Source organism: Brassica napus, chromosome C4 (assembly GCF_020379485.1).
Source record: "Brassica napus cultivar Da-Ae chromosome C4, Da-Ae, whole genome shotgun sequence".
Classification (NCBI taxonomy): Eukaryota; Viridiplantae; Streptophyta; class Magnoliopsida; order Brassicales; family Brassicaceae; genus Brassica; species Brassica napus.
Window position 1 is genome coordinate 51,707,135 of NC_063447.1, and position 121,896 is coordinate 51,829,030.

Here is a 121,896-nt window from a genome sequence, read left to right on the forward strand (position 1 = left end):
GAAGATACAATGCAAAACCAAACGTAAAGTGCGGCGGACAGGGTTCAACGACTTGTGAAAACCCATCAACGTATGCAAATTGGGATGGAATCCACCTAACCGAGGCGGCATACCGCCACATTGCAACTGGTCTCATCTCTGGCCGTTTCACCAAACCTTCTCTTAGTAACAGTTCATCATTTTCCAAGTTCTAATTTAATCACACGAATATAAGCTTTAATGGAAACTCCTTTGTAACCAATAATTAATTGATATATAAACTCAAGTGCTTAGCGCAATCCCGAACGTTCTATTTATGTTTGATTATTCAGACTATCTCACATTTGGTTATCCAAAAAATTTCTAAGTTTGAATAATAAAATACGTTTAATGTAAAAAACACTTACAATTTTTTATGCCTTTTATTCTATTTACGAATTTGGGAACCTAATCGTTCTTAGGTTTTTATCCTAATATATTGAGGATCTCATGTGTAAATAGTGAAATAATTCGTTGTGGGCAAATAACTCGATCAAACAAAGAAAAATATATATATATGTGTGTGTGTGATTTTTTTATGAGTTAATTAGGTCAAAATCCTAAAAAATGTTGAAATTAGCAAAATACTCAAAACAAAAATATTGTTTTTTCTGTGTCAAAGCAAATTACTTTAGTGGCCCTAACTATGTTAGGTCAATTTATAGACGTACAATTATAACTGTGTGTAGGATTTTAAAAAATATTTAAAAGATTTGGTTAATTTTCTTTTGACTAAAATACCAAAAGGAAAAAAATGTAAAACGCTCTCAGGCGATGTTCTCGAGGAGTTACAGAGGCTTTTTCCCAATCCAGGTTTTCACCCCATATTCAAAATTTGAATCTCTTCTTCCTCCTTTACCATGTCTAAGGCGGCGGAGCATCTTGCCGATGTTTTCTCTCTTACTTGTTTATTTATCTCTCTTACATGTTGATGATGTCGTCGAACATTCTTTTGGATCTGAGAAACCAAAGACGCGCCTCCGCTCACTTGTTGTGCCTCCGCTTTTTTGCAGCGCCTCCATCTCTCTTCCGTGACTCCGTGCTTCTCTTCAGAAGAAGCACAAAATAGTTCAACCTTGGAAGCAATGGTTAGTTGATGTGCAGTTACAATGGTTATAAAAATAGTTTGAATTGTTTCTTACTTTATTGGCATGATAATAAATTGTTTAGACAGAATATAAAATGTGATCAATTTTTTAATGTATATGATTAAATTTCAACTGTGGTGTGAATATTACTGTTTAATGAGAATACATCCGTGTTGTATGATTAGGTGTTGCGGTGTCTAGCAATCAAGACCATGTCTTTCCTCTGGATGCAATCGCTACAGGTGATGCACCATGCTTAAAACGTGCAGGTCTACCTTGTGGAGGTGGTGAGCACCGAACCATGGAGAACATAAAATCAGGGGAGATGTAGACAACTGGTCGAGCGTCGTTGAAGCTAACTTTAGCATGCTGAGAATTGGAAAAAAATGTAGTGAAGTTAAAGGTTGGGGAGACATCATCGGAAGGCAGCAACACCCATGGTGGGTGTTGAGTGGAGTCAACCATTAGTGATTGGGTCTTGTATTATACTATGGAAGCTTAGGATCTATTTTCTAAATGTCTACGAGTTTTTTGTAAAACGGGTAACATAAAATTTAGCTAGAGGGTAGTAAGTTTTTGGATGGTTAAAATTTTGTGTAACCGTTAAAATTATCCGAATGTAAGGAAGTTAACCTGTTTAAATGATATGCATTTCTAAATGTAAGAAATTTAAAATTTAGCCAGGGATAGTAAATTTTTGGATGGATAAACTTTAGAATAACTGTTTGTAGAAACAAGAGCTGATTACGTAGAATGACACATTTTGTCTTTGTTTTACATACAAGTACACATTCCACTTGCGGGACACTTTTTGGTGGGGCCAAGGGGTTGGTTTGTCAAAATTACCCTTATAAAAAACGGTGGTGTTTTGTTGGAGAGAACAAACTAGTTTCCTTTTTTTTTGTCTCTGCTTCCATTTGAATAACTTTTATTGCATTTATGTTTTAGGAAAAATGATTCTAGTTTCCACCGTTAGATTAAAAAAATTACTATTAAATCGAATGGATGAGGCTTTTCACCTTTGGATTAAAATGATTACTATTAAATCGTATGGATGAGATTGAATCTTGGAGAGTAGGTCAATTAGACAAAGATGTGACTTAATGGTTGTGTTCGGTGTGGAAAGGGGGGGGGGGTGCAAGGATGGTTGAGTTGTGGTCGGGTGAGTTGTGTTCAAGTGATTTGTGTATGGGCGATGCTTGGACGAGTGGTCTGTGGACAGGTGATGTATGGACGGGTGATATTTGGACGGATGATGTGTGGACGAATGAGGAAGCAGGAGTGGGGTTTTGGCCACTCATGTTTTGAACTGGTTCACAATAGCGTTCCTCATTCACCATCACCACTAGCAAAAGCATGAACATATGGCTAGAGATTATTTTGTGGGCAGTGTACATAAAAAATGGATGAATTTTGTTGATTAGAGATATATAGATAATAGAATTGCGTACAAATTCAAATTAGGGATATAAATCAGAGTTTTTTGTTTTAATAATATCTTGGTTTTTGTGGACATAATTTTGGAAGCAAAATGTTGTGGGCAACATCTAATTAACAAAAAAAATGTGGACGTGGACAAGTGAAAACTTGTAAAGAAAGTTCCGTAAGATTTGTATGCAAGATTTGTAAAACCTGATAGCTTATCACAATAATAGAAATGTGAAGTATACAAAAAGAAAAAAATAGAAATGTGATAGAGATTATTTTAATTTTTATTATTTTAAAACTATTTTTACCATTCTTTATTATTTTGTTTCTAATATCTAAAAACATAGATAATACAGTATATAAAACATGCATATATATTTTTTTTCTTTCTTGATGTTTTATATAAAAAAAATATTAGATATTTTTATGGACGTAAATAGTGTGGATATGCATTTTGTTAATAAGATAATTGTTGTTAGGGGTTAAAGCGTATAATTAAAAAGTATGTGATGAAATCAAGAGAATCTATAAGTAAATTAAAGAATGTTGGGGTCAAATTGCGTATATCCAAAACCTAAAGGACCAGATGTGTAAAATAGAGGAACTTGACCATTGTTGTTTCACGAGGTTTCTCTTTGCATCGGAACCGACGACGAAGGCTCTGCCCAGCCGCCACGGCGGATTCAGAGCATGACGACCACCGCGAGGTACTGTTACGACGATAGGGGGTCAGAGTGAGACGGTATTAGGATAGATAGATTCCCGAACTAGAAACCCTACTTGCGGATTCGAAGAATGGGGATACACAAACTTAGAAGATGATCGGTTATGAAGAAAGATCTTCTTAGAAGTTATGCGTTCGTAAGCGTAGCTGCTGCGTAAGCTCTTGCTGGGTAACTTGAGAGATAAGTAAGCTGAGAAAATAGTTTATTGATATTGTGTTTTTTTTTCTTTACAAATCGTAAGAGTACTTATATAGCAAAGCCGAAAACAATGATAAGGCTAAATAAGTTAATCCTTATCCTAAGAGGAATGGAAATCATAAACTAACTTAATAAAGATTAATCGTAAAACCGTTAGTGACGTGTCCTGTCACAATACTCCCTCCTTCAGAACATTCTTGGCCTCAAGGATGAAAATCTGGAAATTTGGCAATGAAGACTTGGTAAAACTCCCATGTCGCTTGTGCAGGTGTTGAACCCTTCCATTGGACAAGTACTTTGGTTACAGGTCTGTTCTGGCGATTAACCATTTTCTTTTCCAAAATAAGCTCTGATACCACTGAGACGGTATTAGGATAGATAGATTCCCGAACTAGAAACCCTACTTGCGGATTCGAAGAATGGGGATACACAAACTTAGAAGATGATCGGTTATGAAGAAAGATCTTCTTAGAAGTTATGCGTTCGTAAGCGTAGCTGCTGCGTAAGCTCTTGCTGGGTAACTTGAGAGATAAGTAAGCTGAGAAAATAGTTTATTGATATTGTGTTTTTTTTCTTTACAAATCGTAAGAGTACTTATATAGCAAAGCCGAAAACAATGATAAGGCTAAATAAGTTAATCCTTATCCTAAGAGGAATGGAAATCATAAACTAACTTAATAAAGATTAATCGTAAAACCGTTAGTGACGTGTCCTGTCACACAGAGTGTCGTTATACTCGAGGAAAACGTATGGATCTTCAACCATTTTGTGTCTTTCAATTTCTGGAATCCAACCACTGAATCAGAATAACACAAAAATAACTTTCAGAAAATTGAAACTGAGGAATAGAATTGAATCGGAAAAAAGGCAATAACCAGCGACCTCGAGGATCTGGTAAATTGGACTGAACAAATCCCATTGTATTTTCATTGGAGGAAAAGGGAAGGAGAAAGAGGAAAGACATTCCAAAATTATATAAACTCTTCGATTGTGAAATATGATGAACGATGTTGTTTGCGGTGGATCATCGTTTGGTTGTTTGGGTCTTATGTGCTCACCGACGGTTCAAGGGAGAAAGAGATTCATAAGACTTAATAATAACCAAAATTGTCTCGCTCTCTTATTTTTTTTTTTCTTTGCACAAAAAAAGAACTAGAGTTAAAGGGTAGTAGAGACTTCACACAACTGAAAAGTGTGTCTCACGTTCGAAGTGTCCTTAAAGTGTAATTGAAATCATGAAATGTTCTGTAAGCGTAAAAAATTCTAGAAATAATTAGCGGTATGTAAGAAGTTAGCTTGTTTTATAATATGAAGTTATAATGTAAGAGCTTTTGCTTGTATGCTTGGTATGGATTAATCAGAATTTGGTAAATAAGCCCATACATATGTTTATCAGAAGCTGAGCCACATGTGTATCATCTACCACCATTTTTATCTATAATACATTTATAAAGTGACGTTATCCAGCTAACAACAAGTATACAATCTAATTTATTATGTAACCCTCTATTACTTTTGGGTTGTTACAATGCACCAAAATAGCAGTCTAACATCACTTACATTACAACTTTCTTATTTATAATCCGTTTAAATAAAATGATATATGTATATGTACTGATTCTGCCAATTAGCCGTATACATAAAATACTATTTGGCTAGAATTTGTATTATCTGGAAAAATATGTAATTGTCTATTCAACTAGAGCAATAACTATCAGAACAATCACTTTTGTTAGATCTCTTTTTAATCCACCTTTTTCTTCAACCTCTTCACAACTCTTTGGCAATGGAGGATTCAAACAAAAAAATGATTGAATTGTATCACTTAAATTGTATCACAAAATTAAGTGATTCTATTTTACATTACTTATTTATTAATGAAGCAAATGTACATAGTTTAACATCAATTATGATAAGTGATGTTTTTTATTATTTTTTTTTGATATCAGTTTAATTAAGTGATATATTTTTTTGGTCATTTGTATCACTTTAACAAAAATGATATTATTACAAAAAGTTATATCATTTAAACAAATGATGTATAAATTTTCTTGCTGACATCAATTATTAGAATGATACAAAGTTTACCATCAATAAAAATCGATGCAAATAAATAATACTGACTCGGTTTTTTATTTTGACATCACATTCATAAATCAGTTACACAGAATATTCCAAGCTTAAAAAAAAATAGAGTTACAAGAAGTTGCGATTTTTATGGCTTTGATTTCTTTTCTTTTTAATGTGATTTTAATTTAAATGGATCTTCTTCCTATAGCTATAAATGTTTCACCTCAATAAATCCATCTTCTTTTCTACCGTGGTCGTCATTCTTGGCTCTCCCTCTGCCTAATTTCTTACGGTGTCTTCTTATCAGTTGAAAAGCTATTTGATTCTCTGCCAGTTTTGTTCACATAGTCAGTATGAGTCTGTTTGTTTGATGACCAAAAAAAAAAAAGCTATTTGATTCTTGGAAAAAAAAACTATTTGATTCAAAGTAATTAATTTTCATTAACAATTAAACATGTTTTTTCTTATATGAAACCTAATGATGGATTCCGTTTCTTCTTAGAGGGTCTCCAAAAAAAGAATTCTATTTTGAAGTTTTCAAAACTCTATATTTGAAGTTTAAAGGTGATATTCTTCAAAAGAAAAACTTCAAACTCAACTTCAAAACTATTTGTATTTTATAATATGGTCCTTACATTTTTCATAACTAATTTGAATTCACAAAACTTTTGTAAATAACTAGCACATATATAAATATAAGCATATTATAATAATATTAATTAATAAAATATTATATTAAAATATAAAATTTTAAACAAAATAACTTAATTAATATTAAACTTCAAGCAAAATACCATATCATTCCATAAAGTGATTTTCGTAATGCATATATGATATACTAGTGCATTTCGAAGTAAAAATGGCTCTCCTCATTTTAATTTGTAGATTAAAGATAAAAATTGTTGAAATCAGGTGATATTAATAATTGTTAATACATTAGATTACAACAAGAAAGTAAAATAGAAACATAAAATATTGTTAAAAGACTAACTTTTATCGATAATATTAATACTCTTGAATATATTCAGTATGAACAAGAAAGAATTGTACAAAAAGACATCATCAACAACAACAACAATCATCTTCAGTTACACAAAAAAAAATGGACAATATTTGAAAATTGAAGGTTCCGGATCAAACTTACCTAACTATTAGTATTGTTGTAATATTTAAATTTGTGTAATAGTTATGTCTTCATGTAATTTCTTAACAGTTTTTTTTTGTTAAGTTTCTTTTGTATACTTTTGTTTTAAATATTTTGAATCTTATTTTAAAGTTTTATTTAATTTTATGTGTAAACTTAAATTTTGTAAACAAAACTTAAAATATTTATGAGATATAATTTTTATAAAGATTAAAAAATCAACAAGAAAATATTTATGAATTATAAATGTGATGTGTAATTGTAAGGACCAAAATGCAAATAAAAATATGAAACTTCAAATTTGAAGTTTTGAGTAGTGAAACTTCAAATATAAAGTTTCACTCCTCAAAACTTCACTTTTTGGAAAACAAAAAACTTCATATTTGAAGTTATAGAGTATCTTTTGGAGATGATCTTATGCAAGATTCGAGAGGAAACTATGATTTACTAAACCGACAAATGTAATAGAATTTTTCTGAAAAGGTATTATTTGCTTCTCTTCTTCTTGTTCTCATTTTTGTAACTTACGATATTTAGAATGACTAAATAATCTTTCATTGTTAGGATCAGGAACATCCAGAAGTAAAAGAGACAACTTCTATAACATTTCGAAAGTAAAAGTCTCAAGGAAAAGCAGCCGAAGGAGAGAATTCATCAATTGATCTAGTCATGCCACCAACAGAGATTAATGATTGAAATAAACATGAAGAGAAGGAGAAGAAAAGGAAGAAGAATCACAACTCAAGAAACTTCATAGCCAAGTCTATTTATTTGTTCTACTATTTTTATATGAATTCATCTTTTTCTTCTTGCTGTTGTTATAAGCTGGGATCTATATCTTTTCAATCGTCATATTGTATCTTAACGATATGTAATCTTATATATACACCCGACCGCTCACTCTTTCTTTCCTCTCTACTTCCTCTCTACTTCCTCTCCATTTCGTAGCAATGGTAAGCCTGATTCCTCTCTAATTTGGTTAGTTTAGGATAGATTAGGTGGTTCGTATAGGGAATTTAGATAGGTTTGCGGATTTTATGTTATTTAGTGTTGATTAGGTGGATAATGTTGGAAAATATATTGTTGATGTTAATTTCAAAAATTTCATTTTTTTTTCCAGGTTCGAAAAGGAAGACTTACTGCCCATTATAGAGAGATCTTCGGTGAGCCGGGTAGTCGTTTAGACCCGGCCTCTTCTTCCGCTCCCAGTTCTTCGGGCCAGGAGACTGTCCCCGAGACTCAGTACACTCAGAGAGTCTCTGGGTCTACTTCTTCTAGTGCACCATCGGCTCCTCATGTGCCTCCTCCGATGCCTCCTCCTGTGCCTCCTCCGATGGCACCTCCGATGGTCGCTGATATTCATCCTGATCTGATGGTGCCTCCGAGTGCTCCTTACTCGCAGTACACGGTAGAGGACATTCTCAGTCTGCCTGGAAGAGAAGGTTTACCAGTCATCGACCCAGACCGACCGGACGGAACGTTGTGGTATGTTGCATTAATTTTTTTAATTCGTTTAAATATCTTTTATAACATTAAAAAATAATTTAAATTTTAAATTTGTATTTTCCAGGTGGGGGGTTGACGGATGTCTTGCATCGGACGTAACCGACACGATCAAGGGTTACTTCTCCATGCCACATCCAAACTGGAGTAAGACGCCTCACTACGTCAGAAAGACGTGGTTCAATATTTACGCTGTAAGTTTCTATTAATTAATTATATATATTTTAATTTTTTCATGATTTATATATATACTTTCTAAAAAACTAATTGTTAATTTATTTTTTCCAACAGCAAAAATATAATTGGGCTTTGGGGATCACTGAGAGGGTGAGGAAGAAGTTTAACGCGAAAGCGAAAGTTCGCTTGTTGGACACGGTCTCCAACTGGAAGGGTGACTGGATCGTGAAGGGGTATGAGCGTGGCAAACCCGCTGAGCTCACCACGGACGTGTGGGATGGCCTCATCCGTTATTGGCGCCTTCCTGATTCGATTAGAATCGCCCAGGCTTGCTCTAACTCCCGTAACACGGTCGATGAGCACGGGAACGGGCCGATGCTTCACACTACGGGCCAAAAACCCCACGCCGGTGTCCGTTTGGAAATGGTAATTAAATATTTTATTAAATAATTTTTTAATAATTATATTAATTTATTCTAACTTTCTTAACTGTTTTTTTAGGCCAAAGAGACGGGACATCTCCCGTCTCTTATGGAACTTTACGAGAGGACCCACAAGAACAAGGCGGGCGTATTTGTAGATGGCAAGTCCGAGCAAATCTACAACGACGTAGTTGCTCGGGTTGAAGACCGCCAGACTCAGCTGACCCAGCAGTCTACCGACGGATTACCCGTCACCTTATCCACACTTGAAGTGGATAAGATTTACGAGGAGGTAAATTTTCAAAAAAATTAATTTTTAATTATTCATTTAATTTAACTTTAAATATTTACTTACAATATTTATTTTTTGTTTTTAAGGTTGTCCCTAAAAAAAAGGGACGGACGTTGGGTATTGGTTCCGTCAATGATGTTCCGAGAGCGACATCGTCTTATGGTCAGCGACGGGATGATGAGGTCACGGAGCTGCGTAGAGAGTCCGCTCAGCTGCGTAACGAGTTGACCGCGACAAAATCTCGTATGGGTGGAGTCGAGGGCTTCTTGGACGTTATTGCGGCCACAAATCCGGAATGGGAGTCCATGTTGAGGAACATGCGACAACAACATCCCATTCATGGCGAGTCATCCGACGACGTACATAACGAGGCGGATGTTTCGAGGAGGAGTGATGAATTCTACCGGGCGATGAACGACCCTTAGTTTTTTTTTTGTTGTTGTATTATATAAATTCAAAACTTATTTATTTATAAAATATTTTCATATGAATTTATTTTTATTTTGAATTTTAATTTATTATTAAATTAAATAATTTTAATTATTTTTTAATTATATTTTAAAATTCTGTAAAATAATAAAAACGAAGTAAATTCGTAGCTAAAGTACGGCCTCTTTACGTGGAAATCTTACGAGGAAATGACGAGAAACTGTTTACGAGTATTTTACGAGGAATTATTTACGAGGAAATAACGAGGAAATGTTTACGACTATTTTACGAGGAAATCATTTCGTGGTTGTTACGTGTATTTTGCGAGGAAAATCTTTCAAGGTATTTACGTGTAGATTACGAGGAACTGTTTTCGAGTTATTTACGAGGAATAGTAGCGACGTCCTTACGAGGAATTGTAGCGACGTCTTTACGACGAATCGTTCTACTTCGTCTTTACGACGAAATATATTCATCGCTAAGTTACGACGAATTAGCGAGGAAATAAGTGTTACGACGGACGTGTAACGAGCAAACGCGTTTCCTCGCTAATTCGTCGTAAAGCCTCTTTTACGACGAAATAACGAGGAAAACCGCCCTCGTTAAGATTATGTTTTCTTGTAGTGTGTATCTTAACGGAAAATAGTTAATAAAAAGATTCTGTTTAATTTATCTACTGATTTTATTTAACATCAGTTACTTACAAATAACAATATTATTTTAGAAATTATTATAAGTTATAAAAATTATTTATTTTAAAAACATGATATTAATTTAATATCAGTTATTAATAAATGATATAAGTAATTAAAATCAATTATTTTAATTGATGTCAGTGTTTATATCATTTCAAAAGAATGATTTAAATGTTAATATCATTTGTTCACAATTGATACACATTGACATCACTTACAATAACTAATGTAAATATTAAGTTTTTTAAAATCAGTTATTAATAAAATGATATAAATTATTTGTATCACCACTTTCAGAGTCATTTAATTAAATAATGCAAAGTTTTTTTACATCATTTATAAGTAATGCAAACATATGTAATAAATGATGTTAGACAATCATTTTTTTGTAGTGAAGATACTTCGCTCTCGATTATTCACATGAAAAAATATTGAACACTTATGTCACAAACTCTGCTTCTTCTCCACGAGCTTTTCGAATTGAGACTCTTTAATAAAAGCGACTTCGTGTTCATCGAAGGCGTTTAGAATTTTTCTTATACACTGAGGGTTTGTGATAAGGAGTAACGTTAACGCCAAGAGGTTCGTCGCCAATGGCGAACAACATAGGAGGAAATGGAGAATGAGGGATTACACCAGTGTTAGGAGCCATAGAAATCTTAGCTTTTGATGGTGATTAGGAACGAAAGAACTAAGAAATTGATATTGTTAATTGATAATGGAAACAGCGAACAAACAAATACCTGATTATAAAGGAGTAAGAGGTGTTCAAAAAAAAGGAGGAGTAAGAAAGAGCTTTCTGAGATACGAGAATTTTAGTTTATGGGGAAGAAATACGAAAATAATATAATATGTAAAGTGGTCTAACAGAAGAGCTTTTAGTGTATTGTTGGTTATTCAAATAGATAGGCATGCAATATTTATCTTATGAAATAGGAATAGAGGTATAATGGTCCATAATTTTTCGACAAAAACAATGAAACACATTCATGTGTATATAGCTAAACATGAAATAACTTGTGTGTGTAGACTGTAATTTCTCCTTTTTAGTCAATTATTTTGATCGAAATTAATATTTCTATGATTTGGTCGGCCGAACAAGCCGATTTAAGATAATTGAACTTTTTCGGCTATAAACTAATAAAAATATTATAGTTTTTAGAACATCTCCAACTCAGCCCTATATTTAGTTTTATATGCTTTTTTTTTTTGACAACATTTAGCTTTATATGCTATAATAGAGTAAAATATATTTCATTCCACCTCTATTTCTTCCCTCAAAATAGAAATTGTTATTTTCTCTTCTATATTTAAGGACAGAAATGTCATTTCTTATAATAAAGTCATACTTTTTTATTTACACAATAGTTCTTTAACTTTTTGTGATTATAACTAAAAATATATGTTTATGTAGAAATACATTATTTTTACATATAAAACCCAATTATTTTTTGTTTACATAATATTCTTAATTATTATAGTTATAAATCAAATAAATAAATAATAATATTATTTTATTTGAAAGTCAATTTTTTTAACAAATAATACTTAAATTTTATATTTAAAACTAAAATTATTAATTATGGTTTAATTATTAAAAAGTCCACATATATTTTACATATTGATAACATATTTAAGTTGAACTTAAATACTCTATCCGTTTCACTTTATTTGTCGTTTTAGACTTATGCACACAGATTAAGAAAACTAGGCCTGGGCATTTTACCCGGACCCGAAGACACAAACCGGAACCGACCCCAAAATACAGGTTCGGGTCCGGGTCCGGGTCCATGCTAAGTACCTATTGGGTCTTTTTTTTGGATCCGCGGGTCTCGGTTCGGGTCCGGGTCCTATCCGAGACCCGTTCGGGTACCCGAAGTACCCACAAATAATTGTATATACTCGGTATATTTGGGTGATTGGGTATATTTTTGGTATTTTGGATTTTTTTTTAAGTTTCGGGTTTGGATTTTCGGGTATAATTGTAGGTTTTTGGTGAAATTTTAGATTTTTAGAAAATATAATTTGGGTATTCGGGTAAAATTCGGGTATGTTTTGGGTTTTCGGGTCTGATTTTGGATAAATTTTTGGGTATTTTTGCGGTTTTTCGTGTATTTTTAGAGTTTTTGTGTCCAGTTCGGGTACTTCGGGTCTATTTCGGGTCCTAAATACCTGAACCGACCCGGATCCGAAATATACCCGAAAATTTTTGGTATTTTACGGGTATTGAAATTATAGACCCGAACCGACCCGGACCCGACAAGACCCGACCCAGAACCGACCCGAAAAGTTATAGGTACCTATATGGGTCTAAATTGCTAGGACCCGAAGGACCCGGACCCAGACCCGACAATACCCGACCCGAACCCGACCCGAAGACCCGGATGCCCAGGCCTAAAGAAAACGTTTAATTTTGTACATTTTCAAAATAAAAACATCATTACCCATACACCTAACCATATTTCAACCAATGAAAAAATAAACAGAAGAATCTTATTAATAATGTTGCATTGAAATCATAAAACGCCACTTATTTTGAAACGAATTTTTTTCTCCAAAACGACATTTAAATTGAAACGGAGTGAGTATTAATTAATACATCATATTAAAACAACTTAATATTATGGTAAATTACTTCCGGATCTACAAAGATCGTTAAAATATTGTCCAAACGAAATGGATGGACATCGAACTTGTTGATTTTATTGTTGGTTGCTTCAAATATCAGATGATGAAGGTAACCGATTTCAAGAGTTTATAAGTCGAATCAAAAATATCAAAGATAAAAAAGCTCATTTCTCATTTCATAATGAGAAAAATATAATAATAATGATGGTTAGATAATGTCTACTTTGTTTTATTATTTTTGTTTGATGTTTTTTGTAATAAATTGTTTAAATTAAATAATATTGCATCTTTATGAAAAAAAAATTCTAAAAAATATAATGAATGAGTTAATTTTCAACATTTATAAGTTAAAGGGTGTTAATTGTAAAATTATAAAAGAATATTTTAAGAATATTTTTTTAGAAGATAAAATAGATGAATATATTGGAGACAAACTAACATCTATTATAGAGTTCTTCTGTTATAGATGAGAAACTAGAGGAATGCATCGGAGATGATATTAGCGTATAAGGAATCAGAATCCAGAATGGAGATTTCCGGTTTGATCGGTCTGGTATTGAAACCGGGTCCACTTGTCCTCTTACTCCATGGGGCATTGAACAGAACAACAATATTGGTACCTCTATCCCATGTTCCTCTTTAATTAATATTTAGTGTAAACATTTTAGTCTAATTATTATATTTTTTAACTGGGGCACTTTCCCAATACTTTAAATGGTAAAGCATGAACTCTCTCTCTTTTATACGGAGTATTTTAGTATCATAATCCTTGCGAGGGTGGCATTTCCTGTCGCCTTTCATTTTCTTCTCCGAGAAACCTCATAATCCTTGCGAGAAAGCAAAAGGAAGACAATCTTTGCTTGCCTTCTCTTTTCAAGGTATGTGCTCTTCGATTCACTTTCTTTATTTTCTCTGTGATAATGAATTCTAGAAAAACTCCTTGATTTTAAAGTTCAAAAAAAAAAAAACTCCTTGATTTTAGGGTTTGATTTTATCCATGTTTTGCAATCTTCCGTATATAATGATCATAAAAATGAATTTTAGAACAACACAGAGATTAGAGAGTATATAGTGAACGATTAAAAAGCGTGAGCGTGTAAGGAGTATCTTTTATTTGTTGGTAAAAATATTTCTAAACAAGAGTAAGAATGGTCAGATAAAAACTGTGCACTACCATGTCCCCTCATTTAGATTTTGAATATATCATAACGATGTTTGTGGTATAAGATAATTCTATGTGTTTTTTGGTTTTCTGTTGATAGTCTCTTTGGTGCCATTTGTTTCATACGATTAGGTTGAACCACTGTCTTGATTTTTTTGATCCAAATCAAAGCTATGACAGTTTCTGCACTAACTTGCCATTTCTGTATTGACTTTGATGATACGATATTCATAAAAAAAATGTTAAACTTTTGACTGGTTATTAATTTAAACTAGGTAATAACCCGCGCCTTACGCATAATGTGATTATTATTTTCGTTATTTTTTAATAAGAAAACATTAATCTGTTTAATCTGGATATCGGTTAGGTTTTAGGTTGTTTTTTGGTTTTTAATCTCCTAAAATATAACTATCATTTTAAATCAATATTTATTTGGTTTGTTTGGTTAAAATGTTTGATGTTTTTGTTTTCTTTTTCCTGTGATAATCAAAAATTACATTATTTGTTTGTTTTCATGTTATAAATCTTAGATAGTCGTGATGTTGAACCAATGGTTTCATATTATAGTTTCTAAACGGATAATATTTAAAAAAAAGAAAAGATAATTACTAAGACAAATCGTTTTACTACAATTTGGTCGATAGTGAAAGAAGCATTAAGAAAAAAAATATTTTAACTTTTAAAAATATTAGATATTTCAGTTTTGGTAAATACTTAGTTATAAGGTGCTCAAGTTAAAGTCAATGTGCACATGTATGTGTATGTAAAAGTATATAAAGATGATTGATAAATATATAAATATATTGTTAATTAATATTAAATGACATTTTTTTCAAAATAATACATGAAAAATAAAATTTTTAAAATTAAATTATTTTTAAAAAAATATTGTAAAATTTATATAAACTATAATATATAATTTATATATAATTCCTTAAATATATGTATATATATATGCATATAACAGATCAAATTGGATATATGTTCCTATAAATATTGATATTTGTGATTTGTTTTTTGTCACGGATATTGCATTTTAGTATTTGATTTGCTTCGTAGAGTAACGGATATCCGGATTTTTCGGTTCGAATCTAAACGGATAACGACTCGAGTTAAAATTTGTGAATAATTCGTAAACAATAAAAATAACGTAAAGAGGAACCATGCATGTGAATTTTATATTAAAAACGTAAAGTACATATATAGTTTTGAACATATTTATGTAGAGTTTGACTGAGAAGTTCTATACATGTGATATGTATTCATTTTAGTGTGAACGCGTTTATTACAATGCTTTTACATATGACATGTGTCCAGTTTAATGTGAACGTATTAATTACAATGCATTTCTTTTTATATATAAGAGATTACTGGATTCAGAATTTATTTACTTTATATCTCCCGAATAAAGCAAGAAACTAATTCTGGGAAGAAAATTATTCACATTTTGACTGGTAAATGTTTTAAAAGATAGTTCAAAAGGCTAAATGTTTTTCCAATATATACTCAAGGTTAAATATTAAACAGCTGAACTAAATATTTAAAAGAAAAATCTTCTTTGTAAAGTTACTTATTTTATGTTTACACTTTTAATATAAAATGAGAAATAGTTGTTTGTACATCGGTAATTACTATTCTAAAGATATAGGTTTTTTATTTTTATTTTTTGAAACATATAAAGATATAGTTAGTTTTTACTTTTTAGTCAAAGTCTAAAATAAAGAAACACCATAAACAATTTAAACTAGAGAAAATTGCCAAAACGTAACAAAAAACAATATAATTGTCCCTATAGTATAAAACTATCACTAAGTTGTCCCTATAGTATAATATTTTTTATAATCCAAAAACTAACCTTTCGTTATTCAAATTAAACATAAATTAAAACCATTTTTAAAAAGTTTAATGGAAAAAATAAAAAAAAATAAAGTAATCCCATAATGTTTTAGAAAGGAAAAAAAAATGTAAAAACAATTTAAAAAAAAAAGAACACACGACACAGATCAAAAATATCACGTAACCTTAATTGCATTTGGTTTCTAAAATCCTCCAAAACTATTATTTTAAAATCCTCTAAGGTAGAGCTTGATTCCAATAACAGTAGCCTACACCAATTATCATCAGCTAAAAAAACTCATCATGTGGTTACACTAAATTCTCAAACACCACATATTGTATAAATATGCATCATAGAACAAGAGTTTTTGAAAATCACGAGACAAACTATGGAGAAATCATAGATTGATGAAGAAGAAAAGCCAAAACCGTTTTTTTTTTATATTTTGACAAAGAAAATCGACTAGGACACATTTAGGAAATTAGAATATTTTTAGAATATTTTCCTAACTAAAACTTCCTTAATTTTCGGAAAACTTGTCTTTTTTATCTGGAGAAGGCACCTTCTACACTGTGTAGAACCATGACAAAAATTTTGAATACAATTTCTACTTTTTGTAGACGTTCATGTTAAATTTAAATTTCGCATACCCGAAATTTTAGAATACTTCATAAAAGTAGAAACTGCATTCAAAAGAAAAATGTTTTTACAATTACTATAATTCACATTCTACATATTTAGAATTTTAATCATTTTTAGATTGTTTCTTCTAAAAAAAATAGATGGACTTATTTATTCTATAATTCGTTTTCTACTAACTCATTTTCTGTAGAAAATAAAATTTTACTTTTAGTGGAACGTAGTTTTAAAATTTTATTTATCAAGTTTTTTAACCAAAACAAAAATATGTATTTGTGTATATAAGTATTTTATTAATTGTTTATATTTTTAACATTTTTTTGGATTCATAAAATTATTTATTTCATTAAATTTCAGAAATGAAAATGGTAAAATAGAAAATAAATGGACAAAATTGATTTTATACCGTAGAGACATCTACGTGTTTTTATGTTTTGTTTCGGTAATTTTCCCTTTAAACTATTCATGTGATGTAGACTAACGTGCACTCCACCACAATTAATGGCACAATGTGATCTCCACATACAATTATTAGACATCTTGACCTTTCAAGATATAATGTTTGTCCGGATGGCATATTATTCATATGAATTCATTACACAACTTTATGTACAAACTTTATTCGGATTTTCTGTTTCTCAGATTTTTTTTTTTTTGGTTTTCGATTTCTTCGGTTTTGGGAAAATATCACTGAGGTGTACCGAACTACATTCCGGTTTGAAATCCAGTTCATTTGGTTTGGTTTTAGGTATATTATTGTGTTTCGAACAATGTTTTTAAAACCGGATCGGCTAGCGAACCAGAAATATTTTGGGCCATGGGTCATTGTGGTTTGACTGGGTCTGAACTGGATTCGATCATGTTTACTTAGATTAAACTAAATTTAATGATATTTTATAAATGATATGTATTTAAAAAAAAAATAGATCATATCAAATAAAATGTTTAAATAGTCGTAATATGTAGGAAAACTTAAAAATAACAATTAAAATCTAAAATCAAATTGAAAAGCACATTTAAACTTTCATCACAGATATTATCACTCTAAATCTTCATCACCTTTAAAAAAATATATATATACACATTAGGTAAAAGTTATATTTTGAAATATAAATTTCAGAAACGAAAATGTTTCAATTATTTAAAGTCGTCGAAACAAGTGATCATGAAATAATTTTTTTTTTTAAAGTGAGAAGTAGACAAAAACAATATATTGACGTGAATATTAAACTGTGTGAATCTTGTAATTTATGAGTTGTAGAGACGACAAAAGAAAAAGACGAGAGACAATACTTTATTAATCTTTGATAAATCTTATTTTTACTTTAAAAAGAAGAAAAATTAATTGTTTCATTAACAAATTTTTGTCTTATATACGAACCGGAATTTGGCCGGTTCATTGGATCGCCAGTTTCCGGGGTTTTGACGGTTTGATAGGAGTTTTTAACTGGTTCGATTTTAGTTGAGTTTTAACATTAACCCAACCCAGATTATTTTCGGTTTATAGTTCAATCCGGTCCAATTGTCAGTTCGGTCCGATTGTCAGTTCGGTCCGGGTTTAAAAACACTGGTTTCGAAGTAAACCAACATTCTTTCATAACAGCCAAAATTGTCTCAGGATTGGTTTATGCGATAAAAATTAAAAATCTGGTTAATTTCAGTTTATTTATTTATTTATTTGATTGTCAGATTTTTGTTGATATTTATATGACCGATCGGTTTATACGTGCCAATCTGAACTGAACCAAAAACCAATTAAATTTTTAATTCTTGATATTCGGATTGTAACCAAACCAGACGTAAAACCAAAAACTGGAAACTTTTGGTTCGGTTGGTTTGGTTCATTTTGGTTAAACCAAATGTCCATTGCTACTTTATACACTCATTTGTAATAGAAAGAAGAATGTATTTTGGATATATAAAACCAATTTATTATATATATGTATACATATAAGTGTTTGATGTTTTGTTTATAGAACATTCATTAAATTTCACCAAATATTAACCGGTTTTTGTTAAAAATATATATTTATAAGATATCACTATTCAAATATAACTAGATGATTTTATGTGTCATGTGCAGATATATATTCACATTTTTTAAAGTTCATTAATTTTTGAAGTAATCATTTGTAGTTTTTTATTTAATTTAATATTTTAGTCTAATAAAATAATTTTTCATTTTTCAATATATAATTTATACTATTTTCAAATAATTTATACTATTTTCAAAAAAGTATAAAATAATTTTATACTATTTTGGTTTTCCGTTTAATAAATAAATACTAATAAACTTTTGTTATTTGGTTGTTTTGGTCAATTTCTGGTAACTCAATTTTCAATGGAAAAACTTTTTGTGTATCATTTGGACTACGGCGGTGACGAACCGTGTTGCTTTTCTGCCTCTTAGCTGTATGTAACTCTCTCATCATTATAGATAGACTTGGTTCTTTAACTTGCGCTTGTTATCTTACTCGTGCGCACGTAATTTTATTTTATTTATATGTATTATAAATTTATAAACTACAGAGTATATTATTTACTTGTTTTGTTGCTATATTATATTCCTTATAAATATTATAATAATCTCCCCTTGAACTGTTTCTTTCATAATTATATACGGAAATGAAGCTATTGGCTGTTCCCTGTTGGACTGATTCATTGCAAATCACGTATTAATTTACTTGCTAATCTGAAAGAAACAAATATTAAAAACAAAATCCACAGTAAATTCAATGTGGGGCCCTTCGCATTAGCACCGCGTACGATATCATTACTCTTGTTTTCTTTCTGTACGCGTTATCGCCAGCTTAAATATTTGCAATTGTTTACAAAGAAACGCTCCTCTGTCTCTGTGTTAAACATTAACAGCGTTTCCAAATTCAGTTTCACTTTCATTCACTTCTTCTTCTTCAGTTGTTTCACAAGTTTCTCAGTTACTTTTGTAGAATCAATCTCTCTTTCTCAAATGGCTGAACGAGTCCATCCCGCTGATTCACCACCGCAGAGCGGCCAATTCTCCGGCAATTTCAGCTCCGGCGAGTTCCCAAGAAAACCAGCTCCACCACCCGCGACTTACGTGATCCAAGTCCCCAAGGATCAGATCTACCGCGTCCCCCCGCCGGAGAACGCGCACCGTTTGCAACTCCTCTCCCGGAAAAAACCCAATCGCAGTCGCTGCAGGTGCTGTTTCTGCTACTTCCTCGCCGCAATTGTCATCCTCGTCGTCCTCGCCGGAATCTCCTTCGCCGTTCTCTACGTCGTCTTCCGTCCCGAAGCTCCGAAATACTCCGTCGAGGGATTCTCAGTCTCAGGCATCAATCTGACGTCTCCGTCTCCAATTTCTCCCAGATTCAACGTCACCGTCAGGTCGCGTAACGGTAACGGAAAGCTCGGGATCTACTACGAGAAAGGGAGCAGTGTGGACGTTTTCTACGGAGACGTCGCTCTCTGTAACGGCGCTTTGCCTGTGTTTTACCAGCCGGCGAATAATGTAACGTTGGTTAAGACGGCGTTAACTGGGTCGAGGATTCAGTTAACTAGTGGCGCGCGGAAGGAGATGCGTAATGAGCTGAGTAAGAAAACGATGCCGTTTAAGCTGAAGATTAAAGCGCCTGTGAAGATTAAGGTTGGTTCGGTTAAGACGTGGACGGTCACCGTTAAAGTTAACTGCGATGTTACGGTGGATAAATTGACGGCACCGTCCAGGATTGTGTCCAGAAAGTGCAGCCATGACGTGGACCTTTGGTGATTTTCAATTTTTTTATCCAAAAACTGCAAATGACCAAAAAAAAAAAAGACGAGAGTACAGAGGCTGTTTTGGATTTATAGGATTTTACTGAATGTTTTTTTGTTATTGATTGCGTTTTAATGTTTTTTATGAATCATACATACATTGTGAATTTGTGATTGCTAATGAGGAAATTTTCCAATTTGAACTTATTTAATATTCGTTAAAAACTTCCTCTTCGGACGATTAAAGATTTGCGAAAAGAAAACCAATGCTTAGCTATGCTGTAGAAGGAGTCAAACAGGGTTTATAATAGATTAGGTAAACTCCACATGTGAAATTAAGTTGATCAAAAAGGCTTCCGTCTCAATGAGAAGAAAAGAGCTAAATTAAAGTATCATGAAGAAGTTAATTACTTTTAACATTCATTTCATGGAGGCGTTTGGTCAAACAAGAACATCTCCCTTTGTGCCAAGTTCTTGATAAAAAAAAAAAGTAATCAATAACACGATGGACTTTTGAACATTTCGTTGAGTGAAAACCCATGGATGTTAGTTGATACTACGCAACCTTAGACTTTGAATATTTGTTTCAATACTCAGCACCTTTTTTATTTTTTTAACATTCATCTTTTAATCTCTATAATGATTTTCTTTACTAAAATAAATCAACAGAGCCTCTAACAAAAGTATACCAAAAATTTACAGTTTAAAACTAAAAGGCCAATTAAAATTTGCTATCTATAAGCAAGGCACATAAGACATACCATGTATGTGATTATTTCAATTATAAAATGGCTAGGATTTTTATTCAACTGATACAATTTCATATTATCAGAAGAAAAAATAATATATCGTATTTCACTAATACAGTTTTTGTAAAGAGATACAATAAAAAACTTTGAAACCATATAAAATTTAGAAAGCAAATTAACTTCGAAAATCAAGTTTGCTTATTGTCGAGGACAAATTTGGCATGTTGAGTACACAACTAACATTCGTAACACAAGCTTGTTTATTGTTGAGTACAAATTTAGCATGTAGAAAATAGTTTAGATTGATAGAAAGAGTTATAAATGTTGGGAAAAGTCTCATTATATTTCCCAAGACCTGAACATCTCTCTATAGCGCTTTCTCCGTTTGCCTACAAGCTCCTATAATCAATAACGGTTACCTCTTCCTCTGGAGCATCTAGGTCTTGGTAGCTGCATCATAGTTTTCGTGACATTAGTTTCTATAAGAAACTAGTATCTTGTTCAAAGGTAACCGACTCTAGATTGAATGCAATGTGTGATGATTATACTCATAGCGTAGAGTGAAACACATTACCTGCGTAGCCGTCTAGGATCCTGTCTAAAGGCCGGAGACAAAAGAAAAGGGGCTGGTCCACCTCTGCCACCACCTTCTAAAGGAGGGTTTGGTCCGCTTGGGTCCCTGAACATCTGCATTGCAAACTCAGGTGGTGCTGGTACAAATGGTCCTAGTGGCCTGTCCACATCATCATTCAGACAACATTACAGATCACTAAAGTTAATAACGGTTTATTTACCATAATACTAAGATCATGTGAGAGTGAGTAGTCATTGCTAAACCTACCCGGCACCGGGAACAGGCATGAGCACTGGCGGTGCGTTCATATCAGCAGAGTAGGAAGGAACATGAACACCGCCTTGTCCACCAAATGCATCGTAACCACCTTCCTCGGGATTAGGACCATTAGGACCGTTACCATCACCTCTCTGCTGATCCTCTGACCGATCAATTCTGTCACGCTCTCTGCGTCCACCTCGATCATCCCTCAATCTGCTCTCCATGCTTGGTTTACGTCTCATCATAGGTCTATCTCTCTGCCAATGGTATGTTCCCCCCACGTAAATAAAACTCAAAACAAGACTAATAAACAAGTGAAATTTCAAAGCTGTAAGCCTGTAACTACTCTTTTTTTTGTTTGTAACTGCCTGTAACTACTCAACATTCGATCAAATGATGAGAAAAAATCATTTACCGGGCCAGGTTGCTGCGTGGCTGGTTGTCCTCCTGGAGCATTAGGATCACTGCATATTGCACACAAATATTTCATTACAACCCGATCAGAAATAACAGAAGAGGAATCCACTGGAAACGGCCTACATACTTCATATAGTTCTGAAAATACAGTTCTTCCCGCACTTTGACAGTCATATCCACTATAAGCTCAGCGTGCTTCAGCTTGAGATGCTTGTGCACAAATTCAGCAGCATGAAACAGTTTCGTGCAGCCTTTAGCTCCACAACCATATTTCCAACCATACTTCTCATCCCTAATCTTTCGGACATGTGGATCTAAAGCTTCAATAGCAGCAGCATCTAGCTTCTCTTTGGCAGCCATCACTTCCAGTGGATCTTGACCTTTCAACCTCTGTTGCCAATGAGAATCAAATTTATCTTCACCCTCATCTCCTTTCGCATCAGGGCCTTTTCCTTCCGCTCTCACATGCCGCAGACCCTTAGCTTCGCTTGTTTCAACCTTTCCGTAATAGTCCACACCATGAACACGCCAGAGATACGTGATAAGCGTGTCAAGCAATTCAACACCCTCGAGGCCTTTCACAGATGTCAAACCTCTTATGATTATAACTGGACCAGTCGAGCCACTGTGCGACTTATCTTTTCCCGACGTTTCAGTTTCTGAACTTGATAAAACATTATCCACGATTCCTTTCTCAGAGTCCAGCTTACGAACAAGGGCTTGTGCTTGCTCAATGTCAGTTAGGATTCTCTTTGGGTCAGAAGTGAAGCTGGGTGCTTTTGGTGCCGCTGAAAAGTCACTCTCTTTACCTCTTTTACCACCACCACCACCACCTGCTTCATCCTCAGACTTTGGCTCACTTGTTTTATTCAGTGCTGTCACTGCAGGACCTCTGGAACAGATCGAAGGAAAACTGTGGGCTTTAGAGATGGCAGAATTATCATAATCATAAATGCGGAGTAGATAGAGGCCAAGGAAATGATCTTACAAATCAAGATTCCCGCTCTGTAACTCAAGTAAGAAGTCCTTCGCCACCTTCCGTGCATGTTCATTCCTCCTAAAAATTTAAAGGATCAGATAAACAAAACAAGATATCATGTGTAAAGTATAATACACAAACAGACTAGCACCGAATTTAACAGCTGCATTTTTCAAAAGAACTGAACTCACTTTTCTATGACAGTTAGCAAGTTGGTTGGATGATACTTGTCTTTTAACCTGGAAGCGTAAGCATGTTAATAGATAAGCAGAATTTCTCAAAAGAAAGTAAACGATGGGAACAGATAGTGAAAATCACCATTCTTCCTCTTTGTGAGTGTTAAAATAGACACGTTTCTGTGTTGTGATATACTCTGACTTGTATTCTTGATATCTGCAACAGGAAAAAAGACATTAAGAGACAACTGCTTAAGCACCAAGACAATTTTGTCATCGTAACCATACCTGCGTTCAGCTTCTGATGGCAATATATCATCTTCCAGCTCCTGGATAAACTGCTTGTATGACATCAATCCGTCCCTGGATTAAAGAAATACAACGGTGTTTACAGCTATAACAACGGCAAGGGCGTCTAAAAACAGCCTCTATCTTGAAAAGTGAAAGAGAACAAAAAAATGGCTTTATCTGGAACTCAAACAGCAATTGCTGAAATAGAGATGACAGACTTCAACATCTCATGTTTGACAAAAATAATGGATTAATCATGTGCCTCAAACATTCACTCTAACATACAGTTCTTTGAGCAATAAACACTTTACAAAGGATGTATCTCCCTTTCACTGAGCACCATTCATACTTCCTAGTTTGCACAATTTACTAGACCAAAAAAAAGAACATTAGATGAGGGAACTCTGACCTTTGAGTACTTCCTCTGTTAGATGCATCACCATAACCTCCACGACCTCCCTCCCAGTCTTGATAGCGCCCCATGAAGCGGCCAGGAGGTCTTTCATCACCGTAACCATGCCTTCCACCCATTTCACGGTCATTCTCATATCCAAATCTATCATTGAAACTTAAGAATCAGAAACGCAATTTGATCTTCTATACAACTATTAGGTAAGCAACAACGCAATGTCTTGGATCAGATTGGCGTTTCCAAGCATTTAGGAGATGAAGATTGATTACCTTCTATCGGGAGGTCCATAGCCACCACCACGCCGACCATCGTATCCGTTATCGTCCCTCCGGTAGCGCTTGGGAGGAGGAGGCGAGCGGCGCATGGGAGGAGAGTGCCGCCTGTCTCTGTACGGCGGCGGAGGGCTCCCGCTAGGCCGCCTCTTGTAGTCCCTGCGGGGCGGCGGCGGGAGGGGAGAACGGTCACAGCGATTAGGCGGACGTTCTAGGTCTCTGTCGTCGCGTCTCTCGCGGGAATCTCTCTGAGGAGGCTGCTGCTGCTCTTGCGGCTCATGGTCCTGCTGTGGCGGAGGAAGAGAGGTGGTGGTATTCTCCGGGGGACGGATGTCGACGGAATCAGGCGGAGGGAGCGTCACATCGGCCATTTAGAGAAGAAGATCGGAACCCTAAATCGGGGTGTCAGGTTTGGTACGACGATACACACTCTCACGTTTTATAGGTCTGCCGTTACAACTTACAGTGAACCATGATGACTCCCAGACCTATCTCCGTCTTTAGATATTTTTTCAGAGAAAATCAATAATTTATATTGTTTCTTGACCAAAATATTTATCTAATCAAAAGTCTTAAGATTAGCAAAATAGCCGAATCCGAAAAACCGAAACGAACACCATCCAAAAAAAAATGATACCACGTCTTTTTTTGATACCACGTCTAAGAAATAGTAAAATATTCACAGGGATATAAAACTTTTGTATCCAAAAAATAGAATTAAAATCGATCCGAATCGAAATTTGAAACCCAAAAATAGAATTAAAATCGATAGGAATCGAAATATTTCAAATAGACCTGAGCATTTTAACCTGGACACGAAAACCCGAATCGAAATCGACTCAAAAATACCCAACTTGAAACCAAACCGAAACTTTACAAGTATCTTTTGGATCCAAAATTCATTTACCCGAAAGAACTGGAATTGAAAGGAACCGATCCAAATAGACTCGGACCCGAAAAAAACCGATCCGGATAGACCCGACCAGATAAGAACCGGTTTGTACCCGACCTAAAAACCTTGTACATCCAAAACTATGATTTTTTTGTGTTCTATTATATATATATTATTTTATGATTTAGTTGAAATATATTTGTTAACAATATTTGTTATTATTTGGTAATATTTTTAAATAATATGAATCTTTAGAATGTAAAATTTAGAGTTTAAAAATGTTTTATTGAAATTATTAATGGTTTAACTTAAGTTATTTTGTAAAATTTTAGATATATATGGTATCGACTAAATTTGATGGAGTTCAGGTATTTCATATCTTTTTTAAGATTTTAAGTATATCCGAACCCAAAAAAATTACGGGTATTCTACATGTATTTTAATTATAGACTCGAACCAGATCCATACTTGAACCGATCCGAACCCGAACCGAAATTTTACAAATACTTATTGGGTCCAAATTTCTAAGAACCGAAAAATCCGGACCCGAAAGAAACCGGCGTGAACCCGACCCAAAGACCCAAACACACATGCCTAATTTTTCTAGCGTCAAATAGTAAAGTTTAGATCCACTCAGAGCTTAAAGTTAGAGTTTAATCTTACGTTTTGAGCAAACACATAAATCGACTTTTTTCTATGATTCAAAGGATTGTAAAGAGTTTTATTGAATATAACTGACAATACAATGAAGATTAAGAGAATGTATAAATTTGAATACAACAAAGTATCAGTTTTCACCTAGAGAGACTAGGGAAAAGCCTGCTGATACGGTGATTTCATTTCCATCAGATTAAGCTGTAGCTTAGGAGAGGCTGAACGAGTTGACTATAGTATCTGGCTTTTTTTTTATTTTTGGATAAAATTAACTGTATGACTTTGAATTTCTATTTCGTTTTTTTTTTTGACAAGGTGTTTGTTAGAATTTGGCAACTATTCAGAACAACGTTTCTTCCTTTGATGGTTGTTTATTAATTATGTTTTCTTATAATATTTTATCGTCCTTTGAGAAATCTGCAAAGAGGTTATTAAGAAGTAAACATATGACCAGCATAGAATCCAATCGACAGCAACAGAACTGCAGCCGCTGGAGCAACCACACCAACTGTGAGTTCTCTCTGATTATTCTTCATCATTCCCGCCATATATCCTCCAATATTCTCCTTGTACGCATTCATTTTACTTCTATAATCTTGCTTAACTCCATCACAAACGTTTCCGTTCTCTTCAGCTTTAAGAGCTTCTTGTTTCTCAGCCCGTTTCTTGTCTTCCTCTCTAGATGGCGTTGGCAATTGAGCTTTCTCAGCATGTTTCTCTAGTTCCGCTTCTTTCTCTCTTGTTGGCTTTGTTGGTTGAACCTTCTCGGTTTCCTTATGAACCAGGGGAGGTCTTGCTGCGGTTGTACCAATGGGAGAAGTTTGTTTCCCCGTTGGCTCTAGTCTAGGGAGCTTCACAACAAGACTTGTGCCTAAAAATATGGCAGCGATGGAGTCAACATTGATGTTTTCCGGAATAGGGAACTCCTTGCGGAGACGGATCCATCTGTTGGCTCCTGCATGACGTTCCCCCATCACGCTTACCTTCCTCGTTGAGGTTACTTGCACTTTAAGTTGCTCTTTCCTAAACCCTGTTATACCAAGAACCGATCAACACAATTCAAGAACCATGAGTAAAACAAAAACCACAATGAATGTAATACGAGAGATTGTTGATTAGTAATAATACCTGGAAGGTTAATTGTGAGAATTTCGAATCCCTGTTCACTTTTCCAGTTAAAGACTGGATCGAACTCATCGTAGATGCGGTTGGCAGTAGCATGATCAGCTTTTCTCTCCATTTTCTGAATTTTCTTGGTTTGTATTTGGATTTGGAATTAAGGATATTAATTTGGGTTATGTTGATAAGAGGGATCCAATCGATTTCTTTATGTACTAATGAACAAATGTATTTTTTCATAAGTTGTTTTCTTTGAGGTTAGGTTATTCCTTTACTTAGCCTAACTGTTATGGTCCCCTTCTATATTGTTCTTCCCCTTTTATATTCAAGTTTATTTTCCAATTCTCTAGAAAATAAACAAAAAGGTTGAGAAATGCGTTGCTTTATAGAGAACAAATAACAAGTTTTTCAGATTGGACAACCAAAGTTTTTCTATAAGATTATGCGTTTTTTTCCAAAGGATTCTCTCATTCCAATATAATGCAATGAATTTTGACATCAGCCTCAGTTCCATTTCCAAATTACCAAAAGCTTAAATAGATGTCACAACAGTCTTTACCAACAACCCAACAACGTTTAATCATCAAAATGCACCAGACTCTTACCACTTAACAATCCACTAGACTTTTTGAAAGATTCAAGAAGTTTGAGGATTTCCCATTTGCCAAAACAGCAGTAAACATTCTAGAGATCATTTGGATTCGAACAAAAGGTGACATGAGGTCGACCCTCTGGCCACACTAGCCAACTCGTTGAGCATCTCTCGCCTCTTTTCCAACTTTTCCAGCTGTTTCGGCCCCGACGCATGTTGGGTAGAAAGTTGCTTTCTTCAACTGTTTAGCATTCTTGAGGATGTAAGTGGCCACTTGTTTCTCATCTTCTCGTTGCCATCCGTATCTTGTCCACACCAATGTCTCCAGATGAAGCAACAGACATTTTGGTACACATTTCGGCTGAGTCCATTCCCAGCTCACTGGAGAACGTTCACGATAACGATATGACTGACAAAAGCGCAATTAATATGATATTAGATCATCATAATATATGAATAAAAAGAAGCTCTGGAAACAACTTGTGGTAAATTGCTAACACCAAAGAGCTTGAGGATTTGCAATTTAGGAGAGCTATCGAGCATGAAGGAAAGTAGATTCCACCCATTTATTTCATTTATATGCAGCTCCAAAGAGACCAGCTGATAGAAGATGCTACCAGTAGGACACTTAATCTGTGGATAGATGGTTAAGCATTAGTACAGAAAAAACAATGGCAGATACAAAAACGGTGTTAAATTTTACCTCTAAGGGTAAGTGAAAGGAAAGACATTTGGGTGAAGTTAGAGATGCAATGATGTTCTCATTGGCTATATGAGAAACATTTTTGATATTTGCTTCCACCAGCTCTGGCGCATTCTCAATTAGACAGAAGTCAATAAAACCGAGGCATTCGATGCTCAAGTACTTCAAAGATGGTGCATTAATCACATAGCCTCCATCATTTACATCTGTGCTACAATCCTCTTCTATGGTTAGCCTCTGCAGTGATGGCACTGCAATAGAGTAAGTCTCCACATTTGCATTGCTATATCGTTTCACAACCAAATCTTGAAGCCTAGGGCAGCCAGAAAAAAGGTTGCAAACAGATTCTTCATCTTTGAATTCCACGTAGTAAAGATGCAGCTTTCTAGGGGCATTGAAACAAACCCGAGAAGGGAAGCTTTAATACCTCGAGTGTATTGTTGTAGCTACACAATACACTTGGAAACTTTACTGTCTCTTGATCCTCACGGAAGAGATGCAACACCAATTCACGCACATGGCGTGAAAATGCAATTCCAATCAAGAAACCAATATCCGAACGACCTTTTGTATCTTCGATGTCCAAATGCAAACTTTCCAGAACTGGAGCTTTATGCAAAAATCAGCGACCTGTAAACAGCCTCTGAAGAGACATGTTCCATATCAAATTCAAACTCGAGCTTTGGCACCATCTTCCAAAGAGATCTCCACCGTTTGGACAAAACACTCGTTGCTATGACATCTTTTGTTGGAACATAAGACAATATATGCAGGAGCAAAGCTTCAGGCAACTCACTGATCCTATCCTCATTCATACCATAAGACAATATATGCTGTAACAAAAAAATAAAAATCAAATAACTAAAGATATATAGGTTTTAGGGTTGAAACAAATTAGGATTGGATCTTTACAGTTAATAAAACCAGAGAAATGGATTCCAACCAAAGCACATAAAAATGGATTGCAAACAGAGAGACATATACCGTTTTCGTTCCATTTCCGTGAACAGAAACAAACAATAATTCCTTCAGATTAAGATGCGCTCCGAACGCAAAGACAAACACATAACACAGCCTACACACGAATCTGGCTAAAGCTTAGAGATGTCGTCAATTGTGTTTAGTAGTAAAAGGATGAGCGAGCCGCAAGAGAAAAAGGAAAACAAACGGAGAAACAACAGTGAAAAAAGTAGAAAGAATCTGGAGACAAGGAAGACGAGAAGTCAAGTGAAAGAGGATACTGAAACCGACCGCTTTTCTTTTGGGTTTACAATCAAACCGAATCAAACGAAAAGCGAGGAACCAAACTGATTAACCTAATCCGGATCGGATTCGAGTATGCTGTTAGTGTTAAACCCTGGCCGTCTTTTGCATTGTATAATATTTAGTTAGTTACATAGTTAGTTAGTTAGTTACCTACGATTTGACGGACATAAATAATATTTTTTTTAAATAAAAAATCTAATGTAATATCTATTTTATGTTCTGACACGTGCAATATTTTTTAATTAAATTTAAATTTTATTTGTTATATATTTTCTAAATAATAAGATTTTATATATTTATTCATTTTTTATTTCTTTATTACTTTAAAAAATATAAGCATAACTTTTGTAATATTTTTATTAGAGCTTTTATCAACAACTACAATAAATAGTTAATGCATGCTTTAATATAATTTCTTACAGTCTGATTAAATTTATATGTTATGTAATATTGAACCTTTTTATTTTAAAAAGTCAATTTATTTATACTACATGATATTTACACCTATCAGTAATATATTCTAAAATGATATGTACATGATAACATACATGATATTTGCTAAAAGTTATATATATGTACATGACAATAATTGCTAAAAATCACTAAACATTTCATCGCTTTATATGGTTTGGAATAAATCACCATGTAGGTTATTTTAACGTTAAACATGCAATATTCTGAAATAAATAATTTAATAATTCTTATTGGAGAATTCATATATAATTATAAACAACTGTCACTGAAATAGTTAGGATACATTACAAAAATTTTGGCACTCCATATATATAGAGTCGATATTGCTTGTATTATTCATAAAAGTCAATCTCTTATGCATGTCTTTTCTTTGTAAAACTGAAAAATTGGATATTCATAAAAAAAAATTGGTTACATATTATTTATTATAAAAATTTATGGAATAAATAGTGTATACAAAGTTAATCTTACGACACTAAAAAGGCTTAATGCTCAATAGCCAAGGTGTCCACGTATTTAATTAAATCGACCACTCACAAAGATTTTAATTGGCCACGTCACAAGAGCTTTCTCCTTTTAAAACAAAAATTGGTCCTTCTTTTGGGCTGAGTTTACATTTTTAAACGTTCCAATTCAAGCCCAAGCTTACTTTAGTCCCGGAAGCGTTGGTTTTCATCTTCTCCGACTCTTCCACTTTGTCGTTACGCCGTTATGCCGTTACGGTAACCCACTCTTCAACAATCTGTTATGATCGTAAATCATTTTTAATGGTTTCTTTCCACACCAATCTGTTATGATCTTAAATAAAACGCTTCATCTGATCTTAGATGCTCAATTAGTGAGTACTCTAGGATCTGGTTTACATATGTTTGTTCTATATTTGGGTCTTGGTGTTGCTTTATTCACCATAAAACCAAATGATTTGCATGCGGGTAGATTTAAAAAGTTTTATAAATGTCACAATTCATTTGCAGAGAAGTCCTTCGTGGCTTGATAAACCTAGCATATTGCCACAGGGTCAGATAGAAACCATCCTTTGGGGTTTAGAACATCTTATGGAAAACTCCATCTTTACTGTATCTCAAGGGCAGCTGAAAATTCCATTTGCCCAACTTTTTACGGACAATTCAAACTTATTTGATGTTTGCTAACAAATCTTCTTCCTGTTTTTTCTTTATCTAGGTGGGAGCTAACTTACGGAGTGTAGATTTTGGAATAACTCTGACACATAGAGAAAAAACAATTTAGCAGCAAGAGATTGCTAATTGCTGCCTCTATGCAGCCAGTCTCTCTGCCCGAAAAATGGAAGAACTGGAGACATGTTTGGTGATGATAATAGATTCATTGCTAAACACGTAAATCAGATCAAAGGCTGTTTATTATCACACTTAGTCACTCACAATACCTCAACTTCTTCACAATTCTGATTCTTGATTCGGTACGTCTTATATGCGTCTTCTGAATAATTCAATGCTCCTTCCAGAGTTATAGTTGTCTCTTTTTGGAATATGAATAGATAATATCATAATCATAAATGTGATCCAATTAGGATCAACTAATTGTTGTCTTATTTAAGTTTTTTCGATTATTGTGGATTTGTAATGATTTTTACTGGATGGTGTTGTTTTGATAGATTGGATGAACTAATGAATAGGCATGAACACTTTCTTATCATGTGCTTACAGGAAGAAGGGACAGTGGGCGTTTAATGTTGGCGGTGTGGTTCTACCGTCACCGTCCACCTCAGTAGAGGAGTCATTGGCATATTTCAATTCCAATGGTCTTGACGTTTGGTACATGACTACTTTTCTAGGTAACTTATCATTTTCCCCTTTGGATCTTTCTCTAGCTTCTTTTACAAGTCTAGGCTCTCTATTCATTTAATTCAATAAAAGTTGTTCTGTATTTGATCCTCCTCAGATGCTCAGGTTCAAGCTAGATTCTTAAGCTTGCTATTGGCTACGAGAAGTATGTCAAGTCATCTTATTTGAAAAGGTGATTTTCTCTGGAATTAGTATGTTTATAGGTATATAATTTTTCAGTGAAATGACTCTTTTTTTGGGTCCAAATCATACATTGAAATTGGAAGAGCTTGGCATAAAACTTTTATGGTCGTTGCATCTTGAAGCTAACTTGGTTTCTCTAATCTAGAAAACCACACTACTCGATTTGACATAATCAGGCAGATGTACAATATATTTTATTGGTTTTTTGTCAGTTATTTCTTTTTAATTTCGGGTCATCTCTTATATAATCCATGATATATTGATTAACAACAAAAATGAGAAATTTGTGACATGTCCATTGCTAAGCCAAGGTTTTTTTATATAAACTTCTTATCTTACAAAAGAGCTTATTTTTTGTTGAAGATGTCAAGTGAACACCAAGGCCGTAGTTAATGTTATAATTTTCACCCTCGAAGCAAAAGTTATAATTTGTCACATTACTTTGTTTCTTTGTTTTAAACTATACCAAAAACTCAAGTATTACATTTCATATTTGCATTTTGAGATACTTGACTATGCAGTTGACAGAACTTTCTGAGGAAGATAAGAAAACGTTGGTTCTAATCATGAAGGCTGCTCAAATTCCTGACAGTATTTACTGTGAAAGCAGTTTGTCAAAGCAATTCGGATTCAAGAGATTGGCTGAAGGAGCATTGTGATGCCTCAAAACTGACAAATTAAAATGGGAATGCTTCCTGATCGACAAAAGTCCATGGTGAGTATCATTTTCAAACTTTTGTCTAGGAAAGTATGAATTGTCGTTTATAATCCTATATCTAAGCTTACACTTAATTATTTAATTTTCTTAGCTACAAAAGTTTAATATAATTGACCTATTTTGCTTTTTGTATGCTGCTATTTTTGTTTCATGGTTTTCTTTCTTGAACGTGCCATCAAAACATATTGACTTATATGCTTATGTGAGAATATGTGTCTGAATTGTATATGTGTGTGTAAATGAGAGTTGATTGTTTATTTCTTATCCAAGTTAAAGCTAAAAGTAACTTTTAATGTTAATAAACTATTATTACATATGTGAGCCAGTGGTCGAAACGGTGGCTATTGATGCAGCCAAAGACATGGTAACTGTCAAAGGAACGATGGATGTTAAAGAACTTGTGTCTTTTCTCGCCAATAGCTCAAACGAACCATCAACCTTTTCTTCCGGTCAAATAGATGACAGTGCCACCTCTCTCGCCGTAAAATAAGAAATCCCGGCTACAGGAGCTAAAGAGGAAAAGATTGAAGTGAAGTTTGAGAGAAGAAAACAGAGGGTGGCAAGAAGAAGGAAGAATTTTTTGACGGCATAAAAGATAGAAAACGAAAGATGTTGGAGATGGCAGAGAGAAGAAGAAAGAAGCCGGACACGGTGAGAAGTAAGGTGGCGGCCTGGGAAGAGGTGCTCTTGTGACGATGGTGAATAAGATGTAATATAGGTTCTTAAAATATTGTGAAGGTCAGACTTATCCGATAAGAAGTCAGAGTTATAATCCAGGTTTAGGATATAATTACGTGAGTGAAAATTAGATGTTGTACTAATCGTAACATGAACACGCTTTTTGGAATGATCACCGACGATAATCCTAACGGTTGCGCTCTATAGCAAAATCATGCACTTTGAACAACCCAAAACCATGCGCTCGGATTGTATATACAAATACGACTCAAGGGTTGAAACCTAAAACACTGATAATGTTTGTAAAACTTGGGTCACAAAGATCCATTTCAGAATATAAAGATTAAATAAACCAGCTTAAATTAACCATCATATATGATGTACTTTTAAACTATTCAAAGACTGTAGGAAAACTAATCACCCTCAATAAAATACCACAATAATCTATAAACATTATTCGAAACTCTAAAGGGAAATTTAAGAAAAATTAGAATATATAAAAACAATTATGCGTCACACCTAATAATAGGAAAAATGGATTGCAACATTAAAAAAATACCAAATAACATCTTTCATCTTTAGTGTGTTAATTGTGCTACTTATATTTTGATTCAAAATTTGTATGCATATTTTATAATACCCCAAAATATGTTCTAAAGAGAAAAATTAAAAATTTATATTTAATATTTAATATTTACAACAACCATCAAGCAAATTATTTTTATGAAATACTCAGTTAAACCTTATAAAAATATGACTACACAATATTTGAAGAAACTATATACAAACTCAAACAAAACAATTAACATAGTAGTATGATGACAAATTAAACCACAAACCTCCTTTGATCAGTCAGTATGTATGATTTATTTCTCACTCTCTCTTATTATATTCAAAATGTCCCAACTTTAATTCACTTTTGAAAGATTTTGTAAATATCGAACTTAAATGAAAGATGTGCCTTTTTTCTTAAGGATGCGATGTAAAAGAATTTTTTTAGTAATAACAGTGTTTCATCCAATTCTAACTGATATTTAAAAGGTTATACATTTAGGGGGGGTTATTGGAACATGAATTTATGTGGAATTTGATGATTTTAATAGTTGAGAGGATTTTACAAGTTAACTAGATTTAACAAATTTTATCAAATACTTTTACATAGATTTTCATTATTTGTGTATAGAATTCTATTGATTGTTATTAACTTTTAAAGTAAGAAATTAATGGTGGTAGAAAAAAAAAGAAAAAAAATCATTTTAATTAAGACAATTCTTAAACAACTTTAAAAAAAAAATTGTCACAAAAAAGATCCAAGAAATAAAATGACCAAAAAAATTAATTTATACTTCTTACTTTATAGATATATAAATAATAATAAAAAATTATATAATTTCGAAATATATGTTTTAAATTTGAATTTTTGTAAACAAAATTTGAATTATTATTTTTGAAATGTTTAATTAAAAAATACGAAAGTGATTTTTAAAACTATTTTTACAATTTTTATTTTAAATTTTTAATATTTTTTTTCTATTTTTTTAAGTTATGAATTGTATTATGTTAAAATTGTGATTTGTATATTATTTCATTCTTCAATTTGAGTTTTTGTATGTGAGTGTATTTTATTACATTGATTTCAAAAATCTTATGGGTATAGATGATATTCTCAAAGTTGAGTACTATGAGTAAAAACAAAGAAATTTACATCCCAATAACAATAGATTTTAATAGAATCTTAAAATCAATGAAAACTAAATTTTTCCAATAACAAATGATTTTGAGTGGAATTTAAAAATCATCACTCCAATAACAATGGATTCTATTTAGATTTTAAAAATTCACAAACCAATAAGAATGGAATCTCAAAATTTAATAACTCCTCTATAATTCTTTGCCCAATAACCCCCCCTTAGATATACTAATTTTAAAAGATTAATATTCAAGACTAATATTTATTTGTAAAACAGAAATAAACTTAGTGATAAATATTATCATTATATACATGTATGTCACATCATTTAAGTATTTAATTTTAATATATATATATATTTATTAGAAATGCAAATGAAATATTAGTTATTACTTGTGTAATTCAAATATATTTAATAAACTGAAATGAGTACAAAGGGTCAGATTTAGTTTGGGATAATTTGTAAATTACTCTATGAATAATTTGAAATTTGAAAATTACACTTTCTTTTGAAAAATACACTTTATACAATGTGAATTGACATTTTTATTCATATTAGATATTTTAAAAAATTAAAATATAAATTCAAAATTCGAAATAGTATGATTATTATAATTATTTATGTTTAAGATAAATTTGTGAGTTGAGATAAACATGTTATTTTATCTTTTAAATTTTTAAAATAACAAGGATATCATAAAATAAAAAAATTATGATTTGTTTTTCTTCTCCAAAAATCCAGCTATATGCAACATAATTTTCCTAAAAGAAAAAAGAAACAGAAGTATTTTAATAATAAAATAGAAGCATAATTAGAAACTGAAATCTGATTCATGAATTAGCAAATTTCTTATTGAAATGAGAGGAAAGAGGAAGAATCTGTGAAACTATATAAAAGAAAGTTTTTTTTTTCAGAAATGAAAGATACAGAGAAGGTTGCTTTCTTTTTTTTCTCAAAAAATAAATAGTTTAAGATATATCAAAAGAATATATTGTGTAGATAAATATGAATAGTTTAAGATAAATATTCCTTTTTTAAACAATCCTTTTTTTTTGTAAAACTGTTACTTTAAATATAAAATAAATTAGGAGTTGAAAAATATTCCGATTGGAAAATTTAGTAAATTTATATATACTTAAATGTATTTTTCAAAAAAAAACTTACACAATGGTGTTGATTTCAAATTAAAATCTTATTGTAGTGTATTTCTCCAAATTTTTCCATTTAATTTTTATCATAAACCAAAAAGCAGCATATAAAATTAATGAATTTAGGTATATTTATATTAAGTTTGAGATCTTATTTTGAGATAGAAAAATTTGCTGACTGGACGTTTATAATCCAAACTTATCGCTAAATATTGTTTCATATTTTATACACACAACTGTTTTTAGAGAAAATAGAATATCTACTAAATAGAAAGTAAATTGTTCATAATGAATAATAAACTACAGTAAATTATCAATATATACATATATATTAAGTAGGTTTTATCTTTTTTATTAGATCATCAAAGCAAGTAATGTACCAAAAATTGAATCATAGGTACATTTCTTAAAAACAACCAAGATTTTAGTTAATTATCTATACATCATTCATCGCCAAGTGATATGCCTCTGGTTACATATTAGTTTTAAACATTGGGTTGGTAATAGTGATACTACAAAGCTAGTGCGAAGCATTTTCTTATTTTAAATAATGTGAAAATAACCTTTTTAAGTGTGAGAAATACTTTAGAACATAGATTTTGGTCTAAGCGAATGTCATACAATTTTGGATATCAGGTACAGAAACAACGTTAATAAACATCTTTTAGTGTTTAAATAATCGAAATGCAGTAGTTAAACACCTTTTTAAAAACTATTTTTCTGAATGCCTAAACAAATTTTTTTTAAGTAGAAAATTGTTTTGTTTAAATCCAATTTTTAGAATACTGTTTTTCAAAAATTAAACTTGCTTGAAAGATACTCAATACATACTATGATTTTTCAACTCTTTGCAGTTGCACATACTTCAGAATAATATTTTTATAAGTTTATAAAATGAAATATTCTCAAATGTATGAAAATTACTTAAAACGTACATTCAAAAGACATAATCCGCGTGTAACGCAGAGAAAATATCTAGTTAGTATAATAACGTCATAACCTGAACCTGAAATAATCAACTTCAGATATATCTGGGTTCAATCTGTGATCCTTTTAATTTTTTGGATGAAACTGAACTTACCTGAAAATGATAATCTAATTTTACTTAAAATTTTGATATTAAGAGGAAACTTATTATAAGAAATTGTATAATTTTTTAATTAATATTTAAATAGCAATCAAATTTTTCCTAACATGAAAATTTTTGCCAATGAAAAATTGTTAAAAAAACTTCCTAACTAAAGCAAAATGTTCCTGCTTTCTAACTAACTCGAAGCAAATTTTAAATAATAATACAAAAATATATCCTAAAATAAGATATTCTTATATTAATATTGTAAAGAAACTGATTTAACTAACGTGAATTAAAAAATAATTATAAAGCAAAATTTTATGACTTGAGATCTAAGGAAAATGATGTTTTAAAAAATATAAAACATTTTATATAATTTATACTTGATAAATTTTTTGTTATATTCCTTTTTTATATAAATGTGATTTCAAAAAGAATTTATTAATAAAAAAATAAAAAATAAGAACGATAAAATTATAATAATAAAGCTAAATCCGTAAATATATCATTCTAATTATCATTAAGTATTTATTCATAAATATGATTTCCATATTTTTTGTTTTATTGATATTTCTCTTTTGTTATTTCATATGGTTGTGGAAAACTATAATGAAAAAGGAAATTAAAATTAAAAATTAATTTAATATTATTAAGTAAAAAGTGAATTAAAGTAGAAAATTGTAATAATAGTGATATGCATAGTTGATCGTTCTAAGAATTAATGTGGAGAGCAACTTATTTTTCAAAAATAAAATGGACTTCGTTTTGGAAATAAGAAATTGTATAATTATCAAAAGATGAATTAAATAGTAATCAAGATGTTACTAATTAACGTGAAGAAATTAAATAAGAAAAAAAATGTTTAAATATCCGAAGGAAAATTGTTCTTAATAACTTGAGAAAAATAATAAATAAGAAAAAATAAAATTGTTTTAATAGCCTCAGCCCAATAACGTTTAATAATCAAGATGCACCAGACTTAAGAATCCACTTCGACTTCTTGAAAGATTCACGAAGTTGAAAATTTCCCATTTGCCAACACAGCAGTGAACAACATTCTAGCGACCAACTGGTTCGAACACAAGGTGACTTGAAGTAGAGGCTCTGGCCACACTAGCCAACACGTTGAGCATCTCACGTCTCTTTTCCAGCTCTTCCGGTTTGACGTATGTTGGGTCGAAAGTTGCTTTCTTCAACTCTCTAGCGTTCTTGAGGATGTATGTGGCCACTTGTTTCTCATCTTATCGTTGCCATCCGTATCTTCTCCACACCAATGTCTCCAGATGAAGCAACAGACATTCTGGTACACATTTCGGCTGAGTCCATTCCCAGCCCACCGGACAGTCTTCCCAACATGACTGACAACAATGCAATTAATATGATATTGGACCATCAAAATATATGATAAAAGAAGCTCCGGAGTAATTGCTTACGCCGTAGAGTTTGAGGGATTGCAATTTAGGAGAGCTATCGAGCATGAACGAAAGTAGATTCCACCCATTTATGTCATCTATACGTAGCTTCAAAAATACCAGCTGATAGAAGATGCCACCAGTAGGATACTTAACCTATGGATAGATGGTTAAGCATTAGTACTAACAAAACCCAAAGGCAGATTGTTAACTTTTTACCTCTACGGTAAATTGAAAGGAGAGACGCTTGGCTGAAGTGAGAGATGCAAGAATGTTCTCATTGTCTATCTCAGAAACATCATTGATCTTTGCTTCCACAAGCTCTGGCGCATTCTCAAATAGAAAGAAGTCAATACAATAGAGGCCTTTGATGTTCAAGTATTTCAAAGATGGTGCATTTATCACATAGCCGCCACCATACATATCTTGGCTACTATCCTCTTCTATGGTTAGCCTCTGTAGTGATGGCACCGCAATAGTGTAAGTCTCCACATCAATACTGCTATATCGTGTAACAACCAAATCTTGAAGCCTAGGGCAGCCATATAAAAGGTTGCAAACAGACGCTTCGTCTTTGAATTCCACATGGAAAAGATGCAGCTCTCTAAGGGCATTGAAACAAACCCGAGAAGGGAAGTCCAAAAGAACGTGATGCATGAGATTTAGTACCTCGAGTGTATTGTTATAGCTACACAATACACTCGGAAACCTGACTGTCTCTTGATCATCATGGTAAAGATCCAACTCCAATTTGCGCACATGGCGTGAAAATGCAATTCCAATCAATATCCCACTATCCAAACGACCTTTTGTATTTTCAATGTTCAAATGCAAACTTTCCAGAAACGGAGCTTTATGCAAAAGCAGCAACCTGTAAACATCCTCTGAAGACACCTGTTCAATATTTGATTCAAACTCGAGCTTTGGCACCATCTTCCAAAGAGATCTCCACCGTTTGGACAAAACACTCGTTGCTATGACATCTTCTGTTGGAACATAAGACAATATATGCAGGAGCAAAGCTTCAGGTAACTCACTGATCATGTCCTTGTTCATAGCATCTCGATTTATTAAACTTTCACCACCGATTTTGCTGTAACAATAAATAAAATAAAAAATCATATAACTAAAGATATTATTGGGTTTTAGGGTTCGAACAAATTTGGATTGGATCTTTACAGTTTTATTAAAACTAGGGATGTTAATATGGCTCAACCTAAGAGGGTTAGCCCTAACCCTGCAAACCCACTTGTAATCCTAACCCTCATTTTTTAAACAAAGTTTAAATAGGGTTGGCCCTAATAAGATCAGGGTTTAAATTCTAATCCTTTTATTTTGATTCACACAACTATTATACAATATTTAATAATGTTTTTCATCAAAAAAAAACTTAAAGTCGAGTTTTCTCGCCAAAAACTGAACAACTAAATTTTCCGTCGAAACCACAAAATCGAGTTTTCAACTAAAACAACAAAATCGAGTTTTCCTTCCAAAAACGCAAAATCGAGTTTTTCGTCAAAACTTCGAAATCGAGTTTTCCCGCCAAAAATTTAATAATGTTTTATTTTGATTTTTATTTTGATTCACACAACTATTATACAATATTTAATAATGTTTTTCATCAAAAAAAACTTAAAGTCGAGTTTTCTCGCCAAAAACTGAACAACAAAATTTTCCGTCGAAACCGCAAAATCGAGTTTTCAACTAAAACAACAAAATCGAGTTTTCCTTCCAAAAACGCAAAATCGAGTTTTTCGTCAAAACTTCTAAATCGAGTTTTCCCGCCAAAAAATCAAAATCGAGTTTTTCGCCAAAACCTCAAAATCGAATTTTCCCGTGAAAACGTAAAATTAAGTTTTTCTGGAAAACCCGTAAAACTCAATTTCACGGTTTTGGCGGGAAAACTCGATTTGCCGGTTTTGTAGGGAAAACTCGATATTGCGGTTTTAGTTTTGGCGGAAAAACTCAATTTTGCGGTTTCGGCGGAAAAACTCGATTTTTCAGTTTTGGCTGGAAAACCCGATTTGCCGGTTTCGGCGGAAAACTCGTTTTTGCTGTTTCGGCGGGAAAACGCGATTTTGTAGTTTTCGGCGGAAAAACTCGATTTGCCAGTTTCGGCTGAAAAACTCGATTTGCCGGTTTCGGCGGAAAAACGAGTTTTGGCGGGAAAACTTAATTTTGCGGTTTTGGCGGGAAAACTTGATTTTGCGGTTTTGGCGGAAAAACTAGATTTTATGGTTTCGGCGGGAAAACCCGATTTGCCGGTTTCGGCTGAAAACTTGATTTTGCTGTTTCGGCGGGAAAATACGATTTTACAGTTTTGGCGGGAAAACTCGATTTGCCGGTTTTGACAGGAAAACTCGATTTTGCGGTTTTTGTGGGAAAACTCGATTTTGCGGTTTTGGCGGGAAAACTTGATTTTGTGGTTTTGGTGGAAAAACTCAAATTAGGTTTTGGCGGAAAAAAACACAATTTTTTTTTTACGGAAAAACTTTATTCTTAGTTGTTGAGCAAAAACTCGATTTTCCGATTTTGGGAGGAAAACTTTTGATTTTGATGCTCAACAAATTAGAGGAAAGAATCATATCATATCTTAATTTTTCTAGTTTTATCTTTAAAATTTAAGAACAAAAATAAATAAAATATTTTTTTCAATTAAATGAGCTAACCCTGGTACCAGCCCTAAACCTTGATTATAATAGGGTTAAAATATGGTTGGGTTAAAATAAGGCTGGGCTTATAATAAACAAAAAAAGGCTCGACCCTAATCCTGTAGTTAACATCCCTAATTAAAACCAGAGAAAATTGATTCCGACCAAAGCACATAAAAATGGATTTCAAACAAAGAGACATACCGTTTTTTTCCCATTTTCGTGAACAGAAACAAACAATAATTCCTTCCTTCAGATTAAGAAGGCAAAGACAAACACATAACACAGCCAGCCTACACACGAATCTGGCTAAAGCTTAGAGATGTCACACTTGTGTTTACTAGTAAAAGGATGAGCGAAAAAGGAAAACAAACGGAGAAACAACAGTGAAAAAAGTAGAAAGAATCTGGAGAGAAAGAAGACGAGAAGTCGAGTAAAAGAGGATACTGAGGCCGACCGGTTTTCTTTTGGGTTTACAATCAAACCAAACCAAACATATGGTCTCCACCGGGCTTGAGCATCACAACCAAAACCGAGGAACCGAACCTATTCAAGTATAAACCGAATTTTGTTTCATTTATAAAAAAAAATTGTACAATTCTTTCAGATTAGGAATGTTTTTTTTTGTAAATAAGGTCGGACCCTTGCATAGCTACATTTCCCACTTCATAGCTTCATCTCTAGATGTAATGCTTCCACGATTATCTCTAACTTCAAAAGAGACATACAACCCACCGACGATGTCTTATCCCAAACATGGGTACAAGTGAAATAAAAGGAAGACTCATCATCTTCAATCAAGTTTTCACAAAAATAAGAATTTCAAGTCATAAAAAATGAGAGGCAACAATGATGATAAATTACCATTGATCCATAGACAAAACCGAAAAAATGACAAATATCACCTATCTCTCCATATCAAAACTGGAACCAATCTAGGTTTTGAGGCGGATGAATATCTATTATTCTATATCAATATCCTTAAAAAGAAACTAAAAACATACATTTCCGACTCTCCTCTGTTTTCTACTCTAAAATATAGTTTAGAATAAAAATGTTTTAATGGTAAAAATGAGTTTACTCTATACATATATTAAATTTATTTTTTTTGTTCATCACTATATTTTTTACTCTAAAATAGAGTACCATTCGAATATATCGCAACTCTTAAAGTAAAAAGTAAGGTAATCATTTGAGATGGTCCAATGGTGCAAGTTCTGTAATGACTGATTATAAAACATCTAGAGCTGGGCAAAAAAACCGAATCCAAAGAACCGAACCGAATCCGATCCGAAAAAGTAAACCCGAACCGAAATTGATTAAATATCCGAACGGATTCAAAATTTTGGTATTCAGAGAACCGAAACCGAACCCGACCCAAACCGAAGTATTTCGGATACCCGAAACAGACTTTTATATATAAATATATTATTTATTTTCAGATTAATGTATATTAAAAACATCAAAAAAATATATAAGATACTTTTAAATTGTCCAAAATATTTGAAAATATATACAAATAGTCAAAAGTAAATATCTAAAATAGCTAAAATATACTCAAAACACCAAAAAATATTTGAAATATCGGTTGATTCTCTATCAAAATATTCAAACCAAACCAATTTATATGTTACGTTTAGGTATTTTGACATATGTTATTCAAATTTATATGTAATATAGTATTTTTTTTTTGAATCATGTAATATAGTATTTTATTTATAGATTTTGAAAAGTTTAAAGTATATAATGAATTTTAAAATTTTAAAAATCGTTTAAATGGGTTATCCGAACCCGAACCGAACCAGAACCGAAATTTAGAAATACCTGAATGGGACTGATATCTTTGACCCCAAAAACCCGAATAGACCCGAACCGAACCCGAAGGAGTATCCGAACACCCATCCCTAAAAAGATCAATGAATTATTAAAAATGGATATCTCTGAGAATTTCTTTTTCGACAAAGCAAAAATCTTGTTGAACAACAAGGAAAATAATCGACTAGCTTGATTTCCTCCAGATTCGACACCAAGAGTAATTAGTGTTTATCTGCTTAGAAGAAAATTAAGAAATAATATAATACAAATTTAGAAAACTGAGATTGAGATATCTTTCCAAATGTCAATATTCTCTTTACTCATTAGACTGACTATTGATGGACTGACTCGTGGCACACAGCCTTAGAGCCTCTGTCTGAAAACAAATTTAGAGACAGAGAGAGAAAGATCTGTGCGTGAAAAAGGCGCAACTATAAGAGAATCCGATACGAAACTCTTTATTCTTCCTCAACCTCATTCCCACTTCAACTGGTTGATTGCGTCAATTCACACAGTTCCTGTGTTTTGAATTCATTTGCTTTTCTGGGTTTCCCAGAAATCTAATATCTCAGTTGAAAAATCTTCCTTGTCGTCACTGTTTCCGAACATCCATAAAAATGGAAGGAAAAGATTTGGAGTTTGCAGTAAACGGAGAGAGATTCAAAGTAAACTCTGTTGACCCTTCTACGACTTTACTCGACTTCTTGCGACTCAACACTCCTTTCAAGAGTGTCAAGCTCGGCTGCGGCGAAGGCAAACTCTCTTTCTCTCTCTCTCTCCTATTTTCTTTTGTAGTGTTTTTTTTTAAAAAAGGCCTAAGCTTTATATGTCTTGAAACAAATTTGACTTTCTGCATCTTTCAGACAGATTTTAAATGTCTTGTCTGACTAAAAAAATGTGTCCTTTTTTCTGGGTTTAAAGTGCAGGAGGATGTGGTGCTTGTTTAGTAATGCTATCAAAATACGATCCAGAGTCAGATCAAGTGAAGGAACATAGCATAAACTCTTGCCTCACACTTCTCTGTAGCGTAAACGGATGCTCCATCACAACCTCAGAAGGTCTCGGAAACACTAAAAAAGGTTTCCACCCAATCCACAGCCGTTTCGCCGGGTTCCACGCCTCTCAGTGCGGTTTCTGCACGCCTGGGATGTGCATTTCTCTCTACTCAGCTCTCTCAAACAGCTCAGGAGGAGGCCTCACGGTTTCCGAAGCTGAGAAGTCAATCGCTGGAAACCTCTGCCGATGCACTGGCTACCGTCCCATCGTCGACGCTTGCAAGAGCTTCGCTGCTGATGTTGACATCGAGGACTTGGGGTTGAACTCGTTTTGGAAGAAGGGAGATAGTAAAGAGGCTATGCTGAAGAGCTTGCCTCCTTACAACCCAAAGGAACATCTCGTGACAACGTTCCCTGAGTTCTTGAAGAATGTTCATAATGGTTTGGGGTATCGTTGGACTACTCCTTGTAGCGTAACCGAGCTTCGTACCATAATGGAATCTGCTAATGCTGGAGACTCGTTGAAGTTAGTTGTTGGCAACACAGGGACGGGTTATTACAAAGACGACGAGGGAAGGTTTGATAGATATGTTGATATCAGCCGTGTTCCGGAGATGTTGACGATCAAGAGAGATGAGAATGGTATTGAGATTGGAGCATCCGTCACTATATCGAATGTGATCGATGCGTTGAAGGAATCTAATTTCAAGAAAATGGCGGCTCACATGGAGAAAATTGGCAACCGTTCTATCAGAAACTCGGCGAGTATCGGCGGTAATCTAGTGATGGCGCAGAGCAGGAAGTTTCCTTCTGATATCGCCACGCTTCTGCTCGCTGCAGACGCGTCGGTGCATGTGCTTAACGGCGGGAAGATCGAGAAGGCTAAGCTACATGAGTTTCTTGACTCTCCTCCGATGGTAGACTCCAGACGAGTTCTTTTAAAAGTTGAGATTCCAGCGTGGACTGATGACGCTGAACTGCTCTTTGAAACTTACCGAGCCGCGCCTCGCTCTATTGGGAACGCATTGCCGTATGTGAGTGCTGCTTTCTTTGCAAGAGTGTCTCACCAAATGGTGGATGAATGCTTGTTGGCATTTGGTTCTTACGGCGGTGATCGTTCGATCAGGGCGACGGAAGTAGAGCGTTTCCTGACGGGTAAATCTCTGAGTTACCGTGTTTTACATGAAGCTATGGGTTTGCTTAGAGGAATCATAGCTCCTGGGAAAGACACCTCACACCCTGAGTATAGGAAAGCCTTGGCTGTTGGGTTTCTTTTTGAGTTTTTCTATCCACTGATTGATAATAATGGCCGTAGCAACGGCCATGTAGATCCCACAGAGTCTCTTCTTCCCTTTCTCTCATCTTCACAACAAGTGGTAGAGAGTGATGAGTTTCACTTTCAGCCTGTAGGTGAAGCTGTTGTCAAAGTTGGAGCTGCATTACAGGCTTCTGGTTAGCTCTTAATGTTTTTTTTTGTCATTTTTAGTAGATTGATTCGATATGGGGCCTTACATGGGCTTTCATTTTCTGTCAGGTGAAGCTGTTTTTGTTGATGATATTCCCACTTTACCGGACTGTTTACATGGAGCATTTATATACAGCACAGAGCCTTTGGCTAAGATTAAAAGCATAAGCTTCAGTGGGAACTTGACTCCCACTGGAGTTTTTGCAGTCCTTACTTTCAAGGACGTACCAATACAGGGACAGAACATTGGTTCCAAGACTGTTTTTGGTCCCGGACCTTTATTTGCAGATGAACTAACTCGATGTGCTGGTCAAAGAATTGCTCTTGTGGTAATTCTAATTTTTTTTTATTTAGTTGATTTTCTGTCTTTTTTTTTTGCATTACTGATTTCGGCTTTGCAGGTTGCAGACACACAGAAACATGCAGACAGGGCAGCAAAACTTGCAGTTGTTGAGTATGATACAAACAACTTAGAAGAACCGATCTTAACGGTCGAAGATGCGGTTAAGAGATCTAGCTTCTTTGATGTTCATCCAATGTTTTACCCTGAACCAGTAGGTGATGTTTTAGAAGGAATGCAAGAAGCTGATAGAAAGATACTCTTGGCTGAGGTATCTCTAAATGTTTGTAGTTACATCCTCAAGCTCTCACTATCTCATGCGTCTGTGTGTGTTTTTGAAACTTGGTTATATATATTCAGTTCAGGCTCGGTTCACAGTACTTCTTCTATATGGAGCCACAAACAGCACTTGCCTTGCCGGATGAAGACAACTGTGTGAAGGTGTTCAGTTCATCTCAAGCACCAGAGTACGTGCATTCGGTCATAGCTACATGTCTTGGTATTCCAGAGCATAACGTGCGAGTCATCACCAGAAGAGTTGGAGGTGGCTTTGGCGGCAAAGCTATTAAATCAATGCCTGTAAGTTTCTTTTTTAATACCAATAGGTTCGCAGCTGAAGCCTGGTTTCAGGCATGGGGGATTACGGGCATTCGGTTTTCGGTTCCGGGTTTATTGGTTTTTTGGTTCTAAAACTCTGTTCGGTTCCAGTTCTTTTTTTTGTTCTCGGTTCAGTTCGGGTAACAGAGTTAGGAACCGGCCAAGATCTAATATAATTTCGGATCCTATTCGGTTAGTTTTTTCTGTTTATTCGGGTTAAAAAGTCATAAAATTCATGTTTTTAAAATTAAATATAACAAATTGTGTTTTCGGATAAAAATTTGAATAATTTTGATAATTTTAAATATTTTGAATAAAAAGTATTCTAATAATTCGGTTTATAAGTAGTATTTTTAAATTATTTGATTATTATAAAACTAAATTTGGTTAATATTTATAAGTATATAAATTATATTATAAAAATTTGGTTCCAGATAAATGAGCCAAATGGTTTGTTTTCTCGTAAATGCTCATTGAGACGTGATGTTTCAGGTCGCAACAGCATGCGCACTAGCTGCTCACAAGTTGCACCGTCCTGTCAAGATATATCTAAACCGAAAGACGGATATGATAATGGCTGGAGGAAGGCATCCGATGAAAGTGACATACAACGTCGGTTTCGGATCAGACGGGAAGGTCACAGCACTAGAGCTTACAATGCTAATAGACGCAGGGACGGAGCCGGACGTGAGCCCGATCTTGCCTCGGAATATAATGGGCCCGCTGAGAAAGTACGACTGGGGAGCCTTGTCGTTCGACGTAAAAGTCTGCAAGACGAATCTTCCGAGTAGAACAGCTATGAGAGCTCCAGGGGAAGTGCAAGGCTCGTACATCGCGGAGGCCATCATCGAGAACGTAGCCTCTTCTCTTCAGATGGAAGCTGATGAAGTGAGAAAGATAAACCTTCATAGTTACGATAGCCTTAGAAAGTTTTACAAGCATATTTCCGGTGAGGCGGAGGATTACACACTGCCTTTGTTATGGGACAAGCTGGAGATATCTTCAGAGTTCGAGAAGAGAGGTGAGATGGTTAAGGAGTTTAATATGCGTAACGTGTGGCGAAAGAGAGGGATCTCTCGTGTACCTATTGTCCACCAAGTTATGCAGAGGCCTACTCCTGGTAGAGTAAGCATCTTGGGCGATGGTTCTGTTGTGGTTGAGGTCGGTGGAATCGAGATAGGTCAAGGGTTGTGGACCAAAGTGAAACAGATGGTTGCGTATGGTCTCGGTTTGACGAAATGCACCGGAAGCGATGAGCTGATTGAGAGAATACGTGTTGTTCAGGCCGACACGCTCGGTTTGATCCAAGGAGGTTTCACTGCCGGTAGCACCACGTCCGAGAACAGTTGTGAAGCCGTTAGGCTTTGCTGTGTTACCTTGGTGGAGAGGCTTAAACCTACAATGGATCAAATGATGGAGAAGTCAGGTTCCGTCACATGGTATATGCTTATTCAACAAGTAGGTAGCCTAGTAACTCTTAATCGTTATTTTATCGAAGACTGCATGAATAACAGCAATGTTTGTATGTTTTGTCATCAGGCGTATGCTCAGTCTGTGAATTTATCGGCGAGTGCATTGTTTACGCCAGAGTTTTCTTCCATGGAATACCTCAACTATGGAGTTGGAGTCAGCGAGGCAAGTCACATGCTAAACTATTGTTTGCTTAAATCAGTATTCTAAAAATCTGTTGCCTAGGCGTCTTTTTTCAAAAATCAGTATAAGCGCTCAAAAAATTGAAAATTGTTCTAAGCGCCCGCCTAATCAATAATAATTCTATATAGAGAGCCTAACTAGCGCCTAATGAACATTAGTTTAAATGTTGAGAGACTTAAACAATAATCTGATTCTACTTGCAGGTGGAGGTAGACATTATTACTGGGAAGACAGAGATTTTAAGATCAGATATCATTTACGACTGCGGAAAAAGTCTTAATCCTGCTGTTGATTTAGGACAGGTTAGCTAAACTTTACTTTCTTGTTTCTTCTGAGTCATTTATTTGAGCTAAGTAGGATGGTTTGTGTGAAAAGGTGGAAGGAGCTTTTGTACAAGGAATCGGATTTTTCATGATGGAAGAGTACACTACAGATGAGAAGGGGCTTGTGGTGCAACAAGGCACTTGGGACTACAAAATTCCCACGGTCGATACCATCCCTAAGCAGTTCTACGTCGAGATTGTCAACACTGGACATCACAAAAACCGCGTTCTCTCCTCTAAAGGTACACTGCGCTCTGACTTTATCTGTTTGTGAAAGTTCTGTTTTGATATTACTTCTTTTTAACTCAACGATTTTTTCATCTGATCCACAGCATCGGGTGAGCCGCCTCTGCTTCTAGCGGCTTCGGTTCATTGTGCAACGAGATCAGCCATTAGCGAAGCTCGGAAACAGTCCCTTTCATGGAACTGTAATGATGGGAATAGAGATGTGTCTGGTACGGATTTTGAGTTACCGGTTCCAGCTACTATGCCCGTGGTAAAGGGTCTTTGCGGATTGTATAGCGTAGAGAAGTACTTAGAAGGGAAGATCTGTGGGAAATAAAGGCAAATTCTTGTTGCTGCTGTTTTAAAGCGTTACTTCTGTTGCGTATTTATATTTTATACATAACTAATGTTGCCAGCTAATGTTTTCAAGCATGAGCTTTTATGAAAGGAAAGATGACAAGGAATAAAGTGAAAACATGTTGCCATCGGTTGCTTGAATGCTTGAAGATAGAAGGCCTCAATGATATTTATTGAAAGGAATATCATGTATGTAACATGGAGAAGCAGCGTTTTTGAAACCCGATCCGATCCGTGGTCGAACCGGTAAATCCGGTAACCCGATATGTAATCCGATTTGGGTTTAACGAAAATTTATTATTTAAAAATCTAATAAAACTCGCAAAATTTTCGGAATCCGGTTACCGATTGAACCACAGGTTGACCTAATAAGTAATTTTTATATATGTTCGTCATAGATTTTTAATATGTTATTAAAATATGTTTTGTATTTTTGGTAAGAAGTTAGATTTTCAGTTTTTATTATCGTTTTTCTCTATTGTCGACTATCTTTTGACTTTTCTTTTTGTTTATCGTGAATCTCACTTACAACAAGACATTTTGTAGTTTTGATTTGTGATTTTTAAACTTTGTTGAAGATTTCACTATGTCACATGAAGCAAATGAAGTGAATGATGGTAGAAAGAACCAAAATTAGTTGATGTGATTTGATATTAATATATTTTTGTTATCAACAATCTATTAAAATTTGATATTTTACTTTTAGTTTATTTTAGATTTAAATTTTAATCTTATTATTCACATTAGACATTTAATACTTATAAATTTTAAGTCTTGATTTTTTATTATATGTCATAACTTAACTTGTTACAAAAAATGTTAATAGTCTAAATTATTTTTTGATCTTTTGTATGTGAAATAAAAAAAATAAAAGTAATAACTAAATTGAAGTATTTTCTATATATTTTGAAAACATAAAATTTCTCTTATAGCTAATATATTATTATATTAAAAAATTATAAATTTATTAACGTACTGTTCGTTTGCGGTTGATCCAATAACTCATTGTCCCAATAAATTGTTCGGTTCAGTGTCCTGGTCGGGTTTAACAACCTTGCGGAGAGGTGCAAGGAAAACTTATCTTCAAAGTGAAGTTAGGTAAGTTTTACAGCAGATTTTACATAAGATAGGATGAAATTTGATTTATTTAACTACCGATATTCTTAACGTTGACATTTTATGATATTAGAAAAAGATTACATTGTTAAATCTATAACCTATTCTATCTTGTTTTGCGAAGATTTATGTTTGATTGCACTATTGTAAACTGTTTTATGAAGATCTATGTCAAACCGTTTTTAACTGCTACGTGCTGATGTTCTTATGTAAATCCTTCTTTAGCTAATCTGCATGTTTAAGTCCTGAATTTCTTAATAGAAAAGCATTAATAAATTCATAATCAAACCAATGGACTAAAAAACTTAGAAAATTGCCAAAAATGTCACATTCTTAATACCATTTTTTATATTTACGTTAACCATTTTTATCCTTGTTTTTAAAGAGGTAAAAACACATTTATTTAATCTAAACTTAATTAATCTAGACTTATGATTTAGAGTTGACGGTGAAATAAGTTTTTGGAATGTGAAATTTAGGATTCTGGTAAATATATAAATAAATACAAAAAATATTAAAAAATTTGCGATGGGATATTGCTACTTAGAGTTGATAGTAACACTAATTTCAGCGATTGTACATGGGATTTGGGATGGGTTCTGCCTTTTAACTTGTTTTTCCAAGTCTTTATTCACGTTATTCTTGTTTATTTGGCCAGTTGAGATGGACTAACGGATAAAAACTAGTCCGGATTAATAAAAATATCTTTTTTAGAGAGAAAAATTAATAAAAATATTATATACATACAATAATACAAGTAAGTGATTGAACGACTATAGCCATATTTTAGAAATATAATATATACGTGTTACATATGTGAAATAAATAACATATGAAAGAAAGTAACCCACGTTTTGAAACAAAATAAGAAATTCGTATATTTTCAGTAAATTATAATAGTCTCTGTAAATATTCCTCTTTCAACATAAAGTTATTTAATGTTATAAAATTAATGGAAAAGTATATTTTTATTCATAACATAGAAATTCCTTATATAAGAAATTACACCGTCATAGATAAAATGAAAGATTACAAATCATAATTTCTTGGTTATAAATCATCCACAATCTGGTTCATAACAATTCTCCTTGGATGACATAACCATTTAGAGCTTGTAATGTGCTTTAATGTTGCATCATTAAAACTTGACCAGGAAAACTCAATTGAGACAAAACTATGGTGAAGGAAAAAGAGTACAACACACGTTACTTCCCCTGATTTGAACATTACTAAGGTCACTTGGACTTCTCCAATTTTCTGCAATTCGTGGGTGATGAAGATCTTGGGCAGAATATGCTTCGTCCTCGAACATGATAGTTGGTTCTTCTTTACCATCGGCCATGCCACAATCTGATCGAACATATTGAGTCATCGACCTCAAATACACACACACGAAATCTTGGATGATGTTGTTGTGATATGCGTGTACCACCATGTGTAAAATATAACCTGTCTGAAAACAAATCAACAAAACCAAATAGCCCCTCTTTGGGCTGGTTAGTATAAAATAAACCAAAATCAAAGGCTTCTTCATCCTCCTTCTTATGGACCAATCAGATCAGTGTCTAAAACAAGATTTATGCATCGTCCATCTCAGGACTAAATGGACTTCTTTATCGTCCACCTTTGGACTGAATGGATCAGTGTCCAAAACAAGTGATCTCACGCCCATATACTAGATAATGGGTGAGACTGGTCCATATTAAATCTCTTGAGTACCCTTTTCTGTATATACTATTTGATGCACAAGGATTTCATTGTTAATGTACTCAAGCTGTAATCCTAAACAAAACTTTGTTTTCCAAGATCTTTCATCTCAAACTATTTCTTGAGATACTCAACTGTTTGGAAAATTGTATCCAGAGGTTCCTAGGATATTCAGATCATATACTTTGATGATTATCAATATTGTTGTCGAGAACTTGTTGTACTTTCAGCTCAATACCCTCTAGTACTTTCATTATCCAGTGGACCATATAAATATGCAGTCACTACATCAACTTGCTGCAAGTCTAATTTTCTCTCTTATATAGCCAGACTTATAAGAAATCTAAAAGTAGTTGCATCCACCACATGAGAGTATGTCTCCTCATAATCTATTACTGGTCTTTGTGAAAATCCTTGTGCAACATCAGCTTTATATCTCACGATTTCTATTCCTCACAAGACCCATTTATATTCACTGGTTTTAACATCATATGACGTCTTAATCATAAGGCCAAATACGCTTTTCTTCCTTAAACTATTTAACCACACGTTTCCATTCAATCCAATCTGTTCTACGAGTGTGCACTCTTATATTGACGTGGGTTCATGATCCTCGCTTATATTCATAAATTCAAGTGTTACCTTGTATGCAAATAAATCATCTTATGTCGACATTCCTTATTGGTTCCATTATGTTCCAGACATGATATAATCGATTGAGATTCATTATTATCAGGACCTTTAATACTTTGCAGCTTGGCGTCCCAAGCTACATTGTTTGGTACATGTACCTTAGAGCCGGCCGGCCTTATCTCCATGTCTGGGATGGTTTCCTTAGTAACCTCGGATTTAGATTTTGATTATCACTCTCTGCACCTTTCTTTTGTTTTCGAGGATTCTTATCTTTTGGAACCTATTTGGTCTACCACGTTTCATACGTTGTCTAGACTATGTAGCAACTTGACTGTGTCTCTTCTTGGACATCAAATTCGTTGGTGCTGTATAAGCTGGTTTATATATGACTTAGTCATTCTTTTTCGGGTCAGCAAATGTGTCTGGCATTTGATTAGCTAGCTTTGTAAATGTATAATCTTTGGACGTCTATTTCACATTCATTAGTCCGAGGATCTTGCCAAGACATTGATGGTTGATTCCATTCTATTTCTTTTACCATTCTTTTACCAGCTTTATTATTTTTTTCTCCTCCTGGTCTTAAAATAATCTGTGTACCTGGCCTCAAATATAATCACCCATAGTTAGCTCAAAGTACTTTATTATTGTGGGAGAATCATATCCAACATATATCTCTATCCTCCTTTTGAGGTCCAATCTTAGTTCTCTGTGGTGGAGCAACTAGTACATAGACAGCACATCCAAATGTCTTATGATGGGGTATGTCTGGCTCTTGACCCGTTAATAATTGTGATAGGGGATATCACTAAATGACATGATGCGTATTAACTTAAGTGCATGTAAATTTTGTGTGGCCCAAGCTGTGAATGAGAGTTTTGACCTCATAAGTTATGGTCTATCAATCAGCTATTTGCGTTTTAAAAGATTTCGGCCAAGCCGTTCTTGGTATGGACATGTATCACAGAATTGTCCACACTTACCCCATGGACATACCATAATCATTTAAACGCTTGAGACATGTATTCACCAGTATTATCTAGACGTATAGTCTTTATTTATGAAAAAAGGGCTCGTAGCCGTTTTACTGGTGATGACCTAATGAGTTCCCCTTGTGTATATGCTACACACGTGAGATTCTTTGCGATAACTCTTATTATCTTTTAATGTGTGCCTTCTGAATATCAATTTTCGCATCATGTTTGGACCAGGATGGCCAATCCGGCCGTGCCATAAAGTGTATATTTTTGCAGGCTTTTAGCCTCTATCATAATGATCTATGCATAGTCTAGGTTAGTAGAGAATGCATGTATAGTCTTTAGGATTTAGTATGGCCTTGGGCGATTTTATACATATATCTGAAGGAACTCTTTGTTTCTTTCGCCCATTGTTTCAATATGGAAACCATTCATTCTTATATCTTTAAAACTCAATAGGATGCTCTTGCTCTTAGAGCTGGGTGAATATAAGGCATCACTGATTTCTAGATGCATACCCTTAGGCAATAATATATTAGCCTAGCCATAGTCTTCTTTCAGACTGGCGATACGTGCTTTAGTATTTATATTGGCGTTTTTCAGTGTACTCATATAGAAAAATCATTCATTCATTTAATCTAAGCAGACAATGTAATAGAATTAAATTCAAGGAGATAAAAATCAGATAAAGCATACAAGCAAAGCAATCACACAAGTTTGATGTCGAAATCAGATTATCAACTTGATTCTTTTAGGCAATCATAAGTCTCATATTCCATAAGATCATCTTGATCATGTTCAAAATTATTTTCACCATCTTTGTAGACCAAGTGGGTTTTAGGATTCTTCCCTTTCAGACTCTCTTTGATAGATGTCACAAAAATGTTTGAGAGTCCTTCATATCTTATCCCAATGGTTCCCCATTCCACATCTATGGCACACTGATTTGGTCGAGCTTTGTGGTTTAAAGGATATACCACGGCCACTGCCTTGACCATGGCTCAAATTGGGTTGATACCCACGGCCTCTGCCATAGTGATTCCCACGGCCAAATGTGTTATAGTGGTCATGGCCACGTCCTTTCCACCCTCCACGGCCATGACCGTGTGGTCTATCATTCTGGACGTGGTTACCTTTTTTTTTCCTACGGCCTTATTGGTATCAGGTAATGGGGTTAATCCAGGAGGTCTCAATTCATTGTTTCTCATCAGTAATCCATTATTTTGTCCAGCTAGCAATAGACTCATCAACAGACTTATAGTCTTGGATTCTGGGATTCCTCCAATCAAATAGGGTCTTTGGTAATAACACCGTTCTTTGGTGATCATATCTCGATTTTTAACTCTGTCCAAAAGTCTAGAGGATTATCTATAGTCAGATACTGATCTTTGAGACTCTTAATAAGATGATGGCTAATAATTAATATTGCCCTGTATCAATCTTTCTCATTGGCATTATTACCTTCTATGATACATTCACTAAGTCTTTTTGACTTTAGGATAATCTTTGTATCTAATGTCCACCGTAAATAATTATCTCCAGAGAGATTTAGGGCAGCAAAATCCAGTTTGATTTTCGACATCTCAAATCATATATCACTCAATATTTAGGTATAATTTTCATGCGGCATTACTCTTAAAAACAATCAATTCGGATTTCAATTTTGTGAGGACAATGAGACTATCAATCTTAAAGACATTTAATCAACCAGTCAATTTCTAGCAAGTCTCAGCAATACTATTTCTATGTGTTCATAATATTATGGTTTATCAAGACTAGCAAAAACGAATTCAATTAATCATGCAATTAGGGTTTAACAATCAATGGATTTTAGCAAAACTAGTAAAAAGATTTATTAATCACTCAATCAGTTTCAAGGCTGATTTTAGCAATACTATAATATAGATTTCAAGCATGAATTTCAATGAATCAGTTTCAAGTCTGATTTTAGCAATACTAGAATATAGATTTCAAGCATGAATTTCAATGAATCAGTTTCAAGGCTGATTGGTATTTAGCATAAATCATGTGTAAATAATTTATCTTGTATCCGAATTTATCAAACCTCAAAAACATATAATCAGATCAATCAATTTAATCGAACTTAGCATACAATCTTAAACCTTAAGACATTAGATTTTATCATGAATCTTTCAACCTAGCATACAGATTCTCAATTCTCAAAGACATCCAAATCAGATCAATATAACCTATCATACGGATTATTTAGGGTTTCTATTTAAAACAGATCAGATTACAAAACTATCAATCCTAGCAGATGATATTAAACCTCAAGAATCATGCAATCAGATCTTTCAGATTTTAAACAAGTAAACCTCAATCAATCTATCAACCTATCGGATTATATAAGCAAAGCAAGCTAGCAACCTATTGGATTCAATCAATGTTTTAACAGGCTGGTCGGTTTAAACAATTTTAAATCAGATGAACAATTAACCAAGCAGGATGAGAAAATAAATCTATCAATTTAACGGTTAAACAATTCTAGCAACATAGTATCAGATTCAATCTGATTTAAAACCTCAATGATCAAAACCGAAAACAGTTTTAATTTCAAAATATTCGATTAGGATTTTAATATGTGATTTGATAATTATAGTCTAATTAATTCTGATACTTATATTATTTAGGATTTATAGATATAGGGTTAGGGTTTATCGGATTTTAACTTGTAAAAACCGATTTGGGGTTTTAATCATGTAGGAACATGATTTAGGGTTTGGGGTATCGAACTTTTAGAGCTTCGATATACTCAATTAGGATTTTTGATCTATTACCCTATGGTTTTGATTCATAAAGATTAGGGTTTTAGGGTTTCATTCTTTATCAATCAATCCATGTTCGATTATGGGTTCTTAGGTTTTGAATTACCTTTTAACCTTAGATGATTGTTGAATCGGACCACCAAAGGAGTTGAGCCGCGAGCTGGACACGAACGGGACGCGAGCTGGAATGGATCGAGTCGCTTCTATCGGGTCGCGGACGTCTTTTGTTGCTTGATTGGGAACGCCTTGATCGTCGGACGCGAGCTGTCTGATGCTGTCGCGAACGAGGAAGAGGTCGTGCTGGAGCTGCTCTCGGGTCGCGAACGTATGAGCTAGGATCAGGAATGCCTTGGGCTGAAGTTCATCGGGGACGCGAGTTGGAACAGATGCGGGAACAAGAGACGCGATCGGGGTTTAGGGTTCGTCGGATCGCCGACTAGGGTTAGGGTTTTAGGGTTTTCGATTTGGGTATTAACTTAGGGATTTAGAGTTTCGTGTTGATAACATGTTATAAAAGTAATGGAAAAGTCTATCTTTATTCATAACATAGAAGTTTCTTAAATAGGAGATTACACCGTCATAGATAAATGGAAAGATTGCAAATCATAATTTTTTGGTTATAAGATCTGATATGGTTCATAACATTTAACGATTTTGGGCTGCACGACTAAAGTCTTTTTTTGTTGAATGTAAAATAATTTGACTTCTTTTTCTGTACTTTTGTTTAGAAAATTACGAAGGTTGAATATATTATCAAAAGAATCTTAGTAGAGTGATAAGATTCCCTAATTAGATTACTTTTCTAATAAATAAATAAAAGATAAAGAGAAAAGGATGTCGTTCCTCGTTGTCTCGTAATGCATGCAATTGCTGACTTTTGTTATATCTTTAATATGTTTCCATTTAAATATCACGGATGACCTTCATATTATCTCTTTGATTTTGCTTTGCATTGCGATCTTAATTAGTATAATCTTTAATTTACAAAAAGACAAACTATCTGCATGGCCTCCATGAACTAAAGTAATTTGAGTGTAGAGCATCAACCAGCTCATCAGCTCGAAATAAAACTTTTAATAGTGGTGCAATTATTTTCTTTGGATTAGAAAATAAAAAAAATATCTTCTTTAGAGTGCACTAATTAACTTTTTTAACACATTTCTTTTTCTTTAGCATCAAGCTGAGCAAATTAATCAGCTACAGCTGATTTCCACTAGTTATTGGTTATGTATTTTAGTTATTGATCACGTGTATTATAGAGTTCAAATAAAATAATGGTCATATCATATGAATTAACAACTCAATGGAAAGAGTACCGCATCAATAAATTTTTTAAAATATTTACAGAATTTTATACATTTTTATCATTTTAACCAAAGATATTAAAATAATATTTATAGTTCATATATATATTTAAACGATAATACATTTTAAACCCAACTAAATTTTAACATTGATATTCATGTATTTTATTTATATAACCCACAAAAATACATAAAATCAAAATAAAACTTTAAAATATGATTTTTCACATCTCATCAAATAAAGTCCAAAAAGGTGATTTAAAAAAAAAATATTTCTAGGTCATCAATTCCATTTGAGAGATATTTAGGCAAAGCTTAGACCTTAATCAGAAATATATGAGATTTTGTAACATTTTGATTTCTGGTATATAATGTAGTGTATGTAGAGAGGCTATAAGAATTGATTTGGTTCCCCATATAAATAGTGTATTTATCATTTCATTCATGTGCTCAGAAATCACTTCAGGATTAATCATGATTAAATTAGATTAGTGAAATGATGAATAGCCTATTTAAAATTATTCACGGTACTTTGTGTGTGAAGTTTATCAGATAGAGAAAAATCATGTGGTTATTTTTATAGTTAATAAACAATTTTTTAGTTTTTATAAGCTCTCAAAATTAATGCACCGGCAGTTATACAGAATAAACCCAAGGACTGAAAAAAATATGCATAAAAGAATCTATATTAGCCGTAGGCGATAAAGGTGTTAAAGATTTAGTCTAGAACTCTTAAAAAGTAACGGAACTAGTTTTTCAGAAAACCAAAATTATTTTGAAACATGCAGATAAATTTTACTATTGGAAGTGTTTAAGAAGAAACGAATAAAAACTCTGTGACTAAATAAAATTAAATTGCGTGTACATCGCACTCGATATACAGTTATATTTGTAAATATAACTAATATTGGTATTTTTTTTTTTGTCAACAACTAATATTGGTATATTAGTAATAAACGCATGGTTGTTACTCAATATCTATGTCTAGAACAATCTGCGAAGGGAAAACAAAATTTTCGTTGAATAGCTTTTTCTCTCCCAGACACGAACCCCCAGAAAGGTCTGTGTTTAACGGTCCCTAGCTTCCTTCCCTGCATTACCCAACAAACACTAACCCCTTTCGGCAAAAAGCTACCAACCTTTTTCAACTTTTTTCAAATTCTCCTCGTTTCGAGAATTACCCGTTGGTCCTTTCAAGCTTCTGAGCTTTTACCCACCGGGTTCATCCCCCGACTCGGGTCGGAGGGACCGCCTCGTCGCCGCCAACCTCGCCGCGCCGGTGAAAAGTTTATCATGAAGTCCCTAGATCAGTTGGGTGAAGATTTTCACCCCCGGTAGAGAAAGCTTCGAATGTTCATTTCGCTGTCCTCAGGAGCAGACTTGATTAAGTCTCGCTGAGTTTTCATCATCATTCCAAAACTCCGTGTATCTAGTTCTAGCAGCTGGTGATTATCAGCAACAGTTTCACCACATTTACAGGAAGAAGAGCCTTTGCTCAGTGATACCCCATGGAAGGTAGAAAGTTCTCTGCTGCAGAGAAAGGTAAAGGCCCAGTCTTGGACCGCAACAAAGCACCTCGAACGGCTAGAGTCAGAGTGCAAGGACCGGCCAACGATGACCTACTACACAAGCACTCTCTCACTATCATTGGCAGAGTAACCAAACCATCCGTACAAAAGATGTGGTCATTAATAGCCTTCTTTACAGAGCTTTGGAAGTCAGACGTCAGACCCATTGGCTCAGACCTTGGACAAGGAATGTTCCAATTCCAGTTCCAAAATGAAGCAGACCTACTGGCTGTTCTTGAAAAAAGACCATACCACTTTGCTAAATGGATGGTGATGGTGGAGCGATGGGAACCGACAACAGATCCTACATTTCCATCACTCATACCATTTTGGATTAAAGTCCAAGGAATCCCAATACACCTATGGACGGAGGAAACAGTTAAAAGCATTGGAGAAGACATAGGGATTTATGAAGAAGCTGAAATCACTAACTTCTCAGTCCGGATGAGAGTGCAGATAAATGGAAGATTACCTCTCATTAAGAAGACTACGATAGAATACCCTAACGGTGATGAGGTCTTGGTACACCTGGTGTATGAGAAACTTGAAAAACACTGCACTCAATGCCACAAACTTGATCATGAAAGGGGAGACTGCTTACAAGCAAAGGCTCTGAAGCGAGAAATGGAAGCAAGGAGTCAAGTGAAGGATGATGCTGACTCTTGTGCCCAGCCCGGGGTAAGATATGAGGTAGAACCAAAGCACAACACTCCCTTCCAGTTCCCAGCATCAAGACCAATGGAACTTGAATCCAACCCGAGATACCGAGCCTCAGTTGATTCCCGCAGAGATCAGGGGCAACGATATTTCGAGACCAGAAAACCTTCGCACACGACCAGAGATAGAGCTTACAGAGACAGAAGCTGGGAGCACACATCTAGCAGAACAGAAAGATACCCAACCTACTCTCGAAGCATAAGAGAATATCATCCTTACAGAGAAAGATCATCTCGCCAGATGATGTACAAAGAAGTAGGTAGACGCCCTAACCCCGTCTCAGATCTGCGACAACAATTACTTGCCAAAGATGATCAACTTCCAGTAGAAGCACATACTAACGCCTCTAGCAATAAAAAGGAAACACCTAGGGCGCTTATCTCGACTCAAGAATTATCTGCAAGGGGGATTCCCCTTCAGATGCGTCAAAACACACAGATTGTGTTACGTGACAATCAAGACTTCCCTCTGGAAGCACTTGAAGAAGCAATGGGTGAAGTCAGAGAAGTTATGAATCAATATGTTGCATGCCCCGATCCAACAGAAAGCGCTGCAAGAAGAGAGAGAGTGCGTTTGGCAGAAGAACAAGGAGAAGTTGAAGAAACCGCTGAGATGATGCTCAGTGCCTCACTAGCAACACAAAGCAGAGCCCACAGCGAGAGAATCTACCAGAAACAGAGGAAAGAATCCCAGCAAAGCTCAGAATTGGAACAATCTCCTTCACATCGCCAGAGTCTGGAGAAAGAGTCCCAGTAAAACTCCGACTTGGCCCTTCCCCACCAGCTAAAGTGCATGAAGAGGTAGAACTGGGCAACACTGTTAAACGAAAACCTGGAAGGCCCCCAGGACGAAAGAAAGTTGCAAGCAGCCCCAAAGTTGCAAGTAGTCCCAAGCTTTTATTAGCTTCCAGTGCAAAAAAGCGCAAACCCCCCCTGAACAAAGCACCTCCATGTTGGCGACGCTTAAACCCAGGCAAGGAAGCTGGAACTACAAGCAGACAGACTAAGAGCAAAGTAACGACTTCTAGAGAAAGTGGAAGTCACCGCACTACTGGATCAGGATCAGATAACCAACCTCTTCGCAATATGATCCCTACAGGCCGCAAGAATCAGAGGACGGATTTTCCGAATCCGTCTCATCTCGGTCCTTAAAAATTATGAGTTGGAACTGTCAAGGTTTGGGGAATCCCTTGACAGTCCAACGTCTCCGGGAGATTAAGCGCACCATCTTTCCGGATATCATTTTCTTGTGCGAAACAAAAAACCCCTCTGCGTTTGTACTAGACAAAACTCAGCAACTTGGCTATGAATATCATGATCTGATTCCGCCTACTGGTCATGGAGCAGGAGGTTTAGCTCTGTTGTGGAAAGAAGAGATCAAACTTGAAGTTCTTGATGCTACTCCTAATTTGTATGACACTCGCATTGAATACCAAGATAAAGTTTTTTATGCCTCGTTCATATACGGCGACACTGATAAACAGAAGCGGAAAGTACTCTGGCAGTATCTAGTTAGCCTTGCAGAGATGAGGGATTCCTCATGGTTCATTACTGGTGATTTTAACGACCTCATCTGCAACGAGGAGAAAGTAGGAGGGCCCGATAGAGCTGAAGGTTCCTTTGGAGATTTCCGAACGTTTTTCTCTGAGGGCGATTTATATGATTTACCACACTCAGGAGATCCTCTCTCATGGCGGGGGCAGAGAGAATAATATGTATATAAGAAGACGGCTGCTTAGAGGAGTGATCTGTTCATCTAACACACGGAGTACTTGGTGCGGTGCCGATTAGATAGAGCTGCGGGAAACTCGAAATGGGCTGAAGACTTCCCGACAGCTAGATGTATGTATCTAGCTTACGAAGGCTCGGACCACAAACCTGTACTGTCAATTTTCGAGCCGGGGGAAAAGAAGCGACGAGGCATTTTTCGATATGACAGACGAATGAAAGATAATCCAGAAGTTACTGATATTGTGAAGCAAGCATGGAAAGAATCGAGTAACAAAACCATATCTGGTCGGATAGCAGCAGTTAGAGGCGCCATCTCCCTTTGGAATAAAAAGAAGCAAAACAACAGCAGGATCCTAATCCAACAAAAACAAGAGGAACTGGAAACTGCATTGTCCAGTGCGATCAACGACACAGGTTTAATCAACAAAATCTCTCAGGACCTACAAGTCGCATATACAGCGGAGGAAGCCTACTGGAAGCAGAGGAGTCGGCTCCTATGGCTAAGATTAGGAGACAGAAACTCAGGTTATTTTCATGCCACAACCAAGAACAGAAAGAGGGCTAATACTTTCTCAGTAATTGAAGATACCGACGGCAAGATGGTTTTCAAAGAAGGGCAAATCTCGAAGGTGGTGGTTCAATACTTCCATAACCTGTTCACAAGCATCGATGGAGACAGGGAAAATATTGTTGAAATGGCGCTCCAGCCGCGGATCACCCCAGACGATAATGCTGCCCTGATTAAGATCCCGTCCCCTTCGGAAATCAAAGATGCGGTCTTCTCGATTCATGCAGACAAAGCACCCGGACCGGACGGATTCTCGGCTAGCTTTTTTCACTCCAACTGGGACTCCATTGGAAGTGATATCTCTGAAGAAATTCAAACTTTTTTCACCACTGGTTCCTTGCCTCCGAAGATAAATGAGACTTTTATCAGACTTATTCCCAAGATCAAGAACCCGCGAACAGTGGCTGATTATAGACCCATTGATCTATGCAATGTATACTACAAAATCATCTCGAAGATCCTGACGAAACGGCTTCGGCCTCTCTTATCGTCAATCATCTCAGAGAATCAGTCCGCATTTGTACCGGGGAGAGCGATTGCTGATAATGTCCTCATTACACATGAGGTCTTACACTATCTAAAGACCTCAAAAGCAGAGAAGAGATGTGCCATGGCCGTGAAAACGGACATGAGCAAAGCATACGACCGACTTGAATGGGAGTTCATTCGGTTAGTTTTGCAGCGAATGGGATTCCATGAGAAATGGATTCACTGGATCATGGAATGTATATCCTCCGTTACCTACGCCTTCCTCATTAACGGCTCGCCTAGAGGAAGAGTTAAACCGAGTCGAGGTATCCGTCAAGGAGATCCTCTTTCACCGTACATATTCATTTTGTGCAGCGAGGTGCTATCGGGGTTGTGTAACAAAGCTCAGGAGGATGGATTGCTTGAAGGGATCCGGGTCGCAAAAGGGTGTCCAAGAGTTAATCACCTACTCTTTGCGGACGACACCATGTTCTTCTCCAAAGCGGATAAAGCGAGCAGTCTTGCGCTGAAAACCATACTGCAACAGTATGAGACAGCCTCTGGTCAGTCCATTAACACAGCCAAATCATCTATAACATTCTCCAAAAAAGCCCCGGGGAATCTGAAAGCGGGGATTAAAGACTGCCTACACATACAAAGAGAAGGAGGAGTGGGAAAATATCTCGGCTTACCCGAGCACTTTGGAAGGCGGAAAAGAGATTTATTCACCTCCATTGTTGATCGAATCAAGCAAAAAGCAAGCGGCTGGTCTAATAGATTTCTCTCGACTGCTGGAAAAATGACCATGATCAAGAGTGTGCTATCTCCGGTCCCCTCACATGCAATGACATGTTTTAAATTGCCTGTATCACTATGCAAACGCATACAGTCTGCAGTAACGAGGTTCTGGTGGGATGATAAGGACGGGAAACGGAAAATGTCATGGGTAGCTTGGTCGACAATGACAAAACACAAGAGCCAAGGAGGTCTAGGATTCATGGACTTTCAGAGTTACAACGATGCCTTCTTGGCGAAGCTTAGCTGGTGGCTGCTACACAATCCCACGTCTCTACTTGGAAAAATCCTGTTGGGAAAATATTGCAAAGAGGAGTCCTTCCTCACAGTCACTGATAAGGCTACTGAATCACATGGATGGCGAGGGATTCTAATTGGCCGAGACCTCCTCAAGACAAACATTGGATGGGCGGTAGGAAATGGGGAATCAATCAAGGTTTGGGATGATAACTGGATGAGCTTCTCTGGACAAGCAAGGCCAATGGGACCTGCCCCTGAAGATCAACTGAAGCTACTAGTGAAAGATCTTCTCCTACCGGATAATGGTGGTTGGCATAGAGAAAAGATCCAGCAGTTGCTACCCTTCGAGGAGGAAAGAATATTGTTGATCAAGCCAAGCAAAACAGGGTGTCAAGATAAAATTATCTGGCTAAAATCTAAAGATGGAGTCTACTCAACAAAATCTGGCTATTGGACAGCATGTGAACAACGAGAGATGCCAGTACAGGTCCAACAAGTGCCCCCTTTTGACTGGGAAAAAGAAATATGGAAGTTGAATACTGACCCAAAAATCAAGCTGTTTATTTGGAAGATTTTCCAAGGAGCTCTCCCGACAAGCGAAGCACTGGAAGCTAGAAATATAAATGTGGAAGCAAGGTGTTTTCGATGTGGTAGCCTGAATCTATCAATCATCTCTTTTTTCATTGTGAGTTTGCTCAACGTGTATGGGGCCTTGCCCCCTTCACCTCCAACTTTGATGCGAGAGGACTGGTAGATTTAGCTGCAGAGTGGAATGGGATTGTCACGAAAGAGTGTCTCCCACCAATTGGAATAGCCACCGGAAAACTTACTCCATGGATATTGTGGACAATCTGGAAAGTTCGTAATGAGCTGATCTTCCAGAACAAGGATGCTTCACCGAAGGAGACTATGTTGCGAGCGATAGTCGTGGCTCGAGAATGGCTTAATGAGCAGATTGCAGTATATCACACAACAAGGAAAGCAGCTGGCGTCACGACGAATTTTGAAGGTTATTTAAAAATTCAAACAGATGCAGCATGGCGCATGGATAGATCGGTGGCTGGACTAGCTTGGACGGTACACAACGAGGAAGGGCCCAGATCGTTTGCTTCTCAATGCTACTACGTTGCTTCCCCACTTATTGCAGAAGCACTGGCTCTACGGGAAGCTATCACTATGTGTTTTTCTCTGAACCGCCGAAGACTTCACTTTGAATCGGACTCTAGACAATTAATCCAAGCAGTCAATGGAGGACACCCCCCACCGGAGATTTATGGTTTAGTTGCTGATATCTTAGTTCTAAGTTCCCTTCTTGATGCTGTTTACTTCAGTTGGATCCCTAGGGACAAAAACAATATCTCTGATTCAGTAGCAAAGAATGCTCTGCTCTCTGCAGTTGCTGTAATGAACCCTCCTTTTGGAGTTTAAGTTTGAATGAAAGTTTGTGTTCCAAAAAAAAAAAAAAAAAAAAAAAAAAAAAGAACAATCTGCGAAGTAGATGATATCTCTAAATATTGCGACAAAGGTTTTTTTTTTGAAAAAGGGGTTAGTACTACAAAGTTGAGTAGGCAAACCAAGCTACCAAAGCTATAGTGTATATATAGAGAGACATATAGATAGATATACATTCATACCAAAACGACGACATCTTCGGTCTCAACATGTTCACGATGTATCTTTTTTCTTCGTTTTCTCTTATTGTGATCCTGTTCACATCTCTCATCTTCATTTCCATTTCCTCACTCCAAACTCCCAAGGTAAAACTAAGTCTTCTTAATCGTTTTATATTTTTGAATTGTGTTTTTTAGTGATAAATTTGTATTTGGAACATTATTAATTTTGATCCGTAATCCCGTAACATACATGTGAAACTTCTTTTGTAGCATTATGTAGTGTACATGGGCAGCTCCATTGAAGCTGATGTGCATAACAGTGAAGCTTATTATCTCCAAATGTTGGACACTCTTCTTCCGAGGTTGCTTATATATATATCTTCTACTTCGACGTAGAGTATATATAAGAGTTTTGACTTGAGGGGCCGCTTATTTTTCTATTGTAGTAGTTATATTTGTTAAGGGTCCTTGTTCTATGGCTTAAAATTCAAGGGTTTCCCAAGACCAAATTTTGCCCAATCATAACTAAGTGAAATACCAATGAATGAATGACAGATCTTAAAAAATACTGACAACGTCTTAAACCAAAAAACTGAAATATTACCAAAAATTTTATTTATTGTATAAAAATCGATTTAGATGTAATGAACTAATGATGATTGTGCAGAGAAGAGAGTGAGAGAAGAAAAGGAGTACATCATTACAAGCATGCCTTTAGAGGCTTCTCCGCTATGCTTACAGAAGAAGAAGCTGCAGCACTTTCTGGTACTCCTTACTTTGTATACTAAATATTGTATTCATTGGTTAAGAAAAGTTTACAACTAATTGAACAGTCTTTATCTAAGAAACGTCATAATTGAACAAACGTCATAACTCCTTACTTTGTTCAATTAGTCTAAGAAACGTAAATGAGTCTTTGTTAGTGTGTTATTATAATAGTACGACTTCATCGCCAACTGTGCTATTTTGCATGGTTTATACTGGCCTTCGCCTTACGATTTACCAGTGGCTTTGAAGGGTGACGATATATATTTATCCTCTAGACTATATTTGAGAAGTGATTTTGTCACATGTCCTCTTTACAATCAATTTCACAAAACAAATATGACATGGCTATTGAAATTGATGACATGACTTCCGAAAAAATATGACATGGATAATTTCATTTAATGTTGATTTATATTTTTGGCAAATTTATTAGAATATGGTAATAATTCATATATTACATTTAATATTGATATTTGTTTTTGGTAATTTTTTTTTTTAAATATGGTAATAGCTCATACACCATCTATAAAATAAATAAATTCATATATAACATTTCAAATTTCGAAATATTATTATTTTTGTATAATTATACAATTTGTATTACTAAAACTTTCAAAAAATTCTACAATTATTTAAAAATTTAAATATCTAATCGTAAGAACATTAGTTTCTTATATATCTACAAATTTTATAAATATTGTTTAGGCTAATTTTTTGATAATTATACAATTTTATATCATTTTATTAGTTTTATACAAATTGATTTAATATATATCAAATCTATATTAAATATTGGTAAGAAAATAGTAAAATCTATAATATTTAATAAAATTTATTTTTAATTATAAGTTAGATTTAAAAAATTTCTTACTGCACATGGCGAGGAAAACACCTAGTTATTATGAAAAGTGATGAGATCTGTGTGTGATATTGCAGGACACGATGAGGTAGTGTCTGTGTTCGAAGATCCGATGCTTCAACTTCACACAACTCGGTCGTGGGATTTTTTGGATTCACTTTCTAGAGTTTCTTCTTCATTTCCAATTTATAACAGTTTTCATGGCTCATCTGATATCATCATTGGCGTTGTGGATACCGGTGAGAACACTATGTTAAAAACGTTTTGTCCTAATAAATAGACGGTCTCAACCTTTGTGTAAACTCAATATACATACTACTATAAATAATAAACGTCTGAAAGACAAACGATCCAACAACAAAATAATCAAACTATTTGGCCGTTCTATGCTATTTCGATTCAATGATTAATAATAAAGACTTAGGAATACAAGTATTTTCTATTAAAAAATGGAACTCTTATTTCAAAAATAATTAATTATAATTAAATAAAATATTTTGAATACTTAAAAAAAAAATCGTTTTCAAAACGGAAGGCCACGTAAAAATGTAGAACATCACGTACGTTTCTAAACAGAGACTCATAAGAAATAGATTTTAGAAGTTAAGCACGATATAATTAAAAACGTTCAAATCCAATTCCAATCTGGTATACTAATTGAGCAGCATTAGAATTTTTGTTTACTAAGAATTTTAATTTGTGCTAGTGCAGTTCGTATTCATAATTAGCATAAGAAAATTGCTATTTGGATGCCGTATTTGAAAATTTTCTTCTTTTTTAATTGTCTATCGACTATCGGAAATCCCAAATTTTATATCTGAATGTAAAAAAATAATTAAACTGTGCAACGATCCTAATAATGGTATATGGCTAAATTCATAAAATATATATATACAGGTATATGGCCAGAGTCTCCAAGTTTCAGTGATAAAGGGTTCGGAGAAATACCTTCAAAGTGGAAAGGTATTTGCATGGAAGGTCCTGACTTCAACAAATCCAACTGTAACAGGTCTCTTCCAGAAACTGTTATAACTTTTCCTCTTTAATAAAACAATATTTTATGTAAACAATTTCTGGTTTGTTTTTGCTTCTTTTTTTTTTGCAAGGTTTGTTTGTTTTTACTTCCTTTTAGATATAATGAAGGCTATGGAACAATGAATTAATATATATATATATATATATATATATATATATATATATATATTAAAATTAAATATAATAATAGTTGCATATAACAAAATCTTAAAATATTATTATAATTTATGTGCATTATTTGGCACATACAGAAGTTATGATTTAAGGAAAATGCATTTGATGTGTATTGAAAGTTTGAAACTGAAGCAATTTATTTTATTTCTTTGCCAACGAAGCAATTTATTATTATTACAATGAAGAAAAGGGAATAGTGTGAATGAGAAATTTTTAATGAAAACTTTGTCGGATAGTGCAGAAAGCTGATCGGAGCAAGATATTACAAATCAACCGGAGCTACGTCAGCAAGAGATTCCAACGGTCATGGGACCCACACGGCCTCAACGGTGGCAGGAGCACACGTGGTCGGAGCCAGTGACCGAGGCCTTGCGCGTGGGACGGCCAAAGGAGGCCAACCAGGCTGTAGGATAGCCGCGTACAAGACCTGCACCGCCGACGGTTGCTCTGGCTCCGCCATGTTGAAGGCTATGGACGACGCAGTGCATGACGGCGTTGACATCATCTCTATCTCCATCGGCTTGAATGCTGCTTTTACATCAGATTACCTGTCCGATCCAATTGCCATCGGAGCCTTCCATGCAGAGCTCAAGGGCATTATGGTCATTGCTTCTGCGGGTAACGACGGCCCCAATGCTTCCACCGTCACCAACGTTGCACCGTGGTTGTTCACGGTGGCTGCTTCCAACATTGACAGAGATTTTCAGTCCTCCGTTATCTTGGGAAGCGGCAAAGTTATACGAGTAAGCTTGCATGCTTGCTTCATTCATTATATATAAGTATGAGTTAGAAAGATTCATATAGAGCAAGAAAGTTTTTTTTTGCTAACTAAAGTGGTTTCATCTATTTGCCGCAAACCAAGTATCGTGAATAGTATCAAATCCATGTTGCGGTAGTGCTAGCCGGAACTCCTTTACCACTTGGACCAATGCGTTCTGATTAAAAAAAGTTTATTTTTCTATTAAGGTTTTTGCGTTAAGCAACTAGGATTGTGCTTTCCAGGTAGAGGTTCATGTAATAAGAGTTAGATGACTTGTGCATCTGAGGTAACTAGGTAAGATTGGGTAATGGATTGAATAGTCAATATTTGTTTCATATATTGCATGTAGGAGTTCTTTTAAGAAACTTTCGGTTGGGATTCCCGTAAAGCTTAGAACCCCACAATTACATACGCTTATATAATATATACATACATATACATGTATTTTAAGAACCTATGAGTAAGAAACCCCCAATAAGGTTGCTCTTACATGCCCTTAAGATGATGCATGAGTCCTTATGTGTGTCTTCGAGATGATGCATTTTCTACTCAATTTTGAAGATAGTTTCACTTTAATATCAACAACTTACTCTAATCAATTTAGCATGGATCGTGATACCATGATAGATGGTTTTGCAATAACAATCATCAATCAAAGGGTAGATAATTAATTCATTACTCTTTGAGGGTTTTGTAGGGAGCAGGGATACATTTCTCGAATTCCACAAGACCTAAGGCATACTCTCTTGTGTATGCAAGAAATGCTGCTGCTGCATCTAAACCTGTCGAAGATGCAAGGTTTTCTATATATACAACACAATCTTATAATATAAAATAATGTGAAAATTGCAGATTTATTTATATCTGCGTTATGTGTGAAAAAAAATGAAGGACATGTCTTCCTGGATCCTTGGACCCCAAGAAAGTGTCCGGGAAGGTTGTTGTTTGTGTGATGCCAAGAGATGCAGTTATAACAAAGCAAATTATAAAGGTGGTGGTAGAGGATGCCGGAGCTAGAGGTTTGATTCTGGTAAACCAGAAAGAGAAGATTCGTGCTTCCGATTTTGGTCACTTTCCTTTCTCGGAAGTTGATATGACTGATGGGTACAAGATTCTAAAGTACATGCTTCACACCAAGAGTCCAACAGTTAAAATTGTCCCAACCGTTGAGATCAAACCCACGAAACCTGCACCCGTTGTTGCACTCTTCTCATCTAGAGGTCCTGCCTCTCTAACAGAGAACATTCTCAAGGTTTAATATCCGTTATCAACCTTTTCTTGTTCTAAATATTAGAAATGATAAACTGATTTAGTATGCTGAGAATTTGTTATATTGGTTGATTCAAGAAATTGAATCTTAAATGAAAAAAATTAGTTGAATAGTCACCTAATTACTGTGTTTCGTGTTGACCATTGTAGATGTTTATAAATATCATAAAGTCATTGATTATGTGTGTGCATTGTTCTCAGCCGGATGTAATGGCACCTGGTGTTTTGATTTTGGCGGCTTTACCTCCACCCAAAACAGCTAAACCATCCACACCAGAGTTTGGGTTAAGGTCAGGAACGTCCATGTCCTGCCCTCACGTAAGTGGAGCCGCCGCTTTCGTCAAGGCTCATCGCCCTTCTTGGACGCCTTCCATGATCAAATCCGCCCTTATGACCACAGGTATTGCATCTTCTTCTTTTGCTTTCATGTATGGTCTTTTAATTTTCAAAAACTATTTTTTTTATAAGAAAATTTTGAATATGTATTGTAAAATTTGAACAATTTTGAGACGACCTGATTAGATGATTTATCTCATGTCATGTTATACTTGGCTTGATGTAGCAATGACATATGACAACATGAGAAGACCAGTGACAAACACTTCCGGTCTCACATCAACACCTCACGAAACGGGTGCAGGAGAGATCAGTCCTCAACGTGCAATCAATCCGGGACTTGTCTTTGAGACAACCACCCAAGATTATCTCCAATTCCTCTGCTACTACGGCTACTCTCAAAAGACCATTAGCAAAACACTCACTAAAGCAACTAAATTCAGTTGCCCCAAAAAGACTTCTAAAGATCTTATCTCAGACATCAACTACCCGTCCATCTCCATCGGAAACCTGCGTCGCGGCCAACGTAAAATGATCAAAAGAAGTGTCACAAATGTAGGATTGGAGAAGAACGTGACGTACGTTGCGCATATTGAAGCTCCAGAAGGATTGGTGGTTAAGGTTGCACCAAAGAGACTTGTGTTTGGAGAAAACGTGCACAAGGTTTCATTTAAGGTTTGGTTCTATGGGGAGAAGAGTGCATCAAAGCGTTATCATCATGGATCTTTAGAATGGTCAGATGGTTACCACTCGGTCCGGTCGGTTTTTTCAGTTAACATTAATTAATGGCTAAGAAAGCCCCTGCAAGAACAATAATGACAGTTTTATTGTAACTAGAGATTTTGCCCGGGCTACGCCCGGGATTAGACACATGTAAAAGATTTAATACATATACTACATCCCTTGATATTGAATTATTAACCACATACAGTGAAACCTCTATAAATTAATAATGTTTGGGCTACACCAAAACTATAATTTTTTTATTAATTTATATAGATTAATTTATCGATATACTAATTGAACCAAAAATTCAATTTGAGACTATAAAATTATATTATTTTATAGAGATTTTTAGTATATATTAATTTAAAGTGTATTAATTTAAAGAGGTTATACTGTATTGAATTAGAAATGAGTAAAACTTACAATTTATCATTTTTACTATCTAAAAATACATATAGACAGATGAGCAAATGTGTAATGAAGCAAAAATAATTAATTCTAAGTTATGATCCAAATATTTTTAATCTTATATATTTGGTTATTAAGAAAATAAATTATTAATCATAAGTAAAGTTCATCTGATTGTGATATACATAAACCATATATTTTATGTACACGCGGTTTATATATTTTAAATTTGTTAATTTATCATTTTTACTATATTGAGGATTGTTTTGTTTGATTTATATTTTTTATAAAATTTATTGATTTTATAATTTTAAATATTTTCCTCTGATTCTTCTAAATTTAGAATATGATTTGCTAAAACAGTGTAGTATAACCACATATATTTGCTGTCATAAAATATGCTTACAATTCTTTAAACCAAAAAATGAATTGCATGATTAACACAATTTAGTTTGGTGTTATTTTTCTTCCTAGTCGTTAATATCTGTTGACTTCCTATGGTAAGATGTTATATTTCATGTATTATTTTTTAATTTTCATTTGAAACTTTAATTTATGTTTCTAGAGTTATTACTAATTATCTTGCACTCTGATTATTTTTAAAGATATCAAGTAATATGGATTTCTAATCTTTCATAATATGGAATTAATAATCATTATCAACATCATTTTCATTTTTGCTCTTCAGTGAATGAAAATCTCCAAAAATATTGAAAATGTGAATGATAGTTTAATTAAGATTCGATTGGATGTTGTATAACTTTTTTTCTACTTGGGGAGATAAAATTTGTGAATGAATTGATGAAGATAGATTGGGATGCACTTATTATATCCGATGGTATAATACAATAACTTGTTAGGATACGAATAAAGAAACATAAAGAGGTTGGAGAGCGTATTTTTTTCAATAAGGCAGAAACTGATTAATTGTTTGAAATTAGCCGCTTTTTAATCCCATACAGAGAGGTATAAATTTTGATATGCGGTAATTTTTTAATATGAAAGCTTCATTCTAGGTGACTATTTTGTTTGTATAAATGTATTTTTAGTATATGCGTGTTTATAAGTAAGCTTATACAACTTTTATTTTCGTTTATGGATTTTGGAGATATATTCTTTGTATACTGCGTATTTACCTTATCTGTGTTAAAATAATTTATTTCAATTTTTTGTTTTTCTTTTAAAAATAAAAGTTTGTGAAATTACTTGGTAGGTATGCGCTTATAGTGCAAAACACAGCGATTGATTGTATTTTTAACCCAAAAATATAGGGAGGTGTTTTAGGAACATTTTTTTATTGGGAGTATTGTTGTTGGTCGTGTAACTTTGACATATCAATGCATTGTCAGCCTTAACTCTATGGTTCAGATGTTCAATAGATGGTGAGATTTCATAAATTTATCTTTTTTTACCATCTTCATAAATTTATCTTTCACAATTTCTTTGTGTTAGTTACAATGCAATTATGCATGATCGGATCTAAGCCAGTAAAACATTAGCTTTGGTCCTCAAATATTTGAAAAACATTTGCAAAAAAGAAACCCCAAATTTTAAAAACAATATTAAAGTTTTTTTTAGAAATGATCAAGTTCCCAAAATTTCAGATCCGGCCCCGCAATTATTCAATTGGCTATCATGTTACTTGTTCCAAAAATACTGAAAGTTAAAATATAATTTTTGCATTCAAATTATGTTTTATGTTTATCTACAAAATATGATCTATAATTATCTTAGTGGATAAAAGCTGTTACCAATGGTTTAGCACAATTATCTTTTAATCTCAAATTGTGTTTATTTAAAAAGATGAAAAATAGAATATATTTAGTTTCTAAAATTGTTGATTGCAATATTTTTCTCAGTACATTGTTTATTTTGGTTATCAACCTAACTAACCTCGTAAAGATTGGATTATCTTTATTTGATGTTTCTCATTAAGCTTGATTCTCACACATTTTATCAAAATAGCGATTATTTTGTTCTAATAAATAAGCACAATGCATCATAAACTCAATCTCGGTGTTTAGAAGAAACCATCGAATTAAACCTTACAGAAACGAAGCAATTATAAACTTAAAAAAAAAAAACACAATCATATGAAGAGTAATAAAACCCAGAGATTTCAACTCCTGAGTAATCGTATGTTGTTTGACTTGCAAATAATTTATGATTTCAATAGTCCTAATAAGTCCTAACAAAACTACATGTTTCCTTTTCTCTCTTGTACTCTCTTCTAAATAACCTAACAAACAGATGAAACTAAGAAGTCATCTGTTTATATATTTTATTTGAACTACGATCTCTTTATATATACTGCCAAAAGGACTGGTTTAAGCCCCTTCCAAGCATCGGGTTGTAAGTTGTAACTGAGCTCGGGCTTCATCATGCTGAAACTAAGAAGTCATCTTCCTCTGTTAGAATAGTTTGCTGAATCTTTGGGTCTGAGATCAGAGGTGAAGAGGAGCCAGTGAAAGGACTCTTCAGTTCCCAGTTCTCAATGGCACTTGTGACTGCAAGGACTCCGTTGAGGCAACCGTCCTCAAAGTATCCTCGTAGATCCTTTATCCGCCTATGTTCTGGTTGATTTGTTGATCTGTGTTTGAACGACATGTCAACAACCACTCCTCTCTGACTCAGGTTCTGTCAACATAAATATACATCGTTAATGTTACAGATCATTTAATTCACATAACAAAATAAAAATCTCACAACTAACTCAACAAAACAGATCACGATCAACAATTCAAAGGGCAATCAAGTAGTCCTTGGAACAATGTAACACTGAGAAACAGAATTATCTAACCAATAAATATTAATAAAATGATAAATTAATAAACTTGGAAGTTTTTCAATCCTCCAACAAATTAATAATACTTGATAACAAAAACATTGAAAAAATTTTACTATTTTTTCTTGTATTTCCTAGCTGCAATAATAAACGAAATTTCTTACAAAGCTTGTAACACTCCAATTCTCCTTGTGGAATCAGTTGGATTAGATATGATAAGAGTTTCAGAGCAAAGAGGTACATACAGTTTTCCAGGACTAAGATCCAAGGTGAAGCCTAGGTTGCCTTCTCTACACGAACGACCACTCTGTGATAGAGTGTTGTTGACTTTTTCTCGTCTCTAACTGTCTTCCCTCGGACTACAACCTATTCCATCACGGAGTAAAGAAGTGACAGCAGTCATCACCGTACTCTGAAGCCAAAATTGTTCAAAAAACGACTAATGTCATTAAATAACACTTCATGTATATTGCAGAACCAAAGCATCTCTAGAAAGGTAAAGAGATTCAATCAGACTCCTTTAGTTAGCCTTTTCTTTTTCCTGTTTCAGGAACTTCAATAAAAAGCTCTGGAATCCTAAGAGACTTGATGCTGAGATTTAATGCAAACAATGAAACTAACATGAGAACCACATATCATACCTGGCTCATAAAGGCAGGTGATTTATCAACAGGTCCAATACCACATGAGTTTTTTTGAATGAAGAACAACTGCGGCAGAGGAAACATCATTTACCGCAATTCAATATGAACCCAAAAAAATCATGAAATCATAACCGACCAAGCCAGATAACGTAGCATCTTGATATAGACTGATACATACCTTACTCTCCATCAGAATTTAAAACCAACCCTTTGTCAGACATCTTCTCTTCATGTGAACCGTCTCATGCTTCCATGGGTCGTAAATTGTAACCATAACATATTTTTTTCTTGCGGTACAGAGTTTAAACAACCATCTAGACAGATATCCAGAAGCAAAGTAAGAAGTATGCAGCAACTAAAAAGAATGCATCAAAGAGAGGCACAGTAAAATCTGATACTAACCTGTTAAGTCTATGTTGTGGGCTTGATCTAAGTAGTCTATGCTGTGGTGTATGGTTAAAAGGCGTGAAAATACTGCTGCCAAAAAGGAATCTAACACCCATAGATCTCAACCCCTAACTATACCTTTTTTGTTCATAGATGAGAAGCAGTTCCAAGCCAATAAGAATCCAACCTTTTTCTGTATTTCTCACCTCCCAGAAATTGAATTAATCGGAATCGGTGTTCCAATTCGACTGGCCTGGTGAGACGTCATTAAAATTGAGGGTGCATGAGACTTTTCGGTGGATTTTGGAGGCTTCATGGCCATAGCGTGATCTTCTTCTCTAAAAGGAGGTAGATTTTGGTTTGACGTAACATTAGAGGTTAAATAGGAGGAGTAACAACGGGAGGTGGAACGAAACCACTAAGAATGGATTGAAGAACAGAGGCTAATGATTCATACTGGTTGTGATAAATACAGAGGAGAAACAGCGATTGCAGAGAATGGAAGCGCCAGACACGATCATCGTTTACGTCGAAGACGATTAGGGTTGGAGAGGTGGGCCTCACATGGGTCATGGTTAATTACTATTAAAATTGAACGAAAAGCCTATTTTCTCTTCAGTCTAGAAAAGCGATAATGACATGGCAGTACAAAGTATTCCTATTGGCTAATTTTTTGAGATGACGTGGACATGCTAAATGTTGAGGATATTCCCCTTTTAATATTGTATTGATGTTCGTTGGGTTGTTGTGTGTTGGTTTAATAATTGCTCGATGGTTGTATGTTTGGTTTAGTAACTGTTTGGGTTGTGGATGTGTGCATCAATGAAACTGTTTTCCTTTCTTTGTATGGGTAAAAGTCTTAAGAAAGTGATTAGTACTGAGAAAAAGATCTGTTAACCTGATGAATCAGATCAGGTATCATGGGACTGATCATAAAGTGTAACGACTGGTCCTTTGAAATAACATCCACAACATCAACACTCTGTTCTTATCAAATACCCCAATATATTATCCGAAACTTTCACATTGTCCGGACGGAAAGTTGTCGTAATGAACTTCTGTCCTGATCGTCAGCTAAACTACGAATCACATGTCTAAATAAACTGTCATAGATATATATGAACTCTGGTTTTTTTTAGAAAATGAACAGGCTGACAAAAAGAGTTAAGAGAGATCATTTTCTATAACTCCATGTATAGTTAACAAAAACATTTTCATTTCATCTTTCATTTTGTCTATTTCCTTACACACCGTCCCAATGCTTCTATTTCCTTGATAAAATTAATTCTAATTCATATATAAATTGAAAGTGGTTTTTATGACTTTAAAATAATTTTATTCGAGTGCATTAGATTCGGTTTTTGGCTTAATTGAAAGGCCCCTAATTTAAGCTGCATTGTCAACCGAAAAAAGGCGAAAAGAAATTGTTGTGCATCAAATTGAAGCTTGTAGTCCTAAGTTCACTCGAGAAAAGCAAAACCCAAAGCAACAAACTTTCAAAACCAATAAACTAATTAGATATTACCATTAATCCATCAAATTCTAGAAAGTAAGCAGAGAGTCAACACGTGAGAAAAAAAAAAGAAACCGTTATTTCTCAGGTATACTTGGAGATAATTATACAGACCTGAACTGCACATTAGAGATATTATAATCCTAGAAGCAAACCTTGATAACATGTTAAATCCATTTTAAACAAGTGCGACACAAGCTCTCTCAAGACATGCAAACGCACCAACTTCTCTGCCCAATAAATAAAATCAGTTATCAGTTATTTAGCTTTTACAAACAGATTAGTACTGAGAAGAAAGAGTTAACAAACCTGAGTGAGTGATGATGATCAAGTATCATGGGACTGATCTTTCTCGATGAAGTCCAACGCCTGATCCTTTGATATAACTTGCACAATACTCACTCTGTTCTTATGAAATACTCCATATATCTTATCCGCAACCTTCACAAGCTCGGGACGGAAAGTTGTGGTAATGAACTGCGTGCTTACACTGTCATCAGCTAAACCACGAATCATGTCTGATAAAATTGTTAGGTTAAGAAAATCATAATGCTACTGAGGGGAGTAAGAAAGTTTGCAGTAAAAAATTAGATGGAAAAAGGATACTGCCCACAGCAGTTCGATACTGAGGATCGAGTGCGGCATCAATCTCATCAAAAAGATAGAATGGTGCAGGATCGCATCTCTGGATGGCAAAGATTAATGCGAGAGCAACGACGGTCTTTTGGCCTCCCGACAATTGTTTCATTGACTGTGTCTCCCCTTGACCAGTAAACGACACCTAGCAAACAAAAAATGCCAAATATTATCATCTTGAAGACAAAGGGAGATATGTATGCACCGTTCTTTCTGTACCTTCACTTTTACGCCAAGGTATTTCTCAACCCTTCCCTCTGCATCAGCCTCACGACCTCCATCATCCTCATCATCTTCATCATCGTGATCGCGGTCCTGTATATGCACCCCAAAAATTCATGTCCACATAATTGTTTAGTTATAAAGATCACACAAACGTATGACAGAACAAATAACAGGAGTCAACAATTCAGAAACAAAAGATGGAGATGAAAGAGTGTTATCAAGGAAAGCAGAAACGTGCCTTTTTCTTCGTCATGACAAGGTGACCATGCCCACCTTGCACAAGCTTAGAGAATACCTCCCGGAAGTTGCGTGCAACCCCTTTGAAAGTACGTTCTATAGATTCATCTTTCCGCTGATCCAGAACTGTTATCAGTTCTTTAATTTTCTGCAAAATCATCAAACGTGTTTAGCCAAGCTCTACATTCTACAAATAATGAGTAATGAAATCTCCCACTATTTACCTCATCTCCTGCATCAAGCTCTGCTTGCCGTTTCTGAAGTTCTTCTCGTTGTTCTGTGAAATTTACATATTGATCAAGCGCTTTCTTGTTTACATGGCTGAATTGTTGCAGTTGTTCAGTGCATCGGTGTAGCATTTTCTGCAGCTCCTTGATATTTTTCCGTTTGTACCTATAAATACATGATAGCTTAAACATATGACAGAGCTCCTAGGAGAAAAACCAATAAAAAATAGGCTTGACTCAACGCAAACATACGTGTCAAAAGCGTCAGATGACAATGGACCCAATCCCCTAATTTTCTTTGTATACTCTTCTTGCTTCGCAAGGAGTGTGTTGCGAAGGCTGAATAGTTCCTCCAATTTTTTATTTGCATCTTGCACTGTCATCTCACAGTCATCTTGCAATGCCTGAGAGACCAAGAAACTTTGTCAGATACCTATAGGAAAAGCAATATACTCTTAATTTACAGAAGATATTATTACCTTTAACTTCGCTTTCTCATCTTTAAATTTCTTGACCTGCTTAGTCTTCTCATCAATGCTTCGACAGAGACCTAAAACCATGAAATGGTAGTGAGTCTACAAGTCCAAATAGTAATAGACAGCTCAAAACAATTTCAAGCAAATAGCAATGTAGATAAGAGAGCTTGGGGCTCACTTTCGAGCTCGTTTGTGATCTCTTCAACAAACAATCTTGCATCATCGAGTTCTTGTGTTTTTAAGCCAGCTGAACTAGGCAAACTATCATCCTCGATGGAAGCTATTGTAGCCTGTAACTCATTTATTCTCCTCTTTAAGTTGGTAGATAAGTTAGTCTCCAACTCTGCTTTCCTTGTCTCCCTCTATTTATAGTGAAACGTCCATGAATCGGACTTCGTAAATCACATAAATCATAAATTAACTCAAAAGAGAAAGCAAACATTCAAACTATTTTCTTACCTCAATGCGATCTGTCTTATATGCAATAAGTTTCTCCTTAAGATCCTTAATTTCGGGGTTTAGTCGTGACAATTGCTCCCTTTCCTCTGGGGTTAGATGATCCACAAGTTCTGTTCCCATTTCAGCTTCCTTCATGGCCATGCTAGATCTTAGTTGATCAATTTGTGTTCTAATATCATCTAGTGATTTCTCCTGAAAACAAGTGAAGAAATTTTAGTATGCATAGCATAGGAAATATATATTTAACACTGAAGACCGCTATAAAGACTAATTAAAATAAAGGAATGCATGAAAGAATGAAACCTTATTTTCAAGGGCTTTACGTATAGCTTGTTTCTGCCTATTCGCATTAGCTATCTCTTGCTTCAGTTGCTCCACCTGTAGTTTGCTATGCGTCCAGTCTGCTTCAAGCCTCTGCTGCTCAGTAACAAGCTGTGTGATCTGCTGATCTATCAGTGAGAGAAGTTAAGTAAAACGCTTTAAGTGAAGAACTGTTTGCATGGAAAATGAAAAGAAAAAACACACAACCCAACATACATCAATGAGCAATATGATATAGTACATCAGAGAGCGAAACTGCAATCAAAGTAAACCCAGAGTAAGTTTATGGAAAGGATATCTTGTAGCTGTCTTCTAACATCCTCCAACACCTTCTCCTTCGTATTTATAGACTTTGTATTTTGTATTATGGTATTCATGAATCTCAATTTTGACCGCCTGTGGTCATAAAATCCACCGGTCATGCCACCCTTTCTGCTAACCTGGTCACCTGTCATGGCCCACCAGAACGTTCAGGTACAACATACATGTCAAATGGGAAGTATAATATATAAAAATGCATTTTCAGTTCCAACCTTCCAGAGTTATGCAATCTAAGCCATCGTTCTTAGCAACTCTTGTTGCCACATTCAGATCACGACATACTACTGTTCTACCAAAAACCTACATAAGACACGTAAAGATATAATGAGATTACCCATGGAAAAAATAAACGCAAAAGTCAAATTGTTCCATCGAAGGTGCAAATAATATATAAGTGGGCCATCAGAGAGCAGAAAGGCACATAATTCAGCTCAAAGGTGGTACCTGGCCCAATGCTGGTGCAAATCTAGAATCGAACTTCAATCTTCTCAGTAGTGGTATTGCATCAGTACTTTGTGGATAATTTACGTGAGGAGCCTTAACTCGATTCAGAGGTATGAAGGTTACCCGTCCACCCTTTCGAGAATTCAGGTGTTTAATTATTTGGGTTGAAATATCATCGTTCTCAACTACCACGTGAAATAAGCTGCTTGTAGAGAATAACAGATGAAACAAATGAATGGGTCATAAGGTAAGAACTAAGAAGTAAAGCTCAAAAGTGAACAGTGTAAACATTCTAGCTGTGAGGTAAATATTAGGAAGTTTCCTGCCTACCTGTTTCCAGCAGTGACTTCAACTGCAGTGAAAAACTTTTCCTCGCAATCAACCAACTCAACAAGTGGGCCAAAAACTCCATTGATCTTATACTCAGAGCAAATCCGTTTAATAGAGCTCAGCCCTCGCCTAACATCCTGAGACAATGAATCAGCTGAGTCACCAGAAACGAAAACTGAAAATGGCAACTTACTATATACCAGAAGTAATATAAGGTCAACACATTACTGAAGGAGCTTGGATGGTTTAATGCATCAACTACTTTGAATATTAAATACGGTGAAGGAGCATGCATTATAGCAATAAAAATAGCACGCTCACTCACTCCTGGAGTGGCATGATCAAGGTTTTTCTTTGCCCTTTCAAGTTCCGTTTTCAACTTCTCAAGTTCAGAAGATAGTTCACTTTCTTCTCCCCATTTTTCCCTGTGTTAACAAATCTTATGTTATATTACCAAAAAATTGCCTACTGTACTTACAGGTATGGAAAAGACAGCAATACTTACTTTCTTTTTCTCTGTTCTTCATCTCTCTCCCTCTTTTTAATATTAAATTGTTCATGGGACTTAGAAATGTGAGATTCCAGTTCACCAATTTCAGCTTCGCATTTCTTGATGTGTCCATCACGCTCTGTCAAATCAGTATTGAGGCGAAAAATTTCATCCTGAAGTTTTTGCTCCTACAGAAGAAAAAGCATGTTATATCACCAATCGTATGAAACTGATGCCATGTACAAAGAATATAGAGTGATCCAAATGTCATGGATATATAGAAGATATGACAAATTTTCCATCTTCAAACGTAAAAAGACTGTAATCATATTAATTATAGTACGATTCATTTTTTCTATGTAATAAACTAAACTCACTTGATTCAGATTTAAGTCTAAAACACGCTTAAGATCCTCAATCTCCTTGCGGAGCCATTTGTCTCGTGCAGCCTTATTTGAAAACTGAGTTGAACGGCCTTGTTTCTGATAAAGAATACTAAGCTTTTTCTCCAGCTCCATGATTCTGTAAGGAAAAAAAACATAAACAGTAGTTGTCCATGTAAGAGGATTCATTATATATAAAAGGGAAAAAAAAATTTCCAATCTGCATCACCATATTTAACTCACACCTAAGCTTTACCCAACTGTAACTCAGTACCAACATACAACCCACCCATTTTAAGTAGGGACAAAGATAATTTCCGCTTGGAACTGACATAATATAGACTTACCTTTTTGTCGTCTGCTTCTCCTTGTCAACTTGACTTTCATACAAAGGATTAATCGCCTCTAGTTCCTTCAAAGAATCCTGCATTTCTCTTTCCACCATACTAAGTTGCTCAAGGGCATCATTCTGAAAGGCATAGTACTTCATTAGTGAACATTATCCATAAATATATAGAAAACCAACTTTAAATGCATACTGATGTACAGTTTCCTACTAAAGTATAGCTACAAATGTGAGTGAGTACCTTAGATTGGATATTTCCAGCCATCCGTTCCTTAAAGTCATTCTCATCAAGCTCCAGTTTTGTCTTCTTCTTTATAGCTTCAGTTCTTCGTGCTTCAACAGTTTCTTTCTCCTTGTTCAATGTCTGAAGCTCCTTTGTCAGTCCTTTCAGCGACTCATCTAAGCTTCTGGACTCGTCCTGGGCCTTCTCAACTCTATCATACATTTTTGTAGACTCTTCAGATGCCTTAGTTCTTGCAACTTCTACCTGGATCATGACATAAAATTCCCAGATGTTGAAATGGTTAAGCCCAGTGATGAGTGAAGTGATAAAATCATAAAACGACACTTGCTCACTGAAGAGCATAGAAAGCTTTGGAGTCTGGACGAGCACAGCAAGTCATTAAAAGTATACTAGCACCCGCAACAGAAAGACAAGTAATAGTTCACTGGACAAAATTAGTAAGACCACACTGAAAACATATCCCTAATGTTATTAGCTGACCTGTTCCAGTTTCTCCCTAGTTTCGTGAAGCTCTTTGTCGTAAATGGTGTATTCCAGTGATTTTCTCTGCTTATCAAGTTGTTGGTATTTTCTGAGTTCTTCTTTCTCTTCGTCCAATTCCCTTAGTCTTTCATCCAGGTATTGCACAACTTGGATTATCTGCTTCCGTTTATTCCCTGGGAGACACGTCAAGTGTTAGATTTTTGATGAAATTAAAGAGTTTCCACTACTACTGCCGACTGATAACTTGCCTGTATCCTGCATGATCTTTAAGCTCTCACGGCGCCTCTCCTCATAAACACGGGTACCACCAATCTCTTTTAGCAGATCCAGCCGTTCTGGGTCTTTCATCAGTGTCAATGAGGCTATCTACAAACGTACCAAAAAAAACACATGTAAGCTATGGTAGTCCACATAATCTTCTCAAATCTAACAACATTATCTTTTACAGGAGCTTACCTTTCCTTGTTGAACAACATAGTACGGATTAGAACGAGAAAACCCAGCACTCTCAAGTAAATTCATAACTTCATTTTTTCTGCAAGTTTTGTCATATAAGTTTTTTCTCATCCACTAAATAGGAGAATGGAAAAGAGGGTGAAAACTTAAAAAGTAAGTACGCACGTAATGTGTTTCCCGTCCAGGAAATACTCATCCTTCTTCAGACCAATAGTTCGGCGCAAGCGAATTTCTTCCTTATCAACCTAGTGGAAAAACATAAGCCACAGATCAGAAAACAAATCAAATGTACCATTTTTATAATACTATGCATCAAGGGAAAAGAGGATATGCTGATATACCCAAGTACGTTTTGATACAACAAAATTTATAATATATAAATCATAACAAGAGATCAGTTATGACTTAAGAAAAACACATCCCCTATAAATAGCCAAGAAAATGATTGACAGTTTTACAAAAACCTAAATGGGACTTCGATTTATGTGAATGACGAGACCACATAAAATGAACCTATATATACACAAGCTTAGTTACTAACACAGTTTTCCAACCTTGAGTTGACAGAATATTAGCAGAAAACAACGGGTGCAAGTAGTAGGGGAAAGGAGTTATTACCGGGATGCGGTTGTCGGAGTTATCAAAGACGATCTCCACGAACGCAGAAGCAACCTGATGACCAGCACCTTCCTGCCCAACAACAAAAGGCTCAGAGTTAGAAAAATAATCAGGATAGCATGAGATCCACTTAACAGAGGTAACTTCGAAGCCAGCAGCAAACAAGAGAGCATACATGGAGTAGTGCGTGCCTATCTTCATTCCGCAGATTTTGGAAGATGTCACTCAACACGAAACGAATTGCTGCATTTAAAACCAATAATAGGTCACTGATAACTGAAAACTATAGAAAAAAAGTGTTCAAAAAGGAGGACGAGGATGAATCTTACCATGGAAGAAGTTGCTTTTCCCAGAACCATTTGCCCCAACTGCAATTAAAAAAAAAAAAAAAGAATCAGTTTCAGCAACAAGCTTATTATACTTCAACGAAGGTTTAAGCCTATCTAATTGCATCCACTAAACAAAACGACCGTAGATCCAGAGACTAGTGAGAAGTAAGATAAACGAAATTGAACAATAGAATCAAATTTGAAACCGAGAGATCCGTCAATTATACCAACGCAGTTAACTTTGGGGCTGAAAATCTCAGTAGCGACTTGCTCTTTGTAACTCTTGAATCCTTCGATTATAACCTTCGCGAACCCAAATCCGAAACACCCGAGAAGAAATTAGTTAAGTGTATACTAGACGAAGAGCAAATTCAAGTGAACTTAGAGAGAGGAAGAGAATAAGCGCACCAGCTTAATATACATAGCGATAAGGTCACCAGCTACTCCCACCTGTTGGAATTAGAGCAAACCCCACAAGAGATTAGTATTATGTCAAGCGATGGATGAAACTCGAAACCCTAATTTCGCAAGAGTAGGAAAGTTGAATTATACAACAAAGGGGGAGGGGGTTTATTTTTTTAGTCGAGTAAATCGAAGCAAGAGGAAGGAAGAGTACTTACCGATTCAGTTTGTTCAGAGAGAGATGACGATTGTGAAAAGCTCGAGGAGTTGAAGAAACGCCACAAATAAAATTGGAGGCAAAGTCGATGAAAAATGACCGGGAAAATATTAATCAGCCAAAAAAATTAGGTTTCTCCAAGATGCATAATTTTGTTTGTTGGATCTTACGGAGCAAAACAACATATTTAATTCATTAACTAGAACTCAATCCGCGCAACCGCGCACATGTTTGTTTCCATTTTAATTTATATAAAATATTTTGCTTACAATTCTAAATTGGTATATATTATAATATATATAATGTGTGTCTATCAATTTTTTAAAACATAATAATTTAACTATATATGTTTTTTTATTGAATAGGTTATTTTAAACTTTCACATACGTCAGTTTTTTATTATGTTTTTGAATTGTTATTTCATTATTGAACTCGTAATTTTATATAAATATTGTTTTATTGTTACCCCGAAAGATATTGTAATATTTTACAAATTTAAAAGTTTTATAATATAATTTTTACCTTCATATATTATCGAGTATACTTGTTCTCCATCAAATAGATTGTTTCAAAATTCACTTGTGTTTGTTTGTTCTTATATATTTTTTTGTTTGATGGATTAGTATTTCATTTTTGAATAAAAAATAGAAATATAATTTGGAAAATATTAAAATATTATTATCTCCAAATATAATCAAACTTTTCACAAAATAAGAAACTTAGCAAAAACTAAACTTAAAGCTTCATGTATAGATTTTATAAAGAATATAATTATTCATTTAATTATATTTTTTAAATGAATTATCTGATTTTAAAAGTTAAGATTGTAAAGAGTTAAATATTATACATATGGGTCAAGTAGTCTTTAAAATAAAAATCTAACGGGTCAAGTATTCTTTAAATTCAATTACTCAAAGCCCAAAGTGAGATTAATGTTTTGTAAGCCCAAAATGATCAGTTAACAGATTTTTATCCGGGAAAAAAACGTGTCTGTCTACCTAACAATTTTCTTTGGTTTATGTCTTCTCTTTAACCTAGACACGATCCTAACTACGATCCTCGAGCTATTTGATCGACTAAATCCGTCTCTCAGACACCATCCTCTCTTGACTCCCGACCAAGATCAAGTAAGCATGTCTATTTATAAAGGTTTTAGTTTCGGTTATTTTAGTTCACCTCTGTTTATTTTTTCAATTGATTTAATCTATCAAATATGTGTAGACGGAGATCGGTATTGTTTCGAAGGAGATATGAAAACCTCAGCGGAAGAATATATGGAGCTCTGATGGAGCTCTGCCTTAATATAATTTAATATGCAATTCCGATCAGTACTTGAAAACAGAGGTGAATTATTTTCTTTTTGAAACTCCTATTGCTTTATAATATGAATAAATAAAATCAGTTTCTATTACCCCTGTAAATTCTCTTTCAATTCGTTTTTTTTCCTGTGATCTGATGAGTTTAGAATCAAATCGTATATATTAAACACTTGCTGAAACTCTGGTCACATGAATTTGAACAATTCTCGATTGAGCTTGACTATTAATACACAGGTTACATGGAAACTGATATCAATGACAAAGGAACTTAATCATAGGTGTTTTTATCAACGTCTGACAAAGAAACCAGACTCAATGACAAAGGAACTTAACCATAGGACAATATTATGTTCATATTTTTAGTTTTGTGTTAGTTAGTGCCAAAGAACATGACGTTTGACAGTTACTGATAGTTTGATGGACAACTAAATGCTCTTTTATTTGCTCGCATGAAAGTTTAATCTGATGGATACCTGAAGAAATGGTAATGGAGCTTACCACAACCAAAAATCATTAAAGACGCCTAACTCCATTCACTATAAGTGCAGGTAAAGTATAAAAATTGACTTATTGAGAGTGTTATGGTTTCTTAAGCTCTGTTTTTGTAATCTCTGCAGAGAATCAGCTTGAAGATAACTGATATGGAAGATCTTTGCAGAGGAGCTGTTGAATGATCATGAGATCAAGAAACAGAGCTCGTACATGGGTTAGGCGTCTCAAACAGTAAACGTAAGTTCTGTATCATCTATAAATTAGTTACAAAGTTCAATGATTGACTTCAAAATTTATTCTCTATGCACACCCACCGTTTGACCATACTTAATTCATGGAAACAGCAGGTGAACTATACAAATTGTTTTTCCAGACTTTTATTGATTAATAATTAAGACAATATAGATTAACTACTAAGATTAAGTACTTAAAGTAGATTAAATATTGATTAATTACTAAGACAATATTTCTTTGTTTCAGGAATGATATTGATAACAATGAATTGTAGAAAAGACTCCATCATAACTCAGCCACTTGACTCTCACTACTCGATAAGTCAGGTTAGCTTTTTAGAACCATTTATCATATGAATAGTATATCTAAGTGTTTTGGTTAGATAAGAAGGGAACCAGCCGTTAGATTAGAACCATCTACATTTTCCTAGTATATCTAAGTGGTTTGGTTAGATAAGAAGTGATGTACAACAGATTCATTGGTTTATTGTTTTGTTGCTGTGAGTTGATTGAAGTTTTCATATGTTGATTTTCTTGTTTTTATTTCTTTGCTATAGTTTTAACATCTAGAAAATGTAGAGAAAAATGATAAGCTATATCAAAAACAATACAAATCCGTAAATAAGTTGAAAACAGCTTAAAGAAACTCAAGTACGATAAAGAACTTCCTCCTCTCTTCTCATCCTTAGCATAAATCTGAAAAACACATCACGTTTCAAAGATATTTTTAAATTATGATCTTAACATATAGTAATAAACAGTAAATGATGGAGAGCTTAAATAAATACCTCATCATGACTCCTTGGCTTATAGATTATTGAAAACCTCTTTGAAAACAACATTGACAGTCTTGTGCTGAGGTTTTCCATCTTTGTCCACAATAAGAATTTTCAACCATTTCTTCGACGTGACCCTAGAAATAGCTACGTAGAGCTGTCCGTGTGAAAACACAGGTCTAGGTAGGAAGAGTCCAACTTCTGAAAGAGACTGCCCTTGAGTTTTGTTTATTGTTATAGCAAAAGCAACAGCTAAAGGCAATTGCCTTCGATGCATTTTGAAAGGCAGTCTCGTATCAGATGGTGTTATCAATAATCTAGGAATATAGACTGTCTTCCCAACATTAGATCCAGTGATAATCTTAGCGGCAACCATAAATTCCATCAGCTGAGTAATCTGTAGCCTTGTTCCGTTCATTAACCCTTCTTGAGGATCAACATTTCTGAGAACCATAACTGGGCAACCAACTTTCAGACGAAGTCTATGATTCGGCAATCCAGACACTTTAATATTGTTTAGAAAATCTGAGTCAAGTGCTTCATCATTCACCGCTTTTGTATCAGTAGGATCAATACTATCAGCACTGAGATAAATCATTTCCTCACCTAAAAAAATATCAAAACATAGGATTTAGTTAATGTATATAAGAAACAATATATTTAGGATCTAAAATCAATCACGATAAAAGTGAAAATAAAAAAATTACCATCCAGCTTATCCAACATGTAATCATTGATCATGTTAACATCCTCATTGGTTGGACACAAAATAGCTCTCTCTTGGAAAAATTTAGCTTCTTTGTTTCCTTTTAATGAAGAAGGATCTTCGTACACTGCTTTGCTAATGGCCTCTATTGGTTCATCAGAATCAGTAATCAAAAATTCGGAGGGGGTCTCGATCTCAGCTATTCCATCGTTAGGCTCTCCAAGTGTACCATCACCAACCTTTAAGATCCACTCAGAGAATTCCTTTAGATCCGTCAACTCTTCAGCTGAAAAACCACCAGATGATAATCGCATGTTCTTAGTTAATTTCAAGACTTTACAATGCTCCCATAGATACGAAGAATTCATTGAAGCCATAACGATTGCAGCTCTACTACCTCCATTTATAACTGGGAGCACTTGTCTGAAATCGCCTCCGAAAACTACAACCTTTCCACCAAAAGGCTTGTCGCTCTGCTTCCCAATAATATCAGATAAGCTTCTATCTAGTGCCTCAAAACAATACCTACTCATCATGGGGGCTTCATCCCATATAATCAGTGATGCCTTTTTCACCAAATTGGCTTGATCGGATCCATGAGCCATAGTACACGAAGAAAACTCATCTGGATTAAGTGGTATCCCAAACCTTGAATGAGCAGTCCTACCACCTTGTAACAACAAAGAAGCAATGCCACTCGATGCAACATTAAGAGCAATATCTCCTCGCGATCTAATGGCTGCAGATAGTAATTTCCAGAGAAAAGTTTTCCCAGTGCCACCAAATCCAGACACAAAAAACATTCCACCTCTTTCCTTGTTAACAACATCTAGGATTTCATCATATATTTTTCTTTGCTCTGTAGTCATCTTTGGAATATCTCTATCCAGAGTTTCTAACAATGCCTCACGATCATAGCTTCTCTCATATAATATCAACACATTTGAATCCTTACTATGTGTCTTTGCTAGCTGTGGCATAGAAGGATATTTTGCCAAAGAAGTCCCACAACGCTTCAGAAGCTTTTCAATCTCCAGCAAAGCGAATTTCTTTTTCTCATCGTCACTTAACAATAGTCCTACAAAAGAAATTAAACTATTTAAAAAAAGACACGATGGAGTATGTAACATTTTGCTAGAACATCAAATTCAAAACGAAAATAGTAAAATAATACCACCTGGCCTATTGAAAGTTTTACGCCTGTGATGCTCAATATCATCTGAAAGACATTCCCAAGTCTTCTCCCAAACGTCCTCTGGCCCAGATGCTTTCATAGCTTCTCCTTAGAATATCATCAATGTACTCTTGATCATCATCTAACAATCCTCGAGCATAACATGCATCTTTGTAGGTTGGATAAACAACACCTTCAAATGTTTTGATGTCATCGTAACTCGTAGGACCTCTCACATAGTTCAACAACACACGGAGATAATAAGCATGTTCTTGATTACGTGGAGCATAGTTGATTCGGCCAACACTGAATCCCCTTTTCCGTCTTATGAACTTCTTCTGGCTCTTGGAATATGTAAAGAAGTTAGGAATCTGAGCATAGGTTAGAGTTTTAGCTAGATCATCAACTTTACACAACTCAAACCATGCTAAGAACATTGTATTCTCAATGAGTTTACGACTGATCACTGCTTCCAGCTTGTCTTTTTTTTTGAAAATAACCGTTTGTTTGCCTGGAAGATGGAAATTAAGCTTCTCAACTGCGGTTGACCTGAAATGAATGGGGAACTTAAAAATTCTCCATGATCCTTCAGACGCAAAAACATATCTACAATACCAATCAAAAACAGATTTTATTAGTTTTTTATATCATGTTCTGATATTTTAAAATATAAATTGTATATAAAGATTTTGAAAAACAATACCTGCAATCAAAGAACTCTTTGAATTCATTCCTTTTGATTTGGTCCACTTCTCCTTCTGGAATACCAAGCGCCTCTGCAACCATGTGATCTGGTGGTTCCACAGCTACTGTCACACGATCACTTCCTTTATTAATGTACTTAAATAAGTACTTTATAGAACCATCCTGGTTGCACCACTCTACATTAATATGAGCTCGATAACGTAGAGATAGTTTCTTGTTATAAGGAATAACAAATCTGTTGTCACATTTCACTCCATTCTTCTCTACATAACGATATGTATCTTCTCTTCTATGGTAAATCGGAAATCCTTCTTTACTCACTGTTGTCTTATCAGCAAATGATTTCGGGTAAAGCTTAGAACATTTCCCATTTTCCATGCAAGGAGATTTCATATTAGCAGCCCCACATGGTCCATGAATCATCATATCCTTGACAATATCGTACAGCTCTGGTTCTTGAGACTTATCTGGAATCTCAGCTGAAATGATCTTGTCAATATCATCTGTAGTGGGAAACTTGGCCGTAGGATGCATAAATAAGAGAATGTGAGCATGTGGTAGACCACGCTTATGAAATTCAATCGTGTACATAGCTGCAACGATCAGACAACAAACACTGGTTTAGTATATAGTTGAAAATATAAAAGCATATGATCAAGAAAGCTGAATATTTAACTCACATGATACAGTTTTGCCAAGGATATTCTTCTTAGTTAAATCATCCATCAATGAATCCAGTTTCATTTTGAACATCCTGCAAATGATGTCTGATCTGTCCTCTGCCTTTGACTTGCGGTTGGTAAGATGTCTTGTGATCTCTGGCCATTTAGGATTGCATGTAAAAGTGATGAAAAGATTTGGAAAACCAAAATGCTTACATATAGTCATTGCATCCAGATAAAGGTTTTTCATATATCTAGGACCACCAGTGAACGTAGCTGGTAAGACAAACGAAGATCCTTGCTCGGCCATATCAATCCTGCCCGCATTTTCTGACTGCTTGATAGAGTCATAACTATCAGAACGCAAAGTCGTCTGGTGAGTCCTCAGATAGCGTAGGCGATTGGATTCTATAGTTGTGTAGGCATCCACAACAAACTGCTGAAACAACCTTCCTGAATTTAGGATAGTATGAGCCTCATTCTTGCGTTCATGCAAACGAAAAGCAAAGAACTGCCTCATGCTGATATTTTCCTTTTTCAGTTTTTCAGTAGCTTTAGTAACACCTTTCTTTATCCCAAGTCTGAAACCATCCTCTCCATGTACAAATAAAAGAGGATACTAAAGTGCAAGATATGAAGCATGTATTTCATCGATCCTTAGCAACTTCCCTGATTTCTGTTGAAGAACAATATCTCTTTTATCCATGTCCAGATTGAAATCTCAAGGAATCAGTGCAGCAACTTCTGATGCTGTAGGTTTGTCATATGTTCTTCCATCCTTTACTCTATCACTGACTATCCTCATATGAAAAGAGTCTCTAGGATTGATGGTGAAACGATCTTTTGTTGATCTGAACTGTTTAACGTAAGGGTTGGTCTCATTCAGCATCTTTATCAGAAGGTCGATGATCTCTTTCTTAAGTCCATCACTTTTTTTATAAGCTTTCGCTTGACCCCCTTTGCTGTTAAAAATAACACATACAACGGTTCAGATTAATAATTATAGTAAACAAATATAAAATTAGGGAGAGAAGCAGATTGAAATAATTACCTCAAAGCCTTTGTTCTATTTTCTGTTTCATTCCAGTGTCAACGATATAAAGCTGTCCGAACTTAGCATCATTTCCATTTGGTGGTTGTAAACTACCAATTAAATGGTATTTCTCACCTTGGAGTACCAACATGTTTGGCCCTTTTCCCTTTCGAACAGATCTATCAATTTTTAAACCAAGTGAAGTGAATGAGAAGACCATGTTGTAAGCTCTTGTGTTTCTCTGAAAATGTTTGCTTAATTTATCATCTCCAATCAGCAAATTCTTAAGAACTTCTGGTGGTTGTTTTAGTAATGGTAACTGCACTTGTCCTTGCATACAACATAGAGAAAACTTAGGATTGGGTGTTTTCAGACGCCTATTTAAGCGTTCACCAAACCACATAATAGCTCCACAGTAAGAACATGTGTAAGTTGCATCCCCTTCATCTATATAAGCTGTAGATGGTAATAAGAAAATAGTTAGTGATTATTTAAACAAATTCGATTTTAGTATCTTGCTGTTTATTACCATCTTCTTTTGGTACAGCCTTTTTAGTTGCCCTTTCTGTAGCACGAAATGTTTCTTCAAAAAGTGCTGCCAGAGATTTAACTCTGTTAGTGTTAACCATGGTATCTGGAGCTGTGTCAACGGTTAAGTCAACAACTTCGATTTCTGGTTCCGATTCCGAATCGGTGTTTTCTCGTGAACTACAGTAAAAGTCTGGTTGAAAATTTTCATCAAATATATCTACATTTAGATAAAACACAAAATGTTAATACAGATACAATATCACAAATTATTACAGCGTATATACATATACAAATTAAGCTAATATATAACCTTCAAAGTCAGATTCTGTTGCTACTGAATTCCCATTATCTTCACTTTCATCACCACTCATTTGCGAGGTGTGGACTGTATCACACGCCAATTCTTCATCAAGACGACTTATAAAACTTTTCTTATGGCTGTTGTGTGGTAAGCTAGATCGTGGTCTCTTTCTGATGCCAGATGTGTCTAGCACATTAATAGGATAAAAACGGAAGTTTTGTCACAATCATTATATATATGCGATTGATACTATATTCAGAACTAATATTTATACTTACATGGTAAAGATGTGATTTGACTTCTCTGTAAACTTCCGTGTGAAGCTTGGCCAGTCACACTGTCCACACCTACTGAAGAAAAACATATAGCCCTTTGGTTTAAGTCAAATGAACAGGGTCGCACAAAACACTAAAACAAACCATAAATATATTGAACCTTATTTTTAAAGCATTTGCTTATGTTTCTTGGTGTACATGGAGTCAATAGTTTCAATATATTTTAAAGCATTCAATATATGCGATTGATAGTATATTCAGTACTAATATTTATAGTTACATGCTAGTGATGTGATACAACTTCTCTGTAAACTTCCGTTTGAAGCTTGGCCAGTCCCACTGTACACACCTACTGAAGAAAAACATATAATGCTTGGTTTAAGTCAAATGAACAGGGTCACACAAAACATTATCATTAGAAGTAAATATATTGAACCTTACTTTTTAAGCATTTGCTTATGTTTCTTGGTGTACATGGAGTTTGTAATTTTTGTTGATTGCTAGGTGGAGCAGCATCAGTAGGGATGTATACAACATCCTGTAACAGTCTCTTAAAAACATAAGACAAAGGGACATCCTGACTTCTGATAGATTTTCTGTTCTGATTTCTGTCGACTTGTTCAAAATTCACACTGTTTTGTTTTCTCTGAAGCCTTTTATTCTCTGTTTGTTGTGTTGAATCCTTCCTTTGATTAGGCGGATCACTATGTTTTCTTTTCATTGTGCCTGCAAACTACGTTTGTTGACATTCACAAATTATACAAAACACAAATCAATGGTTACATAGTTTAGTTCTAAAATTGCACCTGAGTTATTTTTGAAGTCTCGCTCAATATGATATGGAAGAGCAAAGACGATGAATCAGAGTTTGGAAGTGAAAATTGATAATTTTTAGTTCCTATAATGTAGCAATATTGTGATATTAGCCATATATCTTAGTTCCTAAAATGTAGCAAGTGTGTTAAAATAAACTATAAGAATCTCCTAATTATTTTCGACATATGTTTTTAGATATGAAAATGTACTAATATTCTTTAAGGATCACAAAAATACTCAAATTTAATACACAGTGTACTATAGTAAACTTATTTTGCTTTCAATATTTTATTAGTCGAAAATATTGTGTTTATGAATATATTTTATATTTTAGCTTTGTTTCAGAGATCATAATATTTTGGCAATGTATGGTGGCTCTGGGAACTTGGACAAAAAAGGGCCGGACTCTAATACACGTCTTTGCCAAGTAAGTTTGAAACATATACAAAATTTAGAGAGTAAATCTTCTGGTCTGGTTAGATAACGTAGGGCGGGTTCATAGAGCTTTCCCATATTGGTTTTGCCATTGGTCAACCAAATTTTTTAATATTGGTTGGATGTTCAAAATAAATAAACCACATTTTAAAAAGACTTCAATTATTAAGTAAAACTAAGAAAACAAAGTGTCTGTTTTATGATATAACAGACATTATTAAAAAAACACAAGTAATTAAAAAACCCTAAAAGCAATAAAAATACTAAACATTAAGATCATCATCTTTAATATTCTCCATCTTCACCAGCTTGGTGCACATTTTTTTGGAAGTTGAAGTCTGATCAACTTGATCTTATCCCTTACGCTTTGAAAATGGCGTTGAAGAACCTTCTGATGAACTTGCTTCGTTTTTTTCTCTTATAGAAACCTTATCACACGACAAAAACACATTCCAAATAACAGTAAAATCATCTAAAACAACAAATAATGGTTTTATATAATACACGTGATTTTATTATTTCATATATATTGAAAATATACCTCTCCACCGGACATAATTGATGAACCAGAGCTAACATGAGTAATAGGCTCAGAGTTGGACTCGAGTTGGAGAATCTTATCACCAGACCATACTTGTGAAACCAAAAAGATGTCTGATCCATTTTTAACATTTTCAGAACCAAGAGTAAGACCAAAACAAAAAGATTTTAACCAAATCTGTTATAGCTTGAGGCAAAATATCTGGATCTTCAATCTGTAATGAAAAAGATGAATATAAGTTGACGAAGTATATAAAATATATTTATGATAATATAAATTCTTATAACCTCTTCATAGGAACCATCCCTAATATCTTTAGCCTCAAAGCCCACAACGACTTTAGCAACAAAATCAAGAAGCATTAGTTTGCAAGTACTGGTGTCATCCTTGACAGTGAGATGCAATTTGAATCTGTTTCATTTCCAACCAAAATCATCACCAATCTGAAACGTAAATGTATATAGTTTTTTAAAAAAAATATATAGTTAAAGGATAGCAAAAACTAACTGTGGGGTTACGGTGGTGGTATTAACACGACATGTTGTGCACCAGAATATTGGTTTCTCATTTGGAGCCAAATTACCACCACCCTTCGATTTGATTCTCATGCAACGCTTGTTACACCTGTTCCGGCTAACATGACCAAAAATAAACCAGCTCCAATCCGTATCAATAGATTCGATTGAGCAGATTATTTTGCAATCCTCCTCCTAAGGTTACAAACATATAAATAGTTTTAGAAATGATAAAATGATGACTTTGGTACATATAATGCTAATTAGAATTTCAGAAAAGATACCTGAGTTGCTGTGATGATTTCAGAGATAGATATAATACCAACATCATTCCAATCATCAATTAGATCCTTGATCGGACGCTTGTCTTTCTTTGTAGCCGTTAGAGCAAGAGCAAACTCATCATTTGGCATACTGAAAAAAAAAAACCGTTTTTTAAGATGTGCAGAAAAATTTTACGTATTTGATAAAATATAATATTTCCAACGTGGTTACTTGTTTTTTAAAGCGAGACATTCAGGTAAATCAGGATCGAAACAAATGAGGGATGAATCAAAAGCATTGGTTATCTGCACATCTCCTACACATCATAAGCAAAAGACATTTAGTAAATATTTATTATATAAAATGTAAAAATATAAATATACAAAAGGTAAAAGGATAAATTATTTATATCTATATTTGTAATACCTCTGTAAAACCCTATTTTAGCAAAGCGGATCATGCACACCATATTAGGATTATTTGTTTGTTGGAGATGTTCTTCAAGTTGTTCTGCATATTTACCTCACAAACAGCATGCAATGCTTTCACCCCTGAAATAATAAGGTATTGTAAAACAATTAAACTGAAAGTATATATAATATATAGTGTAATCAAAGTACATATCTTGATTCACATACTTGATGTCCATTAAGCGAAATTCAACTTTTTTCTTATCATTCCCCGCAACTTGGACAGTTTGGACGTCACTAAGATTGGAAACTTGACCAACAGCATCTGTCAAATAATTAATTGCTTAATATTAGTACAATATACATACATTATGAAAAAAAAAATCTCATTGACTGACTAACCGGTCAGGAAGTGAGTATTAAGAGTTCCATTTCCAATCTTTTCAAAAGGTGGGAAATTCAGAAACTGATCATCACACTCAAAAGTACTTTGGTCTATAGAGGTGTCTTCAATGATAGACATTTTGTAAATATGGTCTGTGGGACGGTACTTTCCTCTCGCGTGAGACACTGTAAATGTGTCAATGAGTCGCCATTCACCAAGCCGTATTTTACTCTCTGTTTTTTTTTATGAGATTCTTCCTGGCCGAGCAGTGTATCTTAACACCCTGAAACAAAACCGATCATAAAACTTAGAACATGTACATAGTTATTTATAATGTAAAGTACAAAAACAATTGCAAAAGTGATAAAATAAAACATATAAAAATAATCGAACAGTTTTTTCTGCGAAGATCATCTCAAGGGTATCTCCTCCATAATTGGTTTTCTGCCTCCAGGAGTGAAGCAACTTAACTTGGACTCGCCAGCCTTGTTTGTAGGGCTTGACGTCTTTTAGTAACGAAAATGCTTAGATCATAGACATAGCTCAAACTGATTAAGTTTAGGTGATGGTTGAGCTTAACTTCCGCACGATCGATATATATAGATTGATAGGATATTTAGTTTGTTAGGGTATTTAGAGAGAATATGCCATGAATTTATTCGCAAAGAATAAAATCAATTGTAGTCAATTTTGTGCCGGTTGTTATGGTTAGTTATATCGTAGATAATGATATCTTGATCATAATGATATCAATTGTAGTCAAGTAAAGATGCTGTTTCGAAATTTCATAGCAAAAATGTAGGAAACAAACATGAGAAGTCTACGGCAGATTAATCATTCGATCATTAAGTTAAGAATATCCTTTTTAATGAATCTTAGTTTATTCAAATTAGTTGGTTTAGATATAATCTTAGTTTTGGCATTCCCCGTTATTGTTGCAACAGAATATCACACGATAAAAATCTTGTTATTCTTGTTGCTAAAGATAAAACCATGATTTGAATTTTAAATGAATTATATTAGCAGTGTTATATCTGTTTTAAAGATAAAACCAGCTGATGTGTTGGCTCGATCTCGATATGATAAGACCGGTTTGATGGTTCTTTTCAGTTGAACAGGTTCAAACAAAAGAACTCGAATTATAACAGGTTTGATGTATAAATAATGTGTAAATGACTACAACAATCTAAAACAGAGGTTTTATGAACCATTAACGGTGAATGGTGGAGTAGTTAACGATGAATAGGATGTAAGGTGAATGGTGGAGTAGTTTACGAAGAACATTATGTATCTTCTGTCTACAAATATGGTTTACACTGAAGGTAGTTGGTTACGTTTATTACATGAACAGCATGTATAAAATACCAGAACTCTTAAACAGTTTCAGCTTCGTATTGGTCTATGAAATAATTGGTCTATGAAATAGTTAAAATGCAAGTATACGATTTCATAGGTGGATTCGATTATGAATAATATGTCAATCATACGAAGCTAGATCTAATTATAATATATTAAGTACTCTAATGTATGTTCGTTAACCAAGCCTTTTTTCTAGGAGTCATTTTATTAGCAATGATATAAGTTAAGCCATATAATTAAAAATAAATGGATGATAACAAATTTCTAGTAAGGGTCCATTTTTAAAAAAATCACACATGAAGAGAAGTTATGACTTCTGTTTTAATATATAAGATACATTGTTGTTCCAAAAAATATGCATTAATACATTTCCTTTAGTGTTTATTTCCTTCATCAAAAACCAAATTGGCTATGCAACGGTTTTTGGTTTTGGTTCGGTTTTTTATTTTCCGGTTCTAAAAATATAAAGATTATCCAATTGTATAATTTGGTTTGGTTGTTTTCGTTTTTGGTTCATTTTGGATAACAATCTTAAGAACTGAATAATATTCGGTTAAGGTTTGATTTATGTTTTCGGATAACTTTGGATAATTAAAAATTATATTTTTCAAATTTTATATTAATTATTAAGTAACTCGTAAATTTTAGCATCTTGTAATATTCAGATAATTTGGTAATTTTAAGACATTGAAAAAATATTCGAGTAATTCGATTTATAAGTATTATTATAAAAAATATTTGTAACTATTAAAATAAATATAATTTAAAATGTAAGTATATAAAATATATTTAGATACTATGTATCTAGTCTTACAAAAGAATACTATGTATTCGTTCTTTCTCGGTTTGGTTTCAGTGTATGTTCCAAAAATATAGAAACTTCTCGGTTAATTGTGAAGAACGATTCGATTTTGGGTTTGTTTTTCGGTTCAGTTCTGATTTGGTTTTTTATTTTTGGTTTATATGCTCATGACTGATATTGGTGTTTGATATGAAATTAAAAGGGTTTGATTGGTAATCATTTATGTAACCAATATGTTTACATTGAAATTGGCTCATGGTTTCATGAGCTCTGGTTGTGTCGAACCGGGTCTATTAACCTTACTTTCTTTATGCGCGAAAGAACTATTTTTCCTTGGAATTAGACTATTGGCGATGGGCATTTGGTAGGAACCGATGCAGATCCAACCAACTAAACCTAAATTTTCGGTTTTTGGTTTTCGGTTTAATTAACATCCGGTTAAAGCTATAAACCAAGCACATTTTCAAACGTTCGCATTCTGCAAGCGCATTTTCAAGCTGACATGGTTTTAAGTTGTGTTTATATGTAATTTTCAAGTATTTTGAAGAAAAAAATTAACTTTTTTTATGTTCTTAAGATCAACACAAGTTTTTTTGATGTATCTAACGCATTATCAAACAATGTACATCAATTTTTTTTGTTCCTAACGCTACCAAACGTGGGAGAAAAACCCCAAAAATGATATTTCTGTTGTAAAAGTACGAGGAATTTGTTTGTGTATTATTAATGATCAATAGGGGGTTCCTTTATATAAGGATTACGAGATAGAGATAAATGGAAAGTATACAAATCTTAATCCATCTAGATTTAGGATAACTACAAATATAAGGAAAATGAAATCTAGTAATATGGAAACCCTAAGTCGGTTGCCTCTCTCTCTCCTAAGTCGGCCGCCTCTCTCTCTCCTAAGTCGGCCGCCTCTCTCTCTCGCCTTTCTCTCTAGGGTTTCGGCCATCTCTCTTTTAGGTATGGGCCGGTTACGGACATTCATCACTTGATTTATAAAACTTCCTCTTGGATGCCATAACCATACAAGATTTGTAATACACTTCACGTTGCCTCATTAAAACCTTATCAGGAAAACCCAGTGGGACAAAACCATGATGAAGGAAAAAGAGTACAACACGTACTACTCCCCCCTGATGTGAACCTCAGTGTAGGTTCTTTAGTCTACGCATCTGATGCGTGATCTTTCCTGGACGTGCATGAAGGGAGTAATCAAATCGGCCAAGTTTATTACTGAACCGTAATTGGATCACTTTGATCTTTCCGGTCTTTTCTCATGTCTTCTGACATCGTGTGTACATGTTCAAGAAGTGAACCTTTGCTGTCGACCACTTTATACTTTAGTCAGACATGTAGGACTATGGTCCTCGACCAAAATATTCCCACAGATACTCTCTTTGGCTATTAACCGCCCATGACGATGTTAAAATGCTGATTGATAGATAACAGACTGTATGAGTTTTCTCTATACTACCATCGACTATGCACTAATTTGATCGATCCATGTTGAGTCATAGACTTCTTTTATACATGTTCATAACTTGTCTCATGAGTGTCCAAGATCATGACTTGATCAATGATCATTGTTGTAATGAATTTTACAATCTTATCTAACTATGGCACTGTGGCCAAATACACTCATGAATCTCACATGTGGTCATCGATCTCTATTGCCTTAGGCAATGCCATATTCGTTTTTCATTGCAGCCCTATCCTTATATTGATGTCGTTTCATGACCTCTGTTGCTGTGGATCATATCACACAATGAATATATATTATTAGGTCATGGACCTCGGCCACACGATGGCTGATCTTTCCTTTCCACTAGCCATGACCAAAGAAGTAGGCCGGACACCTCTAGCCGGACGCCCACACAGATTTAATAGATAATTTGTATCAACCAATTAACCTTTCTTTAGGCTGGTTTAGTATAAAGTAAACACAAGGAATTCAAATCTCTTCCATAAGTATATGGACTGAATTGGATTGTTCTTATACAACTCCTTTACATAATATATGCAGCTGCTTTGTTTCATTCCATGAACAGCTTAGGAACAATGTTGTTCTTTCATCATCCAGTGATCCATATGTTGCTTATTACATCATTGTATATCAATCTAATTTCTTTCATATGACCAAACCTTTGTCAATTTTGAAATTTGTAGCAGCATCCACCACATAGGAATTTATCTCCTTATAATCTGTTCCTTTGGTCTCTGTGAGTATCCTTGTGTAACAAGCTATGATCTAATGCTGTTGGTAGGAAAACATGAACACTTTTACACCTCGTGATCATGTACCATCTCTCACGGTTTCTTTTCCCTCAAAATACCCATCTATTTCGCTGGTTTATCAGATGGCGTTTCTGAATATATGTATGCCAATACGCCTATCTCTTCTATGGATACTTTAAAACTCCACGTTTATCTTTCACTCTAATCTTTAATCTTTATGAGTACTCTTTCGTGGGTTCATGATCCTCTCTTATATCTTTAAACTCAAGTGCTACTCTCTTATGTATCCTTATACAAAGGTTTATGTGTCGACACTCTTTATATATATGTGGTTTCATTGTGTTCTAGACATGATCTAATTGATTTGAGATCTTATTATCCAGGACCTTTATTACCTAGTAGCTTGGCGTCCCAAGCTACATGGTTTGGTACCTTAGATGTGTAGCTGCGCAACATTTTCTCAATGTCTGGTATGGTTTCTCTTATGACCTCGGATCTGTATTTGTCATTTTATGCACCTTTTCTTTTCTTTCTGAGGTTCCTTTATCTTATGGAACACATTGGTCTATCTTGTATAGACTCTGTAGCAACTTGACTATATCTCTTTCTAGGACATTAGATTCGTCTGGTGCTAAGCTGGTTATGACTTAGTCATTCTTTTCTTTTCTTTTCGGGTCAGTGTCTGGCATCTGATTAGCTAGCTTTGTATAATCTTTCTTTGGACGTCTTTAAATCATATTCTCTAGTCCGAGGATCTTGCCAAGACAATGATGGTTAATACCATTCTATTTCTCTTATCATTCTTTTACTCTTTATTATCATTCTTTATTATCATTCGTTATAACTTTCTCCTTTTAATGTTGGATAGACGGATTCATTGATCATGCAATCCGTATACCTGGTCATAATCTGATCACCCATATTTGGCTCAAGGTCTCTTTAAAATTCGTGGGAGAAAGTCATACTTTTATCCAACATATATTCCCAATCCTCTTATGAGGTTCCATCTTAGACGGCACATATGTATGTGGTGGTTTATTCAAAGTCTCTTAAGATGGTATATGCCTGGTTTATGACTCGTATTCAATCTGAAATGGGAATATCTATGCTCACTTATATAGCCTGATGCATCTTAACTTTATATACATGTAATTCATGATGTCCCTAAGCTTTATAGACTTTAGAGTCTGAGTTATACGGCCAAACCTTTGTAGGTAATGGCCTTTGTGGCCGAGCCGTTTATAGCATGGTCATAGACCATAGTAGTACACGAATTTGTAGTATTGATCATGTGTGATCATGGATCACGGGTTTATCCTCTCTCCCCCTCATGAACATATTATAATTTTGTGATGCTTAGGACAATAAAGCATAATGAGTTTCCCTTTGTATACATGTTACACAACGTGAGATCTTATGGGATAACTCTTTGTGCCTTTTCAATATCAATCTTTGCATCAAGTTTAGACTAGGATGGCTAATCCGGTCATGCCATATAGTGTATGATTTCCGTGGGATATATCAGTATGGTCACCACGGCTCTTGCCTCTTATCATACTGATCTGTAGCATAGTTTTGATCAGTAGAGTACGTAGGTATCGTCTTGACCACTATCTCATAAGGTCTTAGGTGTTTTCTTTCTTAAATCTGAAGGAACTTGTTTCCTTTTGCCCATTGTTTCTATTTGGAAACCATTTTAACTCAATGGATCACACATTCTTTGGGTGTATATAATGCCCTTTAGGTAATGCCTTGGCCATAGATTTCTTACTAGGCTACTATACCGTACCATAATGCCCTTTAGGCAGTTTCTTTTATCAATCATTCACATTATCAAATAAGATCAGACAAGATATAATAGTAATGAACTCAAATCAAATCTATTATTATATATAAAATCGTGAATGATAATTAGGTTTAAAGCAAAACACAAATCAAAGACTTTAAACAAATGTCAAGATCTTTCTTAGTTAATAGATAAGCCGGCCACACCATCTGTTACATTGGACACAGCTGCCTTGGATTCATCTTGATCCATTGCCTCAGGATATCTCATCTCACTACTTTTCTTTAGCAACTTATCATTCTCAATTACTGTTAGGCAAGAGATCAGGTCATTGTAGGTGGTGAAACCTCTTTCTATGTAGATATGTTTTGACAACAGATCTCCTGGATGGAATGTGGAGTATGTCTTGAATAACAAATCATCATCTGTTACCACTTCACCACATAGTCTCAGGCTGTAAACAACTTTGGACAAAGCAAAGTGATACTCGGCCACAGACTCAAAGTCTTGGAATCTGAGACTCATCCATTCATGTCTGACCTTTGGTAATAACACCATTGTGTATCTGGATTTTAATTCTATCCCAAGGTCACGAGGATTCTCAATATATAGATACTGATTTCTCAGATCCTCAGTGAGATGATGGCACGTAATTGTTATGGCTCTTAACTTTTCACTTTTAGTTGCATAATCACCTTGAATGATACTCCTACCGAGTCCTCTTGATTTCAAGACAACCGAAGTGTTCATTGCATATTCTAGATAATTTTCACCAGAGGGTTTTAGAATGGCATAATCCAAGGGCTCAAATCTCGGCATCTAAAATCATATTATCAATCAATTCATGATTTAGAATTCATGCAACCAATTCAAAATAATCAGTGCATATGATTTCATAAGTCTCTCGACCAAAACACTTTACTACTCGACCATGATGCGAGATAAGTCGAGAATGCAAGGTCTATATGTGATGCTTAGGCCACACGGCCATTTTGATGTGATACAACGATCCTAGAGATTGGTTCATGAGATATGCAAACAAGGTTACATGACCATTCAGATATGGTGTCTCACTAGACCACACGGCCAAGCTATGATGCATTAAGCCACACGGCTTTCTATCACATGCTGCAAGCAAGTTATCAATCAAGGGAACAAGACCGCGAGTATGAGCAACGCATCAGAACGATTGGGCCACACGGCCGTTCGGTATGATTCTTAACAAAGCCACACGGCCACACAATTCATATTAATTAGGGTTTACCAATTTCAAGGTTGGTAATATGTGGCTAGATTTTAGGGTTTCAGGATCAAATGATCTAGCAACCTATCTTTCATGCAATATGTAAATAATCCTAAACCTTAAATCAATCATTCAAGTTTTAAGCAATATGGGATTTAAGGTTTCAAGGCCTTTAGGGATTTAAAACGAGATTTAGGGTTTTGGTTTTGAACATTCAAACAATACCTCACGGCCAAAGTATATGCCTCATGACCAATGGGTGCAATAGGTTTAACTCTTATGCATTTAGTTAACATGTAATTTCAATCCTAAGACGGTTTGTTTCTATCAGTTCATGATTCAATCAAACACACAAACCAATCGGCCAAGCAATGAAACAAATCATGCGGCCACTTGATTTTAGTTTCAATACAATCCTAACATTATATTCTAAGTTCAATTGCAATCAATCAGTAGTGATCAGGTTCAGATATGAATGCAACAAGGCCACAAGGCCACAAGATATGATCTAGAACAATTAACATAGAATGTATCAAGGTCATACGGCCACAACTTCAAATTCGATTTCTAGGTTTTTTAGGGTTTCAGTTTAAACAAGATAAGCAATTCAGATTCAAGTTTAAAACAATCCTAATCATAGTTCTAGGCGATCAATCAAACACTCAAGTTTCAAATCAAAAATTAAAACCAATTTTCCAAATTAGGGTTTAGGAAATTTCGAAAACTTTGATCTTTGATCAAAGGGATTAGATTTGAGATTAAGGTTATGATTTTAATTGATCAATGGATCAATCTCGATTTAGTGTTTAGGGGATCAGACTTATTCGAGCTCCGATTTACTCTTTAGGGTTTGATCTATTATCCTATGGCTTTCATCTTAAGGATTAAATTTTAGGGTTTCAATCTTTACAAACAATCCAAATTCAATTCTCATGTTCTTAGAATTATGGTTAAATTTTTGTTTGCAGGTTGTTGAAACCGGACCACCAAGATGAACGGATGAACCTCGAGCTGAACACGGACGGACGCGAGCTGGTTGCTATCGGATCGTCATCGGATGCGAGCGGGACGCATCTGCTTCCTATCGGGTTCGCGAGTGGCTGCTTCCTATCGGGTTTGCAAGCGGCTGATCGGGAATGCGAGCTGGCTGATGGGGAACGCGAGCTGGTTGTGATGCGAACGGGAAGCTGAGGTCGTCTAGGATCAGGAACACCTTAGGGCTGAAGCTGATCGGATGGTGACGAGCTGGGACGTGAGCAAGAACGGATTAGGGTTCGTCGGGTTCGGATTAGGGTTCCAAAGCAAATCGGCGTGCACTGTATTGGGGCGTGAGGGCGCGTCGGTGGTCAGATCGACAAACGGTTTGCACTGAGTGATTCCTCTTGGCAAGAGCTTCGATTTGATATCTTGATCGTTTTCTGGGTCCTCACGGTTTGGGAGAACGACCCCTTTGACGTTCAGAGGTAGATTCTTTTCGTTTAGGGTTTTAGGGGTTTTGTTTTAGCCTTAGGGTGTTAGAGGCTATCGTGTTGATAACGTGTTGTAAAAGTATGGAGAATTTGTCTGTGTATTATTAATGATCAATGAGGGTTCCTTTATATAAGGATTACAAGATAGAAATAAATGGAAAATATACAAATCCTAATCCATCTAGATTTAGGATAACTACAAATATAAGGAAAATGAAATCTAGTAATATGGAAACCCTAAGTCGGCTATCTCTCTCTCTCTCTCCTAAGTCGGCCGCCTCTCTCTCTTGTCTCTCTCTAGGGTTTCGGCCATCTCTCTTCTAGGTATGAGCCGATTCTAAGTATGAGCCGGTTATGGACATTCATCACTTGATTTATTACAATTTCTAAACTTATCTTTGACATGTATAAAACTATAAAAGTAAAAAAGAAAACCTCTATTTTTATCTAAACTTCTATAGCTAGCGAAAACAACAAATCCAGTTAGCAGTTCCACAAATTGAGGTGCTTTGATAGGCAAGGAATTAGTGGTTCACGTCTGGAAGATAACTCCAAAAACGACTTTGTTCCAAAAATCACTCATCACGTGTGGGCCAACCACAGCGACGAAAAAAAACAATTATTTTGTTTTTTTTTATTGTTGTTTAATTTTAGAGGAAAATAGTAGTCTTTGGTTATATCCTCTCCGATCGATAGTTGCACAAGAAAAAGAATCCTCTCCGATCTTTCCGGGTAACCAGACGTTTCGGAGTTTTCTTTCACTTCCTCTGATAATTCCAGCAAATCCCGAGAAAATCATATAATACCGTTTTTTTTTTGGCAAACTCATATAATACAGCTATTTTCTTTTATCTCCATCCTCCTATATCTACTTGTCACCCACATATTATTTTGCACTTTCTCCTCTCCTAGGATCTTCATGATTTGATTTGCAACATTACCAGAATCAATGATGAGCGACCTATATGGGTCAATCTTCACTAGATTCTGTTTTCTCTGAGAAATCATCTTTCTCTGAGACGTTTATCTCGCTTACAATCTGAAGATCCCCATATCGTTCTTTCTCTTTTACGTGTCGTGTGTTTTCGGTATGACTCGTCGTCACGTGATATTGATATCTGAAGAAAGAAGCTCTCCGCCCATGACAACGAAGATGAGCAAACACGCGGAGAGGAGGAAGGTGGGAGAAGTAGCGGGAGGAGCGGCGGCAGAGTGCGCGGCGGTGTGCTGCTGCTGCCCTTGCGCTGTGGTTAATTTGGTTGTTTTGGCTGTTTACAAGGTTCCCGCGGCTGTTTGTAAGAAAGCGTGGAAACGTAGCAAACGTCGACGTTTTATGATGAAACGACATGGTTTGCTTGCATCATCAGCGGCGAAAGGGAGAGAGAGCACCGTGCATGCAAGATTGAAGGAAGAAGATCTAACGGCTGAGATTGTTGTTATTGAGAAAAACGAAGCGAATTGCGAACTAAACGATGTTATCATGCTTGAGGATGAAATGTTGGAACATTTTTATGGGGCAGGTTTTTGGAGAAGCCCCTCGCAGAGGGATACGGAGTCATCGGGAAAATTTTAAATTCTGTGAAGTTTGTGAGAATATAGTAGTATTTAATTTAATATATACAGTATTTGACTTTGATAATTATGTGGCTATGTGAATAGAACCAAAAAAACATAGCAGTATTTATGCTTTTAATTTTGTTTGATTCAAATATAATGTTTGCAATTCGTTCGTTGCTTGGATGTTTTTTGGATTTAGTTTTGATTTGAGTGGTTTTTTAGAGCAGGTCCATTGGGAGTGCCTAACAACAGGCACCTAAGAAAAGGTAATTAAAAATAAATAAAAAAGGTCAAAAAATTTTAGAACCGCTGTCTTATTTGGGCTTTTTAGAGCAGTTAGGAAGTCCTTACGTGGCGGCTTGTGATTCGACCGCAAATCAAATGCTCTCTCTCTCCTTCGTCGCGATAAAGCCGAATGGCTTTTGGTTTGCATTCTCGACTTCTTCGTCTTCTCACTTGAATTTCTTCGTATCTGTCGATTTTCGTCGACTCTGTCATCTCGGCGATCGTCGTCTGTCTCGTCGTCTCTCTCGTCTCGAAGCTCGCCGTCTCTCTCGCCGTCTCGGTCGCCATCTGTCTCGTCTCGATTCTCGTAGTCTCTCTTGCCGTCTGTATAGTCGTATCTCTCGTGTTGAATCTCGTCGTCTCTCTCGTCATCTCTCTCGCCGTCTCTCTCGTCTCGATTCTCGTCGTCTCTCTCGCCGTCTGTCTCGTGTCGATTCTCGTCGTCTCTCTCGAATCTGGTCTGAAATCTCGTCTCGGTCTCCTTATCGGTAAGAAATCGTCATTTTGATTTGATCTTTATGTTACTTATGTCTCCAATTTGGTTTATCTCACACTCTCTGCTCGTGATCCGCTGTTATGATGAAGCTTGAAGAGAAAGCAAGGATGGAGGGAAGGATATAACTTAGACAAGATGGAAGAAGAAGCAAGATAAGTTCGAAATCTATTAGATTGGTAGTAGAGTTTTGTCTTTTGAAAAAGAACTTTTATTAAAAGATGATAACAGTGGTGATTTATTTGATAATATTGAGGAAGGTGAAATCTATTAGATTGGTAGTAGAGTTTTGTTTGACTGTTGAAAATATTGAATCCTTTGCATAGAAACAGAGTCGGTTGGTTTGTTATAACAAGTGTTGATGATGAATTTTAGGAAGAACTGTCTCTATTAGTCTGGAAGCAGAGTCAATTGTGTTTCACATTATCACACTAAGCTGTTCTTGTCTTTATTTTCATATCATTTTGTGTTCGGTTATCTGTGTAAATATTTGATTGATCAGGGTTTATTACTTTGCTTATATAATTCTATTTTTGTTGGTTGTGTGAGGAGTGGTGATCATCAAGAAGCGGGAGCCGACAGTTGGAGAGTTTCCTTTCATTCATTACGGATTCAACATGGCCAGAAGATCCATCTTTCACTTCAATCAGCAAGAGGTTAGCATACTTGTCTTTAATGCTTTTTTAGAGCTTCATTAGGATTGGAAATTAAATGGTATTGGTTAGAGCTTAGGTTTGAAAATTAAATGGTATATGTTAGTTGTGTGGATGTGATTTGCCTTTGTTGTCGTGTTTCTTTTAGTTGTAGTTTCTTTTAGTTGTAAGTATGAACATTGATTGCCATTAACACACAAAGTAAGTAACTTCAAAAACTAAAAATTCTAAGTTTCCTTTAAAATCTGAACAATACTCCTAAACAACAACACGTAAAACAATCAAATACTTCTCCTTTTCGACTTCCTTACAACGTTCCTATTTCCTTTGAATCCATAAACAATTTTATGGATTCATATACTCAACCTTCTAGCTTTATGGATCTCTTAAACCATCAACAACCAAACACTCAACCTAGTGTAGATATCTCTGCATCGAATGTCTCTTTGTTCGGTCCTTGGTCTGAAGAAGAAAACGTTGAAGCCCCCACTGTGGAGGACCGTAAAGAGAGAAGGAAGTGGACACCAACAGAGGATCATGTGCTCATCAGTGCTTGGTTGAACACCTCCAAAGACCCTGTAGTTGGGAATGAGCAAAAAGCCATTGCGTTTTGGAAACGCATTGCAGCTTATTTTGCTGCAAGTCCCAAGCTATCTGGTTTGCAAACGAGAGAGCCTACTCATTGCAAACAAAGGTGGGGGAAGATCAATGAGGGCGTCTGCAAGTTTGTTGGCTGCTATGTTGCGGCAACAAAAGAGAAATCAAGTGGCCAGAACGAGAATGATGTAATGAAACTGGCTCATGAGATTTAATTCAATGACTACAAGGCGAAGTTTGCCCTTGAGCACGCATGGTTGGAGCTGCGACTTGATTAGAAATGGTGTGGCGCATCTACAACTAAAGATAAGGTGCAGTCAAAAAGGAGGAAGTTAGATGAGCACTCTGCACAATCATCAACTTCTGTGGCTGGAGAGGATGATCAATCCAAGCGCCCTATTGGAGTTAAAGCGGCAAAGGCGAAAGGAAAAAGGGCTGTGAGCAATGCAACGAAGTTGGATGAGGAAGAAAAGGAGTTGCAGAGCATCTGGGGTATTCGACAGAAGGACTTTGCTTTGAAAGATACTCTTAACAAGCAAAAAGATACTCTTAACAAGCAAAAATTGCTTGACTCTCTAATTGCAAAGACTGAGCCATTAACTGAACTCGAACTTGCCTTAAAAAACAAACTTATTAAAGATATGTTGAGTCTTTAGTTGCGTCTGTATGATCTGGATTTAACAAGCAAAAATTGTTTGTGTCGAGTCTTTAGTTGTGTTTTAGTTGTCTCTGTGAGCTGTTTGTGTCGAGTTTGTAAGATAATTGCCTTATCTTAATGTAAAATAGCTGTTTAAAGTTGTTTATCTCTCTGTTTGTAAGATAAATGATGTTTCTTATCATGCTGGTTAATGTATAATATTGTCCATCTCTCCGTTAGTTTTTTTTCTTATCATGCTATCTCTCTGTCAGTTTTGTTTCTTATCATGTTGTTTCTCATGTAACAGTCCAAGCCAAGACGTAAAGAGAGAGACATGTGACACAAAGAAACAAAGATGCCAAGAAAGCCAAGACGTAAAGACAGAAACATGTGACACAAAGAAACAAAGATGCCAAGTCTTCTTTATAAACTTTGCCAAGCTGTGGAGCAGACAACGACAAGAGCATGTGACACAAAGAAACAAGTCACACAAAGAAACAAGTCTTCTTTATAAACTTTGCCAATTCTTTAAAAGTGTATAATAGTACAAGTCTTCTTCTCTCTTACCATATCACAAGAAACTTTTCCAAATCTCTTCCGAAACAACAAACCTCTCTTACAATATCACTACAAACAAGTCTTCTTCTCTCTTACCATATCACTACAAACAAGTCTTCTCTTCTCTTACCATATCAATACAACACTTACCTTTTCTTCTAAATGGCTTCTTCTTCTAATAATTTTGAAGACATGATGGATGAGAGATTCGACGAAATTTTCGATCAACGATTCGAAAATCTACTTATTCATAAAGAAGCTCAACAAGAAGCGTCAAGATCAAAAAAGAAACGAGCCTACATTGAAAGACAACGAGAACAAGGACACATGCAGTTATGGAACGATTATTTTAGTGAAGATGCAACATATCCGTCTCACATGTTTCGTCACCGTTTTCGAATGAACAAGCCCTTGTTCATGCGTATTGTTGATCGACCCTCCGCTGAAATCCCATACTTTCAACAGAGAAGAGATGCTACTGGAAGGTTCGGTCACTCTCCGTTACAAAAGGCAACAACATCTATCCGTATGATGGCGTATGGTTTCCCAGCTGATGCCGTCGACGAATACCTCCGACTTGGTGAGACCACTGCGCTTTTATGCTCGGAACATTTTGTTCAAAGAATCATAAATATATTTGGAGATGAGTATCTAAGAAGAACCACGCCAGAAGATCTTCAACGACTACTCGATATTGGAGAGATACGCGGATTTCCCGGGATGATAGGAAGCATCGATTGTATGCATTGGGAGTGGAAGAATTGTCCAACCGCATGGAAAGGTCAATATACACGTGGATCAGGAAAGCCAACCATTGTTTTAGAGGCTGTAGCTTCACAAGATCTCTGGATATGACACGCGTTTTTCGGACCACTAGGTACATTAAACGATATCAATATTCTTGATCGATCACCGGTTTTTGATGATATATTACAAGGTCGAGCTCCAAAAGTTAACTACATAGTCAACGAAAACGCGTACCATTTGGCTTACTATCTCACAGATGGTATTTATCCGAAATGGGCTACTTTTGTCCAATCTATTCCACTTCCGCAAGGTCCAAAAGCATCCTTATTCGCTACACATCAAGAAGCTGTACGTAAAGATGTCGAGCGTGCTTTTGGGGTCTTGCAAGCTCGATTTTCCATAGTAAAAAATCCAGCTCTTTTGTGGGATAAAATAAAAATTGGCAAGATAATGAGAGCATGTATCATTCTACATAATATGATCGTAGAAGACGAACGAGATGAGTACACTCAGTTTGATGTATCAGTTTTCGCACAACCAGAATCAAACCGAAGTTCCCAAGTGGATTTCACGTATTCGACAGATATGCCTTCAAATCTCGGCAATATGATGAGCATTCGGAATCGAGTTCGTGATAGAACAATACATCACCAGTTGAAAGCTGATTTGGTTGAGCATATTTGGCAAAAATTTGGAACAAATCAAGATTTCGACTAATCGGCTTTTTCTCGTTTACGATTTGTATTTGTATTTTTCATATGTTTTATGTAATTTTTATTAAAAATTTTATGTATGCTTTTATTTTAAATCATTCTAATTAAAACAAAAAAAATTTTAAAAAAAATTAAGAACCCCTATGGGGTTCTCCCATTGGAGGAAGCAAAAATTAATTCCAATAACCAAGGTTCTTAACTTATCAAATCATCTTAAAACCAACTAATTTAATCATTAGAGCCCATTAAGGGTTCTAATGGATGGAGTTGGTCTTATGATACTAGATTCTATAAAATACCGAGAATTTTTCGGTTCAAATTGAGATAACGAATGAATCGAAATTTGCGAATATTTTGCACCCTAATTACTATACTTTGTAACTAAAATATTCTTTATTTGTCTGTCACTCCAACAATTTTATTTGATGACATACATATATACCTCAAAACACATGACACATCACACATGTACCTAGGGGCGGAGGCAACTTAGTAGGTGGGGGAGTCAGCAAACCCCACTTCTTTTTTGTAAAAAAAAAAGAAGAGAATTTTAGATAAAATTTGTATAACTTTTTTATTGACCCCATTAAAAAAATAAATTTGATCTCAAAAAAATAATTACAAAACATTAAAGACAAAATTTAATTACAACTTATATGTTTTTATTTTTAAATCTTTGGATTTATATTAGTTTTAATCTTATTTTTCTATAATTACAAAACTTTAGTAAATCACTAAACATATTTTGTAATTTTAAACATTGTTAATGTTAGTTTAATATAGAAACATTAAAAATAAACAAACTTAAAAAAAAAGTTTTAAGGTATAAGTGAGTGTCGAATATATTTGTAGTTTTATTTGGAGTAATACATTTGTAGTTTTTGGTCGTTTATACGTTATGCTTTTGATTTTTTTTTTGACCCCAGTACAAAATTTTTTTGGCTCCGCCATCGCATGTACGTTTAATTTTCTTAGAGATCATCGAGCTGAGTTCGAACTTTTCTTCGATACCTCTCATTAAAACTAAACCAGAAAACCAGTGTGTCCGATATCTGGTTAACATCAAACCAATACACACCTGGAACTGAATCACCAAAAGTAGCGCTAAACCTAAATTCTAACGTCCCAACTTTATAGGGATATATGATTTTTATAAATCTTTCTTTTTTTTAACAAGATTTTTATAAATCTTTCTTATATTCGTAAAAGGACTTTGTATATATATATATAAATAAAAGTTTGTATCCTTATTTGCAAACATAGGGGATTGAAAAAGAAGATGAATAGCGTTGAAGCACAAGAAAGATCTGCAGAATTTCTAGACATGGCCAGATCTTTGTTTTGGTTTGAGCGTTTGCTTCTCTCCGTGATGCTTCTCTTCTCCTCCAATGGAGTCTCATTATTTATCGGTCCTCTCCTTTTCTCCACTACCTTTTGCGCATTACTCTTACACTGGTTATGCCGTAAAAACTCTTCTGCAGACCGCTCTGTAAGTATATCATATATACACATCGTTAGTTTACCTTTAATTCGTGTTAAATATCTCTCTCTTTCTTTTTGTTTTGTTTCATATTAGGGTGTTACTACTAGCCGAATCTGGCTGTTTCTGTCCGACCGGTTCGTGTTTCTGGCGGCTCTAGGCGATTATAAGGCCGTCTGGCTTTTCCGTCTCACCGTTATTATCGCCGTCGCGGTTCACTATGTTTACATCATCCAGTACCTTGATATATCTTATAAAACCCATCTCGCCGGTAATTACAATTTGTCAATTTTAACATGAAGAAACCCTAGATAATATTTTATTTATTATATATGTTAGTTTTCACCTCTCTATAGTGAACAATAGAACTCGATCAAGGATTTAGATTTATTTTGTGCACTCCATATGAAGAGAGAGATCCTTTTATTCCCTGTCAAACAATATGCAACCTACTGGTTAGAAGTACTTAGAACCGAACTGGTCAGCTCTAACTAGTGTTTTTGTCCGATATATATATATATATAGGGTTTGCTATTTGATTATGTTTTGATGCTGATTCTAACTTTGTCTTTGGTTTTTATTTTTTTCAGAACTGAGATGGATTGATGATGACTCTAGTGAGGAAGGAGATGTGAGCAAGGAACTGGAAAAGACGAGGGAGTTATTAGAAGATTTGAAAGAGCATGGAAAGAAGATCGATACAGAAATGGAGTTTATAGACCACCTTATCAATCCAGATCTTGAAACACATAGAAGAAACTTGTCCGTAAAACTCTTAGAGTTACGTAAAGAGATGAGAGATGTTGGAGGAAAGATAAGAACATATAAGGAGTTGATGAGCATTTTTGTCAACTCAGAACTTATTTTAAGATCTAAGGTCGAAGAGGATATAAAAGCTTCGAGAGAAGTTGCATCTCTAGCCGACCAAGTTCATGAAGCCTACTTTGTGATCCAAGAAACTGCCAAAGCGGCGAAAACAACATCTGACAGAGCTTATCTAACCTACTTATGTGCGCAAGAAATCTCTGCACAAATTCAAAACAAGAGATGGATGATAAGATTAGATATTGAGGGGTTGCCAGTGCTTAGAGAGGAAGTGAGGCGAATGTCGTTGCAATTTGCTGCTAGAAGAATGGAGGCGAAGGTTGCTGCCGACAGAGCCGCCGAGGAGCTTTCAAATGCAAGGGTGAAGCTGATGGAGACGGTCGGGATCCAACAGTGGGAGGAGTACAAAATCAACTAAGTCTTGCATTATATTTAAGTGATAAGTAATATTTCTCTTTATTATGTTACCAGAGGAATTCCATTTTCAACCGGTGTTGGGTCATAGTTTAGCGGAGGGTTTTGGGTTTTTACCAAATTTATCAAGTTTTTAATTAATGAGTTTTCATTAACTCCGAACCAAATTATATACAGTACTGCACTAGGGTCAAAATCGGGTATAAAAACACCGATTCAAACTTAAAATAAAAATTCTGATAATTATTTTCATATAATTTTTAAATATTGAATAAAAAATTTAGTGAATAAAAAAAATTAGTGTGTAGTACAAATTAAAATTTCTTCAAAATCCAAAAATTTAGCACACATATAAAAATAATTTAAATAAATTATGTACACATGTTAAACAAGAAACGATATACAATTATTATATTTTTGGAAAAAATAATTCTGCGTTTTTAAATCGAGAATCAAAATCTAATATGTCTTTTTATTATGTTACTCGAGGAATTCCATTTTCAAGTTTGTGCTTTTTGGTTTTCATATAGGCTTATTTGATGCGTGCTCCTTAGTCTTGTACATAGATTGATTTTAGAGGAACTTATTTGTTTATCTATCTACCTTCAAATTCTCCAATATGTTGTTGAATGATTAGTTTTATAGCTTTATTAATTAATAAACTAGTAGGATAAAAGAAATTTACATTGATATACATTTTTTAGAAGTTCAATTACATTTAGACACAATTACAATATGTAGGACACTTATTTTAAATAAACTTTCTTTATTAGCTTTGTAATTTAGTATTTTACTAACTACTAGGGTAAACCCGCCATACGGGCGGACGAATAAAAGAAAAATTGTATAAAATTATTTTAAATGTTTAATGTAAGTTGTACTAACGTTCATAAGTTTTTCTAAATAAATTTAACTAGTCATTTTAAATTATATACTTGACTAATTATTATAAAACTGTTAAAATATTTTTTTATACATATTTGAAAAAAAAACTAATGATTTTAACGATTTTAAAAATTATCTTATTCATTATAACTAAAAATGTTTTAAAATAGATAATATGAAAGTATTATTACTCTTTATACATATACATTTTTTGAGAAAGGGTATACATATACATTTTCTTGAGAAATGGTATATTTCTAGAATTGGACATGTGTCATATCTTTAAATAAACTTTTATTCCTTTTGTTTCTGACATTTATGTGTTCTTATTATATTAATTATTTTCCAAAATTATTATTTGTTGAATAAGGTTTTTATCGAGCTCATGTTAATATTCTTTATGTTTACAATAATATTACTTTTTATTTATTATATTATGTTTTTTTTTGTTTTAACTACTTTTCTAAAAAAGTTTGATTAGTTATTAATGTTTTGTCATGTTTTTTTTTTGTTAATTTTCTGAGATAAGATTCACTTTTTGTGTGGGTTTGATAAAATATGAAAATATAATATTATAAATGTATTTTTTAGTATTACTATTTCAAAATTTCTTCACTTAGTTTTATATTTTAAAATGTATTATGTATTTCTAAATGAATTATTATTTGTTGATAGAAAAATTGATGTCAATCATTTGGTTAAATTAAAACGCCTGATAATAATGAACATTTATGGATTATTAAATATTTAATATTTTTAATAGGTTTAATTTAAATTATAACATAATTAAAATATTGTTAAATTTATTAAAAATTTATTATAGTGAATAAGTCATGCATCAAAACTTTAGAAAGTCTCTTGATGAGATGGCAGTTAAAATTATATATTAAACCATACGTTAACAATCCACATTTCCCTATCAATTCCGTTATTTTGATACTACATTAAATATTAATATTTTGTTAAAATTAAAGGAAATACGCACTACTTAGCTCTAAAAAAAACGTATTTCAATTATTTATTTGTTAGGAAAAAAATATGTATACACATCACATCTCCTCCTCTCTTCTCTCTCGTTTCAGTCACAATATACTCAATCGACAAAGCATGTTCGTTTCACCAGGTCAAGCTTCTTTCTCCTTTTTCTCTCCGGCACACATTTTTGTTTGTGATTCTCGAGCTTTCTCGGTTTTTCATTTTCTGAAATTTTGGTTGGTGAGTGATTAATAAGCTGACGACCAGATGAAACGTCAGCATAAGTCGTATCCGACAGTGACATTACCAACCTCGAACTCAGAGACGATGTTGTTTACTAATTCTAGAGATCTCAGGGATAGACAAAGAGCTACCTCGTCACTACACACATAGCAAAGAACCGAGCTTGACACGTCCGTATAGATTCAAGTTCCTAAAACTCATTGCTTTCAAGTCGGTGGGGCAAGCAGAAGGAAGGAGGTTGCCTGGTGTAGTTATTTGCGAAAATTCTAATGATTAAACGGAAAAGTGATGAATTTCACATAATCTAATACCCTTATTTATAGATCTTGACTCGTTAATATGGAAGAAAGAGGAGGTGGTTTAAATAAGACGTAGTGGGAGGAATGGTTCATCAGCGTTTAATAAGAAATTTAATAAGATTGATTGAATTCAAATGACAGTCGTTACGCCATTGAGGTTTCTGAGACGGTTGGGACAAAGATCTGGAAGACCTTGACGAAACCCTAATAAGCGTAATATTTGGAAATCGTGAAAACCCAAATAATCTAAACGAAAGCAATGATAAGAGACGCGTGTCGGCTCCTCTTTTTTCTGGAGTTTATAACACAAATATGCACTTTTTATGTTTTTATTACACTGAAGAGCATTTATTGTTACTAACACACTTTTTTATGGTGAAAGTCAAGTTTGTCCTCCATAAAGCAAAACCAGCGGGGGCATGTGGGTAAAAGACCAAATTTTTCTGGTTACTCTGGTTTGTGATTTTAAATTTAAAAAAACTAGTATATGATTGGTAGATTTTTGGAGCAGTTTGGTTTGGTTAATTAAACAAGTTTGGACCCGTGAAAAGTTAAAACCGTAATCTTTCACTTTCCCCAATTGATAGACCTAATTTTCCAAATCACCGACGGTATACCCGACGGTGAACTACAGAGGAGAGACGACGGAGATACTTGGCGATGACGGCGAAGCGGAAGCGACCAGAAAAAGATGTAGACGATGGTGAGTGAAGTTTAATGTTTTTTCTGGTCGGTTTAGTTCGCTTCAAGAAGCGGGTGGTCGTGTTCAAGAGACGGCACCATGAACCTTACACGGTGGAGCGAGCAACAAAGGAGAAAGCAAAAGGTGATTTCTTTGGAGGCGAGTTAACTGCGATGACATCAAAAGGTGATTTCTTTTTTTTTGTTTGGTTTCTCGATCTACACAGATTTAGAGCTTGGGTTTAGGGAACAATTTCAATTTGTTTTCGATTTTTCTAAGTTTGTTGTTGTCTTATAGAGGCCGCGAAACCGGATGAGGAAGCAGTTAATGAGAGGAAGGAGGATTTTGTGTCATTGGCCGACGTGTTAGATGCTGAGCATGATCCTCAGATTAGTAGGTTGTAGGTTGTAGGTTGCACACGTTGTATGTTGTACACTTGAATATGTGGTGTACATGTGTACAATGGTTAACGAAGTTGTACTTGTGTTCAAGTTCGGAAATGTAGGTATTTTTTTAAATGAACACGAGCGTAAATGATGTTTGTGTTGTACATGTGTACACAATCTGAGATGCTTATTGATTTTGTTTTTTGGTTGTGTATTTTTGATTGCAGCTGACTATGCTACCGATGATGGAGTGTTGGGAGGAGAAAGAAGAGGGTTGGGGAGTATGGGACGGGACAATGAGATTTTTTATTGTAAATGGCCAACATTGTTCTTGTTTTGGTAAATAGATACTTTCATTTTGTACACATGGATAGCGAAAAGTATGTGTACACATGGATAACAATACAAAATTGTTTTGTGAACACTCCAATCCATTGTCCATATGAACACCACTTCTTCTGTTTTTTCAAAGTTTGTTGTTCTACCTTACTACATTTCAAAACCAATCTTTGCATGCATTTAAAAACATGTCCATCTTATAAGTTATCCATGTATACATCAGTACATGTAAACGATATGAAAAGATTAATGAAAGCATGTCATGTTTTCAAGAAGTGACGATGAGAGTTGAAATGCAGCAAAATCTTCGTGCTTACACAATCATGGTGATACAAAAACAAATGTTTAATAGGAAAGGAAATGCGAGAAAGAGAGTGTTTTATATTTAAACATAACTTTTGTTGCTCGCATTTGTATTTGCTCAACATATATATCAAAATCATATTGATATGTATACATATTCCAGTCTATTCACATGTACATTTTAACTTTGCTATCCACATGTACACATCCGCACGATATCCCCATGTACAACAATTACACCACATGTAACTTTCACACGATATCCATGATGGCTACATGGATAAATGTACACGTGTTTACACAAATAGCTCAATAATGAACATATCAACTTGTACACTTGTTTACCAATATGCACATGTACACTTTACATGGTGTAAATTTCAGTTAGACATTTACAAATTTATAACATCCAGTTACAACATTGTAGGATCAAAGTACGCATGTTGTATATAGTATGAATATAGATAAGTGCTTTAAGAACAGACGACATCAAGCCACAAGCATAAATCTCAGCTCTTTGTTGTAACATAGAAATCCACAAGTAATAGATGGACCCGTATAGCATTAAAATCAAAAATTTTGCTGAAGCAATGAGATATGTAACAACTATGTAACAACTGCAAATTAAAAAAAAAACTATAAAAATGAAGAAGATGAATCACAGTCATCATCTTTCCACACACAAACAAGAAAAGAGAAAACGTGAAAGAAAAATATTTTTTTCCAGAAAGATCATCTTTCCCCCAATTCCTCACACTATTGTCGTCATCTCCCCATGGCCTTTTCTTCTTCACAGGGTCTCCAAAAAGCCCTAAGTTTAAGGAAGATGAAGAACAAAATCTGAGATTCCCGCAACCATACACAACACTCTTTCATCGAGATTAGTCCTGGAGATCTTGAACAGACCAATCAGCCTAACCTTTTTCACATAAACCTTTCTTCTCATCTCTTTCTCTCTGTTATGAATCTGACAACGAGAAGAATGGTGTCAAGACAAGATCAGAAGAACGCGTGACGGATAATCGTGAATTATGATATGAAGAAACTAAAATCAATGTTGAGAGTGAGAAATGAATTTTAGCAATTGTTTCTCATTAGAGAGAAAAAAATCAAAAGAGAGAAAGAAACAAAGATCCAGATCTGGCTTGTTAAATCTGGACCGTCGAAATATCAGAAAAAATCAATGGCTAGGAACAAAGGCCCGCCATTTTTAATTTTAGTTAGTCAACATTATAGTTAGAGTTGAACTGAAAATGTTGGAAATCAAGTGTTCATTAGAGAAAAGTGCTCTAGTAGCTGTAAGTGTCCTAGAATGAAATAAAGAAGTCCAAAAGTGACCTGCAATGTAAATCTTTTTTTTTTCTATTTGATGAGGTGGCATTGCCAGAAAGGAGAAAACTTTATTTTATATAGATAGACAGATGTTGAAATGTTGAAGCGTTTTTTATACACAGTTGATTAAAAGTAATCATAGGTGGCCGCGGATACCTCCTCCTTTCGTCGACGCCGCCTCCTTTCTCTTCTTTCTCAGTTGAAAAATGCAACAGATTGGCTTTACTTACAAATTCCTAGCGGACAACCGTAAGTTTAAGAAGGTTGCGTTGAGATATCATAATGTCCTTGTTTCAATTCTGTTTGCTCTGCTCCGTTTTGTTTTTCGAAGGGGAAACAATGAGATCTTCGATGTGTATACCTTTGCGAGTTTCCGTTGGATGATGGGGATATTGGCTGGCATGATGGCATCTACTTATTCCATGGCCCTAGGCGTCCATGCCTACTACAAGGCCATCGGTTCATCCGATAGGGTTTACGAAGAGATGGCCATGTTTTTTGGTTTCTTAACACTGTTATTCTTTTCTATTAACCTCTTCGGGTTCTGGGGAATTATATGGCTACCAGGTTTTCCTCTGATTGTCCTTGTGAGTGCAATAATCCCATTCTGACGGGCGGATCTGGGATTGTAGTGTTTGGTTTTAATTTATTATTATGCCTGAATGGTAGATCTCCGTATGCAATGAACTTAATTTTCATATTATGTAAAGAGTATTTCTTTGGGTTAAATTTTTGTTTTTACTAACTATGTTCAATTCATCTTCCTAAGATTTACACACAAATTGTCTACTTTCTCTCTATTCTGCTCCCTTACACATCTTGTTGCAGAGATAAATAAGAAAACGACTGAATCTCGCACCTTCCCCGTGAAAGAATATAGGAGAATATTCCTAATTCTCTAATATCTATCTCGTTAATATCTCAACTGTGATATGTGTAACAACTTTGGCTTTATATAGCCTATCTAATATAATGAACCCCTCAAGGGGAATTTATCCAATAACATGGTATCAGAGCTATAGCTTCTGATCTGAATTTTTCTACATCAACTCTTCTCTATCATATCTTATCTCACACTTCTTTTCTAATCTCTTTCTGTCTTCTCAAAATGGCTCAACCCAACCCCAACCAAATGAACGCGCCTTTGGCGTTACAAATATCAAAACCCATATCCCGATTACACTCGATCTGGTTGACCACAATTATGATGCCTGGAGAGAGCTTTTCATGACCCACTGCTTAGCCTTTGATGTGCTAGGACATCTTGACGGCACGACTCAACCACAAGACGATGCTGATGTTGCCTGGAAAAAACGAGACAGTCTTGTAAAGCTCTGGATCTACGGAACCCTCACGCAGCCCCTGTTCCGATCAAGTTTCAAAACCGGCGGTACGGCCCGAGATGTGTGGCTACGCATCGAAAATCAATTTCGCAACAACAAAGAGGCACGGGCCATACAGCTCGACAACGGCCTACGCACAACTGAAATAGGTGATCAAACCATCCATGAGTACACACAGAAACTCAAATCGCTTGCAGATCTTCTCACCAATGTGGATGCGCCGGTCTCTGATAGGACCCTTGTCATGTACTTGCTAAATGGTCTAAATGAGAAATATGATAACATTATCAATGTTATCAAACATAAGGAGCCGTTCCCTTCGTTTGACAACGCAACCTTGATGCTGGAGATGGAGGAACAACGATTGAAGAAGGCTCACAAGAAACCACTACCGGTTCACAAGGACACATCTTCCTCCACCTCGGGCCTGACTGCTACTGACGAAAGCAACAACACTCAGCCACGCCGAAACCAGCAAACACGGAACAACTCCAACAATTATCGGGGTAATCGCAGAGGCAACCGCTACCGAGGACGAAGCAACTACAACTCTCGCCCTAACTTCAATTACTGGGCTCCCCCACAGATGTGGTCCACTCAAGGCCCAATGACCAACTGGCCGGCCCAGCTTGCAAATTGGAGCCCATTCAATCAACAACAAACAAACTGAGGCCCGTATGCAACTGCTTCTCCTTCGCTGAGACCAATCTTCAACAACAATCATCAAGCTCAACTCACGGAACTCCAAGCATTCGGAGAAGCTTACACGACAGACACAATGCCAGACAACAGCATTGCGGACTGGTTCATGGACTCCGGTGCCACATCGCACATCACAAACTTGGCAGGTACTCTCACGTCCAATCTTAATAATAGCACCGGTAAATCGATCATTGTGGGTAACGGTTCCAAAATCCCTGTACCTCTATTGGTTCTTCTCTTCTTAAAACACCAACTCGTCCTCTAACCTTATCCAATGTTCT

General features: G+C 35.0%; 14 protein-coding genes, 2 long non-coding RNA genes and 3 pseudogenes across 17 annotated transcripts in view; 11 read left to right on the plus strand and 8 right to left on the minus strand.

Moving 5' to 3' along the window:
- LOC106449271 (GDSL esterase/lipase At5g45910-like) overlaps window positions 1-194 on the plus strand; it is a 1,972-nt gene extending 1,778 nt beyond the window's left edge. The window contains exon 5 of the mRNA XM_013891052.3: window positions 1-194. This exon is cut by the window's left edge and continues 45 nt beyond it. Coding sequence (XP_013746506.2) covers window positions 1-194 — 194 coding nt within the window.
- A 645-nt stretch (window positions 195-839) lies between these two features.
- Window positions 840-2,781, plus strand: LOC125586393. The gene is made up of 2 exons (XR_007322909.1): window positions 840-1,106; window positions 1,292-2,781. It is a non-coding gene; the product is annotated as an uncharacterized LOC125586393 (long non-coding RNA).
- A 16,336-nt stretch (window positions 2,782-19,117) lies between these two features.
- LOC106446772 (NDR1/HIN1-like protein 13) lies at window positions 19,118-20,397 on the plus strand. The gene has a single exon (XM_048756475.1). It carries the CDS (start codon window positions 19,424-19,426, stop codon window positions 20,204-20,206), a length of 783 nt encoding a protein of 260 aa, XP_048612432.1. The 5' UTR covers window positions 19,118-19,423; the 3' UTR covers window positions 20,207-20,397.
- Window positions 20,398-21,114: 717 nt separating this feature from the next.
- Window positions 21,115-24,956, minus strand: LOC106445446 (serrate RNA effector molecule). Its single transcript, XM_013887007.3, has 11 exons — window positions 24,319-24,956; window positions 24,047-24,193; window positions 23,635-23,709; window positions 23,489-23,563; window positions 23,362-23,409; window positions 23,180-23,248; window positions 22,319-23,083; window positions 22,190-22,238; window positions 21,781-22,031; window positions 21,514-21,672; window positions 21,115-21,389 (listed from the first exon to the last, which is right to left on the minus strand). Exons 1-11 carry the CDS (start codon window positions 24,690-24,692, stop codon window positions 21,329-21,331), a joined length of 2,073 nt encoding a protein of 690 aa, XP_013742461.1. The 5' UTR covers window positions 24,693-24,956; the 3' UTR covers window positions 21,115-21,328.
- A 1,248-nt stretch (window positions 24,957-26,204) lies between these two features.
- LOC106449272 (inactive protein RESTRICTED TEV MOVEMENT 2) lies at window positions 26,205-27,264 on the minus strand. Its single transcript, XM_013891054.3, has 2 exons — window positions 26,996-27,264; window positions 26,205-26,897 (listed from the first exon to the last, which is right to left on the minus strand). Exons 1-2 carry the CDS (start codon window positions 27,105-27,107, stop codon window positions 26,299-26,301), a joined length of 711 nt encoding a protein of 236 aa, XP_013746508.1. The 5' UTR covers window positions 27,108-27,264; the 3' UTR covers window positions 26,205-26,298.
- Window positions 27,265-27,467: 203 nt separating this feature from the next.
- On the minus strand, window positions 27,468-29,109 carry LOC106445447 (annotated as a pseudogene).
- Window positions 29,110-38,181: 9,072 nt separating this feature from the next.
- Window positions 38,182-42,933, minus strand: LOC106445450 (FBD-associated F-box protein At3g49020-like). Its single transcript, XM_013887012.3, has 4 exons — window positions 41,602-42,933; window positions 38,966-39,839; window positions 38,768-38,902; window positions 38,182-38,692 (listed from the first exon to the last, which is right to left on the minus strand). The coding sequence occupies exons 1-4, from the start codon at window positions 41,613-41,615 to the stop codon at window positions 38,576-38,578; spliced, it is 1,140 nt and encodes a 379-aa protein (XP_013742466.1). The 5' UTR covers window positions 41,616-42,933; the 3' UTR covers window positions 38,182-38,575.
- Window positions 42,934-43,539: 606 nt separating this feature from the next.
- On the plus strand, window positions 43,540-49,295 carry LOC106445448 (abscisic-aldehyde oxidase). Of its 2 annotated transcripts, XM_013887008.3 has the most exons (10): window positions 43,544-43,965; window positions 44,139-45,659; window positions 45,742-46,001; window positions 46,074-46,283; window positions 46,373-46,591; window positions 47,102-48,067; window positions 48,149-48,244; window positions 48,466-48,564; window positions 48,638-48,827; window positions 48,918-49,295. In XM_013887008.3, the coding sequence occupies exons 1-10, from the start codon at window positions 43,830-43,832 to the stop codon at window positions 49,145-49,147; spliced, it is 3,927 nt and encodes a 1,308-aa protein (XP_013742462.1). In that variant the 5' UTR covers window positions 43,544-43,829; the 3' UTR covers window positions 49,148-49,295. The 2 variants fall into 2 exon arrangements, 1 of the variants encoding a protein (XP_013742462.1); XR_002658007.2 differs by lacking the exon at window positions 48,918-49,295 and having other exon boundaries at window positions 43,540-43,965; window positions 47,102-48,048; window positions 48,638-48,735.
- A 9,900-nt stretch (window positions 49,296-59,195) lies between these two features.
- Window positions 59,196-60,728, plus strand: LOC106447968. The gene has a single exon (XM_013889909.2). It carries the CDS (start codon window positions 59,196-59,198, stop codon window positions 60,726-60,728), a length of 1,533 nt encoding a protein of 510 aa, XP_013745363.2.
- A 400-nt stretch (window positions 60,729-61,128) lies between these two features.
- Window positions 61,129-65,201, plus strand: LOC106447969. The gene is made up of 3 exons (XM_013889910.2): window positions 61,129-61,585; window positions 61,763-64,260; window positions 64,464-65,201. Exons 1-3 carry the CDS (start codon window positions 61,129-61,131, stop codon window positions 65,199-65,201), a joined length of 3,693 nt encoding a protein of 1,230 aa, XP_013745364.2.
- Window positions 65,202-65,341: 140 nt separating this feature from the next.
- Window positions 65,342-71,414, plus strand: LOC106447970 (CO(2)-response secreted protease-like). The gene is made up of 10 exons (XM_022702256.2): window positions 65,342-65,530; window positions 65,657-65,748; window positions 66,054-66,151; window positions 67,091-67,252; window positions 67,911-68,022; window positions 68,464-68,965; window positions 69,680-69,780; window positions 69,874-70,234; window positions 70,453-70,651; window positions 70,814-71,414. Exons 1-10 carry the CDS (start codon window positions 65,435-65,437, stop codon window positions 71,371-71,373), a joined length of 2,283 nt encoding a protein of 760 aa, XP_022557977.1. The 5' UTR covers window positions 65,342-65,434; the 3' UTR covers window positions 71,374-71,414.
- Window positions 71,415-72,707: 1,293 nt separating this feature from the next.
- LOC125586394 lies at window positions 72,708-76,263 on the minus strand. Its single transcript, XR_007322910.1, has 2 exons — window positions 74,752-76,263; window positions 72,708-74,358 (listed from the first exon to the last, which is right to left on the minus strand). It is a non-coding gene; the product is annotated as an uncharacterized LOC125586394 (long non-coding RNA).
- Window positions 76,264-77,043: 780 nt separating this feature from the next.
- LOC106445451 (structural maintenance of chromosomes protein 3) lies at window positions 77,044-84,854 on the minus strand. The gene is made up of 30 exons (XM_013887013.3): window positions 84,696-84,854; window positions 84,484-84,525; window positions 84,303-84,378; window positions 84,076-84,114; window positions 83,922-83,989; window positions 83,747-83,818; window positions 83,294-83,373; window positions 83,129-83,207; window positions 82,921-83,038; window positions 82,670-82,845; window positions 82,187-82,432; window positions 81,947-82,068; window positions 81,594-81,738; window positions 81,232-81,404; window positions 81,052-81,151; window positions 80,727-80,863; window positions 80,397-80,598; window positions 80,165-80,252; window positions 79,930-80,079; window positions 79,614-79,765; window positions 79,311-79,502; window positions 79,030-79,213; window positions 78,855-78,925; window positions 78,628-78,779; window positions 78,373-78,541; window positions 78,150-78,296; window positions 77,906-78,001; window positions 77,657-77,831; window positions 77,360-77,568; window positions 77,044-77,280 (listed from the first exon to the last, which is right to left on the minus strand). Exons 2-29 carry the CDS (start codon window positions 84,496-84,498, stop codon window positions 77,378-77,380), a joined length of 3,615 nt encoding a protein of 1,204 aa, XP_013742467.1. The 5' UTR covers window positions 84,499-84,525; window positions 84,696-84,854; the 3' UTR covers window positions 77,044-77,280; window positions 77,360-77,377.
- Window positions 84,855-88,126: 3,272 nt separating this feature from the next.
- LOC106447971 lies at window positions 88,127-91,281 on the minus strand. The gene is made up of 5 exons (XM_022701995.2): window positions 90,780-91,281; window positions 90,098-90,692; window positions 89,588-90,000; window positions 89,398-89,502; window positions 88,127-89,298 (listed from the first exon to the last, which is right to left on the minus strand). Exons 1-5 carry the CDS (start codon window positions 91,279-91,281, stop codon window positions 88,175-88,177), a joined length of 2,739 nt encoding a protein of 912 aa, XP_022557716.2. The 3' UTR covers window positions 88,127-88,174.
- A 3,224-nt stretch (window positions 91,282-94,505) lies between these two features.
- On the minus strand, window positions 94,506-96,405 carry LOC111205782. Its single transcript, XM_022701996.1, has 8 exons — window positions 96,285-96,405; window positions 96,111-96,207; window positions 95,493-95,622; window positions 95,201-95,403; window positions 94,981-95,104; window positions 94,866-94,907; window positions 94,694-94,768; window positions 94,506-94,580 (listed from the first exon to the last, which is right to left on the minus strand). The coding sequence occupies exons 1-8, from the start codon at window positions 96,403-96,405 to the stop codon at window positions 94,506-94,508; spliced, it is 867 nt and encodes a 288-aa protein (XP_022557717.1).
- Window positions 96,406-106,308: 9,903 nt separating this feature from the next.
- LOC106409856 lies at window positions 106,309-106,740 on the plus strand. Its single transcript, XM_048755999.1, has one exon. The coding sequence runs from the start codon at window positions 106,309-106,311 to the stop codon at window positions 106,738-106,740; it is 432 nt and encodes a 143-aa protein (XP_048611956.1).
- An 822-nt stretch (window positions 106,741-107,562) lies between these two features.
- LOC106409884 lies at window positions 107,563-111,580 on the plus strand (annotated as a pseudogene).
- Window positions 108,172-109,739, plus strand: LOC106409877 (annotated as a pseudogene).
- Window positions 111,581-111,903: 323 nt separating the features above from the next.
- On the plus strand, window positions 111,904-114,309 carry LOC111205904. The gene is made up of 3 exons (XM_022702311.2): window positions 111,904-112,896; window positions 112,984-113,158; window positions 113,478-114,309. Exons 1-3 carry the CDS (start codon window positions 112,687-112,689, stop codon window positions 114,128-114,130), a joined length of 1,038 nt encoding a protein of 345 aa, XP_022558032.1. The 5' UTR covers window positions 111,904-112,686; the 3' UTR covers window positions 114,131-114,309.
- The last annotated feature ends 7,587 nt before the right edge of the window (window positions 114,310-121,896 follow it).

Excerpts from the sequence above, each read along its gene's own strand:
- LOC106446772 (XM_048756475.1), top strand. The coding sequence starts at position 19,424 with ATGGCTGAACGAGTCCATCCCGCTGATTCACCACCGCAGAGCGGCCAA.
- LOC106445446 (XM_013887007.3), bottom strand. The coding sequence starts at position 24,692 with ATGGCCGATGTGACGCTCCCTCCGCCTGATTCCGTCGACATCCGTCCC. Across the intron at positions 21,673-21,780 it reads ATGCCTGTTCCCGGTGCCGG|GCCACTAGGACCATTTGTAC; the intron begins GTAGGTTTAGCA and ends TGATGTGGACAG. Across the intron at positions 21,390-21,513 it reads GATCCTAGACGGCTACGCAG|CTACCAAGACCTAGATGCTC; the intron begins GTAATGTGTTTC and ends ACTATGATGCAG.
- LOC106449272 (XM_013891054.3), bottom strand. The coding sequence starts at position 27,107 with ATGGAGAGAAAAGCTGATCATGCTACTGCCAACCGCATCTACGATGAG. Across the intron at positions 26,898-26,995 it reads TCTCACAATTAACCTTCCAG|GGTTTAGGAAAGAGCAACTT; the intron begins GTATTATTACTA and ends TTGGTATAACAG.
- LOC106445450 (XM_013887012.3), bottom strand. Across the intron at positions 38,903-38,965 it reads CCTTTCAATTTACCGTAGAG|GTTAAGTATCCTACTGGTGG; the intron begins GTAAAAAGTTAA and ends ATCTATCCATAG. Across the intron at positions 38,693-38,767 it reads AATCCCTCAAACTCTACGGC|TCATGTTGGGAAGACTGTCC; the intron begins GTAAGCAATTAC and ends CATTGTTGTCAG.
- LOC106445448 (XM_013887008.3), top strand. The coding sequence starts at position 43,830 with ATGGAAGGAAAAGATTTGGAGTTTGCAGTAAACGGAGAGAGATTCAAA. Across the intron at positions 46,002-46,073 it reads GTCAAAGAATTGCTCTTGTG|GTTGCAGACACACAGAAACA; the intron begins GTAATTCTAATT and ends TCGGCTTTGCAG. Across the intron at positions 48,245-48,465 it reads ATGGAGTTGGAGTCAGCGAG|GTGGAGGTAGACATTATTAC; the intron begins GCAAGTCACATG and ends TTCTACTTGCAG.
- LOC106447968 (XM_013889909.2), top strand. The coding sequence starts at position 59,196 with ATGGAAGGTAGAAAGTTCTCTGCTGCAGAGAAAGGTAAAGGCCCAGTC.
- LOC106447969 (XM_013889910.2), top strand. The coding sequence starts at position 61,129 with ATGAGTTGGAACTGTCAAGGTTTGGGGAATCCCTTGACAGTCCAACGT. Across the intron at positions 61,586-61,762 it reads AGGGCCCGATAGAGCTGAAG|ATAGAGCTGCGGGAAACTCG; the intron begins GTTCCTTTGGAG and ends GGTGCCGATTAG. Across the intron at positions 64,261-64,463 it reads AACGAGAGATGCCAGTACAG|TTTGCTCAACGTGTATGGGG; the intron begins GTCCAACAAGTG and ends TTTCATTGTGAG.
- LOC106447970 (XM_022702256.2), top strand. The coding sequence starts at position 65,435 with ATGTTCACGATGTATCTTTTTTCTTCGTTTTCTCTTATTGTGATCCTG. Across the intron at positions 67,253-67,910 it reads CATTGGCGTTGTGGATACCG|GTATATGGCCAGAGTCTCCA; the intron begins GTGAGAACACTA and ends ATATATATACAG. Across the intron at positions 69,781-69,873 it reads AAACCTGTCGAAGATGCAAG|GACATGTCTTCCTGGATCCT; the intron begins GTTTTCTATATA and ends AAAAAAATGAAG.
- LOC106445451 (XM_013887013.3), bottom strand. Across the intron at positions 80,864-81,051 it reads TTGATCATGCCACTCCAGGA|GATGTTAGGCGAGGGCTGAG; the intron begins GTGAGTGAGCGT and ends TCATTGTCTCAG. Across the intron at positions 80,253-80,396 it reads TTGCACCAGCATTGGGCCAG|GTTTTTGGTAGAACAGTAGT; the intron begins GTACCACCTTTG and ends TGTCTTATGTAG.
- LOC106447971 (XM_022701995.2), bottom strand. The coding sequence starts at position 91,281 with ATGAGGCAGTTCTTTGCTTTTCGTTTGCATGAACGCAAGAATGAGGCT. Across the intron at positions 90,693-90,779 it reads CCTTGGCAAAACTGTATCAT|CTATGTACACGATTGAATTT; the intron begins GTGAGTTAAATA and ends TGATCGTTGCAG. Across the intron at positions 90,001-90,097 it reads AAAGAGTTCTTTGATTGCAG|ATATGTTTTTGCGTCTGAAG; the intron begins GTATTGTTTTTC and ends TTGGTATTGTAG.
- LOC111205782 (XM_022701996.1), bottom strand. The coding sequence starts at position 96,405 with ATGTCTATCATTGAAGACACCTCTATAGACCAAAGTACTTTTGAGTGT. Across the intron at positions 94,769-94,865 it reads CTCAAGCTATAACAGATTTG|ATTCTCCAACTCGAGTCCAA; the intron begins GTTAAAATCTTT and ends TCTGGTGATAAG. Across the intron at positions 94,581-94,693 it reads CAATTATGTCCGGTGGAGAG|GTTTCTATAAGAGAAAAAAA; the intron begins GTATATTTTCAA and ends TCGTGTGATAAG.
- LOC106409856 (XM_048755999.1), top strand. The coding sequence starts at position 106,309 with ATGACAACGAAGATGAGCAAACACGCGGAGAGGAGGAAGGTGGGAGAA.
- LOC111205904 (XM_022702311.2), top strand. The coding sequence starts at position 112,687 with ATGAATAGCGTTGAAGCACAAGAAAGATCTGCAGAATTTCTAGACATG. Across the intron at positions 112,897-112,983 it reads ACTCTTCTGCAGACCGCTCT|GGTGTTACTACTAGCCGAAT; the intron begins GTAAGTATATCA and ends GTTTCATATTAG. Across the intron at positions 113,159-113,477 it reads TTATAAAACCCATCTCGCCG|AACTGAGATGGATTGATGAT; the intron begins GTAATTACAATT and ends TATTTTTTTCAG.